The 111,729-nt window shown below is 37.5% G+C and overlaps 1 protein-coding gene and 1 long non-coding RNA gene across 3 annotated transcripts; both read left to right on the plus strand.

The window, feature by feature from the left end:
• The first annotated feature begins 11,478 nt into the window (after positions 1 to 11,478).
• ARFGEF1 (ADP ribosylation factor guanine nucleotide exchange factor 1) lies at positions 11,479 to 110,167 on the plus strand. 2 transcript variants are annotated; one of them, XM_064651363.1, is made up of 39 exons: positions 11,479 to 12,332; positions 38,661 to 38,691; positions 42,928 to 43,084; positions 44,151 to 44,297; positions 52,177 to 52,356; positions 53,898 to 54,171; positions 54,721 to 54,834; positions 55,475 to 55,647; positions 56,715 to 56,848; positions 67,432 to 67,666; positions 71,502 to 71,601; positions 71,722 to 71,861; positions 71,963 to 72,071; positions 73,099 to 73,300; positions 74,361 to 74,472; positions 75,641 to 75,846; positions 75,947 to 76,031; positions 76,559 to 76,730; positions 77,914 to 78,065; positions 82,362 to 82,490; positions 85,624 to 85,782; positions 86,094 to 86,244; positions 89,752 to 89,842; positions 90,927 to 90,967; positions 91,055 to 91,224; positions 91,837 to 91,988; positions 92,151 to 92,323; positions 93,317 to 93,477; positions 94,131 to 94,261; positions 95,097 to 95,226; positions 96,197 to 96,332; positions 96,421 to 96,559; positions 101,787 to 101,856; positions 104,795 to 104,924; positions 105,756 to 105,895; positions 106,148 to 106,316; positions 106,792 to 106,930; positions 107,872 to 107,989; positions 108,724 to 110,167. In XM_064651363.1, the coding sequence occupies exons 1-39, from the start codon at positions 12,209 to 12,211 to the stop codon at positions 108,886 to 108,888; spliced, it is 5,541 nt and encodes a 1,846-aa protein (XP_064507433.1). In that variant the 5' UTR covers positions 11,479 to 12,208; the 3' UTR covers positions 108,889 to 110,167. The 2 variants fall into 2 exon arrangements, with proteins under 2 accessions (XP_064507433.1, XP_064507439.1); XM_064651369.1 differs by lacking the exon at positions 38,661 to 38,691 and having other exon boundaries at positions 12,207 to 12,332.
• Positions 62,603 to 65,398, plus strand: LOC135412647 (uncharacterized). The gene is made up of 2 exons (XR_010429829.1): positions 62,603 to 62,968; positions 64,507 to 65,398. It is a non-coding gene; the product is annotated as an uncharacterized LOC135412647 (long non-coding RNA).
• Positions 110,168 to 111,729: the final 1,562 nt, after the last annotated feature.

Below are 111,729 nucleotides of genomic sequence, written 5' to 3' on the forward strand. Positions count from 1 at the left end.
TGCCACACAGCCCTTTAGAAACAGTATTGTTTAAAATTGATGGAATCACTATCCTGGGGGTTTTTGCCTCTACTGGAATTGTAAACAATCCACCACTGCTGAAGCCTGAATATGCACAAGAGTAACGCTCTGTTGAAGAGAACTGTCTGTTGAAGGTCACACCAAAAGCCAATTTCTTAAAAATTCCTTTTTGGATTCAGTGATTTCCATTCTGTTGAAAAGTAACCGTTTGTATGTACATGGGGGAAAAAATAATCCCACAAGACAAATTATTAATGGAAGGTTTTGTCCAAAACCATACCAAGTACAGTATGTATCACCTTCATACGCTAATTCTGAATGCACAGACCAAAAGTGGAACATTTGAAGCATGTTTTCCATTTTCATTTGGTACAAGGACTTAAAAATAAAGGCAAAGACAGAAGTCTATAAGATGGAGTAGAGGAAAAGTCCAAATTAAATAGCAAGACTCTATGTCCCAAGAGAAACAGAGATTACTTTAACTAGTATAAAAAGGCATTTTTATTTTTAACCAGGAGTAAAATCACTGAAGCACCAATACTTAAGAAAGATGAAAGAAAATAATGTTGAATAAGGTTAATGTTTGAAAAACTCAGAGGTGATGGGTCAGATGGCATACTGGGAGAGTGAACTGCTATTGATGACTAAACAAACAGGTGGAGGAACATAGAAAAAAATTGGCAAACAAGCAGAGACTAATAATTTTAGATTGATTGACACTCTGTTAGGAGTATAAAAATAACTTCATCCTGAGTAAGTAAAATAAACAGATACTGCTAAGATTATTTCTAAAAGTAACAAGCAGAGGAGACTAGATGAACATTAAAACAAAGATAATCACTTCTCTGTTTATCTGATGGTGTCAGAGAACATAATCAAGCTTCTCTTACCTTAAATAAAATTACCTGCCTTTGGAGTACATGGGGACAATGTTAATTTTAATTATTATTCAGGAACCCCGTGGCATAATTAATTTTTGGTGGATGTGGATATTAGAAAGAGGTAAAAGGTATCTATCTAGTAATGCTTACTAACTTACCTGGTAATACCAGTGTTTCCCACTCCATGCAGTTTGGCACTTTATCTCCACCTCTCCAGCTGTATACATGGACAAAGTCTAACACAGCAAAAACAGATTGGTAGCTGTTATGTGAAAAAGCAGAGCAGTGGATTCTATACAGAACTAGCAGAAGTTGTCTGCATTATATATGGGGGGCATTTCCACAAGGGAACATGCATAAAAAGAACCATGTATCTCCTATAAGATACAAAAAGGTGAAGAGGTTAAGATTAGCTTCCTTTATGGAAAGTCTTGCTTGTCATAAAATTTATCAAAATATTGATCCCTCTGCATGGTAGAAGTGCATTTCTTCTTCCACTTTTCATTAGACACCCATAATGCCACACAAAGATGATTTTTCTCAATTCTTCTGCAGTTCAATGTACTTCCATAAGTACACAGCTTCTCAAGAACAGATTGACACCATAGCTGAAAAGGATAAAGTTGCAGCATAACCAACATGCAGTATGAAATTAAAGACATGTAATAAATTCCAAGCAAAAAGCAGCATTGGAACCCAGGAGATGAGATTTATACAGGAACGTTTCCAAGGAAGCCTTTCTTAGGCTTCCCTAAATCTTGACAATGTGTATCTATTTAAATCATGCTTCATGCTCAGATTCACTGGAGTACAGAAGTCAAGGCTGCAAGGAAAGCGAGAACTCTTGGATATGTGTCATTTTACTTCCCATTCAGTGTGGGAAATTATTTTAACACTGCCAAGTCAGTCTATTTGCCTAGTATATACCTGTTTTAAAAGGAACAATAAATAAATAATATTTATTTTAACTTTAAACTCTGTAAATTTGTTATATTAAGAGTATTACTTACCAAGGCTCACATACCTCAGTTATGATTCTCTCTGTACTTCACTTTAGGTGTTCCCTGACAATCATATACACCACTATGAAAAAGATCCAAACCTCTAACTGTCAGATCGCTGTATTTCAGCATATTGACAACAACTGGCAATAATTCTACAGCTGAAAGCTTTACTTGAGATTTCTGAGATATCGCAGTAAATCCTCCTGGTGAAAAACCAGGCACCCTTGTACCTCCTGCTGGGGTACAGTAATGGAAGATACTAAGGAACAAGGTGTTATAGGCTAACCAATGCCACCATTCATCTTCTGTTTTTCTGTATTCATCCCATGGGGTGGCAGGCCTCAATTCTCACTGGTCTGGAAGAAAAATTTCATGGTCTTTCTGTGGATTTTACCCCAGCAGCTGCCTGATTGTAGCTGCCTGCTGAATCCATAGGAGACACCCCTCTAAACAGTCACCCTCCTCTGTTAATTATCCCTTTTTGTAGTTTCTAGCAGGCATTACGTGATATTTAAAGGCTACTGAGTTTAAAGCACTCCCTGAGTTTAAAATGAAAATGTTATTTTTATAAGAAAGTGTAACAGCTCAATGTTTAATGCAAATGATCATTAATGGAGACTAGTAAACAAATATTCCAAGTAAGATTTAGCCTCTTCACCTTCCCCCTGTAGAAACCAATCTTTTTCTTATAGAATTCAATATCTTCACTAGAAAAAAAACACATTTTGAGCTTTTTATTAGCAAGAAAAATAAAATGTAGTCATAGCTTCACAGTAAAACATTTATTAGAATTGTATGAGTGAACTAAATACTTTCTAGTAAATTACAGAGTAAAAACAACCTCAGAATTTATGCACAGAATTAGTGACTATAGATTTCTGTGTTCTGTGATTTTTTTTTTTTTAATTAATGGATGGTTTTGCAATTATTGCAACAACATTTAGGTTTGCAAATACACAAGAATGTTTTAATATTATATTTCACACAGTGACCAAGTTTACCAAATGTGCACAAATACTCAAAGCCTGCTTATAAGACATTGCTGTTATCTCTCAGACTTTTAAACCAGAGCACAGTCAGCTTCCATAGAGGGCTCACACGTATTTCAAAGGACACAACAACATTCCTATACAGCATTGTGAATTTAAAGCCAGTTTGCATTTTAATCTTCTACCTTTGATCCAGCACTACAGTAAAAAGAAGTGAAAACATGCACTTTAAGCCTCCGCAAACTTGGGGAAAATTCTGGTGGAGTCTCGTATTTTGTGACATGAATGCCTCAAACTGCTATTATAAAATGATGCAGAATTGTGTACCCTCCTTTATATATTTCTCCATGAACTATTACACTTTAGGATTAAGGAAGCTACCTTGCAGGTGCCACACATACTGCTGCACCAAAAAAAGCAGAAATTCCAGGTGCTCATGCTAAGTATCCATACTTGGGCTGACCTCATGCATATGAGAGCTTACTGCCAGCATGCTTCCTTTTGAAACACTGTACTGTATTTTATCCTTCTTAGATCCGTGTTCATGCCATCTGCATGCATTAGTATCCCACATATTATTTCTGTTCTAAAATGGTGAGCCAAGGAGAAGCAATGTGCTGGCATGAGTTTAAACCAGGAAAAGCGAAGGAAGAAGGCACTAACGAACAGAAGGGGTTTTTCAGGTGAACATTTTAAGGATGACAACTGCAGCCATCCAGAGGCATGACCCTTATCCCACACAGAACAAGTAGACCAGTTCAGGCTCCACTGCTATTAAATTCATGTAACTACGCTTTTATTGCAAAATGAATCTAGTCCCAGTGCTAGCTTCCCAAGGAAGCAGGTTTAGTCCAGGCACATATAAAACACCATAAAGATTATCATTACTGTTCATTTGTATGTTAGGTATCTATCATAAAGGCCCTGCATAAACCTCTCCTTCACGGACTCTTGTTTAAGCAAGAGTTGCAATACTGGTAACCACAACTTACCTCAAATCACGTTTGTCAGGAACTGAGAAGGGAAGCAGTCACAAAAATCAGCAATGGCTCTATGGATTCAGAGGAACTTGGCCCTGTAGAATTATCTGATGCATGTCTCATAAACTATAATAAATGAGATTTGTATGAGCCTAGTAGCCCAACAACGTTTGTTTGATTTTCTCAGCTACAAACAATTATAAATTGCACCTCAACAGTCCCACCAGTGGCACAGCAACATTTTCAGATAGCCACTGTCCCTAATCCTGTATGAGGGAATTTAAAATCATAAAACTTTTAGCAAGAAACAGCACATAATACAAACTTCCAGATAACAAAACTAAACACTCCAGGTCTACCTGGATCAGAACCCAGACAGCAGCAGCTTTCAATGTCATGAAAAACCATCCATCGTACTTGCTGTGAGCCAGTCAGTCCAGTTTTTCATGATCCAGATTGCACATCAGCTGTGACACTTGACTTGAAACTAGAAACACCTTGGAAGTCTAGTCAAAACTGTTGCAGGTATTTCAAAATGTCTTGTAAAAATATTTGAGTGAATACATATCTAGCAAATACTTAGCTAACCAGCATACTAGAAAGAATCACTACAGTGCTTCTTTAATGTCTTTCTTCAAGTCAGGAGTACCTATAACACCCATTCAATTTTATCTTCAATTATTCATACTAAAAATCTTTCATTCCTGCCACAAAGCCCACCGTTTATAATGTATATGCTGAAATATCAGTTATTGCATTTTTGACAGAAAATAACCCGCTACAGTTGCTGGAGGAAACAATCAGGCAGATTCAAAGATCATTTCATGCCAGTCAAAGTGGTTATTGCTTCAGTCTCATTGCTTCGCACCTTAATTCACATGACTTTTATGACCTCTCTCTCTAAGCATTTCAACACGGATATTAAAGTATTTGGAAACCATTCTTATTATTCATTTGACTTACCCTACACAGAGATTAAAGGGATATTTTTCTCCAGCTGAATCCCATTTAACTTTTCTCAGTTGCTTTTCATTTTCAACTGTTCTTTTGTTATTAGACGCTTATTAAAAGAGATCTGCATAAACATTTAAAAATGCACAAGTTCTAAAGTGCTATGCTGAATTTACCTCAGATCAAGGGGAAAAGAGTCATTCCACATATAAAAATTAGGTTCAAACTAATGCTTCATGCACCCAGTATCTAGGGTATTTAATTACTAATCTGTAGGACAACTCAGCATGCATTACACTGTCACATTATGTGACATCACTTACAAAGACCTGCAGGAGTCTGAAGTTAGGATATTAAGGTAGGACAGTCATCATTTTCAGTAAATTTGTTACTTTTCTAATTTGTCACAAGTCAGAATATTCCCATTTTTTAAACTGAAACTGAAGATTAAGAATGCAGGATAAGCATACGCTATGGTAGTTCTTCCTATTACAGATGTTTGGTGAGATAACTAATTAACCAGGCTCACATCCACAGAGAAAACTAGGAAAGCCATAATGGTAGTGATGGCACCTCCCAGGAAAAAGGGCAATCATGTTGTGGCTTCCCCCCCTTCAATAGTTTCTCCTTAAAATCCAATTATAGCTTCTTAGCAATTTTATCTGCTGGAATTGGCTGGGAGAAGCAATAAATCAGTGGATCTTATTGCTAGCTTTGCCATACGTTCTCCAAATGTCTTCTTTTGCAGTGCAAAGGCTCTCAGGAAATTGCCAGAGCTTTATGTTCTTGGCATTTAGAAACAGAAATATTTGCCATTATGAAGGAGTCACAGTACTGGCTTGGATTTACCTTTGCATTTGCATAGCCTCACATACAACAACTGTATAGTAGGTTCCTGGTTCAGGCTGAAGAAGCACTATTCATTTCTGCATTCCCCAAAAGAAACACTCTTCTCCAACAGAGGACCTCAGAAAATCACATTTTTAGAGAGTTATGGCTGATACATCCATAATCAGGCCCCTAAGTTTGTAAAACTACTTAAGAAACTTTTTTAAAAACCCTACATGACAAATTTTTAAAAATGTATTTCATTCTGTCTCAAAGATGGATACTCATATTCCCTCTTCATTCATGGTGTAAGGCAACAGCATGCTGAGGTGCCATGGAAGCTGGAAACTGAATTATTTATCTATTAGCAGGAGCAAGATGCTGAAGAAAGAAGTTGAAAACTCCTGTAGGTAGGCTAGAAGAAAATGTATTCCCACAGAAAAAAGACCTAGCAAAGAGGAATCACATTTCAGAAAATGCAGCAGTATAACTTCCACTACCTACACGCAAGCTACAGTCATGAGCCTTTGATATCCTCCACAGTTTCCAGACACAATTCAAAGCTTTATTCCATCAACCACAAGAGGTGGGATTTTTATCTTCACTGCTCTCTGACATTTCTCCTATATGTCATAGCCTGACAAAAAGCATGCTTTGCTAGGATTATGTATCCTCACTTAACTGTAGTATTGGAAATGTATTTCAATACAGCAAGACTCTGTATTTTTTAGCTGTAAGGAATAAATTTGTCATATTGAAAGAGCCCCCTCACAGTGATGGATGTTTATTTCATTACTGGTCACTCCAGAGTGTCATATGCTTTCATACAAATGTTTGGTGGAACCAACCTAGGAATTACTTACTGATGCATATTCCATCTGCTAATAGAAATTTGCTTTTTCGTTCTTTCAGTGCTGCAGTGGATATACTGCAACCTGTTAGAATATTCACTCTATGAACAAACTGACTTCTTATATTCTGCTCCTGAATTTATGTAAAAAAAAAACCACCAAAAAAACCAATAACAAAGAACCCCACTAAAAATATTAAAGTACATTTATGGTGAGTGTATCTCTTGCAGTTTGGTTGACAGATTGCGCTCCTTTGCCTAATGGATACAGTGAATATTCTGAATTATGGTTCACTTATTTTTACTAGGGTGACATATCTAGTAGTCCACAAAGGGACAGAGAGAAATGCCTCTTTTGTACCTCAGTATTACATGACCAAGCATCACCAGCAGACCTGTTAAATCTTATGCTTTCAGTAAGAGACTTAGAACCTTCTCCACCAAGGTGCCTGCAGTTGCAGACTATAATCACAGCTTCTCTCCTGTTCCAGGTTCCCATCTGTCAAATCCATCTGGACTCTGATCCATCACGCACTGATTATCTGCATCTGGTGCACGAAAACAGAACAGGAACAGATGCAAAGCATTATTCTGCAACTAAAGAAGGTGACAACTGAGCCACCATAACTAGAGGTTCACATACACTGGTCCTTTTGACCCATCCCACCTATATATGGGGTTACACAGAGAGACAGGGCTGAGTGGTCTCTTGCACAATGGAAATACTCAAGAAAAGTTATATTAAAAGTAGTAGTTTAAACAATGCTTAAAGTTGACATAAACCGATACTGTTGCAAAAAAGAAAAGCTAACCTGCCCTCCTCTTACCCTTTTTCTTGTTCCTGTTCTTGTGTTATCCTCACACTTGAGCTAACACAAACATCTGTGAGGTTGCCTGATGAATCAGGATATGGAATACATCTGGATTAAAAAATAGTCTGTTTCTTGTCAGGTTAATTTCAATCTAATTACATTCTGAATATAATTCATCACATATTTCACAACATGCAATGCAAATGCTGACACTGACCAAGGAAGCAAGAAACATACAGGTAGGAGTAGAAAGGATTGCATCCTTTAGTGGTAGTTCTGTCGTATTCTAGCTTAAAGTGATCACAGTCTAACACTACTGTGCTGTTTCAAAGCTCATCAAGATGATTTAAGAAGACAGTACCACCATGAGCAGCAGACCAGTCCTCCTCATCACCTGCATTCCCTGCTCCCTTTCTTTTGTAAGATTTACTGAATATGCAGGTAAGTCTGATCAATTCACTGATCCCACTGAAAACTAACTTTCTTATAAGGTTGATTTTTGGCTGAACCACAGATTGCACAGTTGCACAACTGGACCAACACAATAAAGGGGGTGAGAGTTCATATAGGTGAAAGAGTTCCCTTTGGGAGGCTGAACAGCTGAAAATCATCAGATTGTTCCAAGCATGAGATTGCACTTTTACTATGCCCTTTTACTGCCCATGTGACTTTTAAGCAAAGGCTTAAAAGTCCTAGTTTTTCAGCATTTTCAAACAAGCACTACATACAATTGTGGTACATAAACCCATCAGAAGCAGGTGCTAATTGTTCCCTCTCACAGGGAAAGTTCTCTACAGTTTTTTACTAAACAAGTATCTAACACCCACAGTTTAAATATATGAAACAATATAAATGGCTTTTGGAATATTCCAATTAACTTGTAAATAAAAACTTACTAGACAATAATTTTTGCAGCGTTTCTCAAATACAATTTTTCTCTCATGCTGCTCTATGTTTAAATGTAAAGGCTCCAAAAATCAGTAATACTTTTGTGCTTTAGCACATGCATACCAACATGTTTCTTTTTTGCTGGCCACAAAACATTTCTCAGGTTTGATTGGACAACTATAATATTTCATACGTATTCCCACCACACTTAGTGGTTTGAGCAGAAAAAACAATTACCAGTCCTTTTCCACACCTTCAGAACTTCACCAGCAACTGAATAGGGATCTCTGTAGCTGTGAGGATTACAGTCCTTGGGTCAGACATTTACTGATGCCAATTACTAGTAAAGCAAAGATCTGTATTTATTTAAAATGTGGCACCTAGGGACAGTTTAGTAATGGACTCGGCAGTGCTGGGTTTACAGTTGGACTCAATGATCTTAAAGGTCGTTTCTATAGAATCGAATGATTCTATAGTTCTATCTTTAGTTAGGAATCCATGTAAGATAAATATTCTAAATCTTCACCTTTTCTTTCTCGTGAGTTTTCTTATTCTCCTTTCACTAGACATAAACCACTAGCTTTTAAAGTAATCAGCAAAGAGTTAAACATGTTCCTTATGGCCTATAAGTCTCTGTAACAAAATCTGCCCTCAAAATGCTTCCTTAAAGACCCATGATTTTTCTTATAATTGACCAAACATTATCTTAATACCTGACTCACCTAGTACATCGAGCTGTCATAACAACTGACTATTCAAAGCATTGGGACTCAGTCAAGTTGATCACCATTCATATCTTGGCTCTAAATGAGAACATGGGACTGTCTTTTATCTCCAATGCTTATATCATAGTTGCCCTGTGATTTCCATCCTTATTGACTCAACTCTTGGAAGGAAATTGGATGTTGACCTACTGGACGGGGGAATTATAAGATCTTCCTGTGTAATTTCAGATGCAGTCCTTCAGTACGGGCTCCACACTGCTGTGAGGTTTGGATAGTGATTACCTTGTGATTAGCATGTAGATATCCAGTTGTGCCAAGCTATAAACTGAGTCAAGAGAGCAGCAGTTGTTTGAACCTGAGAACAGAAACTGAAGATTCAAACCACATTAAAAAATACCCAAACCAAAACAAGCGGTTTAATCTATTCATATTAGAGCAGGATTAATAGACATGAAACTGTCTCTATTTAACAGGTCTTTTTCTCCAGTAGTTTGATGCTTCAGCAGCAATTTTGTACGCTCAACTAAAACATATTTTACATGTAAAACTAACTTATGTACAGAACATGAAAACAGACATTAATATGAACAAAACAGATAACTGCAGTGCTCAGTGCTCTTTATGTACAGATACCCATTGTCTTCATGATATTGCAAGTCTATTTCTGCTAAATAGACTGTGAAAATCAATAGCAAACTCCATTTACTAAATAACACTTGCAAGCTCAGACTTGGCTAAGGAAATTTGGACTCAAGTGGTTTGTGCAAAACCACCAGCAAGAATTCCAAGGAAATTCTTACTCCTGCCACGTAGTCACTAGTGCACAGCTTTGAAAGACCAGTTATTTTGACATCTGCATTTCTGAACTTGCATATATACTTAAAAAAAAATTGATATTTAACTGACAAGCAAAATGTTTTCACTAAATAAATTAGTAGAAATAATTCCATTATGCTTAGCAATTGTGCTGCTGAAGACACAGTATTTTGAATAAACCAACGCAATCTGAATATGGTAATTTTAAAAACTTGTGTATTTTTTTCAGGAATCAATGTGCTTGGTGATGTGACTTCTAACTCTCTCACAAAGCTGTTATAATGCTAAATTCACATATTTTCCTCTTAATATTTTCTGTATTGTTTATCATTTGGCTAGTAAAATAGCCTGAGGGTTCTGACAGTGACCAGAAAAAGCCACTGGTACAAATCAAGTAATTTCAGTAGAACAAGCATTTTGCTCTAACATTTGGGCCTACCATTCAGCTATAGCTTGAGTAGAATTCCCTGTGCCAGGGTATTCCTTAAAAAGTCCAAATATAGGTACCTATGAGGCAGCAAGTCATTTTGACACAAGTAATTTTTCATTTGGGAAACTGGTTAAAGCCACACTGAGCAACATTAGCTGCCTCTTCATTAGGAGGCTGGGATTACTGTACCTTTACTAATGCAGCCACAACTGTTCCACTGTAGACCAAGAAACAGGTGCTCAAATGAACTGGCTGATTTGCTTACAAGGCCTTAGCATGGAGGCATGACAGCCTGGACAGACTATCTCAAATTCTCGATAAGGAAGGGATTGGGACTAATTTAGGAAGACTGATGCAGAAGGACCACAGAAATAGAGAACAGACGGGGAAAGTTAGTTGGGGATAACCTTTTTCCTGTGTGCTGGCTCTCTGTTCTCCAAGGTCAGAGATGGCCTCCGGTTTCCACAACCATCTCTGCTTTCTGCACACTGATGCTATAGCCATGTCCCACTCTGACTAAAAGTTATATGTAGAAATTCTGTCCTTCCATTTCCAATTATTTTTTTTAATCAGGTAAAAATTTTCCAAACCAGAGTTGGCTTCAGTTAGTGCCAAATTCTACTTTTAAATACTGGTGCGCCACCTCTGAGTGCAAAAGCTGGCCCTTATGATGTTTTTGCAGCTAGTCAGCTTCAATCTGAGCTTTTCTTGGCTCCAAACCAAGCATGAAGAGATTACCCTTTCACTCTCTGTGAGGGAAAAGGGCCAAAGAACGGAAGCAAAAAAAACACCCAAACCAAAATATAACAACATCCCCCCCCTCCATAACTTTACAAAAATTTCCGACGATTTATTAAAGTAACAAATCACAAAAGGCACTGTTTACTTGTAAGTGAAGGGTGTGTTGTTGTTTTGGCTTTTTGATTTTTGTTTGGTTTTTTTGGGTTTTTTTTTGCTTTGTATTCCTAGTGCACGTGCAATGGGAAAAAACGCCGGATGACAGCATTTTAAAGGCAGAGGATGCAGGCGATAAGAAAAGGGCACCATGCGAACCCGCAGGTGCAGCGCTCATCCCCGGCCGAGGACGGGTGCGGGCAGGCGGCCACAGGACGAGGCGGAGGCGAAGCCCAAACCCTGCGAGTTGGAGGCTGAAGGAACGCCCCGGGAAGCCCGGACGCGTCCCGCAACCCAAGGCGCTCCTCCCTCCCGTGGGGGCGGGGGCTGCTCCCCGCTCGCTGCCCCCGGGAGCCGGAGCCCTGGGCGCTTCTCGTCACGGGAGGCGGCGGCCGGGGAAGGACGACAGCTCCTCTCCGAGGGAGACCCCTTGCCCTAGTCCCGGAGGAGTCCGCCCTTCAGGGGAAAGTGTCGCATCCCGGGGAAACCTTCTTCCTCCTCCTCCTTCTCCCCCTCCTCCTGGCGCTGGTGGCCCGGAAGGGAAGTCCTGCCCCTCCTCCTCATCCAGCTCCCAGGTGGCAGCAGCCATTCCCGTGCCGCCCTCTCCGCTGCCTCCCGCGGATCCGCTCCACCTGTAGCGCGGCCGCGGGGCGGGCAGAAGGCGAGTGCCCCCCGCCCTCTCGCTTCCCTCCGCCCGCCTTCCCTCCCGGGACACGGCCGCCGCTTCCTCCCGCTCCGGCTGCGGCCCTGACGTCGCTTCCTTCCAACATGGCGAGGGCAGGTTGTTGCTGCGGCCGCCGCCGCCGCTGCTGCTGCCGCCGGTGCTGATGGAGGCGGGCGCGGGCCGGGGGCGGCTCGGGGACTGACGGGCGCCGTCCGCGCACACACGCAGCAGGGGCGGGGGAGGAGAAGGGAGGAGAAGGTTTCGTCCTCCCTCAGCCGCGGGGTTTGGCTGTCGGCGCTGCCCGGGCCCACTCCAGCCTCCCCCGGGGGAGCGGCCGAGCGGGCGTCGGGGCGCCCTCCGAGGGAGCCCTTCCCTCCTGCCCGCCGCGGCCCCTGGCAGCGCTCCCGGCGGGAGCGGCCGGTGTCCTGCTCTCTCTTCCTCACCCCGCCCTCCGCCTCCTCCTCTTCTCGCGCCCATGTATGAAGGGAAGAAGACGAAAAACATGTTTCTGACCCGGGCCCTGGAGAAGATCCTGGCCGACAAGGAGGTGAAGAAGGCGCATCACTCCCAGCTGCGCAAAGCATGCGAGGTGGCCTTAGGTGAGGCGCAGCCCGGGCGGGAAGGGAAGGGGCGGCCAGAGGTCGGGGTGCGCTCCGGGGGCCGCTTTCCCTGTGTGTGTTTGTGTTGCGGGGGGGCTGTGGATCCTCTGGGGGGACGAGGCAGAGGGGGTGCCCGGCGGGGAAGGGTCAGGGGAAGTGAGGCTGCGGGCTGAGCCGTGGCACAGGTCTGCGTCGTGCTGCAGAGCCCCACAGGCCCCCGGCGGTGTGTGTGTGCTCTGGGCTGCGGGCGAGCATCGCCGGGAGCGGCCCCTCCGCACAGGGCCCCGCTCTGACAGCGGCGGCGAGGGCGCTGCAGCGCCCGGCGGGTCCTCCTCCTCCTCCTCCTCCTCCCCGCTCGCAGGATGAATAGGCAGAGAGGGAGCTGAGCTGAGCTGACCTGGAAGCAGACGGCCGGCGGAGAGGGAGCAGGTGACAGGCAGCGGTGGGGGAGGAGGGACGGGTGAGGAAGCGGGGGTGGCAGAGAGCAGAGACAATGACACCGGGCCACGTCTGGAGCTGGTGGCCCTTCGCAGCCGGAAAGAAGGCTAGAGAGGGAGAGGATGGTCCGGGAGATGTGCCAAGGAGAACCTTAACCGAGTCGTTCCTGGTGGAGAAACAACTGATGGGGAAGGGGGTTTCCTTCGTGCATGTCAGAGCTGGAGCGGCCACGGAAGATCACAAAATTGTTGGGGTTGGAAGGGACTTCTGGAGATCATCTAGTCCAGCCCCCCATGTTGTTGGATTCCCAAGAAGTGGGAACGTTTGCCCGCCTCGGGCCGAAGGAGGGGTATTGAGTTTGTAGTGCAGCTGTGTCAGCACCACCTTGTCTGGGAGCGTGAGGGAAGTACCAGTGCTGGATAGTACAAAGCACATGTACACATCCAATAACAGGCAGCGTAAAAGGCCAGCTTGGGCTTCACATTTCTGACATGACAATTACAGGCAGGGCTTGAACCTGTGTGGCAAAATATGGACATATTTACTGAAAGACTTCTGGAGAAAGACCTGGTTTATTTAAATAATACATAAATGGATTATGCCCCTCCCTTTCTGGTGTAATTGTTTCTGGGCTTGGAGATAATTATCTTGACTTTGTGCAGGAATAATGTTTGTTTAAATGGATTTGTTTGAGGAGATAACATGAAGCTGAAACTTGCTTGTTTTAAAAATGAATATAAGTAATTTCATGCTGGTTTTTTTTGTCATTCTATTAATTTGTCTTTTATAGTACTTTAAAAAAAACAACCAAAAAAGAACAATCCTCTTCTTGTTTTCTTTGTGTGTAAAAGAGCCTGACAGATCGAGGGCAGAAAGAACCGTAGTTCAACTATTTATTTCTTAAAAATTAAAATTGATCAGAAAGAGTTTTTCCCTTACATTTTTCACTTGTCACTAGAATAGTGACAACAGTAGTCTTATGATTTATGCAGGTGGGATTAAACTGGTAATCCTTTGGCTGTTCCGTTGACATGAGACTGTGCATTCAACTTAGAAATACAACAGAGAAACTTTTGGGTTTTTATTGTTAAACTAAATTTATATCCAGCCTGCATGTCATCCGTAGAATTAGACATTGATATTAATCTTGTGTTTCTGCTGTACTTTATTTCAGTAGCTTGATCTGTCTTAAGTATCATCCAGATCCCTCCAAGCATAGCTCCATCCAGTGTTTTACACAGATTATAAAACAAGCCCTCTAGACTGTACAGCCTGCATCTAATGTCTTGTAAACTGAGACCCCCAAGCACACATCCCAGTGATTTTTGTCCTACAGCTTCATTGAAACCTTTTCCTATGGATCTGATCGTGTGATTGGGGCCTTAATAGGAAAACAATATGATGTGGATATAAAAGCCACTGAAGCAGAAAAGAAGACATACAAGACTGTGTATATTATCTAAGTATATAGGAGGGCTTCATGAACTTGAAAAATATCAGACGTGATCTTAATTAACAGAGTCTTAGTGAAATAAACTTTTTTCAGTTGTGGCACAACAAAGTCTGGTTGGTGATTTTAAACGTAGTGTGGTCCATTGTCTGGTTTTGTGTGTGATAGACTCCTAATTCAGAAGTGGCAATATGTAACTCTTGAGTAGTGCTCATGTCTAGCTATAAAAAGCTTTTCAGAGGAAAGTAGGTATCATCCTTATTTCACATGTGGGGCAACTGGTTGTGAAAGCTGAGCTGAGATTTTCATAGCATTTCACAGTTTTGCAAGTAGGATGCACATGTTGTGCTCTGTCCATCTAACTCCTCATCTGTTGGAGACTCCTCTTCAACTGGACGCTTCTTTGCCACCTTAAGCAAGGAGTACAGACTTTTTATTCCTGAGAAATTGCTTTATTTTGGAGAGCAACAACATTAATGATAAAAAATTAGTAAAATAGTAATTTAAATTCAATTTGGTGTTAAATCTGGCAAAGTCTGACTTTACAGTTTTATTGGATTTTCTTTTTGTGGTTGTTAAATAAAAAGATAACTTTGAAAAATCATGGCAGTAATTACATATCTTCAAATCAACACCTTTTTTTTCAGTCTGAATATTTAGTTGATTGGTCTTCACTGAAATTATCTGATTAATACAAAACTCAGCCATTAAGGTCTTTTTTTTTTCCAATTGCATGTCTGTAGTAAAATGTTGCTTATTAGTAGTATGTCAGATATTCTAACTAGTAGTTGTTACTAATCCAGGCTCTTTTTTATTTCATTTTTTGAAATATTTTCTTTTTTTTCCTAAATCCACTATTTACATTGTCTGTATAAGATCCTGTTGAAGTATTTGAGAAACGAGCAAGCACTGACCAGAAATACGATATTCCTGTACAATAGGCAAACAAATTGCAGCTCTGCTTTTTAGACTGAGTATTTAAGAATATTTTATTTTAAGAATCTTTTTTTAAAGAATCTTTAATAATGTCCTTTTGTCATTTTTAATCTCCATATATTTTCTTATAAATCTGTGCTGTTGCACTTAATTGAGTTAAGATTATACATTGTTTATTTTTGGTTTACAAATTCTTAGATAAAAAAAAGCCTGCAACATCCCTGGTGTGTGTTACTGTGACAGTCTGACCTCTGAGCAGGTATTAAAATGAGATTCTTCTAGTATGACCATTTTTGTAGTCTATTAGAAGATAAGAAAGCAAAATATGAATTAAGTATTGCAACCTGAATTATAGATGTTCTTTGGCTTTTTAACAGGGATGAAATTAAGCCTGATACTTGTAGTATCCTGTGTTTGATGATTCACGAGATTGTGTCTGGATTAATACAGAACAGTGGACTCCGAGTTCAATGGTTTTTTTCGTGTAATGTTGTCCTTTCTGAAAGATATTCTCTCTGTGTAGAAAACATAACATTTCTTTAGTCACTTAATGTAATAGACCTAATTTAGAACTTCATATTGTTTATTTGCATAGCAACAACTCTTAATCTTGGTAAGGAATGAGTTTATCCTTAAAATTGTCCACTTGCAGAAAGCATTAGGCAGCAAGCTGTCAGCAGGATTAGATTTAAAAGCTGCTTTCCAGTGAGTTACCTCCACTGCTGTTTCTGTATTGGTTTTCAGGCATATTACAGTATAGGAAACTTTACTGTAAACACGTTGTGTTTGCATAATCCATGAAAGGTTTTGGAGGGCAAAAGATCCTCATCTGAACATAAAGTTTTTAGTAGACTGAACAAGACTTGCTCTAGTGCTTTGTGTCAGAATCTGGAGTGTGTATTTTTCTGCCTGGAAAGGTGATTTCATAGGACCAAGCTAAGCAAACCATAATCCTCCACTTGTATAAAAGCTGCTAATTCAACTACAAATTGGGAGTGAAGCAACTCTTCCATAAAACTCCAAACTTCAAGTAATGTAAAATGACGTGGATATGTACGTAGTACGTGCTTCAAAGAAAAGTGTGCAAGTGCTTCTTGGAGTTCTTGGAACTACGAACCAAAGAGGTCTGGAACTTAGTTTTGAAAGATTCTTTAGCACTCCTTTGGTTATTTTAGTCTGTCATGCAAGGATCCTGCTGGATGATGTAGGTCTCATGCAGTGTGAAAGTAACAGCTCTGTTCAGTTTGTGCTGCCATTACGTGCACGTGTAGGAAGATGAGGCAGCAGGATATAATTAAGCAGTGGATCTTAGATTTTGTGAAAACAGGTAACATTTGGAGTAGGACTTACCCAGGGGTGGGAAGATTCATCTACATCCTTACCTGCACAGATTTGTAAATGACCTGGGAAAGTCTCACCTACATACATGTTTCTGTCTCTCTTTTTACCCTTTTACTAGATCCTAGTTTCGTCGTCTTGTGTCCTTCACATATACATATGATCATGTATATTAGAATAAGTTAGGTTAACAGTCAGTACTGAAGTGCATCTGTGTGTTGGAAATGCTGGGTGCATTGGAAAATACCTTCCTAAACTATGATGGACAGGTAAAAATACATTTCGAAGACCATTATCATGTTACTGCACTGAAATTAATTTTATTGGAGAAGTTGAGGATGAGTGTAATTTGGATAGTGATGCTCTTCCAGGAATAGTAATTTGGATAGTGATGCTATTCCTACCCAGGAAGGTAGGCTGCCTTCCCATCTTTCGTGAGAACTAATTGTCCTTTTTTAGAATCCAAAGGTCAGAATTTTTGATGTCTTTGCTGAATACAAAGAGGTCTGTACCATTGTCTGTTGTCTGCATGTGCTAAGGGCATGTATTTTCACAATATATGTCACTATTGTCCATAGAAAATTTATTTTCTGGTTGTAATTGTTCTTCTGAAACATTTATCTTTAAGTAAGCAAGGAGGATAAATGGACACTTCTTGCTAGTAAAACCCAAGATGTATATTTAAAAAAAAACAACCAAACCCCTAAAAGTTACAGCTGCCATTCCCTCCTCTTGCTTGCTTTGCTAAGCTTGGGGTTTAACTAGCAGGCTTTCAGTCTCATCTACTGTTGCAAAGATTTAAAACTTGACTTGGTAACAGTAAGTTTGGGTGGCCCCATAAACTGCTTTCCAGGTTGCCTTCTGCGTTTGATGTGTAAGGTACTGTTTATGTAGAATTTATGGGGCTAATTTAAGAAAAGTTGTGTATAGTGGGAATTTTTATTGTTTAAAATGCAATCAGATCTTGGCTATACAGAATGGTAATGCTGATGAGCTTCTTCGAGATAGGGGATGGTTGGCAGCGTGCATGTAAGAACGCATTTGTAGAAAACAAGGTGGATTGTATCTGGGTTGGAAAAATGTTAATGGATAATGAGTATCAAATACTTGGTTTTTGTCTTGGAAGATAAAAATGGTATTTCTTTCAGGTGTAACTTTGACTTCATTCTGAAATATGTGTTCGGTTAGAGCCTTTGGTATTTTGAATTTTAGCATCGATTTTCACTATCTTTTAAAATTTAATTTTGAAAGACTTCAACATATCTTTGTGACACAGGACAGCTTTTAAATACCTCTGTTCTGCTGCATATTTTAGAGCTCCAACTGGAATGTTGAAGCTTAAAATGAGAAGTTGTTGCTTTGTGACCAGAATGCATCTCTTTCTTCTAAGAACTATCTTTGCTGTTTCATGGGGTTTTGTTCTTGCTCATTTTTCTTTCTGCACACTTCCAGTGTATTACTGCTGTAATTGTCATCTTTTAATTTCTTCCCTTAGTTCTTGTCTCCAGTTAACCACTGTGTCATTCATTCAGGATGTCAACAGTGTCCGTTCTTGTGAGTCTTCTTCACATATAGTTGAAAAAAAAATTAGCTTGACTGTTGACATCAGGTGAACATTCCAGACCTCTTCTGGAATCCTTCAGGGAACAACTGGTATTGAGATAGTATTTTGATACCTTGTTAAATATGTTCACTTGTGTAGTTTTCAGGAAGGATTGTCACATGGGTGTTCACAGAGAGGGAGCATCAGCCAGTGTTATTCTAGTCAGTCTCTCTTCCCTGTTCTTGGCAAACATCCTAGCTAAAATCATGGACTTATAAAGAGCTAGATGAGGAAGGCTTGTCTTTTTGGGGGGCACCCAGCTGTCAGTTTGGGTGTTTTATTGGTGTTGATACTTTTATTGGGTTGTTGATTAGTCTGCATTTTAAACAAAAGCAGCGAGGAAGTGAGACCAGCGAACTTGTACATGACTCTCATTCAATTCTGTAACAGCCAGCCCTAAATTGGTGAATTGAGTGGGCAGGGAAAAGGAGTTTCCCGTTTTCTGCATCCAGACGAAAGCTTTCCTGTGTGACGTGTAAATTCGTGGTTTGCAGAAAGAAAATACTTTGGTCTAGGAAAGACAGCTACTGTCAGTAGAGCATCATAGGCTGAAGGGACTTGGGAAACACAGCTCTGCGGAATTCAAGAAAGGAGGGGAGGTACCAAGCAGACAGAGTTGAGTAAGAGGTGTGATAATTTTTATTTGTTAAAGAAGGCAGAACTCTATTGTGTGTGTCTGAAAGCCGAAAATAATGTGTTATAGCTGTGTTAGTCGGATGCATACAGACCAAGCTACACATTCTGTGTGTAGCTTAGTTAATCTGTGGTTCATTTCCATAAGTAAAATAGTAAAAGAAACTATAGGTTACTCTTAGGCAAACCAGACCTTTAAGAAAATCACATACATACCAAAAGTCTCCAAACAATCAGGGAAAACATAAAATGCTTCTGTGGGACTTCATAGAAAGATGATATTGTACAAGGATAATTGAACAAATGGTATGTAGTGTTCCTATGAAAAACATCTAATGTCAGAATCTAAAATTAAGAAAATAAACAAAACCCCAAACCAAATAAACAACACCTAGCCTATATATTTTATAGATATCTTCATGGAACACAGGAAAATGTTAAATAAAAATCTGTTTTGAGGGGTAAGGCATTGATGATACTTGTTATATGATACTCTCCATTTTGAGCATAGATGTAAAGAGATGCTAAAAATAGGCTGTGAAGATCCGAGAGTTTGAAATATCTGGCACAATTCTCTTATTGATTTCTAATCAATCATAGGATGCCAAGACAATTCCAAAGGACTGGAAGACATCAGCTACTGTGCCAGCATTGTTACAAGTATGAATAGAAATTACTTATGTAATTTCTTGTGTATTGGCCTAATGTTGATCCCAGGCAAAGAGGTGGAGTGACTGATACATGATATGAGTGAGAACAAAATTGATAGTCAACAAAGTATTGAGAAAGATTAAAGAAAAAAAAAAAGGCAGGCCCTCTACAGTTTTGAGTTTTTCCAGCACATTTTAGTCTTCTGTAAACCCTGCATTCTTCGGTGATGAGTAACAGTAAAAATTGCCAAACTGTTAAAAAAAGACTTGATAAAATTTCATTTGAATTGATAAATACTGACAAATTTGATGTGGGATTTTTGTTTGGTTTGGTTTGGTTTTGGTTTTGTTTTCCTTCCCCTTTCTTCATGTTGCTTCTTTCCAGTCCACACTTGGTCTTAGCTTTTAGGAATTCTTCTTGGTGTTGGAGATTTTGCTTGGTTTCCTTCAGGAGTTTCTGGGCTTGGTGTTGCTGGCTGTTTTTCTTTAATTTAAAGTTTTAAATTTTATTTTTAGTGCGGATGTATTAGTAGATGATGAAATTTCAGTTGGGAAGCTGGAGTTCTTAAAAGAACTTGAAGCCTTGAGGATGCTGAGCTCTTAGTACAATGCTGTAGTCAAGAGCAATGTGGAAGCTTGGGTAGGGAATGTGGAGCTTATAATACTAACTCTACCTGATACAGCTTATAGCTGTTTTATCATGCATGGGTGGGTTTTTTGGTTTTTTGTCTGAGCTTTTTATTTTAGAACTGTATACATGCTTTAATAGCAGAACTAAATTATTTCCAAACCCAAGAGTGTCTTTTAATAAGACATTTAGATCATGATTGGTCTGGACATTTTTTTTTTCTCTTTTGAAGTGATTTTAGTTCAGAATGTTTCATTTCTTTCCTCTCCCTGCATTCCTGGTACTCTATCTATCATGTATACTCATGGGGTACCAGATTGCACAGTTATTGATGTTATGCTATTTAATACTTGTTTTTGTTCAAATGGATCATATCTGCTCTCCTGTGCTCTTCAGTCTTCTTCATTTCATGCTTTTCTTATGTCAGAAGAATTATATTTTAAAGATAATTGAAAATACTCACCATTGAGATAAATGGGTTTATTCAAGCTCTCTTTTCTGCCTACTCAAAGGGAGATAGGTTTCAAAAAAATGATCCATTAATAATATGAATTCTGCATGTACTGTCTTTAGCACTTGCTGTTCTAATAATCTTGAACAGGTTTTGTAATGTTATTCCTTCTTTTCATTTAGAAATAAAAATGTAATTAGGTTTGTAAATATTTCATGTCAAGAGATTTTAGCCAGTGTTGGATACAGGAGCGTTTTACTGCTTTTTTTTTTTCATCTTGAAGTACATGTGTGACTCCTGAATGTCAGTTAGCATTGCACTTAGTTGTTAGGAATGTTTGAATGACCAGCATGCTTCAATATTGCACTGTGCAGCTTTGCAGTTTGAGATACTAGGGAGGAGATATTTTTAGACTTTGAAATTGAGATAAAAATATTGAGGTTTACTGAAGATGTTAAATAGCATTTTATACTACAGGGCTTGTATATAATGAGGTACACTCTCAGAGTTTCAAATCTGTAAATTAAAAATAAGTAATGTGCCACTGGTGTGATTTCTTCGGTAGCTTCCTATCATGTTTTAATTTTAGTAATGTGCTAAAAATTAACACAGATATTTGCACAAAACAGTGTACTTTTGATGCAGGTTGTAAGCATAAACTAATGGGAGTGCCCTTTCAAATGAAGATTTTTTTTTTTTTTCAAAAGTATGGTTCTGTTGCATGTAAAACTAACACCTCTACATGCCTGGCAAGTGACCTTGCAGGTGCTAACAGTGTGTAGAAAGGTCTGGGTGTTACTGTTGCATGGACTGAGCAGCTGGCATAAAATCACTGGGCTTTTTCTGCAACTCAGGAAAGCTGGAAAATGCAGCCTTAACTTGGCTTGCTTCATTTGGCTAATGACTGTGATGTTTGCAAGAATGCTGTACTGGATCCTGTGTGGTGTATGGGGAAATAGATAGGAATAAACTAACCTCTGGTTTCATTATTTTGAAATGGAAACAGAGCTTTATAACCTTAAGTAAAATTGTTGGAACAGGACAGCTGCAGCATTTGCATGAAAGTTTGAAAGCTGGATAAAGACCGCCTAAGTGTCTGAGACGTATGATTAAAATTTTCTTCACCTGCAGCGAAATGAGACACTTAGATGTTTTCCACTTGCGATTTAAGACATGGCACTTTATTTTGTGTGATTATGTGTGCATAATTATGCATATAAATAGATCTCGAATGCCTAGAAATTTTGCTGTAAAGAGAACTAGTTTTCTTTAAAATTGTACCTAACACTGTGGGGAAAACAGATTGTGGTGGTCAACAATGTTTGAGAAGCTTCAGGTTTGTATCTTACGTGCAGAAAAGAAGACAAGAGGAGCTAAGTTTGACCTCCATCCCTGAGTCCTGCTCAAAACCAAATCTGCATTCAAATTATTAACAGTCTTTTACATTGAAGGAAGAGCGGTACTTGGACCATTTTATCCTTGTTCACCGCCTTATCACATGAAAGCAGAAGCTACTGTCTGCCTGGTTGCTGCTGTCCAGGGTTTCAGTGATGAACTTGAGGCAGGTGACAGGTTCTTTGGCTGACTGTTGTTGTTTATAACAGCTTTTATTTAACCGCATATCCTAAAATGCTCTTAAAGAACAAGTAGAAGAGGCACAATCTCAATGCAGTAGAAAGTATAAGTACTTCCCATTAAATAGAAATTATATTGTTAAAGCAAATAAATTTTTTCATAATAGTTTATTATGAACTATGGATCCAGTGGATCCAGTAAATATGGAACTGAATGCCTTAAATTCTTCACACTTTGGTAAGCAGTGGTAAAAGAAGCACTTAGTAGCACAGTTTGCAGCATGGATGGAGTTAACAATATTGTGTAGTGGTGATCTTGCCTTCCACTTGTCTTCTTATTGGCATGTGAGAAAAGAAAGATTAGTTGTCACATGAGTAGTTGTCTTAATTTATGTGGTCTAAACTTTTCTCAAAAAATTTCATGGATGTAAATAAAGGAACAAGGAGAATTAGTGTTTCGTTGTATTAATAATCTAATGCATATGTGCTGTATTGACAGCAGCCACACTGGAGATTTCAAAGTACTTCAGTACTCATATTATTAGTTCTTTTGTTCTTTCAAGAATCTTAATCTGAGCTGCTTTCTATATCAGAATTTAATGGAGAAATTAGGACTTTAGTGATCACCTTGAAAGCTTCATTTGAAACATCTCACATCAGGACTTCAGATTTAAAGTTTGAACTTTCTATTACAAATACAAACTTTTGTGTGGGTGAAAATTACAAATTTGATATGGTTGTAACCTTTTTGAGGGGCATACCATAGACATGAAAATAAACTTAAGTCCATGCTTCTTTGTTATCCTTTCTTTTTCCGCTGTCAAATATAACTTGATGAATTTTATAGACACGCATTAAATTGTGGTCTGCCTATCTTCTTGTAGCTGGAAAAGATAATGATTGTCTTACAATTCCAAGCTACAGCAGGAGGGAGGTGGCTTAATGCTCTTGTAATTAGTAGTATAATTCCATGTATAGACTTACATGTGACCTTTAAAGTTTTAGTACTTGAAATGGATAAGAGTCTTGCAGTGTCATGTATTTTGTTGATTTTGAAGTTACTGCAGTGAGCAGGCTACTTAATGGGCATATGTTGGGGGTTTTTTGCCATTTCTCAAGGTATTATGGACTTAAAAGTATCCTGTATTTAAGTCTGAAACAAAACTTAGTAATTTCCAACTTTTAAATTGCCTTTTAAACTACCCATTTACAAATGGGGGAAAAAACGTACTCATCTACAGCAAGGATGGAGGTTAAAAATAAAGTGTAGATTTTTCCTCATATACGAAGGGATCTTTTAAATTGATTCTAACTGTTCTTAGAACTTAACACTGCACAAGATCTTACTGTCCTTGGTTGTGTCTTGTCTTTGACAAACCAGAGTTCTGATTGCTTGACAGAAAGGTGAATGGAAACCTCATAGACCTTGAAAATGTTATAGCAAATGCTTGTTCCTTTCATAAGGAAGATAATCAAAAAGCATAAATGTTCATGCTTTTTGCAGGATGTGGGGAGGGTTACTACCCATAGTTTGATCAGTTTTAACTCCGGATTTTATTAAAAAATATTCTAGCAGCTAAAATAAATACCTACTTTGAGATAAATATGCTCATATGGCTGGCTTAGAATAATCATATGCCAGGATTTCTTTTATTCCATGAGTCTGTTCTGTATGTATACTACACCTGTTTAATATGTTGTATGCTTGTGTTTATGGAGGGCACAGCAGAGGTGTAATTACTTTTCTTACCCTGAGTAAACTGTGAAACTTGTATATAATAGTAATGTGTGGTTATACTTCAAAAATATATGGAATAAGGATGCATCATCACTGCTATGCATGTGTGCTTACTCCTGAAAAATAATTTTTAAAGAAAAAAACAGGAATGTTTGAAGGATCATGTTACATGACAAAATGTTACTGAAGAGGTGGGCTGTGTGAAGAGGGGATGTGTAGCTTTTGTTTGTACTGCCAAACGATCCAGAAACAAGACTGAAAAACATAATGCCAGTCTTGTTCTGCAGCAGCAGCCTGTCCTTGCCAGAATAAATACAAAGCATTAGTAAAACATTTATTTCAGTCTTCGGTTGTCACCAACCAAGCAAATGGGCAAATAGAGCATAGTAGAAAATAACAGAGAAGTGTCAAGAAATAGTTTCATCAATAGGTAACTACATCAAAAAGAAATGTATGCTTGCTAGTATATGAATGGCAGAAGTCTTTAAAAATGGTCAGCCGAGAAAGTGTCAGTAATTTTAAGATGTGGATGCTGTCTTAACAGGCCAGGAATGAGTAGGGATAATTTATGGAAAAGTCTTAATTACAGAGCATTGATTATGTAGGTATGAATGTTTAATTTGCTGTACTTGATAGAAAGCTTAGTCATGGTAGGTAAATAAATTCAGCTGCATTGACAGGTAACATTCAGTTAAGATGTATTGAACAGGTCTTGAGTCCTTCTAGAGCAGAACCCAGGAATTGGTTTAAGATGCAGCAATTGAAGAACTGATAGCATTCTCTGTAATAGAATTCTCATCATTATGTGCTCAAACATAGTCTCAAATTCAGCTTCATAGCTGTCCTGAAAAAAACTCACTGAAGTCCATATTTTATTTCAAAAGGAGTGATAGAAGATTGAGGACATTTTGAAAGGGCCAAAATGCTTAGAGCTGATTTTCGTCATGTGTTTGTTGACAGTTAGTGTATATCGGGTATCGATAAAAGCTCGTGAAAAGTTTGCGATAAAGCAGGTGTGAACAAATAGCAAAGAAAGCACACCCACATCTGTTCTTGTAAATTATAATAGCGTCTCAAAAGTGTGTGGGGAATATAAAAGTATTGAAGAAGGCCAAAATATATAATTAACTTTTCTGTTGTTTATGGAAGCTGAGGAAGTTTCCCACAGAGGAATTAAAAGAAACAAATCAGGATAAAAAAATCCCAATTTGAAGTTGAAACTAAAGTTCCTATTAACTTGTTAGTATTAGGAGTTTTTAAAGGGTCTAAAATCTAAAATTACTGAACTGTTTAATGGAGCTTGAATTTAATACGTTTTAAATTTCATGGCTTGCCAGTAAAGGAATGGGAGACTAGAGTCAGTGTTTTGGGGTTTTTTTTCTTTTAAAAAAAGTGCCAAGGGTATAAGGGATGAAGAAATCTTGAGAACTTCAGCCTTGCAAATCTGAATTGTAGCAAACTGATCGAGAACGCAATGGGTGTGTGTACTTTGGTGAGGCAGAATCAGTGCAAACTTTGCGGAGGGGAAACTTGCCATCCCAAATCTGCAAGGCAGAGTTGATCTGTGTATAGGGAAGTGTAATGTAAGCCAGTTTTACAGTAAACCTCAGCCAGGTTGCTTACCCAAGGTTTCTGAAGGTACATAGCTGTCAAGGATTACATGAACTGCTTTTCCTGCAGAGAGGTATTTCAGTTCTCTAGAGGTTTGTGGTGGTTTGGGGTGAATGGTGAGGTGACAAAACAAAATACTTAACAGAGTACAAACAACCTGCTAAAGCCAGCAGCTGTGCAGTTCTGACCACATGAAATGGCTCTAGTGGAGTATTGTTAAAGGCAAACTGACCCATGTGAGTGGAGGAGGAAACTGGTATAAATTGCACAAGCATGGACTCTTACAGACTTTTTTATCTGTAGTGGTGGGGTGTGCAGCATTTGAATTACTGTGAATGATTCAGTCAGAATATTGATTCTTTTGTCAAAAAGACAAATACGAAAACAATAGAGAAAAAAAATTGAACTGTTAACACCACTTTATAAAGATATCATGTGTTCCATCTGCAGTTCTGCTCTCTGCTGCTCCTGAGAGACAGTGGTCTTAGAAATGATGCATTGGAAGTCAGCAAGGATGGAATGATTTCCAGAAGTGACCGAACAGACTATGCTTCTTGCTCCCTGGAGGGGAAAAATGAGAAAGATGCATATAAAGGAAGTTTTTAAGATTGCAAGTGGTATAGACATGAGAAGAGAATAATTGATTGTAATTTCTCATAATGTAGATCCAGAGATCCTGTAAAGAACCCAGCTTATTTAAGTAAAGCAAAAAAATGCTCTTTCCAGCAGCTTGTAATTACATTCATACCAAAAGTTAAAATTGTTTGAAAAGTGATTAAATGAAAATTTAACAAGGGTTGTCAAACCTGAGGAACAGTCTCTGTGCAGGAAGAGTATAAGCCACAGATGGCTAAATGCTGGTAGGAGGGAACTATTGCAGCATTCTTGCCCTGCTTTTATAGTCTGCATTTACTTAAGCATATGCTGTTGGCCACTCATGAAAGCAAAATGCAGGCTAGATATCAAGGGTTTAAGAAAAATCTTCTGTTCTTGTACCTTTTTTCCAATACAGTCTAATGTTTTGAGATTTTATTTCTGTGTTTATTCCCCAGTTGCTAAAGTTTCCACTAACTATATTTAAAAATCTGGGATAGGGATGCTCCATTTCTGTTAGCATCTTTGGACACGGATCTGCTTATGTGTTTCATGAAACATTCATTGTCTGTCAAGCTTAATTAGTTACCTTCATTCCTCATTTGAAATTATTTTTCACTTTGTGGTGAAATAGCTTTTGAACTGGGTGTTCAAAACTATATATTTTTTATGTTTATTTATGTATTAAAATGTATGTTTAGCTAAAAAAGAAAAAGACATTTTTGTTCTTAACTAAATGGACTAGAGCTACTGCATACAAATCCCTGTCTTATGACGTGAAATGGTGATTGAAAATACTGTTGTTCTGGGAATGGCATCATGAACTGAAGATACAGTAACTCTAGAATTAAACTTTGCATGTAGGTGTAAAAAGCTGTGTTGTATCTGAAGCAGGAAGAACAGAATGCTTGTATAACACAAGGAGAGCTCAACTGTTGCAAAATATAGGGTGGCTTGATTTTTCCAGTTTATATTTGGTTAGGCCTTAAAATTTTGATTCATGAAGAGCCCAAGTACTTAAGTGAAAATAGTCTTTGTTTCTTTGAGTTTCTGTCATAATTTATGTAAATGCAGTGCTTTATGTATACAACTGTAATACTGTTGTTAAAATATGTGAGTATTGGTGCCGAGGAAAAATTTAGAAACTGGCTGTGTGACTTAAATTCATGTTATCTGTCACTTCTGTTACTAAGTTGTTAATTCCCTTATTAGAGCATAAACTCTTGAAACAGGATTCACTTAGAGTAAGATGCCTGAGGTTAGGGGCCTTTATATGTGTCTAATTTCTGGTATTCCATGATTATTGATCAGCTCTGTGCTGGCTTTGGAGAATGCTTGGGCAAGTCCTGAAGCACACCTCCTGGTCCATCTGCTGCACAGCTTCCTCAGCTCCTAATTGCATTGACGACTTGCATTTGCAGGAGGTCGGGCAGATGGCATGCGTGGAACACACAGGGACAAACATCATATATATCAAGCTGAATCTTGGCTTGAATGAGACATTTTGTGTTTCTAAATGTAGGTTCTGTTGAATGTTTAGATACTTTTTTAGCTGTAAATGCAAACAATTACAAATGGTAAATTAAACTTTAAGAGTTTCTGAGATACTTAAGAGACTTGTTTCTGTTAAGCCTTCTATTCATCACATTGTTTGACTGCAAGTGAGTGTGGAGAAATTTCTCACTTATGGGAACGGATATGGTGGAAGAATCCAGCAACTGTATTGCAGAGGGCTGAGATAATTTCTTTCTATCAGGTCTTTGATTTTTTTTTTTTTTTTATTATTATTTTTTTATTTTTTAGTTAGACTGCTCATGCTTGCCTGCTTTGAACTTAAAGGTCAAACTTAAAGATGATCTTCAGAGAGAAGCTCATTGTGTCCCTTCAGATGACTTACAAATCACAGGATTTTGTTCTGGATATGTTTCACTTCAGATAAGCTTTTTCAGGCAGATGGAAATGAATTGATTCAAAATGCTTTCCCTATTTCAAATGTAATCTTATGTCTGCAAAATTTGTTTCTGTTTCTGACATATATGTATTTTCTTTTTTTTTTTCCCCTCCCTGAAACTTATACATTTCCAAGCAGAGTATGAGGGATGTGCTTGAGCTTCTGACCTTAAAAATGAGGGAGGAGAAGGACGGGAAGCCCAACTTGATATTAAAAGGCACAACATGCATTACTACAAACTTACTTTCTTTGTAAGGCACGATACTACATTTCTTTCATATCTGATAGTTTTCACCAGAAATGTCATACATAATCAGCTATGTTGCTTAAAGTTTGCAGCAGAAGAACTCAGAGGGCAACATATCAAGCTGCTGTGGCAAATCAAGAGCTACTGATGATTCACCTTCTCTAGAACTAGGCAAATATATTTCACAATCTTAAACAACAGAGCTAATGGTTTCTGTGTGGCTTTGAGGAAGCGCAAACCCACCAGGATTAGAGAGTGTGTGCAGTCCTGCTCTTGCATGCAGTGCTGCAAACCACAATTCTGCTGACTGGAGCAAATATTGAATCAAGTGAACTAATGAACATTTGAGAGAATTGATAGGAGGATTGAGTGTATTGAGTCTCTCTGCAATACATGCTATTGAGAATATCTGTCCTGGTTTTCCACTCTATTTTCTCTTTGATGAATATGCTGAGAAACTAATATACTCCATCAGTTGACTCAGGTAAACAAGAGTGGAGGTGAGTCTGTCATCTTGCATGAACTATTCTAGAGAGACTACAGAAGTTGTGTATTATTTCAGACCATTAAATTGCATCATCCTTCAAGCTTAACCTTGCCCCCCTCCCTTAAATTTGAAACTTAATTCAATTACTAGATTCACAACTCTTTTTGGGGGAGTTACAGGTATTTGCAGGAATTCACTCATACAGAGTACTTTGTATATAAATATAAGCTTGACTTCTCTCAAGAATTATGCTGATTATAATCCCTCTGTTATGGAATTTATAATTGGTAGTTAGTTTCTTTTACCTTGCTACGAGTTAGTTAGATGGCAATTATGATTCTGTGCAAGAATATTTGAAAAATCGATTACTGAGGCAGAGAAGTTGTTTTTTCTGGTGTTTTTTTGTTTTGTCTCCGAAGACTTGCAGTGCTTTTCTTAGTCCAGCGTGTTGGTATTTTCATGAGAGACATTGGTAAGAATCCTTTTTTATACTGAACTGTATACTGTTGCACTGAGTTGGTGAAATGGCTTTTTCTGTAAAATATAGTTATCTGAACCTGAATAATTGTAGTATATCCTTTGATCAAACTCTGGTAGGGGATCTGTCTTATTTTGGTTGTTTCTCTGCAGTATTTTGTCCTCTTATATTCTTTAGTAAAGAAATTAATTATCCCCCTCAACACAGTTTCTCATGTTTCCATTGAATTTAATTTTCTATTCTTTCTATAATTCCAGTCCTTTATAAATTAACGAACCATATTTCCCTAGCAGCAGTAGTAATACTGGCTAAAGCATTTGTTTTCTTATTAGTTTTCTTCTCCATCCTGCCCTTAGCCACATGGCAAAAACAGCTGAAGGAACTGATACATGCTGGTTTTGCTTTGGTTTGGTTTTGAAGTCCTTTAAAATTTAAGGTAAAAACTTTAACATTTACCTTCTTAATCCAGTGTTACTTTGTTACTTTTGAACTGGTAAAGTCCCTCTGCAATTTTATAGCAGGCATGCACGGACAGTTGTACTGGCTTACTGTAATTCAGATTGATAATGCAGTCAGGAGGAAAGAGATGTTAAGTAGCAAAAAAGTTTTTGCTGTTTAGCAAGTTAACATTGTAAGTTTTTCTCGCTGAATAGTCGTCCTTTGTTCTGAGTAGTGGTTGCCTCATCTGTCTGCACAGCTTATGTATGCTACCTACTTTCTTTAAGCAGCAAAAGTTACAAGAAAAGGAATAAAAATAACTGAGTGGAGTTAAATTTATGCTATTTTCACAATGTGCTACCTGCCTCCATGTGGATAGCTGTTGCTGGGGTTGTAGCCTCTAGAATCAGAATTTATGCAACTCACAAGTATTTTAATGTGTGACATGAGAAAGAAGGGTCAGAAAAAACATACACATTGTGAAAATGAAGAGGAATATACAGCTACAGACTTCCCGACCCTTTCACGATAAAGAAACATTATTGTCCTTGCAAAACTTACTTCACTTAAAAAAAAAAAAAGTAACGCTGATGAAACATAGTGGGTAAACTTCATAGGGTTTTGCAGTATATTTATTCCAGCATACTTTTAGGCATCCAGCGCAATGAGCAATTCTGTTCCAGCTCTTCTTTCCCAAAACATGATGCACACGTGGCAACTCAGGACCATGTAAGTCTACAGGGAGTTGAAAGAGCTCACTGACCCAATGAAAACTGAATTTGTCAAGCTATTAAAGCTTGGTGCTTTGGTAGTGATTGTATAAGGAGTGTGCAAATAAGCACAGACAGATGTGGTGTAGGAGGCAACCACTTTTTTTTGGAGGTCACCCTCAGACTGGATTAAAGCACATTGAAAAACTATATCTCTAAGCAAGATCCTGTCTGTAATCTGGTTATGTCAGTGTGTATTTGGTGTATATTAATGCACCTTTTCAGCAACTTGTGCCATGAGTTCTGGACTTGAAACTGATATACAAAGGCAGGAGGAGGAGGCTGGAACAAGGTATTTGAAAGGTGTGCTGTGCTTGATTAAAATAAATGTACATGGCTGTCCTCTTCTCATAGCTGTGTTTAAAGATGTAAATAAAGGGTCTCTTTCCGTTCTTTGATTTTGATCTAAGAAAAGACAAAAGTTTGGATACTGCTGAGAGTTTGCTGTAGATTTAATAAGGGATAGGGACCCATATAATATTGAGGGGAAGCAGAGGAATTTACTGCTGCAGAAAATGAGCTTTTCAGCCATGTGTTAGAATATAAATGCTACTAATAATGACTACAATTCAGTTATCCTTGGTAATGTGTGACCTCCTCCTCTTCTCAAGTAGTCAGTGAAGCAACTGACAGTAGTCTCAACTTGGTTTAGCAAATAGAAAGATTACAGAAAATCCAGTTATAAAGACCCACTGGATTGAATTATTCTGAATTAATTTTAAATAGAATGAAGCCACTAGAGTAGTTTCTGCTTTTCTGTAGATTTGCCAGTGATTTGTTATTTGAAAATGTCACATTTAATAAGCTGAAGGAGCAGGTACTAAGGCTGACTGAATCAAGACAGGTTGTGCATTCAGGTTTCTGAAATTATACCAGAATTGTATATTCCTGAATGCTGTATTGTGAGCAGGGCTGGGGACAAGCTGTAGTTCTGTATGAGTGTCTAAAAAGGGCTGAGGAGAAAATGGAGAATAGGTGAGAAGATTGCTTCACAGATAAAAAACCCATCAGACATATTATCTTTTGAATTGCAGATATAAAATTAGAGAAAGACTTCCAACAGGATTTGCTGCAAACCTTTACCTTAGCAGAAAATATGGCATGGGAAGTAACAACATAAAATGTTCCTTTATTGTATTAGCACTTTCTTCAGAGGACCAGTGTCATCTAAGGTTTAAGCGTTTCACTTGTACAAAGTTTGTTTTTGTGACTTTTGAGTTTTTACCTTGTGTGTATGTACACATAAATATTTTTCTATGTGCTTCAAAGGTTGCTACTCCATGTTTTTCAAAGACAATGAGGTATGACTTGGCATTTCAGTTGAGTAGAGGGTTCAGTAGAGCACAGCGAAGAGAGTTTACACAGATTTTCATCAAAAGTTATCAGACTCAAAATGTAATTGCTGTTTGTTTGGAATGCTGCTGCTTAAATAGCGTGTTTAATCTGCTTCCTTAGTTACTCCTTGAATACCTGTAAACATGAAGAAGCAATAGTATAATATGTTGGAATGGAAAGCAAGTTGAAGTGTTCAAATATACTCTTTAAGATTCTTTTGTTTGTCTGTACAAAAATTATTTCCTACTATATAAATGCTAAGTGAAGACCCCAGCAGCAATTTTCTTAAATCTGCACAGATCTTTGCTCTTTTCTGTCCATGTACCATAGCTATGCGAGCTGTAATTTTGCAGACAGAGTAAACAAGCTATAATGGAAGGTTAATTGGCCCCAGCAAATACCAACAGTCATACAAACGTGTAAATAATCTGTAGATGAAGGCCTGTGCTAAAGCCTGGGCTCAGGAATTTTGTGGGAGAAGAAACACTCATGGTATTCTACAATGGGAAGAATGTATACAGGTAAAATTCACACTTTGATGCTATATGTGCTTGCACTTGCATCTGTATTTCTAGTCCCTACGTTCAAGAGGATTTGAGGGAAGGGAGAAGAGATCTCTCTGCATCCTGGAAGGCATGATGGAGGAAGCTGTTTACAGGATTTACAGGGAGACATAGTGCTATCATATGTATCTTGGGAATTCCATGTAAGGAGCAATTTCATCTTTCATAAGGAGTGGTTTCTTTTGCAGGCTACCCAAAATACTGATTGTTTCAGTACTGTCTTCCTATAATGAACTTGCATGCACTACTAGCAGTTTGAGGCAGGTCAACCTGATTTGATAATCTAGGGGAATTACAGTATTGTACTAAACTGTTTAATTATTCTGTGGTGATCTGAGATCCCAGCGAGGCTTATTAGAAAGCTTTCATTTTTTTGTCTTGTTTGCTATTTGCATACACTGATATGGTTTACTATTGAAAAGGGATGTGTTAAAATTATTGAAAGTTAATTATATTGCTATAGGTAAAAAAGAAATGAGAGAGGAAAGTACCATAATCTGAGTTTGCTAGTTACTCTTCTCTATACATCTTCAGCATGAGAAAACTTATGGAAGCTGGAGTAGTTCAGAAGCAGTGAGGTGAAGGCAAAGAAAATCCCTGTGTGTGTTCTGGATACTGTGTGTGTCTTGGCAAATCTTCAGCTGTGTGGAAGAGCTGTAAGCAGTTTAGTTGTTAGGAACAATGTTTGGGTAAAAGCAAGTGCTAAATTTGCAGCATGTGTTTTTACATAAACTTGCCGTTTTTTCTTAGATGTACTGACTTGGCAGAAGCTGCCCCCAGAGATCATCTCTGGATTGTTATTGTCTGAATGCAATGGACTTTGAGTTAAAAATGGCTGGATGCTTCTCCAGTTCTGTTGTTGAGTCTCCTTAGACATGATTATTTTAGTTTTTTTCTGAAGTCTGCTAGTGGCTTTCAGGTGTTAATGCTTCCTTACTTTAGCTGAATAGGCAAGAGACTTTTTGACACTGCTTGAAGTTAACAGATATCTGGAAAAAAACAAGTGTCAGGTATTTATTTAGAAATATATTCTAATAACCTGTTTGGGGGAGAACTTAGCATGATATGCTTAGAATTTTATCTCACTGAGGGAGAAATTGTTTTGTGGACTTCTTTTATTCCTATGAAGTTTACATGGCTTTACTAGTGTGAGTTCCAGTTTGGTAAATTTTTGTAATTAAACTGTTACCATATGTGTAATAACCTTATTACATAGTTGGGAATGTAGTTAATTAAAGTTCTCTTCAAATAAAGGGTGAATTTCTAGTTTTATGTAACTTAGTGAGCACAAGTACCTTTAGACTACTATGTCTTTGAGGATTTCCAGATGCCTTGACATGGAGGAGGACAGTGTCAGTATTGTTAATGATGAAAACTTGGGGTTTTTTAATCTCTTGGTTGCCAAATATTTTGTGTGATGTTGGAGGCAGTCACTAGAATACTTGGGTGAAAGAATGCAAAGTCAATTTCAAGCAAAGCTTTTAATGTTATAATATAATTTCACTCTTTTTTAAAGTACAGATAACAATATAATTTTAATTATTACTATCTTTGCATGTTCCTTGGATCTCATCCACTGGCTTTGGCTTGAAAGAATTTAATTCAGATTGGTTCCTTCTCACAGTACTCTTCTATGGTATAAGTTGTGTGAACTCCAAACATTGATTGGTTTCCTTGAAGTATTGCAGCCTGTGCTGCTTAGGCTGGTGCTACCTTCTGATTACCAGGATGGTTACAGTTCTTTAAAATGCCAGTGCTTACTGGTTTGAATTCATTATATATTTAATACTTGTTTGTTTGTTTTCAGTTGTAATATTGTTGTGATTTTTTTAGTCATCTGCGTACATTTTTTGCCTTTTTTTTTTTTAATACCAAGTGGAAGAGTATCTTCTTCTGTCTCTCCTCCAGTGAGCAGAGGAGCACATGGATTCATTTTGGGTGTTATTTTTATGAGGTAATTCTTTTTTCCCGTGAGAATGTAGAGTGTTTTCTATTCCAAAATATTTACTTTCAGTTAAGTAAATAAACTTTTACTCTCATGTTTATGGTGAATATTAGGCTTCAGATATGCAGATCCTTGTAGAATTGAGACTTATGTATGTGCTTCTCTGGCAGGGAATGCCAGTTGTTTAGAGTACAGTATTGAGGGAACATATGTTCAAATTTGAACATATATTCATTTTTGAATACTATTCTGATGCAAGAATGGAAAAATTTAATGAGAGATATGTAATAAATGCTTGTAAGTGTGGGGGTTTTCCTAGCATGGTATTTTGTAATGAATTTGTATTTTTCCATTTTATGGTAAATGGTTTGCATTTTTCCCAATAGCAAATTCCATAAGAATTCTCTTTCCTGTAATCTGATGTACAATTTGATGTTGATATTGTAGAATCTGTGTAGCTTTCCTAAAGGTAACAATTCAGTTATCCCTTACTTGATGAGAGTGTTATCCTTGACTTCTGCCAAAGTATAACTGTGAGATATTTATACTTTACATGGTATGACAGCATATTTAGGTAATCAGAAGAAATATTACCTAAAGACAGCCTGGAAGAGAGGGTTCCCTTCAGATACAGTGGGATGTTGGCAAAGGAACCAATGGAATAATCCAGTCATAAGCAAATTTCAAATGGGAATTAGAGATATCCTTCAGTGTAGTTAAGTTTTAAATGATGCTTTGAATTGAATTGGGGAGGGGGGTAAACAGTGAATTAGATCTAAGTTGGAGTTTGTTTCATGTTATAGACTGGTATTGCCCACAGCAGTGACTTGACCTCCTTGACCCTTGCAGATGAAGTCTTACCACTATCTTTACAGAGAGATTTGTTAATTTTATAGTTACAAATGAGACTAGCTGGTTATAAGGTGTTAAAGGAAAAAGGAGAAAACTGCAAACTAGTTGGGTTTTATTTTATACAAAAATGATGAGCAGTCTGAAGAGGGTAAGGAAAAACTTTCAAATTATGTACTGAAAAAGTGAATTAAAGCTGGAGAGGTGAGAAAAGTATTATGGATACCTGTTGTAGTGGTTTACCTCGGGCCAGCAGCTAAGCTCCATGAAACCGCTTACAAAAAACTCTGGGTTGAGATAAAGACAGGTCAATAAGCAAAAAAAAAAAAAGAAAAAAAAAAGACGGGGTGGAGTAAAAGAAAAAGGCAGTAGCTCACCACCAGGTGACCAATGCCCAGCCAGTATCCATGCAGCAACAGGCAAACTATACACGCACACACACACACACACACACAAAATTTGGCATGAAATATTCCTCTGGTCAGTTGGGGTCAGCTGTCCCGACTGTGTCCCTTCCGAACAACTTGTGCGCCCTCAGCCTGCTCACTGGTGGGGTGGGATGAGAAACTAAAAAAGGCCTTGACTCTTCTTTAAGCACTGCTCAGCGGTAACTAAAACATCCCTGAGTTGTCAACAGTGTTACCAGCACAAATCCAAAACACAGCACCATATAACCTACTGTGAAGAAGATGAGCTCTGACCAAGCCAAAACCAACAACAAAGGTCTTCCACGTTTTCAGAGATTTCTTTGAAATTATGATGGTCTGTAGAAGTGTAGATGAAATGGAAAATTATGTTGAAACTGTTGTACATGACTCATTTCACCTGTTTGGTGAAACGGTTGCTGCATACCATTGTAAAACTGCAAAATAATGCATCTCTTTGATCAGCTCTAGCTTCTCTGTGCAAAAGCCACATAGATTTCCATTAGTTCTGTGATAGAGATCTATAAAGACGTGGTCTTCTGCAGCTGTGTGTGAATGTGAGAGTTCAGGAGGGATTTATTGTGTCATTTCTGGTGCACTTTATTTGAAAGTACTAAATACTAGTACAATTAGTTCCATTTTAGGATACGTAATCCTTTTAATTCCCTATAATAATCTGAGCTGTTTTCCATAGTAATTCTGTGTTTATGTCACAGATAATACAGAGGAAGACTCGGAAAGCTGTAGTCCTTTTCTACAGTCTTATTCCCCTGTTTCAGCATTTTACATCCTCTTTTCCTTTTCCTTCCCAAAACCAATGGTGATGTTGAGATAAGCATTTCCAGCTCTTGGATCCTCTCTGTTGTGGTTTTGATTGTGTGTTTGGGGAGAGGGAGAGCAAAACAAGGAAGTAGCCTGTTTTTTCAAGCCTGATGTCTTCTTTCTCTAGCTGATTTTTAGTTTTGCAGGGATTACTTTTTCCCATTTAAAAGATTGTATCAGTTCCATTTTATTTGTCTTTAACAGATTATTTATCTAGTGTGAAAATTGTTAGTTACCTTTGTTATAATCTGTTTTTCTGCTGATAATGCTTCTTGAATTTTTGTATGCTTACTACTAGATGTGGTTGTTACATGACCATGAAATTGTACTGTGATTAACTTGTGTTTTGGTGTGGAGGGCAGTCACACAGTGAAGGATATTAGGTTTTCTCTATTCTCAAGAGTAAAAGTAAGGTTCAAGTCTGATCTCTACCTCATTCATAGAAATAGTATCATATCATGTGCTTATCTGCCATTAAAAATATTTTGGCCTTCTAAAAATAATTGATGTCAACTACTATAAGAACCTTTCTTTTTATTTAACAAAGGTTACAAAATCTGTACTTTCACATTAATAGGTTTAGGCAATGCTGCTTGAAAGAGTAGTAACATTTAATTAGATTGACAGTTACATGAGCTTTTTACTTCTGCTCAGTTTTGTGGGTTTAGTTGGAAACTTTAAACTTGGAAGCCATTCCGTTGTCTCTGTTGCTTGGTAATGTTTGTTGGACAGACTTCAGAGCATCTCAGGGAGCAGAGTTCCTGGGTGTGAATGCTAAGGTGGAAGGTAAAATTATGGGAGGTATGAAGATGCTGGAGGGAGGAAAAGAGTTTGTTCTCCTTCCTGTTGGTCAGGAATTTGTCTTCAAGCAAGTAAGTGGATTGAATGTTATAACGTGGGAGGAAGGCGTACTTTCCTAAAGCATTGCTGACTATTAGGTTATTGTTGTTATTATTGTTACTTATTGAGGAATACTGAATGTCTGGAATATGGAATTATTTTCATGTTTCGAACAATCCTGGGTAACGTGCATTTGAACAACCTCTGGACTAGCTGTTTCTGGGATGAACCACTGACCTGCTAACCTGGGGCTTACTGAGGGTAAACCTGAACATCAGCCATATCAGAAATAAGATGTAGATTTTAGGTTGTTGTGTATTCATTTTGCTCACATTTCTTGATGTTGGGCAAGTCTATGAGTAAACATATTTGTTGCTCGTGATTTGTGATAAAATGCCAAACTTGAGAACCTGTGTTAGGTAAGTGAATTAGTGTGACTGTGTGAAATGGTAAATGAGGGACAGGAAGTGTGCTTTTGCTGCATGGGAACTTAGTTAGAAATATGAAATTGGTGTGAGTTTTATCAGAATCAGTCCATGCCACTAGTTTAAAGCTTATACACAAAAATCAAAGCGAGGTGTTGTGTTTAGTTGATTATGGTTTTGCATGTTTGAGCAGGCTTTGGTGTTAGAACAGACTTCCTGAGATAATTTCTTATAACACACATACCTATATATATCCATCCATTCTTGATCCTGTATATTTTAAGAATGTATTCCTACAATATTGGAAAACTAGGCATTATGAAATTCCCTATGATTTAACCATGCAAAATTACTAGAGCATACAGACAAGACTACTTTTGAAATCAAAGATATTTCCTAAAATTAGTTTCAGTAACTTAAGATTATGTTGAAAATACACTGTAAAACAATTACTTGAAGTGTTTGTCAAAAGCGTTAAAGTCTTAGTCCTTCTGTTTTAATGTATTTTAAAATAGTATGAAATAGAGGCACTACAAACTTTTCCTCCCCCTTAGTCATTACTGTGGTATCTAAAACTGTTTAAAACCAAATATGATAACTGGTCATTAAGGTTTCATAGAAGAACCAGCAGTGGTGGATTGTTTGTTTCGGGGGGGTTTTTCTGTATAATCAGTGCCTTTTTTTTCTGTATATGCCTCATTTAACAAGCAGTGTGTACTTCATATCTTTTATAGATAAATTAGTAGTTCTAATAATGTTTTAGTTTGCCTTGTTATTTCTATGTATGTGAGCTGTGAAAAGAGTTTTCCATGTCTTGGCAGAAACATTCCAGGGATGTGGTGTTTAGCTGTCATGAACTGATGCAAATTTAAGCATTCAGTTTTGAATATAGATTTGTAAAGTAATTTTGATACAGTTTGCTATCAATGCAGGTGAAGAGTAGAAGTACTTAAGAAACTGCTTGTAAACATGTATTTTCTGTTGTATACTAATCCTGGTTTCAAATGTTTGCCTAAATAGTTTTGCTTTCCAGACATTTTCAGTTATTTAATTTTATATTTGTTGTTATGACACCGTTTCTATAACTATGCCTTTGTTTCATTTTACAGAGGAAATAAAGGCTGAAACTGAAAAGCAAAGGTATGTGATAGTTCATTGTATTAAGTGATAGTGCTTTTAGCATGTTAAAATGTGTACCATACTTATTCTGCAGTGGGAATACAGGCTTTCTCTGAAAAGTATTTTTAACATATTTTGGATGGCTGGTAGTATCTGGAAATGTGCAAATAGTGCTGTTTATGTGACTGGCTGTTCTGGTGCAAGGCACAGGGCTTGGGACTAGCTTCAGAAAACAGAGAGAGCAGGCTGATACTGTCTGGCCAGGGAATGTAGGAAATAAGAATCAAGATTGGAAAAGGTCTTCGTGGGTGGCATAGAAGTTTCTTTCTTTATATTGATTGGTGGAGGAGCCTTGAAGCGAGTTTGGAGAAGGGGGAAAGAGCCTGGAATGCAGATAAAAGACTTGAACTGTGAGTGAGCAAGGGGAGGAGATAGGGATGAGGAAGTTGGAATGAGCAGAGAAAACCAGTGCAATTTGAAAAGACAGTGTGTGGAAAGGACCTTGTTAGGGAATGGGTGTAGATTTGTGAAGGCAGTTTGTCTGTGTGTGAGGGTAGAACCAACATTTGACATTTAGCACTCTTCTGCTATCAGCAAGTAAATTTTTAAGTATTGGTAAACTGTGGAGTGCATTATTAGTATTTACGTGTTCCACAGCATCTTCTCCCTCATCCAGTGTACATTACTAACTGTGAGTCAGGGCTGTGTGGTGAGGACTTTTTATACCACTTGTTAAAAGAATCAGATCAGAGTGTGAAACTGATGATGAAAGTGTTCTTACAGCTTAAGCAGATGAGAGCTGCTTGGGGATCTGTGTTCTACCCTGGTTTGGGCAAATCATTTAAACCACAGCTGTCAGAATTGGCTTCTAATGATTTCTGCTTCATCCCCTAGGTGTTTGGGCTGAAATCTACAGGTTTTTACTTGGACAGTGTAAGCACATCTAGCTGGAAGGAAAGCCAGTGGGAACTTCATTTCAGAATATGTAAAGGAAAACTTAATACCAAATATGCTGAAAAATTTAGTCTTGCAGCTTATCAAATTGAACACATTAAACCTTAGTGAGTGCATCTGACTGAGGCTGTGCTTCACTTTCCACCAGCAAAATAAAGTCAATACCATTAGCTCATAGTAGGATTGTAAAAATAAATTTAATATTTTTGTAGTGTTCAGAAAGTGTTGTATCTAGCAGCACAAGACTGTCTCAGACAGAAAGTAATAATGTGGATTTATGATAAGGTTTTCCTAGAGAAGTATAAGTAAAGCAGAAGTCCACATTGTGAAAAGCATGATAAGAAAAAAAAAAAAACACCTTAATGTTAAATATTCAGTGAGAGATGTTTGTTCTGGGCACTGAATAAGGAAAGCTAATATGTGATCCTGTAGTTAAATACCATGCTAAGACTAATGAGAGCGCTGAATTATAATTATTTATACAAGTATGATTCAGCCATTTCTGAACTTTGGGTGCTTCATTTCTGTCCTAATAATGTCTGAAGTTGTGTTTATTTTGGGGTAGAATGTGTCTGCCTGTGTACATTTTCTAAATAAATTTTGATTTCTTCAGTGCTGTCTTTATTTTGACAGTAGCTTTTGCTGCTATGAAGGCATTGCTGGACTTGGAAATTGTGGATGGACTTCCCTATTTTTACTGTAGAGTCAAATTTTTTAGATGCAGTAGAAAATACTGGTTTTCTGGGCCTTAGAATAGATAAACTTCTTAGTTTATCAAATTATTTTCAGCTTCTTATTTCTGTAATTGAGATTTGAATACCCTATCAAGGGACTTCTAATGATGATTCTTTAAAATTTTTCAATCCCTGTTCAAGGTAACTAATCTGAGAGTTAACCTGGAATGCATTGAAAAATAGATAATTTTCACCTTCCAGAAGTTTTGTATGGAAAACTGCTTCTTTTGTTGTTTGTTTTTTTAAACAGAGCTGGCATTTGGTAGTGGAGTGGAGGGGAATGGAATAGAAAAGTACAGGCTGATTTATATAACTGGTACGCAGCAAATGCCTCCAAAACGGTTTTCAAAATCCATTGTTCGATACATACCTTAGCCTTTTTCTATCGCTGATACATAAGATCAGCATATTTCATAATTCTCATGCTTGGTGGATGCCGGAAAAAAACAAACAACAAAAAACCAACAAACCAAGAGAAGCAATTCACTGACATTAAGAAGAAAAATCCTTTTGAGTTTCTATTCTCTCCTCTCTGCTATCTCCTTCCCTTACATCATCAGTAATGTGATGAGGTTATTGAGTTGCTTTTCCAGAGACAAAGGTGCATCATCTTTCATACTTAATATTTTACCCGTTTTAAAATAGCTTTCAATTAAGAGAAGCTTCAGGCTTATGCAGTAGCGTGCTCTGGCCTGGGTTCATCATTTCCAGAATCTCATCCTGGCCTGCTCTTTGTTTTGAACAATTCTGGGTTTATTTCTGGAGTGCTCTTTTTAACTTAATTTTAATAGTTTCAGTAGACATAATCACTAGATGAGGAGCAGTCTTGTCATGACATAAGCAAGAGAGAACCACCCTTCCATTCCTCAGAGAAAAGCTTTTATAAGAATTTCAGAGAGGTTTAAGAACATAGAAGAATCGTGTACTTCCTCTGCAACTTATCTGATTGGGGTTTTGTTCAAAAGAGCTCTGCTTCCAGCAAAACAATACAAGGCAATAAATAAAGTTGCACATCCAACAGAAAAACAAACCTCTGATTTTCTTCAGGAAAAAAATATGTAGGGATAAATTAAACCTTCAAAAGAAATGTTATTTTGTAGAAAGTAGCATCTTAACACTAATTGTTCACTGTTAAGACTTAGAATTTAGCTGCCCTTTTTAAACAACCTAAACAAGGAGATCTGTTGGAATGTGGTACCAAACATCATCTCAAGGACAATGCAGCTTGCTCCACGAAAAGCTGAAACTAATGTATATTGATTAGTTTAAGGCTCACTTCATGATGCATGGGACTGCAATCATTCCTTAGATTTATAATAAACTCTTGGAAGTTCATTCTTTCACTTCAGGAACGTGAAATCGAATGCATTCCTTGAAGCATCTGATTTTATTTGCAACATGCATAGGACCTGTATTTGAATATAGTTATGCTATAAAGATCTGTTTGAATTTCTGCAAGAATTTTACAATCCTTCACTACAGAATATGCTGGTTATGCGCCTTTTTTTTTTTTAATACTGCTTGCAAAGTCTGTGTAAGACAGTGTAGTTTACCTTTAATGTAAAGATACCTGTGCATGCACAAAAAAGGTCAGGAACGCTTTATGGATGAGAGGTGATGAGCTTTCTGTGAAATAAAAAATCTGAACGTCTTGCTTTGAGCCAAAGGCAAACTGCATTGAAGCACACAAATTAGTGAAAAATGACCCATTCTTAATGACCCTTTTTTGATAAGTATTAATGACCATGACCTTTCTAAAGGTGCTGTAAGCAATAAAACTTCAACAGCTCATAATTTTCTTGCTTTTGTACTGTTAGTCATTTCAGATACTTTGCCCAAGTGAGATATATTGGTAATCACTGAACTCTTAAATTCTGTGGTGTCACCTGAAGCAGAGATAGGGTAAAGGTTTGAGGAGTTTTGTTAGTTTGTTGATTTGTTTTTATCCCCTGAGTATATTCAGGGGATAAAAATATATATATTCCAGCATGCCTGTAACAAATGTGGATAGAGCCTTCCCGAATCTTCGTTCGCGAAGCCTAGCCATGATATTCAGATACAATTTCATTTCCAAAATAGATGTACTTTCTCTAAAGTACTGAACCAAGCTTGTATTGTAATATGATAGTTGAGTAATTAATAACTTCCAGGATCATTAGTTTTGGCAAGTTGTATTTTTATTGGTTCTAGTAGTAACAAACTCGACATCTCCTAATTATTATTTCATGTGGAAATTGTACTGAATAGATTTCCTTTCTTCCCCTCTGTTTTCACCAATCAAATAAGGGGAGTCTTTTCCTATTTGAGAGGAAACAAGTCTTATGCCTTCAAACCAGCAGGGACCACTGAATATCCACTTAGTGTGCAAATGGGTCAATTTACCATAAAGGAGACGTGAATTATAAAAGCTGTTAAGAATATTTTACGTATTACCATTACGTTAACTTCCTAGAAGTTAGTCTTTTCCAGTGTTAATTTTCTCGATATTTTATTTCATTCATAAACATTGTGGTGGTGAGAACTATTTGCGTGCTCACTTACAGCATTCTAATCCAGTCATTCTGTTTAGTCCCCCTCATGGAGAAGCAAAGTCTGGTTCAAGCACTCTTCCACCTGTGAAATCAAAGACGAGCTTCATTGAAGCCGACAAATACTTCCTACCATTTGAATTGGCATGCCAGTCCAAGTGCCCCAGGATTGTCAGTACGTCTCTAGATTGTTTACAGGTCTGTATAAAGATGGGCTTTAACTGTCAACTTTAAATTCTGTTGCTTTAGAGGGGAAGTGCAGTTGAATGTAACAAATAATGTCATGGGATTTTTATTATTTTACTTTATTGCACACACAACCAAATAACATTTATTTCTCACAAAAGGTGAATGTATGTTATTTATTATGTAGTGTATGTATGTGTTTATTTGTGAGTACATGTATTACCTCAGTTATGTGTTTGGATCAGTTTTATTATGTACAACTACTTCTTTTCATGTGTTCAAATATGTGTTGAACTAACACAGCAGGTACAGCATTAGCAAATTCTTTTTGTTATTCGTAATTGTTGTAAAATAGTTTCAGTTTGAGATGTCTAGTTTCTCAAAACTCCCGAGGCTCCCGTAATGTTTTCAGAACAAATTCTACAGCCTGGAATTTTGCCATTTGTTTCTCCTGAGCAGCCCAACAATGAACCCAGTTTACAGTTACAGGCACATTCATGCCTGGCAAGCTCTTGCACCATGATGCTACTCTGTATTTTTCAGTAGGTGGGCCATGGAGATCTATAAATACTCTTATGTCTGAAGTGTTCAGAAGAGGAGTTTACTAATTTTGTAATAAATTCCACTTTCCAGTATTGAAGACTTAGTGAAAGAAAGGGATAAAAGAACACTTAAAAACAGAAGAAACACTGAATCTACTAGCTAATCTTCTATTTTTAAATAGAAATCATTTGCAGCTGGTTTATCTGGTATTAAAAACATTTGTGTGCTGACTACATATGAAGACTTGTGTGATGTGAGTTAGTTTTTAGGAACCTGTTCGTTTTAAAACATTGTTAACTGATGAACAAAATGTTAAGCTTGCTGACAAACTTTGTATTGCAGTTGCTGAGTGAAAATGGAATAAATCTGGAAGGCATTTTAAAAAAATCCTCGATGTTTTATGAGACATGGGGTAAAATGTACTGTTTTAATTATTCTGTGCAAGTTAGAGCTTTCAAGTGAATTTATTTATTATAACATAAAGCCAGCTTAATTTTTAAGCTCTTATTTATGTGAGTTTTTTTCTTCTCTCCAGAAACTTATAGCATATGGGCACTTGACAGGGAATGCTCCAGACAGTACAGCTCCAGGCAAAAAATTAATTGATAGAATTATCGAGACAATATGTGGCTGTTTTCAAGGCCCTCAAACAGACGAAGGGGTTCAGCTACAAATAATAAAGGTAATATGTTCAAATATCTCATGCATTTATCGTGGTGACAGCAGGAAGACATGATCTCAAAGTTCGAAAGCAGAAATGTTTAATTTGTAAATGTAATGATAATTTTAAAATATCTTCTTGATCCTTTTTCTTTGAGATGGAAACTCCCCGTCCTACTCTCCTTTTCCTAACTTCTCCCTCTGCATTTTGGGTGAACTCATGGTTGTGACCTCAAGTCTTGTGCACAGACCACAGGGTGACATTTCATTCACAGCAGACTTGTGGAGCCTATAATTGTGCCTCCTCTAATTGTGAGGAATTACCGTCAAACCATCCTGCACTCCCAGTGGGGGAAATGGTAATTAAGCAGCAGATTTTAAAATCCATTTTGGAATTGGTTGATGAAATGCAATTAGACCTGGCAGTTGGGTGTTGCCACGCTAGCTTTGTGCTGCTGTGTCAAAGCCTTTTGCTTGAAGGAGGTCCAGGGTTTCTTTCCGTAGCTTATGTAAATGTTGCATGTGGAGTTTGTACAAATAAATGTTTCTGGGGAATCTGTTTTCTGATTGCAGCCATTAATTATGGGTATTTATTGCAAGAAATTATTATGCCAAGTACTAGAAGTTAGCTACCTAGTGGAAATGGCATTCCCTGCTCCTGTAACAGCAGTCTTTGAATGACTGTGATGGTGAGCAGTGGTGAAGAAAACAGTTGGAATTGGTTATGAGAAATTGAGTGTTTGTTGCCTCAGTGGCATTGTATTTGTTTGTTTTACTGCAAAGAATGTAGTTTGTTCTCCTATTCCTTATCATATCTCGGATCTTCCTTGTTCTTTGCACTCCACTTCTCCAGCAAATAGTTGTTAAAAATGTTGGTTTATGCTGTTTTCTAGATTTGTTGTGTTGTTTTGCTGAAGCATTTAAGACATTTTTCATCTTGCAAAAGGAAGCTTTTGTTGATTTAAACTTCCAGTGGTTGTAACTATTATATCTCCCTCTCACTGTAATACTGTCTCTCTGAATGCTTTCTTATTCCAGTCTTCCCCACCTGAAGGGGCTTATCTATAAGCTGATATTCCTTCTGTCCAACAAAAAGGTTGAGAAAGTAAATTCTTCAAAAATTGTTACATGCTTTAAGTGTATACATTAAGTACCCTAATTTTTTTACTGTTTACATTTAGCCGATTGCCATGTTAGAATTACTAGGAAAATGGAGAGTACTGTTTTGACTTTGTCTCTGTGTTTGTCCAAGACACTGAACACTCTAAAAAGCCTGAAAATTAGAAATAACTCTTGCAAAGACCAGAACTTCTGACTTTGGAGGAATAATGAAATTGCTAAGTCAGCTGTATTCTCATAGGCTTTATAACTCTTCAGTTCTGAGCTGAGTGTGGACTCCTCCAGTATGATTTGAAGGATTGATCATGACTTTTCAGACTCTTCTGTGGTCCTAGTGACTAGTATGTTGTCTGAAGAATTTTAATTCCATCAATGAGATAGAAGGCAGAGGGGACCTGCATCTCCTGCTTTCCTGTGCTGGTACTCCCGGAATGTTATCCACAATATAAGCAGCATTCCCACAGGGCAGCTGCATCACCAATGCCATGATGAAAGCTGAGAACCTTGATCACTCGAACACCTTACTTCCTGGAATGTCTTGGTTCTGCATGTTGTATGGGTGTTCCTTACATAGCATGGTGCCCTCAGTGTAGGATCTGGGAGCCCTTATTGGGTAAGAGTTTACATGCAGTGCTGTTTCCTAGTTGCTAGATGGCTTTCCAGTGGTGGAGTCATCTTAAGCCAGTTCCCAACAACCAGAGCTGCTTAGAAGTTCTGAAAATACCTTTCTGCTGACTACCAAGGAAATAATTTTGCTGACACTGAGGAGTATAATTTGTCTTTTTTTTTAGGTATCTAAGCTTAGAGGCACGTGTTGCACTTGTTTTGATGGGGGCTAGCTGAACTTTTCTATTCCTGTTTCTGCTTGCGTGTTCTCATCTCTGTAATGCCCTTGTTCTTCATCTACAGACCCTGTGATTAACCAGACTGGGAAATTGGCCCTTTCCTTCCTTTCTCTTGTAGTTTAGTTTGATTTGGTGTAATTTTGATGTGAAGCCATTCAAATTTCTTGCTCAGTTGTTATGATGGGGATTGTTGTGGCAGGAAAAAAAACTAGTAATTAGACTACTGGTGTGATTGAAAATGGTTCATGCAAATTATGTCTGAAATCGCCTCTCTTTGTTGAACCTCTTTGCCTCCAGGCTTGCTCTCCAAGGACTACTGTGGCATTGTTGCGTGAGAGTGCAGACTTCTGTTGACAGCTGCAGAGATCTTAGTTGAAGTTCTGTTTACATTTCTGTCTGGCCTTTTTGTTCGTGAAGAACTAAAATTATGGCAAAAATTGTATTAATTTTTTTTTAAAATCTGTAAAGAAGGAATAAGGATGAGAAAGAAGGATGGAATATGCTGTCAACGGTGTTTGTTTTACCTTGGCCTGCTGTATGGAAAGTATTTGTTGTTATCTAGATACTTTTACAGCTTAATTTACTCTTTGGCAGAGAAAAATTGTTGTGTGTGCTTGATAGCTGTAGTCTGAAAACTTGAATGTTATTTAGTGACGTTTTCTGAGTCTTCCATGTGCAATAGACTGTTCATAAGGTCAGCTCCTGTCTGTGTCTTTTTACAGCTGGTCACATTGTCAGTATGACTGATGTCCCTGGAGGAAGGAAAGCTGAGTCAAATGTCGCTTGCACAAGTTGCCTTTTGAAAATGACTGAAAATAGAGGACAACCCATTGTTGGATTACAGAATGGGAAGTCTGTAAAGGCTAACTATTTCTGAGCAATGAGGAGAATGTTGGTGGATTTGAAAGTATTATAACAAAATTTGCATGAAAGCAAATTCCGAATTGAGAATACCCTTAGAACTACTTCAGTTCCATGTCCTTTTTATGTTTCAGTAGTGTGGAATGCTAAGTAACTTAATCATCTACAGTATCATGTAGTACTGTGATTTTTGTTTCCTGTTAAAAGATTGTTGAAAACTTAATTTTTCCTGCTGAGATTGGAAGGAGCTGTAGATTGTGGAATGCTTTGAGAATGCAATAATGATGCAAGAAGTTTTATTTCTGAATACTTGTATTTGGAGGCTTAAGTTAACAGCTGGTTCTCCTTACTAAACCTGAAAATGCTGTCCTGTCAGTTTGCAATTTTATATTTTAGAGAAGGATTGTTTTCAGAGTTGGATATGAAATACTTCTGTTTTGCAAAATACTTATCTGGTTAATTCCACATTAGACTCTAGTTCATTTTGAACACCTAAATTTCCCCTGATAAAACTAAATAAAAGCTTATATTCTTATGTAATTTATATTCTGTGTTATCTTCCATAGGAGAAACTGGAATATAGTTCTCTTTCATTCACAAACTTCATAATCCTTCAATGAGTTTCATGGCTGGCAACTGACCAAATGTTTGAGAATATAGGTTATTTTTTCTTAAACTTGATGTTAAGTAGATAAAAATTACTAGTTAAAATCAAATGCTAAATCTTACCAATAATTATTAATTTCATTATTACTGAAATCTGATATACAATCTAGGATGTGACACTGTTGATTTTAATCACTGTCTTGACTGTGAAAGCATGCTGGAAGCAAACACTGTATTTTTCTGTTCTTCATACCCTTACAGTGTATTTCCACAGGTCTTCAAAGTTGGTAAACTAAGTGAGATAACCTTAGATATTTTAAAGCAATGTAAATATGTAGCGTAAGTGACTGAATAATTTGGAAATGGTAAAAAGCAGAAGATTAGATTGTCACTTGCTCACAAAGAAAATGTTGCTTGGAGAATTACTGCATTCTGCATGTTTGTTTTTTTAGTGTCACTTATATTGAAAAATTATTTATCTATAAAGGTTATTCGATGTGTTTGTTGTTTTCGGGTTTAAGAACTTGAGTATCCTGTGTTTTTTCAAGAGTCAGTCCATAGTAACACATTATTTCATGATAAGTAAATGTTGGGACTTCAAGTTAACTTAAAAAAAATATTATTGAAAATAACCATATAGCCCCTCTCAAAGAAGGGATTGGGTGGTTCCAGTAGCTAATTAACACTGGAGAGAGGAGTTAGGGCTACTGTGTTTTTTATACTGTCTCAAGTATTCAAGAGTTTCCAGGCAACTGAATTACGAAATTAAGACAAAGTAAGCCCATGCTGATCAGATGACAGCTCTACTGTGTCATAAATTCTTCCAAAGATAAAATGATCAGAGTTGACTGAGCGGAGAAAAAGACTGACCCTGAGCTGAAAATTGTTCTCTTGGTAGTAGTTATATTCTTTCACTATAACTGTGCTGTTCTTGCAGAATATTCAGTGTGAGAGGAGTGCAAAGTTTAGAGGTACAGATAGATGCTGAATGATTTCAGTAGAGAATTATTGTTAATTTAGTTTACTTTTAAATTACATTCATTTTGCCTCACAAAGTGCAATACTTCCTGTGCTAATACACTTGTTTTACATAATAGGAAATTAATTAGGCAAACATGCTTCGAGCTAAAAGAAAAAATGCTGCGTGTGTCACACAAAGATATGATAATCTGTAACTCAAGAAATGATCCTGAAGATTTTTGTCTTTTCCCAAAGCCATCTGATGGTTGTTTATAAAAATGAATAAGCTTTATTTATAGTAACTAGGTAGCAGCACAGAACAGTAGGATCTTTCTCAAATTCAGAACAACAGGTGTGAAGGACTGGAAGGAAAGCATAAGGAAACAACTCACAGTCAGGATGCTAGCCAGAAGTTTCAGGACAAGGAAAGCTTGTTGGCTGTTGGTATTTTTGCAGGCTTTGTGACAAAGCTTTTTTGGAAGGACCTGAAGTATAGTGAGGTGCTGCTAACAATGTTTTTACCAAGTTTTCTTTCTCCTAAAGAACAGCAAAGGAGAGGAGTACAGTAAAGTAGGCTTCTTTTTTTTTCATTTATTCATCTCTCCTTAACTCACACTGAAGATACTGGATGAAAACAGATGAGCTAAGTGTGACCAGAAGGAGTGGGAACTCAGCTGCAAAAAGCCTTGAACAGCAAATCTTTAGCATGATGGAAAAGAGCAACATAATGCTGTGACTCCTAAGGAGTATTTTGGAAAAATGGAAGCATTTTTTCATCCAAGCTTTGCTCACAGATTTTATCCTAGCATGCATTTAATACTCTGAATCTACTAAAATCACTTTTAAAACAAAACCCCAAACACCAGAGAACACCTGGATGTTTTTATTCTGTTCAGCTTTTAAGTGTATTGATATATTGCTGTTAAAATAGCACAGGTGACTTCATGTCCCAGACCTGTTGCAAAGTAAGTGATAAGAGTGTGTAGCTGGAAGGAAGGTAGACCTTTTGTTGTTCATGTCGTAAGGATGTGCATTGTTGTGTAGCAGTTTCAGATTTTGTGTACTAACCCTCCTTAACTGAGGACTGTTGCTGAAGTTATTGTCCTCTACTCTGTCTCACCTCTCTTCTTTGCATTGGACATAGTGGCTGTTTGGTCACAGAGTAACAGTGGGGAGTAACATGAAGAAAAGCAATAAAATGAGAAAGGAAGGGTTTATTTTGCTAACATATGAATTGACAAGAGTTCCAGAAGATTAGCAGTGCTGCTCCTGATTGTAACTTGTGGTTTCTCGGGGTTAGCTGTCATGCCCGTTGTGGTAATGATGTTCTCTTTTATGATACAGAATTAGGTGACATTGTTTAGGGCATGTCATCAAATTAGCCCTAAATGGAAGCTGCCAAGAGGAAAGGATGTTGTTCAGAAAGTAATTGTAAAATACTTCCTGTCTTATGTTTGTTCTCGTATTTCTACTAGTTGTTATAGTAGAGGAAAAGAAATGACACTGAGATGTGAAGTAAGCATGACTAATGTCCTGAGGATGACTATAAATTAGAAGGAAGATGAAAGATATTAGCAAGAGATCAAATTAAAAGTGCTTATCAGTTTGCAACCGCATATAGTAGTCATTAAGATTAGTCTCTAGCGCCTGGGAAGGAAAGAAGCCCAAAACAAGTGACTGTCATGAGCTCTGTAGCCAAGTTGAGCTCTTTTATAGTTAGATATCTGTAGGGAGATGCCCTGGGAAAGACTGACTTCTCAGTCTGCATAGATGTTATTAGTGAATTTGGATTAATAAGTTAAGGAGGTATGTCTCTGTGTGCATTGGAAGCATTTCTTCTCCTCCACACCCCCTTATCAGATGGTGTGAAAAGAGGTCATAACAGGCATACTGGTAGGTCCAGTAGTCGTAACAGGCATACTGAAAAAAACTGAGAAAATTCAAGCTGTTAAGCCAGTTAAAACAAAAAAGCACATAGCCCATCTGTAGCCTTGTCACCTTTTTCTACTAGGTGGCACTGCTTCCTATTATTACAAGTTGGGGGGGAAAAAAACCTTGTGAGACTTTACTGAACTGAGATGGAAGTTAAAATTGGACTTTCAAATATCACCTTCTTAATCACCTGAATTTAACAAGGAAACAGTGACAAAAGGGAGTAACTTTATGAATGACATAGCTAGACGAAAAAGGAATGGAGGCTTGATCGCCCTGCACCTTTTCATTATTGTCCTAAACGTTGGGCTGCAAGAGACTTTATCTTCCAGGTGAGAAGCTGTAGGTGGTTGTTAAACTGGTGTATTAAGTGTGTGTGTGTATGTGTGTGTGTCACTGGTATCCTTTGTAACTGAATGAAAGAAATATTAACTAAATCTAAATATTTACTGTATTGGGCCCAGACAGTAGTGCTATGGAAGAAATAGCTGTTAATGCCTGGGATCCACTTGTTCGGCTTGTTTTCAAGAGTTACTGATTTTAGTTTTTTAAAGGGTTTGAGTGAACAGTGGATACTATTTGTTCTGTACTATTTGTGTGTACGGAAGTGCTGACAGTGTCAGCAAGAGACGAGGTGTGGTTTGATGAAACAAGCCAACACTTGAAATAACTGTTATAAATTTCTCACAGTAGGAGCATTCCAATGCTTCTAGTTCTTACTTAGTCTAAATGTTCCATTAAATCATAACTTCATCGAAGTTTTCAATGCATACAGTTCCCAGATTCCTTCTACTGGAGTAAGCAATCAATATAAACATTTGGACTATTGTGGACCAAGTTCTTCCCCTTTCTTTCCACTCTTCAGCATGCTTCTCTGCCAATGTTTTCATACCCTGTCCTCAGCTTTTGTCTACCTCTATTTCTGCCCTTTAATCCAGCCTGCCTCTGCCTCACATAAAGATAACGTGTTCCTTACTCCTCTGTTACCTGATCTTTTACAGGCTTACGTGCATATTTTATTTTTTTTAAAGAGAAGGAGATATTAGCTCAAATAGGAAGACATAAATGAATTTCTACAGAGAGGGCAACACAGTATTCTAGCATCTACCCAAAAAGTTTTTGTAAAAGGCAGTTGTCCCTCTATAGCTGCCTAATCTCATACTCGGTCTTTGTTCATCACATTTACATTTATTTCTGAAAAACCTTTTGCACCCTTTGGTTTGCTTTCTATATTTTTAACAGGTAATCTGTTCATGTTTGTGTCTAGAAAATGCTAGAATGACTTCTATTAAGTACTTCTCTGATGACTGCATTGCTTACTTCTTGCTGTTACGTATTATGAAACATGTATTTCCTAGATATGTTGATGACAAACACTCAGTTTAGTATAACTGGTATATATGTGGTGTTCTAACATGGCTACAAGAGTACCTGGGAAAACATAATTAAATTGCAGTTCAGGATATGTATTTAAATATATTTTAGAAGTAATCCAATTTTTGTGTTTGTTAATTTGCAAACTTTTTGATTGCTAAGGTTCTGACTGGAAAATATATATGTGTGTATGTGTTTATTTAGGCTTTGCTCACTGCAGTAACATCTCAACACATAGAAATACACGAAGGAACAGTGCTACAGGCTGTACGAACATGTTACAATATCTACCTAGCAAGCAAAAATCTTATCAATCAAACCACAGCCAAGGCCACTCTAACACAAATGCTGAATGTCATTTTTGCACGTATGGAAAATCAAGCAGTGAGTATCTCAGTATCTTTATTTAGAAACTAGCTCTTGAAAGCAAACCAGCTTGAGAGGTTTGTTTTGTCATTATTATTGAAATTTCTGGCTTTTCTAGCTTAGGTATTTTGGAGAAAAAATAATCTGGTATCTTGTATTTTTCTTCTTGCATTTTGCATTCTGAAATAATTGTCAAATGTGTTTTTTGGGGTGGTGTATAGGTTTTAAACTTCTCATAGTGGTCCTCTATATTTAATGGATGTATTCAATTGCAGGCCTACCCAAACAAACAGAAAAGTCTCTTCAGTCATGTAATCATATACTTTTTTTAACATTTACTTATGTCACTGAAAATGCTATGGTGAATTGTCAGCAAGGACCTCAGCATATGCCCTGTGCCATCTACTGCTGATAGTAAAGATGTAGAAGACAAAATAAGCGTCCTGAGTTCTATTTTAAAAGAAATAAAAAACCACCCAAAATCCACATAAGCAAAAATGCAGATGTCCAGATTTGAGAACAGGTTGAATTCCTAGCTACTTCTAGAAGTAATTCTGCTGTAATATTGCAAACTCTTAAGTTTGTAGTACTTTCATACTTTCCCTTCAGAAGCAACTGCGTATTGATACATGGTGCCATCACAGTTGAAGCAATATGAGAGATCATATTTATGATAAGTGTCAAGAGCCACACAGCACCTGAAAGCTTTGGGAAATCAGTGCAGTTACTGTCCTTCTAAGCCACTTAATTATTATTATTGTTATTGTTATTATTATTCTATGTTGGAAATCTTGATTTTTGCCAGACTAAAGTCTAGTCTTGATAAGCAGTCCTACTTGTTTTGCACACTCAGTGCAGTTATTTCAGCATATCTAATTGATGCTAGAAGGAATTGTTTGAGCTGTAGTTTGAGTTGTATCTTCTTGGGACTCTGTGGCACCCCAAAAGATGCAGCATAGAAAGCTTTAAGTGGAAAAGAGTAAAAGGCTGAGATCACAGTAGCCAAAATAACAGTATAAAAGGTTACAAAGGTTCTGGTAAATGCTAGACTCAGCAGGGATAGGAAGCCAGTTCTTAGAGCATCATCTCAAAGGACATCCTGCTTTGGTTTGGCTTTAATGCCTGTTGTCTTAATGCATTAGACAAGTGACAGAAATTCTTCCCTTTCTCAAGGATTTCAGATCAAGGGACCACAAAAAAAATCTGCATGTTTTTCCATGCAGTCCTTGTTTACTGTCAAATCTGCTCTCTGAAATTCCTTATAGGGAGGCAGACAACTTTTAGTCTTATAGTATGTGTAGTGTAGTCATCCCTCTTCCACAGTGGAGGTATAGTTAAGTGCAATGTGCATAGTTGGGAAGCAGCCCCCCTTGGAATGGATTATCCTGTGATATAAAAATTATTTATAATTCAAGATGCATTTTCTTAAACTGTTACATCTTTTAGGAAGGTACTGTGTAAGCAGAGACAATAGAGATGTCATGTTTATAAAACAATGTATACAGCTTATTATTATATTTTGATAGAGAGGTTTTTGTATGTTTGCAATGCTTTTTTAGCTTCAGGAAGCCAAACAGATGGAAAAGGAAAGACACAGACAGCAACACCATTTACAGCAATCTCCATTAAGCCATCATGAGCCTGAATCACCTCAGCTGAGACATATTCCAGCACAGACTGATCAGCTGTCCAAAGAACATGAGAGGGAACTTGACCACAGCACAAATGATATGGACAAAAACCTTCAAGAAGATATTGAGGCAGAAAATGGATCTGACATTTCTAGTGCTGAAAATGAACAGACAGAAGCTGACCAAGCCACAGCAGCAGAAAGTAATCAGTGTGTATTTTTGTTTCTTGGAGGGAGGGAAGTGTCTGTAAAGAGAAAGGCTTAAGGATGATCTTTTTTTCCTTCTCCGAAATCTGAATTCAGGCATATATTTTCAAGTAGTTGACTAACACAAAATATTTGTTGCCCTTGTTACTACTGTTAAACTTCATCATGAGTATTCTTTAGTCCTGCACTCTGTTGTAGTCACTGTAGCAAAGACTCCTTTTTGTATCTTTGCAATTTTGTGAAAGTTTTTAAGAATAACGCCTTAGAACCATCGACTTTTCAGTGTTTAATGTATGTGAAGATACAAAATTGATGTCTTTTGTTGGCATAGGCCTGTAGCTTAATTACCATTTACAGGTTGAACGCAGAATTCTTACATTCTGCAAATATCTGTTTTTGAAGTGACCAAACATGCTTTTTTTAATGTATACTCTCCTATTAATAGATTTGTAATTGCATTTTTAAATACTAAATGCAAGCAAAATACTTTCTTAATTTCTGAGTTTATCATTAATGTTTTTTTGTGTTTGTTGTTTTTTATAAAGATCTTTCTAAAGCTGATGGAGGAGCATATGATGGTGAAAGCAATGAGTGTGAAGAGAAGGCACAAGAAATTGTAGAAAGTATTGTGCAGGAAATGGTGAACATAGTAGTTGGAGGTATTATATTAATGTCTGTCTAGTCAATAGCAGTCTGAATCTTGACCTTTAAGAATTACTTTAACACTTTAAAATATTTAACTGAAATATGTAATTATTTAAAAATTACTTACATGCAGAAAAAGACAAGTTCAGTTGTCTGACCTTAGCTGTGCATTATTTAACAGTAAAATGGATAAGATTTCATACATTGATTTACACTTTTTATATTGGACACCAATGTTCTTTTAAAATGCAAAAAAAGTTGGGTAGTTTTCTTTTCTGTTCTACATAAACGCTCTTCAGAAATGGGCCCCCCTCTGTAGTAGCAGTGTTACCACTACATTTTTTAATTTGTTGGAAATTGATTATCAAATTAGTGAGTGATTTCCTGTCCCAGTACTTCTTGGAAACCTGGTAGAGGGTGACCCCAGCAATGTAAAGTTATAGATAAATTTTTTTTATTGTAGTTTTTATTAGTGGGAATAAAAGTATTTGCAGTTTTTATAGTTCTGTAATGCCATGTAAATTCTGCTTTAAGCTTCTCCTTGTGATAATTTTCTTATGATTGTTTTAGTATTTAAATTTTAGTTTTAACAGCTCTTTTTAATATTGAATCTCATGTAACATTTGTTAATAATTTTTCCATCTTTTCTGATAGATGTCGAAGGCACTGCTGAAAGTGCAGGTGGTGATGGCACAATGGTAACATTAGAGGATGGCAGTGACAGTGAAAACATTCAGGCAAATGGAATTCCAGGGACTCCAATTTCTGTTGCTTATACACCATCTTTACCTGATGACAGACTATCTGTCTCTTCCAACGATACTCAGGTACAGGCAGTTATAAATTAGGAAATACTGAAAAAAGTAGTATGTTTTTAAATATTGCCCAATGCTTGTGCAGACTGTTTAATACCATAAAATAAGTTGCTGAGACGAATTTCAAGTATGAAGTCATGTTCTAAGCATTATTCTTCCTTAATGAAATTTAAATGAAATTTTTCTAAGTAAATTCTGCATTTGATGTCGCTCTTATCCTACTATATTTTTAGCTGCCCCATGGACTACACTGTTCCAAGATTAGAGAACTCAGTTTCTTGTTTTGTGAACTGCTCCTGAGAAATAATAAAACTAGTATTCAAGATACATAGTGAAGAATATCACCAATTATAGACATACCTGTGTAATTTTAGTGTGCTCTTTTCAAATGATAAATAATTTCAAGCCTATAGCATGACCTTACTGCAGTGATTTTAAATAAATAGTTTCATATGTGAGAGGATTTGATTTTCATTAATAAAATAGATGTGAATATACACTCCCTCTGTATCAGATATGGACATGTATACACTATCAACTGACCAAGTGTTTCTGCTGTCAGAGTGTACTGAGTAATTAGGTTTGGGAATAATAAATTTTAAGCTTAAAAAATTACAGTCACAAAGGTCATATAAAGAGAAGATTAAATATGTTGCTTATATATGGAACAGTAATACAAAATTTATTATACTATAGAAATTTTATCAAATGTGTCTGATGAGAAGATATATAACTACTCACACTCTATTAAAATGTCAAGTGTTTGGGTCCAGTTTTCTACTGAAAATGCCTGAAGGCAGTTCACTGCAAATTACCCTACTTAAACTTGACCTACCTAATTTTGTGACAGTCTTTAATTAATTCTGACTTTTTTCTGAAATGGCAGTTTTTATTAGTAAATCTGTTTGTTTTAACTGGACTGAAGAATATTTTGTTTTGTTTTAGTCTTGAGACCATAAACCTAAAGTGAATTGGTTATATTTGTATAATATATTAACTTCTTGTTGCTAGGAGGTGGGGATTTCCCTACACACCCTGCTAATGCAAAATGGAATACTGAAATATGTTAACTTCTTTAGGAATCTGGAAATTCTTCAGGACCTACCCCTGGTGCTAAGTTTTCCCACATTTTACAAAAGGATGCCTTCCTTGTATTCAGGTCACTGTGTAAGCTCTCCATGAAGCCCCTGTCAGATGGACCACCGGATCCAAAGTAAGTAGAATTTAAGAGTTTTCATAATCATCTTTACTGTCTGAAAATAAAAATAAATTATTTAAGTATTTTTGCAAGTTCTCAATTACTGAGAAAGTAATGGTATGATAAAAAGAACCTAGAAACTTCGAAAAGGTACGTTTATGTTTTAGTGCATCTTTTATATACTTGTTTAGAATTTATTAACAACACCTGTTCTTCCTAGTTGTTCTTTATAATGCTTTTCGGAAGGGTTTGTATAGAAGATCTTCGGGTATTTCTGGTCTTGGCTCATGTTGCTCTGCTTTTACATAATTTCTAGGTTCATAACCATTGCTGTTTGTGCCCCACAGTTTCTTTCGTCTCTTACATACTGTGTGTCCAGTGCACATACCCAGCTCTACTTCCTATTAATAGAAACTCCTCACTTGGAGCAGATGCCGCTTGTGATAAGTTCATGCTATAGTGTTCCATTCTTTTGTTCAGGTTGGACACTTTCTTCAGCCTACTTAATCAAAACTCAAATGTTTCGAAAACAAGGTCTTTATTTGGCTGGTTTTGGAAGTCTTGTGCTCTGACTGAAGATACCATGTTTTCATCTTGGCTTAGAGAATTTTTTGTTGTAAAGCAAAAAAATAAATTCTCTGTGGATGGGTGCCAGTATTAAGTTTGAGTCTTGGCAAAAAAGTTTGCTTTCTGATCTTGGATAGAATTTGTATACATGGTTTTTTTGCACATTAGGAGCAATTGGTAATAATTTTCGAGAGGCCTACTTTTTTCTTACTGGAATCTTAAAACTGTAGTATTACTTCAGAGGGCAGTGAAAGGCCTGGAATTCTTCAAAATAAAATCAGCTTTACTTGTTCCAAGACCTTGTTCCACGGTCTAGCTTTTAAAGCAGGTAACTTTAAGACAGGTTAGTTTAATCAGTGATGTGTGTTGTGGATTTAATAAGCTGAAAAGATAGTAGAAAGAGTTTGAAGGTTTAGTCTGGAACCATTCTTAAGTTATCTAGCAATGCACTATGGAAAGTCAGGGTATTAGAGAATGAAGACTGAGCCATGAGGTTTTTCCTGACTATTTTTGAGAATTGTCTTCCAGGAAATTCCATGAAAATCCTGTGGTTTTAGTTCTCTGAGACTAAAGCTGCCCATTTATTAAAGGCTTTAATGGATTAACTCCCTCTGCAAGAGCAGAAATAGTTGTTGAGGCTCTTGGAGCTTGACATTCATATTAGAACTGATAAAGCTCTTCATATAAAACAAATCAGAGGAAGCAGCATTTGGGGCAACAGAAGTTCACTGCAAATACATTCGAAGATATCTCATATTGAAATAGAGAATGAAATAAAATATTAGATATTTAGCTATGAAGGTGTGACTTTGCAAAATGTAAAACTGCTTAAAAGTTTCTGACCGAACTGTGGACAATTGAGATAAAAGGCTTAGAGAATGGGGAAGGCTTTTTAGCACGTAGAGAGGGGTGGGGAACCTGAAACTGCTTGAAGTGATAAAACTTTACGTAACTACTCTATAATGGTAAGAATAGGAGGTAAAACTAAGTGTCTATTTAGATAAGAAAGACTGCAAAAGGAGTGTGTGTAAAGATAATTTTGAGCTTGCTACTTTCAAACTGTATAAAAGGCTATGTTATTTCTTGGCTCGGCGGAGTGCACTGGGGAGAACACCTGCCCCTTTGCATTCCCCGGCCGTAATAAAAGTGCTTTTCAGATTGGCAGAAGTTTCTTTGAATCAATATGGCACCCCAGATGGGACTAATCTCTGCTCGCCGGTGAGGACCCTCCGGAACCGGGGACCCTCTGCGCGCCCCGGGACATTACTCCGGTGAGGCTCCCCGGGCTCCGCTGGATCACCACGGGAGTAGAGGAAGACCCTGTGCACAGGTATACAAATTCTAAAACACAAGTATACAAATTTTAAAGCACTCTTTTATTTTTCCCTAGGGTTTTGGGAAGGAAACCGTAAGTCGTACGCTGGTTTTTAGGGCTCTGGGCTTGCTAGCAGCTAACAAGAGCAACACCCTTTTAATAGTAGGTTCGAGTCCTACCAGGAGGATGCATATGGCTTTGATTGTGAGTTAGAGTCTCACCGAAGCTATACCAAAAAGAGGAATTTTGGGCAGAGGGCTGCATCCTTCTGAATATGGGTTAACAGTCCCATTAGAGGGTGGTATAGGTTTTTTTGTGACAGATGTTTTTGGGTTTACCACTGTGGCTAGATTTGGGACTTGGTTTTGGAATTGCGATTATAAGTTTGGTAATATATCTGGGTTTGTTTTAAACCATCTGTCTGTGTTCCATGTGTTTGCTGAATTGTATTGGTTTTGTCTGTGAGTATTGTCTCTTATGTCATGAAATTAGTGTTGTATGTTAAGTAAGCAAATATTGGGTAATTATATTTGTTTTCATATATGTTACTGTTTTTCTCCTAATCATGGCAAAAGGACTACCTTCGTGTGTTTACGGGAGATAGTGGTTTTGTGGCTTTATGGTTTTAGGCGGAACCTTAACACTCATTGTTTGCAGGAATTAAGCCAGGAAGTTTGCTGGCCGCTTGCAGATGCCACAAACTCCAGGGCTGACAACCTCTGAAAGTGCAAACCCATATCTTTGCTCAATTTGTAAAACTGTTCACCTCATACTTGTAATCTGTGTTAAATGTTGGCAATTTTGGCGTGTTAGGGGCAAGAGTGGCATTAGGAGATCTTAACATTGGAATGGTTAAGTTTAGATACGGTTTTATACAGTATCTAAGAGAGAGTAACAAAATATGCAGGTAAAATAAGAAAAAAAAAAGGGTGGTTCTTTTCTCATTAATACTTAGATTGTGAGATTGTTACCTTGTATCAGTAAGTGTGGAGTGTGGCTATTTTGTGAACACCTAAGAAAGGAGTTTTTTATTGCCAGACTGAGGATTGCTACCAGATAGGAGATACTTGAACAAGCTAACAGGGCTGACTCAGAACTTTCCTGCCTCAAAGCTGGTGTGGTGTGTGTGTGGTGTGTGTTGAAAGTATATAACTGAAATTTGCAGATAACCACGAGTTTACATCTGTGCAAAGGGCACGACTAGAAACAGGCCAAAGTAAAAGCTAAAAATGGGAAACTGGCAAGGAAAACAAAAGGTTGATAAAAGTCCATTAGGATGTGTTTTAACACACTGGAAAGAAATTGGGGAATCTCAGGGTGAGATTACTAACAAGAAAACTCTAATCAAATATTGTTCAGAATGGTGGCCCCTCTATAAACTAGAGGAAGGAGCAAAGTGGCCAAAGCACGGATCATTAGACTATAATATTTTACTGCAGTTAATGTTGTTTTTGCGAAGGCATGGAAGATGGAATGAAGTGGTCTATGCTAATATGTTCTTTTGCTTAAGAGAACACCCAGAATGGCAGAGGGAGTGTGGCATTAATTTAGCCCTATGAGACCTGTTTGTTCTAACATTAGAGAAAGAGAATGTAAAACAAGGTATAAGAGAACTCAAAAGATGTTGTTCAGCCTGTTCAATAGGACAGAGATGTTTGAAATATACCAACAAGGAGTTAGAAAGTAGAATTAAGGATTATGTAAGTCCCTTTGGAGAAAGGGCAAATGAAATAGCCGAAGGAGGGGCTCCTGCCCCCCCCTCAGGACCAAACAGTAAATTGTCCACATCTTCAAGACAGCAGGGGAGGGAAAGAAACGGAGAAAGGGGAAGAAGGGAAATTCCTTACTTATCTCCCCTGAGCAGGTGGACACGCAGTAAAACGAGAGCAAAATCTGTCTCCCCACACACAGAGGCCAGGCGGACTACACAAGCCCCTTTAAGAGAGGCTGCAGGACCGCAGGGGCCTATAAAACTTAAAGTTAATTTCTATATGGGAGATTTAGAAAATTGGAAAGATATTGCTCGTAAATATAAAGATGACCCAGTTGGGGTAGAAAGACAGAAATTAGGTAAAGCTATCACAAAGGCAACCATCGCCGCCCTGGGTAAAAGAGAACATCGCTCTAAGAGACCTGGATGGTACCCTGGAAGTGGTAACCAGCAGAAATTGAGACCAAACCAATGTGCAATTTGTAAAGAAGAAGGACATTAGAAAAGAGAATGCCCTCAAAGGGAGCAAAAACCTATTTTAATGGCAGAATTGGACCAGGATTAAAGGGGACCGAAGGGTTTTGCCCCCAGGGATCCCTTGGTTATAATGGAACTGGGGAAAAATAAACATAAAATAGAATTTTTAGTAGACACCGGAGCAACATTTTCTGTGTTAAATCAGGAATTAAACCTCATGGACAATGTATCTTTGAATGTGATAGGAGCCACTGGTCAAGTTGAAAAAGTATCTTTTATGAAACCACTAAGTTTTAAATTAGGTAAGACTTTAGGTATACATAAATTCCTATATATGCCTCATGCACCTAAATCACTTTTGGGAAGGGATCTATTAGAAAAACTAAATGCAGAAATTAGGTTCAACAATGGAGATATGCAACTTAAAGTAAAAGAGAATGAATTAATCGAAATTTTAAGTCTTGCTCTAATCCAGCCACAGATATCGGGAGAAGTACCACCAGCAATCTATGACCAGATCTACCCGGGGGTCTGGGCTGACAGGACCCCAGGAAGGGCCAGACACGCTCAACCTGTAACAGTAAGAGTAAAACCTGGGACACGGCCGGTAAGAATTAATTGAATGTAAATCAGAATTCAACACACCTATTTTTAAGAGCTCCACCCAGTGGTAGCTAACCCATATACACTTCTAACTAAACAAAAAATGAATATGTCTGGTTTTCTGTTTTAGATTTAAAAGATGCCTTTTTCTGCTTGCCTTTGGACCCTAAAAATCAAAAATTTTTTGCCTTTGAATGAGAAAGCCTGGATACAGGAAGACGAGCACAGCTTACATAAGACTGTTCTCCCACAAGGATATAAAATAGTCCAACAATTTTTGGAGATCAGTTTGCCAAAGATCTTGAAGAATAGACTGCACCTTCAGACAGCGGAGTCCTCTTGCAATATGTAGAAATCTCAGGAAGACAACATCGACATGGGCCAGAAAGAAAAGAAGCCATCTGTAAAATACCTTTGCCCCAGACTCCAAAAAGAACTTTGCACATTTTTGGAATGACTGGCTGGTGCAGGCTTTGGATCTACAAATATGGACTAATAGTCAAACCTCTATACCAAATTCTACAAGATGGAGATCAACAATTAACATGGACTGGAGAAGCTAAACAAACCTTCCATTGGCTTAAGAAAGAACTGATGCAGGCACCTGCACTGGGCCTCCCAGATGTAACTAAGCCTTTTTTGCTCTTTTCGCATGAAAGGCAGGGAATTGCACTGGGGGTCCTGGCCCAGCAGGTCAGACAATATTGCCGAGCAGTGGCATACTTCTCTAAACAGTTAGATGAAGTGAGCAAAGGATGGCCAGGATGCCTGAGGGCCGTAGCTGCAGTAGTACTGAACATACAAGAAGCCTGAGAGCTCACAATGGGACAGAAAATGACTGTTCTAGTGTCACACGTGGTTTCAGCAGTGCTCGAACAGAAAGGCAGTCACTGGCTCTCGCCCTCCAGGTTTCTCAAATACCAGGCCACTCTAGTAGAACAAGATGATGTTGAAATCATCACCACTAACATCATAAATCAACAACCACAGAGAGACCGGTGTATCATGATTGCATTGAAACTATTGAAGCAACATATTTCAGCTGACCGGACTTGAAAGATACACCACTGCCTGAGGCAGAAATGTAGTTCACGGACGGAAGCAGCTATATGAAAGATGGAATCCACAAAGCTGGTTATGCATTGAAAGAAAAAAGAAAGGACATTAATATTTGGATGGACTCAAAGTATGCCTTCGGAGTAGTTCATGCTCATGGAGCAGTGTGGAAAGAAAGAGAGTTACTCACATCACAAGGAAAACAGATAAAGCACGCAGAAGAAATCTTAAAATTACTTGAAGCTGTCCAGTTACCGAAAAGGCTTGCTATTATGCATTGTAGAGGACATCAAAAAGGCTTGACCAAGAAAAAGGCAATCGATTGGCAGATCGAGAGGCGAAAAAGGCAGCAGAAAACGGCCAGGTAGAACTTGCCTCCCTAATTCCTGATGGCAAAATTATAGAGGTAAGCTCTAATGTATCATATTCAAAGGAGGATTTGAAATTAATAAAAGATCAGCAAGCTCAACGCAAAGGTAACATGTACTACTTAGAAACAGGACAAATAGTGGTACCTGAAAGAGTACTATGGAAAGTTGTACAGGCAGAACATAACAAAACTCATTGGGGGGCAGATGCATTACACAAATATTTAAGGAAACAAATTATAGGACGAAATTTATACACTACAATAATCCAGGTTACTAAACAATGCAAGACCTGCCTTCAAAATAATCCTCACACAACCAATAAAATCGAGATAGGGACAATTGGCAAAGGTAATCTCCCAGGGCAACACTTGCAGATAGATTTCTCTGAGTTGCCTAGGAAAGGAGGCTACAGATACCTGTTGGTTTTGACAGATACTTTCTCAAATTGGCCAGAGGCTTTCCCGACTCGAAGCAATAAGGCTCGAGAAGTTGTCAAGGTACTACTTAATGAAATTATCCCCAGGTTTGGAGTACCTGACATCATCTCCTCGGACAGAGGACCACATTTTGTAGCTAAAGTAATACAAAGAATTAGCAGCATCCTGCAAATCAATTGGCAATTACACACTCCATATCGACCACAAGCAAGTGGTCAGGTGGAGAAAATGAATCATTTGATAAAACAACAATTGGCAAAAATCTGTCAAGAAGTAAACCTACATTGGTACCAAGCATTACCTCTGGCCTTATTGCGAATAAGGGTCAAACCTAAAACTAAAGAAGGGCTGAGCCCTTTTGAAATGTTATATGGAAGTACCACTCAGATCATCATTAATGACTATAGCTGAAACAGAATCTTTTACTACAGATTTGATGATCTTGTTAACTGAACACACATCTAAAGACTTTCAGGTTGTGACTAATGTCTTTGGAAAATTACAAAAAGATGTCTCAGTAGCAATACAGTGTATCCAAACTCAGCAATGGATACAATCTGTATCGGCAAGAATTATAAGAGAAGGAACCTCAGGAATTTTACCTCAAGAGATAAGAGAGATCATATCCAGACAAGACACCACAAGTAAATTTGAAAAAGAACATCAGGCATGGTGGCAGTTAGTGAACTTCACATATAACACAGAGCAGGAACAAATAGAGGCATATGGTCTTACCATCCGTGAGGCAAAAGAACAGACCATATTTCCTGTCTTAGCATTAGGAGCAATACACCGGGACATTGTAGTTAGACCTATAGGGCATAATGTCTGGGCAAGCTATGACAAGGACACGGGGAGGTGGCAAACTGTCAACACGAAGGCCTGTATACCTAGGGAACAACTAGGATATGTGTGTGAAAATGCTGTAATAGAGAAGGAGGATTTATGTTTAGATACAGAAGACAGTGTATGTACGTTTGAAATGTTCCCAAATACACAGGCACAGTCCCAAGTGTATTATGTAGGTAAAGGATGTGCCTGCATCAGGACACCTTGCACAAGTATAACAATTGATAATTGTAAAGAACTAACTAATGCTACTAACTTCTGTGTTTGCAATTTTACCAAAATAATAGGATGTGACTTTAAATACACTGCTCCTGTGACCACCATGCAATTGATCTCAGATAGATATATGTCATATCATGAAGTGCCTAAACTACAAATAGGCATGGACATTAATATCCTCCAGAAAATGCTCTATCATCCGGATATTGAACAAATGATGGAAAAGGTAAATGCTACTTCACGTCGCATGCTGTGGCAAGTGAAACACGACACAACAGAGATAAAAAACATCATTACAGAAGTGACAAAAACTGGAGAACATCATTGGTGGAGCATGTTTTTGAGATTAACCAATAGACATTCACCCACGGCAGCTCAGCTATTTAACTTCCTGATTCACCCGATCTTGGTTTTGATGCTGGCAGCTCTCCTCCTTACAATCGTCAATCTATGGATGTGGTGGAAAATAAGAACTATAGTACAACAAGTACATGTGCTCTGGACTGTACAAAAAGTGATGCAAAAGAATTTGCATTAGTTAAAAGAAAAGGGGGGAATTGAAATAGAGAATGAAATAAAATATTAGATATTTAGCTATGAAGGTGTGACTTTGCAAAATGTAAAACTGCTTAAAAGTTTCTGACCGAACTGTGGACAATTGAGATAAAAGGCTTAGAGAATGGGGAAGGCTTTTTAGCACGTAGAGAGGGGTGGGGAACCTGAAACTGCTTGAAGTGATAAAACTTTACGTAACTACTCTATAATGGTAAGAATAGGAGGTAAAACTAAGTGTCTATTTAGATAAGAAAGACTGCAAAAGGAGTGTGTGTAAAGATAATTTTGAGCTTGCTACTTTCAAACTGTATAAAAGGCTATGTTATTTCTTGGCTCGGCGGAGTGCACTGGGGAGAACACCTGCCCCTTTGCATTCCCCGGCCGTAATAAAAGTGCTTTTCAGATTGGCAGAAGTTTCTTTGAATCAATATTTGGAGAAGTGCCTAGAATTTATCAGTGGCTCTGAGGCATTGATGGATTTTTGAACTATTACAAACATGCTGTAATTGGAAGGGGAGGTGTAGGGTGTCTACAGCATTTTAAAGAGTCTTATCTGCCCCTTTAATAATCATATTTCCAGTGAAATTTGTTATGAAGTCTGTAATGAAATATTTTCAAATTTTAGGTAACTGGACATGGAGCTTTAGCTTAAAATCACAAGGGTGGGAGTTGAGATCAGCATTATGTTTCCAGGGAACCTCGTTAATGTCTTTGTTTCCTTTTTCCCTGGAATAAAATAAGATGGGAGTGAAATATCTTGAAGGTTTGCTTGTTATTTTTTTTTTCCTTAAACTTATTTTAAATTAAGTGGGCTTTAGACATCATACAGGATTGATAAGCCCAGCATGTTAAGATTTCAGTTAGGAGCTGACACTTGCTGCAAATAGGCAATATTTAATATTTTATTTATGACTGAAATTTGCTGTCTACAGACTTGATACCCTGTGATGCAAAATCAAGCCTTTTGCATCAAGAGAGATTGTTATGTCAGGTTTCATGCGGCTGTGCAGTGCCAGAGCCAAGCATTTTCTTGAAAAACTCCTACAGAGAGCAGTTTTGGGACATTGACTTTGACCTGCAGCCCATTAGGAAAAATGAGAGGGACAAATTCTTCACTCAGTTTGACTGGCTATGTTTTCTTCTCAAAAGTGTCTTCAGAAAAAAGTCTACGGTTGGAATTACAATTTATGAGTTTTAAATGTTTGCAGATTGATTTCCCCATCCCACTTGGTTTGACAGAAATAATTGAGTTTATTTGTAGCATACTTGTTATTAATTTGCATTTTTGCTTTTAGCTAGGCTGAAATTACTTTTTTTTTTCAATTAAGCTTTTGTTTTTTGCAGCATACAGCAAATATCCAACTGCTGTTTGTGTCACATGTTGACTTGAAGTACTCCTTACTATGTCTGAGCTGTATTGGATGAAAAATTTCCTGTCATTGTTCCTCATGTTTCATAACTGTCCTCTGTCAGTGAGCAGTTGTTTAATGAAAGCTGTGGACTGTCCTGTTGGGAAAGTCAATTATGTCTTTACCTGCCCTTCAGAAGAGCTTTACTCTTTTTTTGAGATGATCAGAAGTGGGAAGAAGTACTGGGAGTCTGAGGAGAGAATGTTTTCCCCCAGAATGTTTTTTATTGCATTGTGTTTTTATAGATGCAGATTTCCTTTATGCTTTCTTTGTGTGTGTGTGGTTTGGGGGTTTTTTGACTATTTTATTGTGTTTGGTTTTGTTTTGTTTTTAAGGCATAAATAGTAGCACTGTTCTGATATGAATTCTAACTTATTTCAATCTGTAAGAAGCATGATGTTACTGTGGGGCACTTGAAAATGCTGCAGTTGCCTGACTTTATGACTGCCATGCTTAAAATAGACGTGTTATATATCTTACCTGTTCTAGGAGTGGGATGGGGCCAGTGACTAATAAATGTTGTATTCAAAAAAAGAGATTTCAGTGTTGGCAGGAATAGGTCAGGTAGTACAAGTGTTGTCTTCATAGTCCTTCAACTCTCTTTCCGTGCTGGTGGAAATAGAGGAGGAGGAGGAATTTCCTCATCTTGATAGTCAGAATTTGGTAGGTGGGCTGCATATTTTAGATGGGATCTTCCAAAGGTCCATTAATAGGAAAGAGTGCTTACTTCATCCTCTTATGCCTCCTGTTGCTGCTGTTCTGCAGTGCTGTGATGCAGAAGAGAGAGTGGCTCAATAGTAATTTTTCCTTTTCTGTAAGAAGTTATTCTTGCCCACCTTGGTTGAAGAATGACCACTTCAGTAAAAAAGATCAACATCTTTTAATGATCCTTTCTGCAACAGGTTGTGTCAAATTTGAATGAATTTCATTAACGTACAACTGGCAAAATCATTGTATATATTGACTTTTCAAGAGAATGTTTTATTTTTTATGACTTAGGCTGAGCTGACATGCTCTGTTTTGTTGTAGATCTCATGAACTGCGATCAAAGATTCTTTCATTGCAGTTGCTTCTCTCCATTCTGCAAAACGCAGGACCAGTCTTCAGGACAAATGAGATGTTTATTAATGCTATAAAGCAGTACCTTTGTGTTGCACTGTCAAAAAATGGAGTCTCATCAGTTCCAGAAGTTTTTGAACTTTCACTTTCCATATTTCTTACCCTCCTCTCAAACTTTAAGACTCATCTAAAGATGCAGATCGAGGTACGTTACATTAATTTCTAATTAAAGAGTGGGGGATGTTCAGTGAACATTTGTTTGTTTGATTGTAGCTCAGTCTCACTTAGATAAATTTGACTCACAGCTTTTGTGTAAGACTTGCCAGATCTTCCTTATTTTAAAGTTTTCTGTTGGCTGTGGCATGTTATTATCACGTGATGCTGAAATTCAGAATTGAGTAGGTTTGTGGCTAAGCTCAATCAATCAGTGTTCAATAATGTGATTAAGAAAGTTTAGCCCTGCACTGCATAATACAAATTAGGAAAATGAGTACACTTATGAAATTCTATGTAATATATGGTTTTACAAAGGAATTTAAAAGAAAAATTAATGACTCGAGAAGCATTGTGCATTCTCTTTGAGGTCACTTGAACAAATTTCTTTCTCTAGGGAAATCCCAGCTATTTGATTATTATAGCCACTTTTCTTTGTATATCAGGGCCTATATCAGTATATGTTCTGAATAAGATAATCTCATTTCCTCTAAAGATACGTGCACAATTAAACTCCTTGGGCAGTACGTAGAGATAAGTATGTATTCTTAGCAATAAGTTATCTGAGTCCTTACAGACAGTGTAAATTCTCTCACTGGACTAATACATTCTAAGTCATAGGGGAAAGCCAGATGTATGTACAGGGTTTGTTCTTGAGTTCTGTAGCTGTGTACAGAACTAATCTGTCCCTTGGAACCACATGGATACCCTCTTGTGGTGTCCCGTGTGTTAAAACTCTTAATTCTGTGGTGAATGAAGCAGTAGTGTGCACAGTGTGTCCCTACTGTGCATTTTAGTATTTTTATGTTTGTGGAGTCAGTGTGAACACTGAAGCCTACAGATTGCCCCATCTGTGTGGAGCTTAAGTGCGTGAAAAGATGCTGAGAAATGTTGATAATGTTGCGGTTATAAGGACCTTGAATTCAGGGAATTCTTCATCTGTGCATGTCACTGTACAAGTTGATATGTTATGGCGCTTTGGAGGAAGAACCTCATTTTGACAGTAGCAAGTCAGAAAAGGATTGTGTTCTGATCACTTACCAGGTTATTTTGATACGTTTTAGGTGAAGAAACAATAGGTTTTCCAGTATTTTATAGCAGTGATTGAATGTGCCTTGAAAATATGATGTGTTTTGAAGGGTTTCGAGACAAACTGTGTGCTCAACAAGACTGTAGTGCAAGTGTGGTGTTTGGCACATCAGACAGACTGGGCTGAGCTGCTCCTCAGTCACACAGCCTGCTTCCCAGAAAGAGTTGGACTTGCTATGTGCTCACAGAGCTTACAATCAGCATGTAGGTGGTGAATGCGTTGCAATCCAACTTCCCTGACAGAAAGTGGATGCGTTTCCATCGCTGCCATCCTTTCACAAACTCCAAGCAGAAAATGGGATATAGGATACCCTACACTATTGTAGCAGGTTCTAGAGTATGTCAAATTAGGACCATCACCCGTATCAGGGCTGTGTTTCTTCCTTGTGAGTATGAAAGCAAAAAGCTTGATGCCGCCAAAGTGTCCCATCTATTGCAAAACGTAGGGGATAGAAACTTTTTCTTTTTCGTGATTTTGAGCTAAGAATTCCTCTTTCAGCTCCTGAGCCTAAAGGTTATTCAAAAGATGTGGGTAGACAAGTAGATAACTTCACATTCAGTTTGTGTCTTGGAGCTGTAAGGAGAGCCATATGCTCTGATTTATAATATGCAAAATCTATATATTTTGGGATTGAGGCTGCATTCTTCGTCTGTGTAAGAATTTTCTGGCATATTTTAAAAGAAAAGCTTCAGATTCTGTTGGAAGTATCCCTCCCTTAGCCTTTTGACTTACAATACCTCTGACAGCTAAAATAGTTTGAGTTGTACCTTAGCTGTATTGTAACTGTATTTCTGAATGGGTCAATGAATATACTTGCAGCAAGTCAAGTCCTAGATATCAGAGAAGTTGGGGTGACATTTAGCTGTATTTGCCATTACCACCCGTTCATAATTGTTAATATAAGCTGCCTTTAAACTCATACCCTCAGTTGACCAAGTAAATAAATAATTGGCTCTTTTCTGGTTTACTCTTCCAATATACTAGGAACAGAGTCTCAACTCTGTGATGTGAATTGCAATAAGTAACATAGTGATAGCATTTTTAAACATCTAAAATGTAAATAATCAGTACAGTTTTGAGAAGCTGTTCATTCCAAGATATGCTTCTCCAAAGGTGACACCAAAAGCAAGAAGTTCAGCTCTGTCTTGGAAGCAGAGATCTGAAGTGCCTTCATAATATGCAGACCTTTCAGTTAATTTCTCTTCTAGTTTAGATTTAGGTTTTGTTTTTATCCATGAAACTTTTTTTCTCTGCTCCTTCAATGACTTCTTTTTTTAAGTTTTCTACCAGAAAAATATAATTTTCCTGATTTCAGAGAGTATATAACATTACTGTCTTTCAGTAAAAAAAAATCAGAAAACAGCAAATATGTAAATAAGAATTGCTCTTAGCATGACATTTGTTAAACTTTTGTCTTTATAATGTCTGATTACATAAAATTGTGGCTAAAATCAGTCTAGTATTCTCTTAAGTATGTTTAGGCACTTGAAAGTCTTTGATCTTATGTTGAACTCCTTAGGTTTCATAGGGTACTTTCCTTACTAAGACTAGTATCTGAGATTGTGCTGTGTGCCTGTCTCTCTAAAGAGAATGTAACTGTTGGTAGCACATTTTGCTTGAGGAAATTATTTACCAGCAAAGTTGCCTAAAAGTCAGCATTGCTGTTTTTCCCCATACACATGACATAAAGTGCAGTTACGCTTACCTCTACGTGGCTAATAGCATAAAAATCTCTTTATAAATTCTGTACTAAAAGGAATAGCCAATATTATAAACAAGAGTAGTTACATATTGGGATATTTGCATGATGCTATTGGAGAAGTGAGCTTGAGACTATCAGCAACGTTCTAGAAAAAACATGTTGGTGGATTTGGTAGGCCACAACTGGCTGTGAGGAGCTGAACTCTTAGAAGTGCCGAACAGCGGTGTAATGCTGTGTAGGATGGTGATGTAATGCCGTGTAGCAGTTCTCACTTTGAGCTCAAATGCTGTTACGGCAGTTACTGCTGCTCAGGAGAGAAGTGAGAAGAAGCCTGTCCTGCTAAGCATACTTGGCTGAATTAGTAAGCCCATAGTGTTGATAGATCTGGTGAGGAACTGAGAGGGGATAAAATAGTCTCTGTTCCAGACAACAGCACCTGTACTGAAGTGATTTCAGGGAAAACTAATGACTCTTTTAGGGAAGAGTAGCTTTCTTATTAATGGACTTGCTACTGTGTTTTTATGCTGTGCCAGTACCCTTCTTCCAATAATCTAATACTGAAGTGTGATTCTTTTGTGTCAGAATTTTACCTTTCTGATGGAGGTCCTATACTTAAGTGACTTTGTTATGTTTTTCACTGTCTTGTAGAAAAAATCTTTTTGTGATGAGGTAATACCTCTCCTTTCAAAATCCCAAATGAACTCTTAGCCACTTAGACTTCTCATTAGGCTAAACTGTCCTTCAGGGTCTGACATCTTTCCCAGTTCTTCTGGTTTTGAGTGTTCAAAATATAAAGCAAATTTTTCAGCTGGCCAAAACTCCAGAGGTACATAACTAACAGTTCAAATTCCTAATTTGAATGTATCAAGCATAAGTTGTATTTCTTCCTTTCCTCCTTTTTTTTTTCCTCTTTATTTCCTGTACCTCTAAGGTGCTGCTTTCAGAATTATGTCAGAATTTTGGCATCAAAGTTAGTGACTGTGTTTGTAATAGATTTTTTTTTTTTCTTCTCCCTCTTCCTGGAATATTTGTTAGGTTTTCTTCAAAGAAATTTTCCTGTATATCTTGGAAACTTCTACTAGCTCATTTGATCATAAGTGGATGGTTATACAAACACTGACAAGGATATGTGCAGGTATTAAGGATCATTTGATTCTAGTTTTTACATTTTTATCTTGAAGAACAAAACTGTACTTGCCTTTCATTGAGTTACCTAGTTTTTGTTCCAAGTTTGACAATATCACTTTATTTATAGATGCCCAGAGTGTAGTGGACATCTACGTGAACTATGATTGTGATTTAAATGCAGCAAATATATTTGAAAGGCTGGTTAATGACTTATCAAAGATTGCTCAAGGAAGGGGGAGCCAAGAACTTGGCATGTCCAATGTTCAGGTAAAAATTTCACTAAACTTTATAAAGCTTCATGTTTCTTGGCATGATAGGTTGAAACTAAACTCCATTCCACTAATAACTGTTTATGAAATCTTTTCTAGGAATTAAGTTTGAGAAAAAAAGGATTGGAATGCTTAGTGTCAATCTTGAAGTGCATGGTCGAGTGGAGTAAGGATCAATATGTAAATCCCAATTCTCAGACAACACTTGGTAAGACACGATATGTTTCTTCTGGCTTTAATGAAGGGGTGCTGCAAGAGTTTCTTGTGTTCTATCCATATCTTGCTAATGTTAGTGTACAAGTTAGTAAGGTCTCTTGCATGAAAGAGAGAGAATAAATTTTTTTCTTAATAGAAATATTTGTAAGTTTGGTGCAATTTGAACAAGTTGTCTGAGTTGTCTTTTCCTAATTGTATGAATTTGTAGAACACTACTACACTGAAAATTAGTAAATCCTGTTATTTTCTGTATTTCTAATTTTAAAAGGATCTCAGAACTCGCTTTGAAGCTCCCTTAATTGCATCTAATTTCATATTGATTAAATTACTACTGGAGTAAGCAGGATGGAGAGCATTTTTTTTACTTAATAGTAAAAAAATTACTCATTTATTTATTATTTACCTATTATAGCTATGGAACTTTGAATGTTGTAAGCAGTGAAGTAACTAAATCATTAATCTTGTTTTAATCCTGTTTCCATCTGACCTGAGGTGAGAAGTACTAAGGTTATGCCAGAATTTTCAGATTAGGTGCTAAAGTTGGTAGGTGAAGTAATAAACATTTTAGAGTGGTTAGCATGACTGTCCTTGTGAGCTGAGAGCACCAGCTCCTTGATGTGTCTACATTCTTTTAAACACTGTGCTTCAGAAATTCAGAATATTGTGGTTTTCTTCAGGTAAAAAGTAATATTGGACTTGAAAATAAAAGATATGAGATGTAATTAGGTTTCTAAGGTGTCAAATTTTTTTCCAGGTGCCTGCAAATTATAGTTAAGGCTTAAATTTCAGTATGTGATGAAGTAAAAGAATTCTCCTTGATATTTTGTAGTGATTTTTTATTATTATTTTTTTCCCAATTAAAATAAAGGCAGAATAATTATATAAAAATAAATACATCATTGAAGGTAGCCCAACTAACTTTTTAAAGCCTTTAGAAAGGATTTTAAGAATAAACTGTGATTTTAGGTTTTTTTCCACTGTATGTATTTTGGATATATGTAACCCTTTCCAATTTCTAGGCCAAGAAAAACCCACAGAACAGGACAGCAGTGAAACCAAACACCCTGAGACAATTAACAGATATGGAAGCTTAAATTCCTTGGATTCTACTGCTTCATCAGGAATTGGCAGTTACAGCACACAGATGTCTGGCACTGACAACCCAGAGCAGTTTGAGGTCCTAAAGCAACAAAAGGAAATAATAGAACAAGGAATTGACTTGTGAGTGCCCTTTTATCACCCCGGGAGGGTGGATTCTTTTGGAGCTATGAAGATTCCTGGGTTTTTCTTCCTTCTCCTCATAGATACTCATCTTGTGTTAGGAAAATACTCTGGATGTAACAGCACTTCCTCTGGTGAAAGAGTGCTGAATGGTGTCCCCTTTGGAGCCTGTCAACAGTGTTTTGTGTTAACCTAATTCCTCACAGCTAGAAGATGAGTACTCTGAATGTTTGTTCTTTTTTTCTCCAGACCTGCTTGTCTAAAAATAAGGGGTTTATATTTGGATAAAAAGAACATTGAACTCGTGATCAGTTGAATATGACCCCTGTTAATGTACACATTACTGATGAAAGTGCCTGTATACTTAAACTGATGCTTCCTTCTGAGTAATTAACTTGTCATAATTAGAACTGTAGGATAGTGTAATTTCTCAGTGCAGTCTGACATGAATCTTCTGTGTGATTTCAGCTTTTTCACCTTAACCTCCTTGGTGAGGTTTATGCAAAAATAAAAGTTTTCTGTCATATAGTTCTGGGACCCTGAACAAACATGCCTTATTCCTTTAAGGTTTTGATTTCTTTCAGTTACCTGGTTCCTTGTCTTGTACATTTTCATTCTTACAGGCAACTCATGGATTTCTTGGTTGTTTCATACAGATAAAAATAAAAAGCAACAGGGTATAATTGTTCTTTCCAAGCCAACACTTTGCTGTCTCTGTGGAATATTTTTTAATTCACGAGTGCCAGAGTAAATGATAGTGTTTAGCTCTTTTTACTTGGAGCTGCCTGGATGACATGCTGGCAGTTATGTTGGAAAGAGGAAGAGGAGGCTGTTTACAGGGTAACAACAACAGAAACAAACAAAACCCCCATCATCCAATAATTATAGAAAGCAACAGCTCATTCCCATCTAAGGCATAGTTTGATAAAGGAAAAATATTTAATACATAGATTTTTCAGGACATTATCTGAAATTATTAAATCTTTTTACTTAAGCTTGTACAGCTTTGTGCATGGGTAAAAGGGTTAACTCTTATTCCATCCTGATCTTGATTGTACAGGTTCAATAAGAAACCAAAGAGGGGGATTCAGTACCTGCAAGAACAAGGAATGCTTGGCACTACCCCAGAAGATATTGCTCAGTTCTTGCATCAAGAGGAAAGATTAGATTCAGTAAGAAAACTGTTTTCCTGATAATTGTTTTTGCTGATGCAGATGTGTTTATACTAATTGCAAATCACTTGTTAGTGTGTTAAAGTGTGTAACGTTTTTGTACAATGAAGAAACGGAAACTTCTCTCTCTTCTAAAATTCCTAAGCTTAAGGAATTTGGTTTCTAGAATGCATTAGAGCTCTACCCTGTGCTATATGCATCCTGCAGTTCAGCAAAGTGTAAAGGAAAACATTGACCTACTTGAGCTGACTCAAAACTTGTACTTAGTTACTAGTATAGCCAGAAGAACCTTGTAAATTGTATGTACTTTAGTCCAGTAAGTAACTGCCAGAAGTATCTGTCCTTCAGAGAGGGCTAAAAAATAATGTGGTGCAACAGCATTAAAAGCACTTTTTCTGTTTCCCAAAAGAAAGTTATTTAATGTTCTTTGATTTTATTTACAGCTAGAAGCTGTTTCTGGACTTGGAAGGGTCCTACAGTATCTGGCTGAGGATCGGAATATCTCATGAAAAACAGCTTTCTGAAACAGCAGCCTGCACCACTGTGCTTAGTAACCACACCTGTTTTGGTGCCCATGCTTGCAACTGTGGCAAAAGTCACAAATTTCAGTATTAAAACTTAAAATCTCATATCAAAACAAATTTTTTAACCTCAATTTACATATACACATACAGGCATCTTTATCTGAATGCTTGTTGTTTTTCACTGTACTGTATTGCTTTGACAGTGAACTTGGATGAATTCGAGTACCAGCTATTTATATTTGAGCTTCCCTTGCATCTGTTTGAGATCTGCACCCTAAGGGATAAAGTTTAGTTTAGTAATTTTTTCATTCCTGTAGTAAGTGTCCTTACTACAAAAATCGTTGTAGTAGAGAACAATCATTGGTAATATTAACTTTGTGTTTTGCATGTGGAATTCATCTAATGGAAAAATGGCATATAAGTAAAGCCAGAGAAGGAGGAATGTAGGCAGATATGTATGAGCATGTAAGAGCATTATGATGGAATGTATGGCCAAAATACTCGGCTTTAGAGAGGAGAAGCAGGAGTATGTCTTAGTTAATTGCATACAGGCCTCTGTTTTTGTGAGACTTTTGAGTCTGTTTTCTGTTTTGTATTTTTCCTAGTGTAAATGCACTAGTTTGCCTTTTCTGTTCTTATTTTAGACTCAGGTTGGGGAGTTCCTGGGAGACAATGATAAATTTAACAAAGAAGTCATGTACGCCTATGTAGACCAACACGACTTTTCAGGAAAGGATTTTGTTTCAGCTCTGCGCATGTTTCTAGAAGGATTTCGCCTTCCAGGAGAAGCTCAAAAAATTGATCGCCTAATGGAGAAATTTGCTGCTAGATATTTAGAATGTAACCAAGGGTAAGATGTACTTTGTCTTCAGAACCTTGGAAAGCTGAATAATTAGTAAAAAATCCTAATAAATTAAATTTGCTGTTCTTTTTCTCCTTTTTGCCTTCAGGCAAACTCTTTTTGCTAGTGCAGATACTGCATATGTTTTAGCTTACTCAATTATCATGTTGACAACAGATCTTCACAGTCCACAGGTATGTTGCTGGAATAAGTATTTGTGTAATCCATAGATATGTAACTTTCAAGTTTTGTAACAATGTAGTTTTAAAAGCTTGAGGTCCAGTTTAACACCAATATGTGTGTAAGAAGTAAGCTAGCTTATGTTTAACAGTTTTATGTTTCATGGGCATTGAGATTTTTAATTTGTTTTGGTTAGGCCTTTCTGTAAGGTAGATTTCTTTTAGATAGATAGTTTGGTCTGTATGCCAAGATAAAACATTCTTTTTCTTTCTTCCTTCCTTCCTTTCTTTTTTTTTTGGTAATGTGTATTATAATTGATCTGTGGATCCTACTGCATGAGTGTTGGAATGTCCTCATGTCCTTGTATTATTTTGTAGATATGACAGTCTTGCATATGTTGAATACTTAAAAATGTCTTCTGAATCAGTAGGTTTGTCTTCGATGGTAACTTGTCATCTGCTGGCCAGTTTTGTAGGCAGCATTGTAACTGCAATGAGCTTGCCTCATTTGTTGATATTTATAGCTATTTTCTGGATTTCAGGTTAAGAATAAAATGACAAAAGAACAGTATATTAAAATGAATAGAGGTATCAATGACAGTAAAGATCTCCCTGAAGAATATTTGTCTGCTATCTATAATGAAATAGCTGGAAAGAAGATTTCAATGAAGGAAACAAAAGAATTAACAATACCCACAAAATCTAGTAAACAAAGTAAGTAGTTGTAATATTAGCTTTCTTCAAAGTTTTGGCTCTTCAGTTTCATTAAGTTCTTATTTTTAAAATGAGAGTTCAATGAAGCAAACACCACGCAACTCAAAATGAGTTAATTTCATATCCTCTTCCATTTCACATAAATGCATGATGATGCCTGATGCTTGATGGTGTTAAATGCACCTGCTTATTTTCACTTCCCTTTGTATCTGAATTCCTGACGATTGGTGCACTCACCATGGAGAGAAGGCAGGTTTTGCTGTTGAACAGCAACACAGGGAAATTTAAGCTTGTGAAATAAGTGTTACCCATAAGCACAGTGCAGAACACTGAGTGGGTCTTCTATTTCTGTAGTAACCATTGTGATTTCCTGTAATAACCAGTCTTTCATCCTCAAAAATTTTGCAATATTTGGTTTGTAGGGCACTAATTTATGCACTTTTAAAATGAATTATCTTTTCCTCTCTCAAATACCAGAAAAACTTTTTGTGTTTTGCACAGCATGAAAATTTAGGTGTTATTCATTCTAGCTTTTCTACAGAGAACATTAAAGAGACTTGACTTTTTCCCAACATATTTGTATACTTTCAAGTCCTATGTTAGCCTTATAAGCAGAGTGCTTGTAGGAAACTTGCATGTGACTAAAAGAATCCATCTTGTTTTCAGTATTCATTCAATTAATGCAATGTTTTATTGTAATTTTTAAAAAGCTTATTATTGCATGCTTCTTGGGTTTCACTGTCTTGATGAGATGGAGATTCCATTGTAGAAATGAAAAGGTGATTAATGTAGTTCTCCTTCAGAAAAAGGATGTCCAGTTATTTTTATTCTTATTTTGTGTGCTAATAGATTACTATGAAAGGTTTCTTCACTTTGAATTTAGCTTTGGGGATGTGATATTTATGCTGTCAGTTGAGGTGATGGAGAAGAAATCTTTGTTGTCCAAATCTTAAAATTCTGTAAAGGTTTAAAAGTAGGTTACATTTCACACATTAGTTTGCCTTAAGTTAAATTTTATCTGTATTGTAAAAGAAATATCTTGCTGGTGTGGTAACTTGAAAATGTAAAGCTAATGCAAAAATTGCATCTGAGTATTGCAGTTAATGAAAAATGTGAAATGATTATATTCCTAAAGACACCACTACTAAAGATGCACAAATGAGAGGAAAAAATGTGTTTACAGGTGTTGCTAGTGAAAAGCAGAGAAGACTCCTTTATAACTTGGAAATGGAACAAATGGCTAAAACAGCTAAAGCTCTTATGGAGGCAGTGAGCCACGTTCAGGCCCCTTTTACTAGTGCAACACACCTGGAGCATGTGAGACCCATGTTTAAGGTGAGATACATATTTAATATGAAGAATATCACAGTTTCTTAATAAAAAAATACTGACTGATAGGATTTATTGAAAATACCAAAGATTTATATCTGCTATCTTTTGATCATTTTTTAATCATCATTAAGTTATTTAAATTGCTTCAGGAAAGAAAGGATTTTGAGCCTTCTAATCTAATTTAATTAACCGTGGAATTTAAGAAGTTTCAGGGCTGATGGAAGTAGCATCTTGGTACAGTGGAGGAGTTAAAGGGAAAAACCTATGAAGAATAGCTAAAAATTTAAAATGTTAGCATTTTTATTTCAGGTGTAGAGGTATAGTCAAAAACCAGATTTATAAAAGTGAGAAATTACTAATTTCAGTTCATTGATTTGGCTCCCTCTTACTGCTCTAGGGGAGGTTACTTAATTGTGTTTTGGGGGAGCAGTTATCAGAACAAACTTTTATCTGATTTTGTTTGTGGCAGATTATTATTTTAGACAAGCTAAGACTCTTAGTTTAGGAGGAGGTAGCTGGACCTATATTAAACTATTATTCGAAATACCTGTTTTTGCTCTTGTGTAGGTACAAATCTGTCTGCATCCCAAATGCCTTTTCCATACCAATGATTCAGATTCATAGATACAGTCATTCAGTAGTGTATGATGCCTCAGTGTGATCTTGGATGTGGTCTCTGGCATAACTAAGTCATAGCAGTTATCTGCCACTGAAATAAACTGTTGTGCCCTTTACCACGTGCTCTCATTTGCGACCCTTTGTGCAAGTTGTGGTCCTCACATGACCCCTTTGTGAACTGCCACAGGGAGGTGAAGTTGCAGACTGGTACCGTTACAATAAACTAATGTAGCATCCCTGGAGGGATGTGTTGTGAGGTCAGGTGGAGCTCCAAGCCCAGGCTCAATAATCATAGAAGCATTTAGCTTAAAAAAGACCTTTAAGAACTTTGTTTCCAATTGTTAACCCAGCACTGCTAAGTCCACTACTAAACCATGTCCCCGAGTGCCACATCTACACGTCTTTTAAATACCTCTGGGGCTGGTGACTACACCACTTCCCTAGGCAGACTGTTCCAACATTTTTCAACTCTTTCTGTGAAGAAATTTTTCCAGATATCCAATCTAAACCTCCCCTGGTGCTACTTGAAGTCATTTCATAGAATCATAGAATCGATTGGGTTGGAAAAGACCTCCGAGATCATCGAGTCCAACCCTTGGGCCAAATCCAGTCCATTTACTAGATCATGGCACTCAGTGCCACGTCCAATCTGCGTTTAAAAATCTCCAGGGATGGTGAATCCACCACCTCTCTGGGCAGCCCATTCCAATGCCTGATCACTCTCTCTGTAAAGAATTTTCTCCTGATATCCAACTTAAATTTCCCCTGGCGGAGCTTAAGCCCGTGCCCCCTTGTCCTATTGCTGAGTGCCTGAGAGAAGAGACCAACCCCCACCCGGCTAGAACTTCCCTTCAGGTAGTTATAGACGGTGATGAGGTCACCTCTGAGCCTCCTCTTCTCCAGGCTAAACAACCCCAGCTCCCTCAGCCTCTCCCCATAGGACTTATGCTCCAGTCCCTTCACCAGCCTTGTTGCTCTTCTCTGGACCCGCTCCAGCACCTCAATATCCTTTCTGAACTGAGGGGCCCAGAACTGAACACAATACTCAAGGTGTGGCCTCACCAATGCAGAGTACAGGGGAAGGATCACTGCCCTGCTCCTGCTGGCCACGCTATTTTTGATACAGGACAAAATCCCATTGGCCTTCTTGGCCACCTGGGCACACTGTTGGCTCATGTTGAGCTTCCTGTCAATTAGTACCCCAGGTCCCTTTCTGCCTGGCTGCTCTTCAGCCACTCTGTGCCCAGCCTGTAGCGCTGCATGGGGTTGTTGTGGCCAAAGTGCAGGACCCGGCACTTGGCTTTATTGAACTTCATCCCATTGGAATCAGCCCATCTCTCAAGTCTATCCAGATCCCTCTGTAGAGCCCTCCTGCCTTCCAGCAAGTTGACACTCCCTCCCAATTTGGTGTCCTCTTGTCCTATCACGTGTTACTTGAGAGAAGAGACCAACTTCTTCACCAGCATTATTGCCCTTCTCTGGACATGCTCTAACACCTCAATGTCTTTCTTGTCATGAAGGGTCCAAAACTGAATGCAGTGTCTGAGGTGCAGCCTCACCAGTGCCGGGTCCAGGGGAACGATCACTGCCCTGGTCCTGCTGGCCACACTATTTCTGATACAGACCAGGATGCCATTGGCCTTCTTGGCCACCTGGACACACTGAGGATATAGCTGTGGGATTGCTGTCCATGAGGCACACTTCTGAGTTCTTTGTCACCTTATTAATAAAAGTAGTATAGCATTCTGTCTGTACAGAGGAACACTTATTTTTCCCTTTTAAAAGGTCTACTTTCAGGGTGTCACTTGGTAGAGGTATACTGTACATCCCCTCTGTTGACTTCTTTAAGACTGAAATGAAATCACCTGCATGCAGGCATCTGTAAAATTTGTAGTCTATTTTTTCTTAAAATACCAGCCCTAGTACTTCCTAGCCTTTAGTTTCTGAAAAGTACATTTGCAAAGTCCATTTTCAAAGGAGCAAAATATGAAGCATCAGGGTAAGTTAACACCCTTAACATCTTTTGTGAAGGTGCTAAGAATTAGAAGTGAGGATGTTCATGAACTAATTAAAGTACTGAGGACACTGTGATGTGTCTGACAGAGCTGTCTTCTCAAAAAAGTGAGAACTGTGAAATTTAAATACTAAGTTTCACATCTTTAGACTTTTTAAAATTTTTATTTCAGCAAAATTTTATAAATTTTATAAATTTTTGAGTATCTCACCTATTGATGTCCATGTAAGATTGATCGTTATAACTGTATTTACAGATAGATTTGCTAAATTATGAAAACAGCAAAAATTTCCTTTATGCATCCGCCTAAGCAGCCCAAAGTTGATTGTCTGGTTGATTTCACCCTTATTGACAAAACAGGGTGTCAATTTATGTGTATTAAAAATAACAGCATAAATAAAGTGTATATACAGATCATTAGATGGTTCTTAAGAAAGTATTTCAGTTTTGTGATTTTTTAAGATTAGTTTTGGTTTCAGCAGGAATGAAAAATTAGGAAGGCGATGAGAAGAAACATACACTTCTGAACATAAAATCATAGAGTAGTTTGGGTGGGAAGGGACCTTTAAAGGTCATAAAATCAGGAATTAAATCCTGGATCTAGGAATTCATCTGATGCCTTTAATACTGTCCCACAGATACCCTTTGGTACATGCAAGTGTTAAATGCTTTTCTGAGGTAGTGCATTTTGAATTGCTGGCTTAAATTAAACCAGAGCTCTGTGGTGCATCATTTTACTATGAAATTAAGTGTGAAATCTGTACTCCCTGCTGTGCCCATTGAGTCTGTATTTCATCTGGGGTGACTTCAGGTAAAATGATTTTGAAAATTGTTCTGGGTACCATGAGGTTTCCTCTCCATAAGGACATGTAGTTATGGCAGGTTCCCTCTGCATCTTCTGATTGATTTTTCTGCCAGTGGGAGAGGGAGCCTTGACAACAAAGACAGAACCATGTAGAGTCTCTTGCAATAACTTCAGTTGAGTGTGTTGTACCTCCAGTCCCACCTAAGGCAAGAGAGATGGAAAACATCAACAGTGGCCAACAAGAACATGGAGGGATAAGGGCAAGAAACTTAAGAGCAGATTCATGTCCTGTATTTCTTATTGTTGTCTTACCATAATTTTAGTGGAATTAATAAAGTTTGCCCTATTTTCACTGCCTTCTTTTCTTTCCCTCTGCTGTTATCAGGATAAGCTAGTCTTATTTAAGTACTTTTCATCGTAAAGGAATCTGCCATGTGCTGTATTGGTTTTTGCAATAACTATCAACTCTTATCTCTCTTTCTCAGTGTGCAAAGATAAAGGTTGTCCTGGGAATACCAAAGTTCCAGTAGACATCTAACTGACGTAGCTTTAGGGTTTGGGTTTTCCTACAATCTGAGGATGGTTGAGTGTGCTGATTGCTGAGGGAGAGGACGAGTGCTTCTGAGGGAGGTGCCAGTCTGTGTTACTCCTGTCCTATTCTCACATCTCGTCTGACCATACTTTATGCTATTCGATGTCTCATGCCTATCTATTCTATTTCCTTTTTGGCAAAAGGCAACTTCAGGATAATGATGTGAGTTGAGGATGGAATTTACACTCTAGCAACATGTCGAAACTATAACATTCCCTTCAAATACTAACTTAAACTGCTAACATAACACTTATTTTGCATACGTTCCAGTTGGCATGGACACCTTTTCTAGCTGCATTCAGTGTGGGTCTGCAGGACTGTGATGACACCGAAGTTGCCTCTCTTTGTTTAGAGGGTATACGATGTGCAATCCGGATTGCTTGCATTTTCAACATTCAGGTAAAAAAATATAAGATTGAGACAATACTTTGATTTATGTACCAGCAAAATGTTAGTGGGATTCTAAAAGTCCTTGTTGCTGAAGTTATTGCACTGCAATACCTAGAGTCTGCCTCCTTCTGCCATTACTACTTCATCTGATATTTGACTAGAAGTGTAAATAAAGTTACCTTTCTTTTTCCTGGTGTTTTGTGGTAAGTTCTTCCATACCTATATACTGAATTTTTGTTTCCGTATCAGTTGACTACTTTTAAGTCAAAGTACTTTCTTTTTAGCTTTCTTTCTAGTTCCAAGCTGTTTAGCTTTGTTGTGGTGCTTCCAAAAATGAGTCTTTCTATCGTGTTTCACAAGTAAAATTGTATCTCTGTGAACTCTATTTGAAGTATTGTTCTCAACTTCAGAGAGATTATACTAATACAAGACTTCTATAATTGGATGCCATTTTAACAGTTATGGCACTGGAAATGTTATTCCTGATGCGATGCATGAATGTATCTTGCATTAAGCACAATGCCAAGAATTCCAGACTCTCTGGCTCCAGAGGGTAATTCTGATTAAATTTGGACTTTTTTTGGCTCCATTTTTTTCCATTAAAAAACCTTGGTAGTGAAGGTACAATTATGTTATTGTAGATAATTAGTTAATAAATGAAATAGTGGTCTGCTGTAAGTCCATCATAGGGGTAGCTGAAGAGAGGGGCAAGCAAAATTCATGTTTGACATTGCATTATTTCATGTGTACACTGAAAACATATGTAAATAAAAAAACCCCAACCAAGAACCCTGTAAGATTAAGTTAAAAATGTTAAACTATGATATGATAGTGAATGCTTTCCTTCCTTCTCCTCTTGCACTTGTATTTGGCAAATTAGATAACTTTTTATTGCCAATGGAAAAAGTCCCATCGGGACCTCTTATACCGCTGCTTAGAAAAGCCCATTTGAGATCATGTAAGATTTCCTTCCTCTGTCTTTCCACTTAATTTCTGCATCATCACCACCTGCCCCCAGACTGAACAGACTTAAAAATTTGATTAACAAAGCCTTCCCTGGAGTCTGCAGCTGGTCTGTGTAATTCACATTCCTGTTATTTTTGTTTCTAAGCTGCAAAAGTGAAACTGGTACAAATATCAGTTTCAGCAGCTGCAGAGTTTAGCTCCCAGTCCTGCAGTTGTCTGCCTTGTGTGGCGAGGGCAAGGACATGCTTGCTTACACTCAGAAGATCCCCATGCTCTAGTAATACCCTTCAACTGGCTTGGGACAGACTTACTTGAACTGGAGGTGTTGCAAAACCAAGTTTTTAAATTTCAGAAAATGAGAAGTGTTGCTTTTGAATTTTCTATGTAAAGGATATTCCTTCTTTGTTTCCAATGGGAATTCTGCTTTGTTGATATCATTAAAAACAGTACTGGCTTGTTGACGATTTCAGTATGTTATAGAACTGTTCCATTGCACAAAGCAATGATTAGATGGCATCTTGTCTGACTCCAGAGGCCAAGTAGCTCTGGTGGTTTGAAGCAAACTGGCAAATCTGTACTTAAGCTGATTTAAGGATCTTTTTTGTTGGAATCAAGTTTTTCCTCCAGTGCTGGCAACCTTTCTATTTCATTGAATAAACATACAGAAATTAAGATTGGTGTCTAGTAAGAGTTAACATTAATTTACACATCTTGAGAGATGTTGATGCTTTTAGTTTTAAGAAAGTTTTCAAAGTACACAATTGTCGTGGTTTGAAACCATGACAACAATTGAGTTTAAGCTATGCATGTTCACCTCTAAAACCTGAATTATAGATTCTGGTTTTAATTATTTATGCTTCTTTATCTTAGACTGTCACAGAGTCTGACTTTTGTCTTTAAGCATCTAAGCCGAGATATGCATCAAAAGAATGTACTTAATCTGCTTATATCATCTGGTTTTAGTTTTTGGGTGATGGACACATTGTTTAGTTGTTTTTCTCCTACATTGATGGCTTAGAAAAAGGGGCAGAAGGGGAATATCTGTATGAATAGGTAGAACTGAAAACATTTTCCAGAAGATACACATTTTGTAGACTCTAAACCTTCATTGCTGAGTATGCTTTCTTTGAAATTTCCATTTTTCTGTGCTTAGACATCATTTGCTGTGCCTTTGCCAGCCTACCCTGCAGTAGTAGTTGGATTTGAACATGGCAGACACGTTGTGTGGATCTGTGATAATCCATCCCTTCTATCATTGCCCGCTGTTGTGGTGTTCATGTTTCCTCTGGGAAATAAGCATTCTTCCTGGGATATTTTTTTTTTAATATTTTATATTTGGTTGGTTTATATTCTCGATTATTTTTTAACTTGGAAACAGCCCTAAATATCCAAGCAGTTAAATGTATTTTGTAATTGTCATTTGTTTATCTGGTGTACATTTCACTTATACACAACAGGAGAGTAAAATGCACATGTGAGCTCAACTGTAATCCCCTTTTCACTGTTTTAGTTGGTTCATATAAGATCTGAAGAGTTTCCTTTGTTGTTTATAGGACATCATAAAAATTGGGTAACTACACGCAGAACCTTTTTTCTTTTGTGAGATAGATTTCATCTGTCTAGATTATGGTCACTTGCTGTTTACTTGCCTGTGATGCTTACCTCAGAAGATTCTGAGGTGCTCCAAACAATGTGGATTAAGTCAAATACATTTTGAGCAGTTCTGTGGAATTGGCAAAACGTGCCTTTTAGATACATTACGTAGACTCTGTTGACAAAAAAATCCTGCAACTATAGTGTGTCTGCTAGGGCAGCATTTTCAGAGTAGGTCTGAGTATTGTACAAGAATATTAAAAGCTAAGCTAAGTAGCCACATTTATTTTGAAACAGCATCCTATTTTCCAAAAAAGCCCCCCAAAAAGACCAAACCAGAAACCTAACAACAACCTATGTGTTCTGTGCTGTCAGACGTTACACTTCATGAACAGAAGGAACCTGATTTTTATCCCACAGCTTACTATACAAGAACATAAGATATTTTCACTGTGCTTCAGAAATTCAGTTCTAGGAAGAGAAAGGTAAATGGTATAGTTGATGAAACCACACAGACTGTACTAAGATGAAGAAACAGAAAAAATACTTACGAGAATTTTGGGTTTTTCCCTCCCATTTCCAGCTTGAAAGAGATGCCTATGTTCAAGCATTAGCAAGATTTACGTTACTTACAGTGAGTTCTGGTATTACTGAAATGAAGCAGAAGAATATTGACACCATTAAAACTCTCATCACGGTGGCTCATACAGATGGAAACTATTTAGGAAATTCCTGGCATGAGGTAAAAGTCATTTGTATTTAAACTGTAAGACAGCGTGTTTACTGATTTTTGACCACAGCGGTGTACTTGTTCGTGCATAAATACAGTGGTTTTCAGATAAGTACCAAGTATATACTTTTGTGCATATATTATGCAGCCAATTAAAGTAGCAAAACATCTCTAAATTAATATTCATTTTAGACAAGAACAGAAATAACTTTTCTGACCTTGAGTGTTGAGAATTTTTTTCTTTTGAAGATTTTTATTTATCTATTTTTTACTATTTAAAACTGCTTTTTGTTGATAAACAACTTCGTTATTCTCTGGAATAGATTCTGAAATGCATCAGTCAGCTTGAACTGGCACAGTTAATAGGAACTGGAGTAAAACCTCGCTACATCTCAGGGACAGTGCGTGGCAGGGAAGGTTCTTTTACTGGAACAAAGGATCAGACACCCGATGAATTTGTGGGGCTGGGACTGGGTAAGTAATGCAGATATGAAGTATTTCATTTAACTGACTTTGTTCACAGCTGTTCAGGTTTGTCCTTTGTGTTCATTCTTGTTGACTGGGAGGTTCAGACAGAAGACCATAAAATAGTCCTCATAAAACTCCTAGGCTTTTAATAGATCTGTTCCAATTTCTGGAATATTTGGTTTGCTCTGTTAAATATTATTGCCAGGGTGGGAGAGTAGGAAATTTAAGATTTTATGTTATTAATTTCTATTAAAATACAGCTGACCAACTTAGAACGGCTCACATATGGTACGACCAGATTTAATAATATTGCAGCGTTGGTGCGCCAAGTATTTTACCAAACAAGCAAGTTAGTATGTGTAGGTTAAGCATCTGTTGTGAAGCTTTGTGAGAAATATGTAGAATTCAAACCAAGTGGGAGATTAATTTAGCTTAAATTCTGAGCTGCCATTTCTTTCCTCTCTTGGTTACTTTGGTGCTGAGTAAGTGCCTTTTTTAGGTTGACCTGAGCACCAAAATTTACTCCATAAATGAGATGTTTATTATTCTATTAAAATATATAGCGGTCTTACCTTAAATTATCTTCAAAACAGTGGGGTTTTCTTGCGGGGTTGTTGTTTGTTTGTTTTTTAAAAAGGGAACACAGTTACATATATATACAGGTGTAGCGTATTAGGAAACTCTAGAAGCATCAAAGTGTATATGTATAAATGTATCTGACTGCTAAAAAGTTTCAGTTTTTGTGATACTCAATATCTCCTGCCTTTCTAAACTTCACCCACAGCCAGGCAAAAACCTTGTCTTCCCTCTATTTTTTGTGTAACTTTTTTTTAGTAGTAATGATTATTTTCCTGTTTTCCCCCATCTTAGCTCCCAGATTAGTCCTAATCATCCAGCTTTGTTTTCTCCTCAGACAGTTTTTCTTCTGCAGTCAGTCTTTTTCTTTCCCTTCTGCTTTCCTTTGGCCAGCCTCTGTGTACTCACCTTGCCAAGAGCTGATGAAGGGAAAACTTATGCCTGGAAATTAATGAGTCTGCCAACATCTCATATACTGAGCTTCTTCTGCCCTTCTAATATGCATCCTCCAGTTTAGTGTTCCCCAATGACCTATCCAACTTCACTGTTTCCAAATGCCGGCAGTTTCTCTACACTGAAGTGATTGGCCTCTAAAGCTTTTAAGTCCTAATAGCTCAAGAATGTAAACTGTAGTCAGGTGTCTCTAAATCATATTTGCTATCATTGGTGTAAATCCAGCTCATAAAGACTTTTTACTGCCATCAACTACATTTTTAAGGAAAATAGTTTATGCCCAAATGCATGAAGTGTTTCTCTCTGAATTGAATTTCTGGAATGCTTATTACAGTGCACATATGGAAACTTAACCATTTTTTCCTTTTTTTTTTTTTAATAATATTGCTTCAATCTTTTAGGAAAATACCTAACTTATAGGAATTTGGTTTTCTTGCACTTCGGGGCTATTAGAACATTTTTTCAACTGTTTTGGTTTTTTCCACTCCTTTCTGTAAATTGTGTTTTGCAGATAGTTTAATTTTCTGTGATCACTCCAAAGTATCCTTTGGAACTACGGGTTGCAAACGACCTTTCTATAAACCTAAATTCCTTGGAAGAACACATAGTGCATACGTCCATATATACAGACACATTTTACAGGAAAATAATTAGAGTTTAATTAGAGTCAGTGAAGTTTCAGTCTGGTGACACAGAAGCTCCATCTTTCAAGCCTGCTTGCAAACTCAAACATGGATAAACAGCAGCATTCACTCCAAAAAGCAACAGAACCAACCCCAAAAGCTCCTTTGCTCGTTTATTTCCTCAACCAGGATTCAGGTGTGGCTCTTCAGGCATCTGCATTTCTATGTCTTCATCTCTTGCATTATCTTCCTGCGGTGGCCCTTTTTTTGTTTTACTTGGGCATTTAAAGCATCACAAGCATGTGGGTTGGAAAAGTAAAAGAATAAATATCTATTCCTTTGCCTCTTTGGTAGGAATGTTGTCTTACTTTTAGTTGTAATTGTCAAATTCAGGTTTCTTCTATTCCAGTTTCTGTTCGTAAAGTTGGAAGTCAAAACCTGCTGCAGTGAGTAGGTCGTAGCCAAAGTGTACCTCTTAGGTGACCAGAAATCCTCTTTGGACAAGGGGAATCTGAGGAATCGGTTTTTTGTAAAGCAGAGTTATATAGGTGACTCTTTAGGTTTCATTGAAAGAGATTCATAACTGTTGGAATAAAAGTCTGCTATCTGCTTAGGTTTTCCAGCAGTGATGGTAAATACTGCAATAACAAGGAATTGTCATGTGGAACTGGCTGAGTTGGTTACTGTTACCTGACTTCTTCGAGATAGCCCTTCAAATTCACTTCACCAGCTGCTCATTTGATATGTTTCTTAGCTGACTCTTACCAAGCCTCAAGCTAATTGATATTGGCAGCTTGTGTGCTTACAAGAGAAGCCTTGATCAAACCCAACAGTATTATAAGTTCCTGAAATTCTAGTGTATGTATGTATGTACCAAATGTTTGGTCCATTAATGCCTTAGAAAAATACTTCAGATGGATCAGGTTATATAGATTTGTCTTACGGTCATCTCCAGCCACCTTCGAGTGTGGGTGGAGCACAGTGAGACTCGGAAGCAGACTTTTGGGAGGCAGTCTGAAATAGGAGAACTTCTTGTCTCTGCAAAGCTCTGAGAACAGAATGGCTGGCTTTCTTTAGGTCTTCTGTTCTCCCTTATCTTTCTGATAGGATACCTAAGGGGGAAAAAACCTAAATGCAGGGGATGTGGAATTAGCCAGAATGGTGCAAGATTCCTCTCTTTTTGCGATGACAATTTGAGGCAAGTTTAGAGTTTACCAGAAATTTCAGAATTTTGCTCGCTATTAGCAGTTTCTTAATATGAGATTTCCCAGATGTAGATTACAGTTTCTAGCCTCCAAAATAAATAACTGCTATTTTTATTTACAGATTTTTCTCACTATTGTGATAATTTTGCTGTACTTGAGATGTAGCTTAAAGGTGGAGTTTTGGTGGAAGCTCTTCTCCATGAATAATCTAAAATAAAACCTATCAAGATGGATTTACTCGATGCTAGTAAAATGTGAAAAGTTTCTCCGTGTGGTATTCTCTGTCATTTGTTGAATATTTTCAGTAGCAAAATTACCTAAGGTTCATTGAAAGAAGGAGAAAAAAAGATGCTTTTTGTGGTTTTTAATTTTTTTCACTTTTATCTGTTCATACAATTGCTCCAAACATGGATAATTTTCTCAGATTAATATAGTTTGTACATTGATAGAGAATCCAGTTAATTAGGACTTAGACCAACATGCAACTGTCCACTGAGATGCCCAGATCGTGCAAGGGAAATTAATAATATCCTTCTCTTTTTTGTGAATTAAAAATATATTTAATTATACTGGTATTGGCACAACTTTTCTTCCTTTTTCTTCCCAGCTCTTTCTGTGTTATCACTTACCTGTTTTTCAATTTTTGTTCACTGTAGTTGGTGGAAACGTGGATTGGAAGCAGATAGCAAGTATTCAGGAATCCATTGGAGAAACTAGCTCCCAAAGTGTTGTCGTTGCTGTAGACAGGTATTGTATTGTATTGAATTTGTTGTTGTGACCTCAAGCTTTTTAAGCACTATTTAAATCATCTATGCTAAGAATGGGACATTATTAATTTATTAATTTATTTGAAAAAACTCGATACTACAGTACTAAAGTGCTTTTTGGTTTTGGATGGGGGCTTTCCCTTTTTTTATGGATCATAGGTATTTTTGCAAGCAGGAGCACAGCAAAGATTAGGCAAGAAACCTTTTTACTTAAAAAAATTACTGCAGTAGAGTTGCAGAATGGAGACTGCTGTAGTGTCTGGTGAATCTTGATTTACTGTATATAGTAACAGATAGCAAATCTCATTTTGCCTTAGTACAGAGGGCATTATTGACAGACCCTTTCTCTCCTAAATATAATTACTGACTCCCTACTTTCCTCTAGTTTATGTAGATGTTGTCTGAAACGACCAAAATTATTATTCCAGTCTTCCTTTTTATGAATCACATTTATTTTACTGGATTTGGCCAGACATAATATATATCATGAACATTCCTTGTTTATATCATGAAGTACTGATGAGACTGGAGTGTTAATGGTCCCTGCTTGCTCAGCATATAAGAAATCAGAACACATCATTTTCTTAATGGTTGTCAAAATTGATGAAGAGGTATCATTTTGAAGGCTTACAAACATTTCTGTGATTGAACATAGGCAGCAAGATCGGTATCAGTTCATTGAAGGTTACCTTGTAGTAAAATCACAGTCAGTGAAGTGGAAGCTTAATGTCAAACATAATAGCTCTTTAGGTTTGCAGTGTCTCTCCCTGCTTCATAATGGGAAGTGTTTCAGGTATCTACTTGTCATGGCAGATGGGAATTGTGCGCTCTGGAGAAGCTTGGCTTCTATATTTGGGCAGGGATAATAAAAACTACTGACAGTATTCATCAGTATTTCTCCACAATTACTAACTCTTTTATAATAAATAAAAGTAATCCGAGGATGTCTATATACTGGGGGGGGGGAACCAACAAAAAAACCAAAACCAAACTTGGAATACATGTTTAATAGATGCTTTTTTTTTTTAAGAAATTGTAACAATGTCTTTAACTGCATTTTGCAGAATATTTACGGGATCTACGAGGTTGGATGGAAATGCTATTGGTAGGTTTTATCTCTTCCCCACCCCACCCACTCCTGTAAACTAAACCTTGGAAAAATACTGCATTAAAATCTGTGGTTGTTTAACAGTGGATTTTGTTCGCTGGCTTTGTGCTGTATCTATGGATGAGCTGCTGTCTGCTACCCACCCTCGAATGTTTAGTCTGCAGAAGATAGTGGAGATTTCTTACTACAACATGGGACGGATAAGGTTACAGTGGTCTAGGATCTGGGAAGTTATTGGCGATCATTTTAATAAGGTATCCCTGTTAATGATTCTACTGCATACTCCAGTTATTGATACAAATTAATTTTATTTTGAGATTTGTTGGAAAAGCACATGCTTATCTGAATTATACTGGTTTTATCGTCCTTCCGTGTAAGTACCTTAAACCAACAAAAATTGTAAAGCTGAAAAGGCGACAGAGGTACATGATATAATAAATGTGTAAAAACACAAGTATACATTGTTATTTATCATGACCTGGCTGCCATTAGTTTTGTGTTAGAAGTTTTGTGGGTGTTTTATGAAGCTTGGGATAAGATGATGTTTTCTATTCAAGTCTAAATGGATTGTTTATCAGGTGAATGGTAGATATGCATTTTTAATACAGCTATTGAAGTCTTTCCAGACAGCTTGCTTATTTTTAGAAAGTTTTAAATGCCAGGTTAATTAATGTAGAAAATAGCTGGAGCTGGTTAGGGATTATTGAATTCCATTATCAATGTGGTTTATGGAACTGGCTGCTGTGTAATTTTGTTAATTTTCCAGCACTGTTTAGTTCTCCATTATCAACTGTATAGGCAGCTCATGCTGAATCTGTAAGAATTCTGGTGTAAGCTTACCATGCATTGCTATTCTACCTTCTCAGGTTGGCTGCAATCCCAATGAAGATGTAGCTATTTTTGCAGTAGATTCATTAAGGCAATTGTCAATGAAGTTCTTGGAAAAAGGAGAACTTGCTAATTTCCGATTCCAGAAGGACTTCCTAAGACCATTTGAACATATCATGAAGAGAAATAGGTAATAACATACAATTAACTGAATTGCCTGGGATTGCAAGCATCGACTTTTGCAATTAATGTTTCAAATTACTTTTTATTAAAATCAATAGTTAAAAAATTATGCTATTCTAATTGATTATGTAATGTAGTTTAAAAAATATTATTTATTATCTTGATTTAGGTCTCCTACTATTCGAGACATGGTTGTACGGTGTATTGCACAGATGGTAAATTCCCAGGCTGCTAACATTCGTTCTGGCTGGAAGAACATTTTTTCAGTATTTCATCTGGCAGCCTCAGATCAGGATGAAAGTATAGTGGAACTGGCATTCCAGACTACAGGGCACATTGTCAGTGAGTATGACCGATATTCAGACGTCATGGAAGTGTGTGTCACTCCCGAGCCTGAAAAGCTTTGTTTGTCTGTTGACTCCACAGTCTGCGTAGCAAAGCCTGCTTCATGTTGTAGAACCAATCTACACTTTTCAACCAGTCCTCTGGCAAAATACTTACCAAAGTCATTCAATAAGATTATAGTTATCTGTCTGTCTTTATGCCTTTTAAAAAATATATGTTTGTAGCGTTCTGTAGTAAAACAAGTCAGACCTTAGATAATTTTACGTAGTGTGTAGATTTTCATTTAAGTGAAGAATGTTATGTTTTTCCCTCCAGGAAAAAAAGAAGTGTACTCATTTCAGTATTATGTTGTTTGCCTGTCTTTTTCCATGTTTCTGAATTGTGTTTGTGCATGGCCCTGTTTCAGAGAAAGTGCTGAGCTACATGGCACTATGATGATTTTAATTTTTTTTTCCTTCCCACTCTAATCTAAATCACAGGCTTTAAGGACTATAAGGGATCTCTTCATTCTGTCTCAACCTCTGCAAGTTCCTAAAACTTTTTCAGCTTTGATGAGGCATTTTTTTATCCTGAAAAGTATCTATTTCAAAACCAGGCAACATGTTGCAGAGGGGGATGTCCATTAGTAGATGTAACTCCATGCTTCGTGTAACCCTCTTAAGGTCTGGTCACGCAGACCAGTGTTAAACACTAAGCCTATCGCTCTGGTCTTGCTTAACTGTTAAATTGCCCTTCTTTAGTCTAGATGCTATCTTATTTTAAACACTTATTTACTGTCAAAATGGAATGCCCTCCAGGTGATTTTTTTTTTTTTCTTGTTAGACCATTCTTCTGGGGTTTTTTCTTTAGTTTTTCTTACTACTCAAGCATTCGACAGCACCAGTTGATGAACTGGTCTCTCATGGCTTCTGTTACAGTCAGTTCATATTAGAATTAATAGATTTTAAAGCATGACTTTTTTTTTTTCTTCTGTTCACACTTTTCTCTCAGCAATCGTGTTTGAAAAACACTTCCCAGCAACCATAGATTCTTTCCAGGATGCAGTAAAGTGCTTGTCTGAATTTGCCTGCAATGCAGCATTTCCAGATACCAGTATGGAAGCGATCCGCCTCATCCGCCACTGTGCAAAATATGTATCTGACAGACCTCAGGTATATTCTGTATTAACTAAATTGTAAGTGCTTTAGTCAATAGTGCTTTTATAAAGAAAAAATACTTGCGCTAAACTTCTTGGCTTCCCTTCAAGTTTCATGGATTAATGAGAAATATACTTTATTCAGAAACAATAGGAGTATAAAATGCCACGGGCTTTGAAAGTATCAGCAATTTCTTTTTCTTCTTTCATTCCCCTTTGCCCATCCCCATGCACCCAGTTCAACTGGTGACTGGCGTTCCTGAGAGCTGCTGGAAATCAACGTATCTCAGGATCTCTATCTACTGAGAAATGTTGTGAAGAATGGATAATGGCACAAGCAAAAATGCTTGATATCCTTAAAATATTATGATAGATCCTCACTTTCAGTGCTATCTCTATGAAAATGACAGCAAGAGACTCACACTGAATTACAAGCAAAAACTAATAATCGAATGTATAATCTTGTTTATAAGTTTATTCTTCTTAATATACTAAGCAGTACTTTGCAAAACACTTTGTCTTCTCAGTAGTATTTTGATTGTCAGCTCACCTGAAGTGTCATGATGTGATGCTAGTACAGCAGAGATTGTTATTTACAGTCCAGATTGTGTTTTATTTTGAAGAATCTAACTCCTATGACTCTCTATAACCCTGTGTTTTCTTCTAAAGGCATTCAAGGAATACACAAGTGATGATATGAATGTAGCTCCCGAAGACAGAGTGTGGGTGCGAGGGTGGTTCCCAATTCTCTTCGAGTTGTCCTGTATCATCAATAGATGCAAATTAGATGTAAGAACCAGGTAACAATCAGTATTTGTAATTCAAATTTTAAAAGGCTTAGTTTACACTTTTAAAATAGAAACAACTCTTCTACTAAATGTAACCATCATAAAATGATTTATATATTTAAATTTGGGTGATATCACTTTGGAAACACTAAACACCTTTTAAATGGATGCTCGAATGCAGACATTTTGTCTGTGTTCTTTACATATGACATTTTTCTGTTATAATCAATAACGAAGTTAAGTAGCTGTGATTGCGTTGTGTGTCTTGCCCATCATACTTAGTTTGGGGATTTTAAGACTGGGTTTATACTAGATTCATTCGCTGGTTGAAGATTGCAGAAACAGTTGAAAAATCAAAGCTGTACCCTGATCTTGTATAAAACCTGCTTATTTTCCTTGAATATGGCTCTTCCCTTCTAAAGTATATTCAGTTGCAGTTCAGATACCAAATATGAGAGGTTGTATACAAATAACTCTGAATTTGCACATCTACATGTGAGCTGTGCATATGGACTTCCTTCATAGCTGGTGAAGGTTAATACTTGTTCCTTTTTGGAAATATTTGTTTGTTTGTTCTTGTGATCCCTGGTAACAAAGTTGTTTTCCTACTTCAGTTTTAAATTACCACAGTTCTCTGGCTGTTGCCTGTAACTATAAAGTGCTTTTTTTTACAAGGTGATTTTCTACTTAATTTTTGTGTACTAGTGTGCCTGATCCACATCAGATCCAGGTATAATGTTCTCAACAGTATTTGAGTTTGTTATTGTTGCTGCAGTTGGACATATTTGGTATCACACATGTTGTGTTTCTGTAACTCTTAGTATATGTTTTTCTTTCTTCATTTCAGGGGCTTAACAGTAATGTTTGAAATAATGAAGACCTACGGCCATACTTATGAAAAACACTGGTGGCAAGATTTGTTTCGAATTGTCTTCAGGATATTTGACAACATGAAACTGCCAGAACAGCAGACTGAGGTGAAAAAAGTGGGAAAATATAGTTTACATGAAAACTATATTTACAGCAGAAAACCTGTAATATAGATTTATCAAGTAACGTTAGGCAAACCTCAAAACTTGAGTGATTGACCTCTATATGATTTTAGTAGCCTTTTTTTGTTTTAATGGCATTCTGTTGGCAGGTGTTGTCACTTTTTTCATTTTTTTAATGTGTGAAAGGCCTAGTAGTTTACACTACGAACAACAGAGGAATAGCATAAAATGAAATACTTGTAGTGTTATAAGAACTGTAGCTTTTACATGTGATGTGTGGAATCTGAAACACACAACATGCTCAATGAAGCAAGACTTGTAATCAGCAGTGAAGTCACAATTAGAAGAAATAAGTTCTGGTAGTTCAAAAATTTTTGATACCTAAGGAAAAAAAAAAACAAAACAGAAGAAAAGAAACCCCCATAACCAACACAAAAACAAACAGAAAATCCCCCCAAACAGCACTGTGCTTTCACTGGACTCTTTTGACCTGCCAAACCAGAATGAGGTACTGTTCTGACAAAGAATTGAACAGAAATGGACCTAAAGATGGAAATTAGGTGTAAATTATTAATATTAGAGGTTTGACCAAAATTGTTGATTGTTTGGGAAGCCTTGTCTAGCTGTTTATGGAAGGACATGTCTCACTTTCCAAGTTTTTATTCTCTGGAAAATACTTAAACACAGCTTTGATGTGGTGTTAAATCGTTGATCTCATTAAAAACACTGAGACAGTTGTTTGTAGTTTTGTAGAAACTCTGTTTCTGTAGTTTTTTAAAACATGCTAGTTAGCAAAGCAAAAGTTGGGGCTCCAAGTTTTGAGGGGTTTGAGATACAGAAACAGATTGCATGTCACTAGTAAGCAATTCAAATTAGGTAAATACATGTATCCATCTATGTGTGTATCCTGAAGTGTCACCTTAAAGTTGTAACTCTTCTTTTTTTCCACTCCTAGAAAGCAGAATGGATGACAACTACTTGTAACCATGCACTTTATGCAATATGTGATGTATTCACACAGTATTTAGAAGTACTTAGTGATGTTCTTCTGGATGATATATTTGCACAGCTGTACTGGTGTGTGCAGCAAGGTAGGACTGTACCAGATTATGTTAAAACAATGTTAACATTTTACTGTGTTGAATGTGAATAAACAAATACACTGCTTGTCTTTTACAGACAATGAACAACTGGCACGATCTGGTACAAACTGTTTGGAGAATGTTGTCATCCTAAATGGTGAAAAGTTTACCCTAGAAATCTGGGATAAAACTTGCACTTGCATGCTGGATATTTTCAAAACTACAATCCCTCACGCGTAAGACAACTGCTAATATTTATATTTTCTAAAATAGTTCAACTAAATTACTTACCGATTTCAAATTCTCAGATGTCTCATAGATGGGGTGAACAAAAACCTGTTATGTTTGGACTAAAGAGAAACAGACTTTCTTGGAACATAATGATAAGTTAGGTGCTAGGTATACTTTTGTATTATAAATGACAAACTGTTAAAACCTAAAATGCTATATAGGAGATGAGTGGAAAAACCAATGACCCTCAAAATGTAACTTGATTCAATTTGACAATGTTGGATTTTTTTTGAGAAGTACTGTCTGATTTTTTTTGTTATTTTCTTTTTTGTAATAGAATAATGCTATTGATAGGCAGACTTTGCTGTTTGTAATTACATGTGAAGCTTTTTCCACTGTGGGGATGCAGGTGTGACAAACAGAAGATTTTTGGGTGAGGAGGAAGGGGGAGCTGTTTAAGGATTTTCTTCACTCAAGAGACCTTCTGCACCTGGAAGGTTTAAGTCTAGGAGAAGTAGCGTGGGAACTGTAACATTCTGTCTTTCCCTCGGGCTGTTCTTGCTGAAACAGATGAATTTTCTGTGAAGGAAGATACCTGCAGGCTGTGTCAAACTTCAAAGCTTCCTTTCCCACCGACTTGGGGGAAGGGAGATAAGAAGAGAAAATAAAAACAGTACAAGAGCAGCCTAGTGGGCATCTGCACATGCGTCAGGCCTTTGATATGTGAGGCAGGAGACCTGCTCCCTGTGTGTATTTCTCACCAGGCTGTGAATTTTTACAGTGCCTTGTAGCATTTCCGGTTTCCAATTAAAGTTCCCTCAGTGTTTTAGCTAAGGCTTAGTTCTCCGGTTACCTGCATGCATATCAAGTCTTACGTCCACAAAATACTAAAATACTTCAAGTCTTACAGATCTAAGTCTCTGTGGTTGATGGTTAACTTCCATCATATGTTTGTGAATCCTAATCTTTTTATGAAAATGATCTTGCATAATTAGTAACTCTTTCCCTTCATGTTATAACTAATGTGAAGCTTCTTGAAACAAGGCTTCCCCATTCAGAGGATTATCTTATACATATGCATCGGAGGGCAGAGTAACAAAAAATCATGTCCAGCATTATGCCAAAGTTGAGGGGTTTTTTCCCCTGTGCTACCAACACTGAGATGAAACACTACTTGTTTTCATATCTGATGTTATTATTTGTTCTGTGTCTGTCAGCTAGTTCATGGCCTTTGCTTCTGGGACCTAGTTCAGGCTTGAAGAAAACTGAAGCAAAAGGAGCCTTCTGCATGTCAGTCTTTCCTTAATTTTAGAGTTGTGTATCAGATAGCACTCAAAGAGAGCTTCATTAACGGAAAAAATCCAAAACAGATTCATTCATTAACAGATAAAATCTGTCACTACCTCACCTACTTTTTTTATGTGAGTAGGTATGAATTAATTCCATCCAAAAATAATACTGAAATAAAGCTGAAACACTCGGGAGCTAGCAGGATATTTTTTCTGCATTTTGGTAACTGCCAGAGATAAAATTTGAAACCAAATCTCTGGATGTAAAAGTCCAGTTGAATTAGCCCTAGATTACTGTGTCCCATACTTGAAAAGATTTTGAAGTAAATAGTCACTAGCAGAATATTTGCTTTGATTTCAGCACACAATCAAAACTTATTTTTCTTATAGTTGAATATTAGAAACCTTTCTGCAGCAGCATTTTGGATATCTTAATATTTAGACACATTCAAAATACTCTTCTTGCCTTTGGTTATATCTGATTTGAAATATGTGCATTATTCCCTTTGATTATGGCTCTTCTGCTTTTCAAATATGTTATTTTTCCTGGCAGAATATCTGACTCCTTCCATAGATTTCCAGTCTTCTCATCTCCTTTTTTCATCTTTCTGTGCCTTCTTTTGAGAACTTCATTATATTATTCCTTCTTTAATTTCTTGGAGGTTCCCAGCTTTTTCAGGGTAGAGTAAATCTTACTTATATTTTATATGAGAGTAATCCCTTGAGTGTATGTAATTCATCTCCTTTTCCGTGGTGAAAGTACACCAGCAATTGTTGAGTGACAAAAAACTGCTCAAAAGTGTCTTTTCACTTTGACCATATTTAATTAAAACCAAACAATATGCAGGTATTTGTAATTTTAATGGAGACTTTGTACTCATCTTTTTTTCCTTCTCTTTCTGAGTCCTAGGAGGATACTTCTTTTTTTTTCCTCTCTTTTTTTGGGATCTAGTTCTTTTTCTGTGACTCCTGGTTTGGCTGAAATCCCATATTTGTATTTCTTAGTCCCTTTATTAGCCTTATTTTTGCAACAAAGCTTTTCCTTTTATTTTTGCAACAGAGCTTTTCCTGCCCTCCCAGCCTTAATTTTTTATTACTTTTTTTTTGACAATGCAGTTTTAATACCCAGCTTTTTGTGAAGGCTGCCTCAGTGCTTAGAGAAGAAGGCAAATGATGCTTTTAGCTTTGTTTACCCATATGCAGAAGTAACACAATAGTTAATGTTGAATTGAAGAGGACAAGTCTCACAGTGGTATATATGAAAACTTTCTGGGCAAGTGCTTTAATTGCTAATTGTCTTGAAATAGTCAGATGCTACGAATCTCTGGAGTGTAAAGTATCTTCTGGCAGAGGTTCTTATAACTGTGATCAGATAGGGTAACATATGTTCTTTATTAGCATTCATATAAAACATCTCCCAAGTATTGTGTAACTAACTTATTCAATTTAAGAGCTGCAACATTGGCTGCGGGAGTTCTTAGTTGCAGTATCAGTATCAGCCTCTGCTGGTTCTTGGCAAGTTACTTTCTTGCAAAGAGGGATGAACATATTATTTCCTTGTTTTGAAAATGTGGTACTGGAATATTTACTCAGCTACCAATTCCAGCAAGGATCACTCACTAGAAAACCACAAACTGTACTGCTGCCAAGCTTCTACAGAATCATTGAGGTGTTGATAGCTGAAGGTACTAGTACAGAATGACACAGAATGGCTAAATTTGGAAGGGGCTCTGGAGGTTGTCTGATCCAACCCCTGTGCTAAGGCATGGCCACCCAGAGCAGTTTTCCCTGGATCGTATTCTGGCTTTTGGATATCTCCAAGAAGTGAAGTCCCACAGCTGTTTTTGGCAACCTGTGCCAGTGCTTGGTCACAGTCACAGTGAAAGTGTTCCCTGATGTTCATATGGAACCTTCTGTGTTTCAGTTTGTACCATTGCCTCTGGTCTTGGCACTGCAAATCACTGGAAAAAGCCTGGCTCTGTCTTCTTTACTCTGTCCTTTCAGATATTTATATATGTTGTTGAGATGCCCTGAGCCTTCTTTTCACCAGCCTCGACAGTCCCAGCTCTCTCAGCCTTTCCTTATAGGAGACATGCTCCAGTCCCTTCACCACCTTTGTGGCCTTTTTCTGGACCTTCCCCAGTAGGTCCATGTCTCTTATACTGGGAACCCAGGACTGGACACAGTGCTGAGCAGAGGGGCAGGATCCCCTCCCTCTCCTCATGTAACCCAGGATACCATTTTCTTTCTTTGCAGCAAGGGCACACTACTGACTCATGTCCAACCTGATGTCCACCGGGATCTCCAGGGCTTTCTCTGTTATGCTGCTTTCCATTTGGGCAGCTCCCAACATGTCCTGGTGCATGGGGTTGTTCCTCCCCAAATGAAGAACTTTACACTTCACCCCTGTTGAACTGCACAAGGTTCCCATCAGCCCATTTCTCCAGCCTGTTCAGATCCATCTGGATGCATCATGGCCCTCTGATATATCAGCCACTCCTCCTACTTTTGTTTCTTCAGCAAACTTGCTGAAGTCTGCTCTGCCCCATCACCCAGATCATTCATTAAGATATTGAACGGAACTGGACTCACTATGGCTCCCTGGGATGTACCACTGGACTCCGACTAGATTTTATGCCCCTTGTCACCATCCTCTTAGCTTCTAGGCTGTTCAGCCAGTTTTTGATCCACCTCACTGTTTGCTCATCCAGCCCATAGTTTGTTAGCTTATTTTAATGGGTTTTTTTTTATTTTTGTTTAAGTTCTGTTTCTAAATTTTGTTGATGAAAACTTTCTGAAGCTTCATGAGAGCAAGTCTTGACTTGCTGGTGCTGAGACAGCCATCCTGAATGCCCTCTTGTCCTCAAGAAATTCAAGAGTTAGAATTGATTCCTTGCACAAATTATGATGATCTGGCCTCTACTGGCTCATAACGGCTCATTATTCCAAGACCTCAATTTGTGTCCTTGTAGCTTTCAAGAATCAGTTCAGTTCTCTGTTCTGCTTTATTTGTTGTCTCATTACATGCCTCAATATTTTATATTTCCTTATCTCCAGTTTGTCTTTCTAGTTATCTGATCTTTAGTTGTCTGGAGATCAGTGATACATTAATTTAGGAACCTTAACACAGTGAGAAAAGGCTCTTCCATCATGCGCTACCTCACACAGACTGAAACTAAATAGTTTGAGATCTTAATGATGACAAATAACTTTAATTTTACTTTGTAGTGATAGATTTGAAGAAAAAGAGATAATGGGACCACTTAAGTTGTTTAATCCAGTTTCCCTCAATTCTTGGCAAGCACAGACAGCCTCAATAGGTTACAATCAATGTAGAAATTTTTTAGTGCTTAAGGTGAAGATTTTCAAGACAGCAACATCTATAGGAAATCAGCAGAGAATGATCAGTATTGTCAGTGACTTGATACCATGTAACAGCAATAAATCCTAAGTGAAAATGGAAACACAGTGCTGGAACATACCCCACACAGAGGATGCAAAACATTTCCAGATATTCATACAGATTTGTTCTGGGGTAGATTAATTCCTTATTCTAGGTAAAGCTTAAGGCAGAGTGGGAGAACAGAGCCCACTAATGGCACTACAACACTGCCTTAAACTAAATCCACTATTTCTGAGAAAAATTACTTCACCTCTGCATAATCCAGTTGTCCATCCAAAGTATCTGGCAGAAACATTGATGTTCAAAAACCACAATACTTATATTTTTCAATTTGTGTGAAAGAAAAATGTGTGTACTTAGAACTGAAATTAGTTTATTAATTTATGGAAGTATCTATATCATACTCTTTTAATGTTTAGCTTCCATTAATTAAATTAATAGAAACAAAAGCCCTACCATGTTGAAGTGGACTTTTTAGAGTGTTGGTTCTGATTTGTACTTCAAACTTAGTAAATTTGGTATTGATTTTGTGTTTTAAAGGCTGCTGACTTGGCGACCTGTTGCAGGGGAGTTTGGCTCTGGCTCTCCCTCTGATGCAAAAGAAAAACTGGTAAGCTGCTGAAATAAATACTTAAAGATTGCAAGAGCTGGGTATCATTGTGTTGTGATGAAGAATAAGTTCAAAATATACATTTTTCAATTATGATTTACTTGAAAACTTTTTTTCCAGCTAGAGTTCTATTTAGTGCTTTAAAATAACAAGGAATTAATTGATAAAGAAGTACATATTTGTTTGCAGTAGACATAGCTTCCAGAAGTTGGCTTTAGGTAGTTACTTATGTTTGTTTTAGGTCATGTTCTGTGTCTCATAGTTTCTCTAATACTGTATTTAGGCTTTGAGTTGTTTCCTGTTTTGGGTCATGTTTTTTCTTTCATTTTGATACATTGGCAAGATGAGAAAAGGGTAAAGGGGGATAGAATGACAGATTGACTTCTTTTTTTTTTTTTCCTTCAGATTTTCTCTGGTAATAAGAACTTAAACGTCAGTGTTTAAAATAGAAAATCTATATAACCATGAGATTGCTTAGCACTGATTGAATAAACTGAGGTGTAATTTGGATTTACCTACAGGTTGACAGCCCTGTAGCTACTTTACTACTGCTGAGAATTAGTTTGTCTTTTGAAATTCCCACAAGATTGCTGCATAAAGTTCCTCATAGATTAATGAAGCATTTGATAACAGTTGTTCAAGGATAATGGTCCCAAATGAGCTCTACCAAGAAAGACCGACTCCCTCCATTTGTCTTTATGGAGTGTTACCATAATTTAATTGAAACGGAGTGTAAATGTTTGTGATGGCCAGTTCTCATTGTATAGGTATTGTACATTCATGCTATATTATGTATGACTCATTTATAGTGGTTTGATGTGTAAAATGTTTGATCTAAACATTGGCTACATTTTTGATCCATTTATGTCAATGATAGCATGCATATATGGCAGATATATTAAATGTCTTAGTCTTGAGTAAATTGAAGAATCTTTTCTCTTTGAAATAGCTTTAACATGAATGTTTTCAAAAATTTTTTTCATCTTCAGTGTAAAAAACACTTTGCAACTTCAAAATTAACAGAACTTATAGAACAAATAGTATTAAAGGAGAAATACTTTGGATCTTTTTGGTAGGATAGATTTTTTGCAGGCTTTAGATAATTTCGTCTCATTTTTCTTTAGGTAGTTCAAATATGATGGAGTGTTTTGCTATGTATAGACATGATATTTATTAAAATATATATTTATACTTAGTAGTGATGAAATCCTTGGTTTATAAGAAGTCGATACATTCCTTATAGGAACTATATGTGTAGATTTAAGTCTTGCTAACAGCACAATCAAGGGTATTAATGTGTAGTCTTCAGTGGCACTTATGGAACAAGTGCCAATAGAAATGCTGGGTTATTGAGTAGGACATTATTTTATATAGATATAGATATATAGATATATATCTATATCTCAGTTGGAAGGGACCAACAATGGTCATCAAGTCCAACTCCTGTCCCTGCACAGGACCATCCCCAAGAGTCACACCACATGCCTGAGAGTATCATCTAAATGCTTCTTGAACTCTTGTCAGGCTTGGTGCTGTGACCACTCCACTGGGGAGCCTGTTCCAGTGCCCAACCACCCTCTGGGTGAAGAACCTTTTTTTGATATTCAACCTAAGCCTCCTCTGACACAACATCAGGCCATTCCCTTGAGTCCTGTCACTGGTCACCATATATGTCTGTGTATAGATATGTGCTTTGCAGTTAATGATAGCATATTTTGTTATTAATTACATTTCCCTCTTTCAATGAATGCTTTCTGAAATGAAAACAATAGGTATTAATTTTAATACTTTACATTCAACTTGTCAAGAAGGAAGATATTTATTAAAAAATAAAACAAAGCTTCAACAATTTCTCTTCTAAAGTCACTGAGTTCTAGTTCACAAGGTAACACAGTAAGAGGGAGAATTAGAACACGTTGCAGAAGTCTGCTGAAGCAGCTCTCTGGCAAAAGAATTTTAAATTAGAGTATTTTTGTGATTCTATGATTCTAAATGTATTCTCCTCCATCATTTCACTGTGGTAAATTCCTGTATCATCCACAGACGTGTTAGGAGCTTATGGTTCAGAACACTCAAGGGAGTAAAGACAAGTAAAGATGAAAGTCTCATGATACTTCATATTGCTTGGACTTGTCATTTAAGAGCTGTGCGTTCACGTTTTTCACCAGTTATAAAGGAAAACAGTTTCTCACAGAAGGTCTTGAGGGGTTTTTTCACTGTAGAACAGGCTCCACAGAGCCTGCGCAGTGGATTTTTTAGGTGAGACACAGTGTGCACGGAACTGAGCCCACCCTTTAATCCTGAGGTTCATCTGCCAGGGCCGAGCGAGCTTGGACGGTGGCAGTGAGATCCTCAGGACGTAGGTTTGATTAGAGTGACCTTCTCTTAGATGGATGGCCTTAAGGGCTGACGAGCTCCATCTGCCCGGATTTAGAAATTAGAATTGTCCTTCTCTTAGGATGATTGCCAGAAGGCACTAGAGCCCATCCTGCCCATGGACATATTATATCTGACCCTATGGTTTTGACCTGTCTGGCATGGGAGACCCTGTCAACAGCATGTACCATCACCAGCATAGCTCACAACCTCATAGGGGCAGCCTTGCAGCAAACCTCATACACGTCACCTGGTAAAAGCCAAACTGTTGGCTGACACACTAAATGGTTGAGTGGAATACAAAGACCTATCTGCAAAATACATTAACTTTTATGTGTAATTAAATATTTGTTGCTTGTTAAATTTTCAAATCTTTCTTATTAGGTCATCTTTTTCATGCGTCTTTCATGAATGATAATATCAAATAAGACCAAAGTGAACAAAAGTGCAGTGTTGAAACAGCAAATATCTTAAGCTGTGAAGAGCACAGCACTATTGACAATTGCTTGCCAAAGTTTTTTGTAAGTTAATTTCTTTTTTTTTTTTTTGGCTTTGTTTTCAGGATACAATCTCACAGAAGTCAGTAGATATTCATGATTCCATTCAGCCTAGACCTTCAGATGGACGCCCATATCAGCCCAGCACAGGGGCCACAGTAGGTGAAGAAACAAGTAAAACCCGGCCAACACCAAGTGCGTGCTTTGTAGTGACTTGGCATTTTATCTCTTTTAAGAGTAGTATTTTGCAGATGTTTGATATCTGTAGAAACATGACAAGGAGAAAATCCTTGTTTGCATTTTTGTCATCCTATAGTGTTTCAGAACTCTATTGGATTCCTGTGGGTCCACACTTTTGACCTGTGTTTTAAAAATCAAGAGTTCAGCTGCTAACTTGCAGACTTTTTACCAAAAGCAAAATATTAAAAATAGTGTTCTCCTTACAATGCTATGTAAATGAGTAATAATTTTTTTTGTCTTAGGAGCAAAGATTTTTCAGTGCAAAATGCAACAGAAGCTGTAGTTGAAAATACAGCTGTAGAATGTAGCTATAAAATCCTGTCTGTGATTTGAAGAGAATATATGAAACCCTCAAGATAACTTGTGCAAAGTTACATGTTAGTGCTTAAATGCTCGTGACTGTGGTGCTATTAGTACTTCCCACAAGTGCAAGCAAACAATGTACTGTCCTAAGCCTCCTGCCTGTGACAGCCTCAGCCTCAGGTTCTTGCTATTGCACTGATACTAAGATCCAAGTCACTCATTTTGGTGATTTTTAGATAACATTGAATATTTGTCCAATATATCACAGATGACTTCAGGAAATATTTTTTTAAGATGTGCCAGTTGTTAACATGATCATAAGTTCTGGTTTTAGTGGTTCGAGACTGGTGGATTCCAGGTTTGTTTTATGAATATACTTGAAGTCAAACTGTTCTTCAACTTACCCTCAAAATAGCTCAAAAAAAGAAAAAAGTATTGCAGTTCCCTAGTTAACAAGTAGTTTTCTTTTTCTTTCCTTTAAAGAATTTCCAGAACAGAAATTATTTGCTGCTCTTTTGATCAAATGCGTTGTACAGCTGGAACTCATTCAGACGATCGACAACATTGTGTTCTTCCCAGCAACTAGCAAAAAAGAGGATGCAGAGAATCTAGCAGCAGCACAAGTAAGTAGAACAGATAAGTTTCTCTCTTTTTAACAGCTTTTCCTCTGGTGGATAAAGTTTCATAAATTCTTACAGTGTCTGCTAATTTACAGTTTTTAGATGCACTTGAGATCTTCTCCAACTTGCATTAAATTGCTTTTGCTGTGCCAGGGCAGCAGGGTAGGATTGAGTTATCACAAGAGCTTGCTGAACACAGTTATGAATTTTTACTTGAAATCCTTGGGTTTTTTCCTTTTTTTTATTTTTTAATAGAGAGATGCTGTAGACTTTGATGTCCACGTGGATACACAAGATCAAGGGATGTATCGTTTTCTGACATCACAGCAGCTTTTCAAACTTCTGGATTGTCTGTTGGAATCTCACAGATTTGCTAAAGCATTTAATTCAAACAATGAACAGAGAACTGCTCTCTGGAAAGCAGGTGAGTCAGTCATCCTGGGGAAATACTTAGTGACAGGGTGCTACTGTGCTTTTAAAGTCAAAACTACTTAGAAGCTGAATGTAAAAATTGAGTATCAGACTTTAGCTTTATGACCTTGGGATTCTTAAGGGAAGGAGACCTCATCTGTGCAGGTGCAGATATCTTCCTGGTTTCCTAAAATTTAAGGTTTCACTAAGTTACAGCTGCCAATGTGAGTCGCACGCTTGCAGGCACAAACACAGGTTTCACAGCTAATTGGAAGCTTATGTACAAATGGGTGCCAAACACAATTGTGGCATATATAAATAGGTTCATTTGTAGCAGTGCTCCACTGTACTTAATGTCATGAGAAATTAATTACCCAGGGTCGTTCTTCTATAACTGTCTACGTGCAGAAAATGCTTAGAAGTGGGGGACTGTTAGGGAGAATGTCAGTTGAACCAAAAATCTAAATGGATGCTTGGAATTTGTCTAGGTTTCAAAGGCAAATCCAAGCCTAACCTCCTGAAGCAGGAGACGAGCAGCCTGGCCTGTGGGTTGCGCATCCTGTTCCGTATGTACATGGACGAAAGCCGTACCAGTGCGTGGGAGGAAGTCCAGCATAGACTGTTAAAGTAAGGTCCATGTAGCTGAACCTGTTGATGTTGTTTCTGATGTTAAAGGAGTTTTTTTATTTAAAAGGATACACCTTCTCTGTTTGAGGCAAATTTCCTAGAGCTAATGTGCGCGGTGGTGGTCACAGCTAACACTAAGAATTTTTATGTGCTGTGGAGGGTGCTGTGCCTCCAGCTACTGATGCTGTCTCTGCTTTTTGTTCTCATTACACGTTTTGCTGGAGAGAACAAAGGGTTTGTCACCTTTTTTGTATCATGTGGGTAGGTGGGGGCTTGTTACAGCTCCTCTTTAAAAAGGAAGGCAACTGTCACCTAAACGCTGGGATTTTTTGTTTCAGTAACCTCAGGTATTTTAGGGAATTGACACTTCTCATCTGCAGAAATAGACGCTGGGGTTGAGCAGCTTTGTGTTGCACATAGAGAGGCTTTTGGCTTTTTGCTTATTCATTACTTTGAATACTAAGATTCACCTGAATGGTTTCTGTTTACAGAGTTTTTGAAGCAAATGTTGGAATAAGAGAGGGCTTAAAACTATGACAGTAACACTTAAGGCAAAGACTTTAAGGTTCACAGACCAGGAAGCAGAGCTGAAAACTACCTGGTTACATCAGCATGAGACATGTTCTTAAAGTCTACATAGCATTTGTCATGTGGATTTTAATACCTCTCAGAGAACACTTGATGCACTTCAAATACATGCACAAACAGCATAATAACGTTTTATCAGCTTATTTTTTGCTGAAGTACTAGGACTTTGGGTTTAAGTTGAACAAGATCACTGCCTTCTGTAACTAATCAGGCTTAGAGTAAAAAGCTTTCATTAAAAAATGCTCTTCTACACCAGGGTTCTACTGCCATGAGTTACAAAGCCAGAGCTCCTTCTCTGCAGTAGAGCTTTGAATGAAATATGAGTTACTAATTTTTGTTTGTGTTCTCTCTAGTGTCTGCAGTGAGGCTCTGAGTTATTTCCTGACTCTTACATCAGAAAGTCATCGGGAAGCCTGGACTAATCTTTTACTCTTATTTTTGACTAAAGTGCTGAAGATAAGTGATGAAAGGGTAAGTAACTGTTTGGAATGGTGTTTCAGATAACATTTACAGGTAAGACGTAGTTCTAGGCCAGTTCTTCACACACAGTTATAGACTTGACTTTAAAAGCTCCTGCTGCTCTGTAGACACTCCTTTGTTGAGGGAATGTACATTCAAACTGCATCTGACAGATACTGACAGTAATAATTCAGCGTGAAGGTGCAGTGAGTGATAAAATAAAACGTGTCTTAGAGAAGTTGAAAGATGCTGGAATCCTTTAGAACTGTGTGTTAAGTTGCTTCTACCCCTCTCCTGCTGAAGAATAGGATTAGTGATTCAAAGAATTAACCTCTGTTTCTGACTCCAGTGCTACATGTACATCACCTTGACCTTCTCCAAAGCAATTCTGCAATAAATAAATCCATATTTAGATCTCTCTCTGTTTTTAACAAAACCTGGCTGAAATATTTAAGTGAAAGGGACCAACTACAGTAAAAAACTGGTAATAGAAAAATATTTCCTTTTGGAGAATAAGCATTAGTAAGGAGCTGTGTGTAGCTAGTGAGCATCTGTCAGAGTATGTCACAGCTGTCATAGCCTTATTCTAGCACTGCTAACTTCAGTTATAAAGACATTTCTGCTTGTCACATTGTGGGTTTCTCACCGTGATTTGGAGAAGTATTTAAAATTCATATCTTGCAATGTATCTTCCGAGATGTATTGATGTATAATAGAGTAATTTCTTCTGTTTGTTTTCTCTGCAGTTCAAAGCCCATGCATCGTTCTACTATCCTCTGTTGTGTGAAATCATGCAGTTTGACCTTATTCCTGAGCTTCGAGCTGTTTTACGGAGGTTTTTCCTGCGGATTGGTGTGGTTTTCCAAATATCCCAACCACCAGAACAAGAGTCTGGAATAAGCAAGCAGTAGCAGATAGTGACACTCTGTTTAAAAGTTTATATTCCTCAGCTAAATACAAGGACCAGGTAGCTGAGCCATTCTGTCTGGATATCCATAAAAATGATTTCTTTGTGTGGCAACATGTATCCAAGGGTTAACGGTACAGACGCTTACAACTGTAATTAAGGCTTGCAACACTCCAGTCCCTTTATTTCCTGACGGATTATCTCTATCGGTTTCTCTTCCCTGGCTCGTGCTGAGCACAAGGCCAGTTTTTAGCACAGTCCCCTTGTCAGCATGGGCTGCAGTATCCTTTACTGTCCTAGACAGCAGTATAGCAACAGATGTTTATGGCGGGTGTGAAAGTAAAATGTACCCAAAGAAACATATATATGTAAAGGTTTGAGCTTCTGCGAGAAGTACAACTCAGGAGAGCTGTATTTTGAAGGATAAAATGTTTATAGTGAAAAGAAAATTGAGATTATTGTTCATGGTAAAAGATATTTAGCAACTATGTCTGATATTCTAAGATTTTTGCACACTCAGGCTGTCTGAGACATTGGTAATCATCCTTCTGTGAAAATGTACAGAGATGCAGGTCTGTAATATAAACTCTTTAACACTATACAGTTCTTCCGGAATTGTTTTATTTCTGTAATATTGATTTGCTGAAAGCCCATAACTCTTACTCGTTTACCAAATGCACTAGAAGTTTGGGTTTGGTTTTTTTGGGGGTTGTGAGTTTTCTTCCTCTTTTTTTGTTGTTTTGTTTTGCTTTGTTTCATTGTAGCCCAGAAGTTAGTGTTGCCGACTTTTGTCAAGAACAGCGGTAGAAATATCACGACTGACATAACTACCTGTAATATACTTGTTTTAGGGCTTTTAAATATTAAAACGAGCCATTGAAATGATGATCCTTCAAGGACTGGAACTTGAATCACTGCAAACAAGTCTAGGTTGTGTCTGCTGTCAGATGTTTTTTGTTTGATGTAGATTTCACTCTTATGTACAGAATTTAATGTTGAATATATTCAAGTAACAAATCTGGCATGGTTTGGGGATGGTTAAATTTATTGGAAATGTATTCATACTGTGAATTGTGCTCTGATGGTTAACAGATGAGATTGTCAAGCATTCTGTATTACAATGGATGTAGAAATTTTTTTCAGATGGACAAAATGTATATGGTACAGATATGTAAAGTTTTCTATGTAAAAAAAAATTCTGTACAACTTTCTGTACAATATTTGGTTCTCATCTGGCATATTCTAATCAGGTTATAGGTCAATAAAGTTTTTGAACTCTTTCATCAGTGCAATCAAAACCGGTCTAATCCACAGCTACTTGTTTTAGTTTGCTTTGCCTCTCATGCTTCTGTTTCAAAAGGGCAAACCCCGGCCTCCTGGGGGCAGAAAGGTGGGTGACCTTTGGTTGACTGTGATGTGTCTTCTCACTTTTACAAATACAGTGGGAAAAAGAAGGGTAAATTAAAAAAAAAAAAAAAAAACAAACACAAAGGGCAGGGAGGAGGAGAATAAAAGTGTGCATGAACTGGTCAAATGAACCCTCTAGTGCTGCCCAGATAGAAACTCAAATACTGGGCCTTGCTTTCTGGGGATTAAAATATAAACACCAAACTGACAAGGGAGAAAGGGTGGTTGGGAGGCAAAGGCTGGGAGTTCTGCTGCCTGCTGACTTGGAACACATCAACCAGCTCAGCTTTGTCAGCATCTCTGATTTGATGAGTAAAAGTGGAATTGGATGGTTCTCCAGTGTGCTCCCACAGAACTCCTGAATAGCACAGGAGAGCAATCTGAAGACTGAGGTGTGTGAGGGAGCCTCCCCTCTCTTGCAGAGGAATGAATCTCCAGTTGCCCTTCACTGCAGGTTCCAAAAACGTAAGCAGTTTGATGAAAAAGCTCTGGAAAAGCCAGAGACAGGAATTAACTGCCATGAGCTGTGATGCACCAAATTGCATTTACCAATGTCAGAAGGGGGAGATTTGAGGTTATTTTAATTAATTTTAATTGTACACTTTCTCTTGGGCTATATTTTACTTTTGCAGTTTGTTGTGCACTGTTCAAATGTTAAACCACTGTGCAGGTCCATTTATTTTGCAGGTAAGGCTGTCATGATAAAAAGTTTAAAAAATTTAGGAAGGCAGAAGGGCCTTTAACAGCTGAGCTTTGGAGATGCAGAGAAAGCTGAAGGACCCACAGTATCCTGAGTAGCAGCCTGGGTGCTCAAGGGAGGGATAGATGTGAGAAAGAGTGTAATTCATGGTGCTGAAGGCTGCTGAGCAGTGAAGTTAAAGTTCACCAGTTTCAGGCCACAGCAGCAGTGAAGGAAACAACTTCAAGAGGGGCTAGGCTGTGTCTTGGCTTGAACTGGAGGCAAGGAATGCTGGCCTGTGGTGGCCTGGCATTTACAAAACTTCCTGCAGTGACATGAGGGTGGTTTCATAGGGTAACATTGACTTTATGCTTCTGTTGAGGATAAAACTTCAATTAAAGCTAAGGGAATAAGGAATAATTAAACTACATAGGCACCTAGATGAGGAAGAAGACAAGTTCCGTATGTAACCTGGAGTTAGTACAGTTAATGTATCACAAAGTTCAAATTGTGAAGCAACTGAAAAGAGCCATCAGGCATCAAAAACAATGGCAAGGCTGGCAGGTGCCCAAGAGAAGTATAAAATGATGGGCCTTCAGCATGAGAGGTGCTGGGGTGGGGGGTAAGTAAATGTATTATAGAACATTTTCACCTCAGCTGCTTGAAATTCCTTTGTGCTTCCTGGCTCTGGGAAGTCGAGAATGCAGCAGCTGTGCGGCCTGTCCTGTGCTGCAGCCCAGGTGCTGGATTACAGTAAAG

This window comes from Pseudopipra pipra, chromosome 1, assembly GCF_036250125.1.
Source record: "Pseudopipra pipra isolate bDixPip1 chromosome 1, bDixPip1.hap1, whole genome shotgun sequence".
NCBI classification, from domain to species: Eukaryota; Metazoa; Chordata; class Aves; order Passeriformes; family Pipridae; genus Pseudopipra; species Pseudopipra pipra.

Coding starts and splice junctions, on each gene's coding strand:
- ARFGEF1 (XM_064651363.1), top strand. CDS start 12,209: ATGTATGAAGGGAAGAAGACGAAAAACATGTTTCTGACCCGGGCCCTG. Junction 73,301..74,360: donor ATAGAACAAGGAATTGACTT/GTGAGTGCCCTT, acceptor TTGATTGTACAG/GTTCAATAAGAAACCAAAGA. Junction 106,317..106,791: donor AACTGCTCTCTGGAAAGCAG/GTGAGTCAGTCA, acceptor GAATTTGTCTAG/GTTTCAAAGGCAAATCCAAG.